General features: G+C 46.4%; 5 protein-coding genes across 19 annotated transcripts; 2 read left to right on the top strand and 3 right to left on the bottom strand.

Moving 5' to 3' along the window:
• Positions 1-27,599: 27,599 nt before the first annotated feature.
• MXRA7 (matrix remodeling associated 7) lies at positions 27,600-58,778 on the bottom strand. Its single transcript, XM_064270691.1, has 4 exons — positions 58,512-58,778; positions 42,538-42,601; positions 37,396-37,492; positions 27,600-29,887 (listed from the first exon to the last, which is right to left on the bottom strand). Exons 1-4 carry the CDS (start codon positions 58,743-58,745, stop codon positions 29,773-29,775), a joined length of 510 nt encoding a protein of 169 aa, XP_064126761.1. The 5' UTR covers positions 58,746-58,778; the 3' UTR covers positions 27,600-29,772.
• Positions 58,779-60,820: 2,042 nt separating this feature from the next.
• Positions 60,821-81,415, bottom strand: JMJD6 (jumonji domain containing 6, arginine demethylase and lysine hydroxylase). 9 transcript variants are annotated; one of them, XM_064270683.1, is made up of 8 exons: positions 81,072-81,415; positions 72,217-72,605; positions 70,735-71,021; positions 69,046-69,143; positions 68,468-68,556; positions 67,558-67,696; positions 66,213-66,340; positions 60,821-62,879 (listed from the first exon to the last, which is right to left on the bottom strand). In XM_064270683.1, the coding sequence occupies exons 1-8, from the start codon at positions 81,207-81,209 to the stop codon at positions 62,807-62,809; spliced, it is 1,341 nt and encodes a 446-aa protein (XP_064126753.1). In that variant the 5' UTR covers positions 81,210-81,415; the 3' UTR covers positions 60,821-62,806. The 9 variants fall into 9 exon arrangements, 6 of the variants coding, with proteins under 6 accessions (XP_064126753.1, XP_064126756.1, XP_064126754.1 ...); XM_064270684.1 differs by lacking the exon at positions 60,821-62,879 and adding an exon at positions 62,897-64,487; XM_064270686.1 differs by lacking the exons at positions 60,821-62,879; positions 68,468-68,556; positions 81,072-81,415 and adding exons at positions 62,895-64,487; positions 73,119-73,376 and having other exon boundaries at positions 69,008-69,143.
• METTL23 (methyltransferase 23, arginine) lies at positions 73,934-80,113 on the top strand. Of its 2 annotated transcripts, XM_023556866.2 has the most exons (5): positions 73,934-74,028; positions 77,683-77,787; positions 78,972-79,209; positions 79,295-79,379; positions 79,525-80,113. In XM_023556866.2, exons 2-5 carry the CDS (start codon positions 77,704-77,706, stop codon positions 79,688-79,690), a joined length of 573 nt encoding a protein of 190 aa, XP_023412634.1. In that variant the 5' UTR covers positions 73,934-74,028; positions 77,683-77,703; the 3' UTR covers positions 79,691-80,113. The 2 variants fall into 2 exon arrangements, with proteins under 2 accessions (XP_023412634.1, XP_010595228.1); XM_010596926.3 differs by lacking the exon at positions 73,934-74,028 and having other exon boundaries at positions 77,684-77,770.
• Positions 80,133-83,317, bottom strand: SRSF2 (serine and arginine rich splicing factor 2). 3 transcript variants are annotated; one of them, XR_010318285.1, is made up of 4 exons: positions 82,727-83,317; positions 82,192-82,502; positions 81,808-81,912; positions 80,133-81,171 (listed from the first exon to the last, which is right to left on the bottom strand). XR_010318285.1 is itself a non-coding variant. In XM_064270688.1 (3 exons), exons 1-2 carry the CDS (start codon positions 83,086-83,088, stop codon positions 82,199-82,201), a joined length of 666 nt encoding a protein of 221 aa, XP_064126758.1. In that variant the 5' UTR covers positions 83,089-83,311; the 3' UTR covers positions 80,133-81,171; positions 82,192-82,198. The 3 variants fall into 3 exon arrangements, 2 of the variants coding, with proteins under 2 accessions (XP_064126758.1, XP_064126759.1); XM_064270688.1 differs by lacking the exon at positions 81,808-81,912 and having other exon boundaries at positions 82,727-83,311; XM_064270689.1 differs by lacking the exons at positions 80,133-81,171; positions 81,808-81,912 and having other exon boundaries at positions 82,087-82,502; positions 82,727-83,312.
• A 644-nt stretch (positions 83,318-83,961) lies between these two features.
• On the top strand, positions 83,962-121,628 carry MFSD11 (major facilitator superfamily domain containing 11). 4 transcript variants are annotated; one of them, XM_023556865.1, is made up of 14 exons: positions 84,350-84,407; positions 84,925-84,980; positions 86,578-86,713; positions 87,287-87,394; positions 88,485-88,564; positions 88,705-88,801; positions 91,573-91,631; positions 92,160-92,304; positions 95,715-95,755; positions 106,383-106,448; positions 108,377-108,502; positions 115,845-116,019; positions 116,899-117,034; positions 118,390-121,628. In XM_023556865.1, exons 4-14 carry the CDS (start codon positions 87,288-87,290, stop codon positions 118,552-118,554), a joined length of 1,197 nt encoding a protein of 398 aa, XP_023412633.1. In that variant the 5' UTR covers positions 84,350-84,407; positions 84,925-84,980; positions 86,578-86,713; position 87,287; the 3' UTR covers positions 118,555-121,628. The 4 variants fall into 4 exon arrangements, with proteins under 4 accessions (XP_003417284.1, XP_023412631.1, XP_023412632.1 ...); XM_003417236.4 differs by lacking the exon at positions 86,578-86,713 and having other exon boundaries at positions 83,962-84,407; XM_023556864.2 differs by having other exon boundaries at positions 83,963-84,980.
• Positions 121,629-141,439: the final 19,811 nt, after the last annotated feature.

The following is a 141,439-nucleotide window of genomic DNA, read 5'->3' as shown; positions in this document are numbered from 1 at the left end:
GCATTTCTCTAAGCTGGACTATATGAAGAACGGGGCATCAGGATTAGAGGAAGACTTGTTAACAACCTTGTTATCCAGATGACACAACCTTGCTTGCTGAAAGTGATGAGGATTTGAAGCACTTACTGATGAAGATCAAAGACCACAGCCTTCAGTATGGATTACACCTCAACATAAAGAAAACAAAACAAAAACCCTTACAACTTCATGATAAAAGGAGAAAAGATTGAAGTTGTCAAGGATTTCATTTTACTTGGATCCACAATCAATGCCCATCGAAGTAGCAGTCAAGAAGTCAAAAGGCACACTGCAGTGGGCAAATCTGCTGCAAAAGACCTCTTTAAAGTATTGAAAAGCAAAGATGTCACTTTGAAGACTAAGGTGCACCTGACCCAAGCCGTGGTGTTTTCGATTGCCTCATATGCATTCAAAAGCTGGAGAATGAATAAAGAAGACCAAAGAAGAACTGACACATTTGAATTGTGGTGTTGGTGAAGAATGTTGAATATACCACGGACTGCCAAAAGAATGAACAAATTTGTCTTGGAAGAAGTACAACCAGAATGCTCCTTAAACAAGGATGGTGAAATTACGTCTCACAAACTTTGGACATGTTATCAGGAGGAATCAGTCCCTGGAGAAGGACATCATGCTTGGTAAAGTAGAGGGTCAGAGAAAAAGAGGAAGACCCTCAATGAGATGGATTGACACGGTGGCTGCAACAATGAGCTCAACAATAAAAACGATTTGAAGATGGCACAGGACAGGGCGGTGTTTCATTCTGTTGTACATAGGGTCACTATGAGTCAAAACTGACTCTGTGGCACCTAACAACAACAACAGCAATGGCTAGTGATCTCTAGCAATTCCTCATATACTATTAGCCGCCTGAATGTCTTCTTTGGTGAAGTGTGCATTCATATCCTTTGCCTATTGTTAATTGGATTATTTATCTTTGTGTGGTAGAGGTGTTGGATTTTCCTGTAGATTGTAGAGATTAGATCTTTGTTGCATTTGTCATAGCCGAAAATTTTTTCCCAGCCTATAGGTTCTATTTTTACTCTTTTGGTGCAGTCTTTTGACGAGCATAAGTGTTTAATTTTTAGAAGATCCCAGTTATCTAGCTTATCTTCTGGTGTTTGTGTATTGTTATTTATGGTTTGTATCCTGTTAACACTGCATATTGATGAAGTAAAAGAACTGCATAGAAGATTTCAAAGGGCCTCTTGAGAAGACAAAGTAAAGTATTATAATGACATGTGCAAAGAGCTGGAGGTGGAAAACCAAAAGGGAAGAACACGCTCGGTGTTTCTCAAGCTGAAAGAACTGAAGAAAACAATTCAAGCCTCGAGTTGCAGTAGTGAAGGATTCCATGGGGAAAATATTAAACGACGCAGGAAGCATCAAGAGAAGATGGAAGGAATACAGAGTCGTTATACTAAAGAGAATTAGTCAATATTCAACCATTTCAAGAGGCATCTGATCAGGAACTGATGGTACTGAAGGAAGAAGTCCAAGCTGCTCTGAAGGCATTGGCGAAAAACAAGCCTCCAGGAATGGATGGAATATCAACTGAGATGTTTCAACAAACAGATGCAGTGCTGGAGGTGCTCACTCGTCTATGCCAAGAAATATGGAAGACAGCTTCCTGGCCAACTGACTGGAAGAGATCCATATTTATGCCTGTTCCCAAGAAAGGTGATCCAACCAAATGTGGAAATTATAGAATAATACCTTTTTTATCATTAATATTACACGCAAGCAAAATCTTGCTGAAGATCATTCCAAAACGGCTTCAGCAGTATATCAACAGGGAACTGCCAGAAATTCAGGCTGGTTTCAGAAGAGAACGTGGAACCAGGGATATCATTGCTGATGTCAGATGGATCCTGGCTGAAAGCAGAGAATACCAGAAGGATGTTTACCTGTGTTTTATTGACTATGCAAAAGCATTTGACTGTGTGGATCATAATGAACTATGGATAACACTGCGAAGGATGGGAATTCCAGAACACTTAATCGTGCTCATGAGGAAACTTTACATAGATCAAGAGGCAGTTATTCGGACAGAACAAGGGGATACTGATTGGTTTAAAGTCAGGAAAGGTGTGCGTCAGGGTTGTATTCTTTCACCATACCTATTTAATCTGTATGCTGAACAAATAATCCGAGAAGCTGGACTATATAAAGAACAGGGCATGAGGATTGGAGGAAGACTCTTTAACAGCCTGTGTTATGCAGATGACACAACCTTGCTTGCTGAAAGTGAAGAGGACTTGAAGCACTTACTAATGAAGATCAAAGACCACAGCCTTCAGTATGGATTACACCTCAACATAAAGGAAACAAAAATCTTCACAACTGGACCATTGAGCAACATCATGATAAACGGAGAAAAGATTGATGTTGTCAAGGATTTCATTTGACTTGGATCCACAATCAACAGCCATGGAAGCAGCAGTCAAGAAATCAAAAGATGCATTGCATTGGGCAAATCTGCTGCAAAGGACCTCTTCAAAGTGTTGAAGAACAAAGATGTCACCTTGAAGACTAAGGTGCGCCTGACCCAAGCGATGGTATTTTCAATCACATCATATGCATGTGAAAGCTGGACAATGAGTAAGGAAGACCGAAAAAGAGTTGACGGCTTTGAATTGTGGTGTTGGTGAAGAATATTGACTATACATGGACTGCCAAAAGAACTAACAAATCTGCCTTGGACGAAGTGCGGTCAGAATGCTCCTTAGAGGCAAGGATGGCAAGACTGCGTCTTATATTCTTTGGGCATGTTGTCAGGAGGGATCAGTCCCTGGAGAAGGACATCGTGCTTGGCAGAGTACAGGGTCAGCGGAAAAGAGGAAGACCCTTAATGAGGTGGACTGACACAGTGGCTGCAACAATGAGCTCAAGCATAACAACTTGTGTAAGGATGGCACAGGACTGGGCAGTGTTTCGTTCTGTTGTGCATAGGGTTGCTATGAGTCGGAACTAACTGGACAGCACCTAACAACAACAACAACAACAACAATGCCGCATCTTAGGGCTTCTAGAGTTGACCCTATTTTTTCTTCTATGATCTTTATAGTTTTTGGTTTTATATTTCGGCCTTTGATCCATTTTGAATTAGTTTTTGTATGTGCTGTGAGGTAGGGGTCCTGTTTCCTTTTTTTGCAGATGGATATCCAGTTTTGCAGGTACCATTTGCTAAAAAGACTGTCTTTTCCCCATTTGATGGATCTTTGTCAAAGATCAGGTGACCACAGGTGGATCGATTTACATCTGGGTTGGCAATTCTGTTCCATTGGTCAATGTATCTGTCATTGTACCAGTACCAGGCTGTTTTAACTACTGTAGCTGTATAGTAGGTTCTGAGGTCAGGTAGTGTGAGTCCTACTTTATTCTTCTTCTTCAGTAGTGCTTTGCTTATCTGGGGCCTCTTCCCTTTCCATATAAAGTTAATGATTAGTTTTTCCATCTCTTTAAAGAATGCTGTAGGGTTTTCATTAGCTAATTTTTGGAAATATATGGCCAGGCCTTTCTTCCTAGTCTGTCTTAGTCTGGAAGCTCCATTGATAACTGCCCACCATGGCTGACCCTTGTTGTTATTCGAAATACCAGTGGCCTAGCTTTCACCATCATAGCCACATACAAGCCACCACAGAAGGACAAACTGATCGACAGGTGGTAGAATGTGGCTACCAGAAAATGGAAAATCACACCTTGGCTCGTGCGATGTATCTACGGGACAGTGCAGCTCTAGAGGCTGGCAGATGCTGTCACTCCCCTGGGCCAGCTGTGGGCAAAGAGGGGGAGTGGCTTGTGTGCTTCAAATCTGGAACTATAAAGGGAATTCCTGTGAAACGCTGGTGGAGGTGGGCCAGAGTGGTGGTGGCGGTGTCTCCTTTCTCTCAGGCCTACCTGGCACCCAGTGGGTGGAGGCGAGACGGGGCAGGGCGGGCTGGCTGGGCAAGGAGGGCTGGCCGCGCCCTCAGATTCTGTGTTCCGTGCAGAGGAGCAGGGTGCCACGTTTGCCGGCAGTATGAGCGAGCTTTGAAGGCTGGAATAGGCAACTGCAAGGAACGGAATAATAGTTTTCTCCAGCTCAGAAGCAAGATTTGAGCTGTTTGGGACAGCAGAGACCCCACTGCCCAGGCAGGTGGTGAGTGCAGGGTGGGCTTACGGGCTGCTTCACACGAAGGCTTGCTGTTGTATTGGTATGACAGGTGAGTCATCGTCACATCACACCTTAGTGTCCTGGTGCTGCTGCCACACAGATGCCACAGGTGGGCGGCTTTAAAAGACAGGGGTTTATCATCTCACATTTCCAGGGGCTGAAAGTCCACATCAGGGTCTCACCTGCGTCAGTTCCTTCCTTGATGGCAGCCCCGGGCGTTCCTCGGCTTGTAGACTTCCTCACGTGGCATCTGTCTTCCTCCATGTGTGTGAGTGTGTGTATGTAGGTGTGTGTACGTGTGTGTCTGTGTCTGTGTGCGTATGTGTATATGTGTGTACGTGTATGTATGTGTGTGTGCATGTGTGTATGTGTGTGCACATGTGTGCATATGTGCGTGTGTATGTGTGTGTTTGTGTATGTGTGCGTCTGCGTCTATGCTGCTCTTTTTATAACTCAGAAGTGATTAAGTTTAGATCCACCTTACACTGGTCTGACTTCATTAACATAACTAAAGAAAAACTATTTCCAAACATGATCGTATCCACAGGTACTGGGGTTAGGGTTTCAACATATTTGGGGGGGGGCATGATTCAATCCATAACACATCAGTTTAGATTTTTATAACAGTTCAACATTTTGGAAGCCCTTTCATTTCCTTCTCCCCAAACACTGTGAGCCGGTGACATTAGCCCCATCCTGCAGATGAGAAAACTGAGGCTTAGACCCTGTGAGCAGGTGACATTAGCTCCATCCTGCAAAAGAGACCACTCAGTGACCCTATAGGACCAAGTAGAACTGCCCCATAACGTTTCTGAAGCTATAAAATATTTATGGAAGCAGATTGCCACATCTTTCTTCCAAGGCTGATGAGTTCGAGCCACCGACCTTTTGGTTAGCAGTTGAGCACTTAACCACTGTGCCACCAGGGCTCCTTAGCATGTATACACATGGTCTTATTTCTTCCCTCTAGTAACCCAAGCCACCACTTGTGTGTCAGTTTGTCATACTGTGGTGGCTTGTGTACTGCTGTGATGTTGGAAGACATCCCAGCAGTGCTTCAAATACCAGCAGTGTTGCCCATGGTGGACAGATTTCAGGGGAGCTTCCAGACTAAGACAGACTAGGAAGAAGGACCTGGCAATCTACCTTTTAAAAAAATGGCCAGTGAAAACCTTATGAACACCAGTTGAACATTATCTGATTTAGTGCCAGAAGATGAACCTCTCAGATTGGAAGGCACTCAAAATATGACTGGGGAAGAGTTGCCTCCTCAAAATAGAGTTGACCTTAATGGTGTGGATGGAGTCAAGCTTTTGGGACCTTCATCTGCTGATGTGGCATCAAAATGAGAAGAACCAGCTGCAAATATTCATTAATAATCAGAATGTGGAATATGCAAAGTATGAAGCTAGGAAAGCCAGAAGCTGTCAAAAATGAAATAGAATGCTTAAATGTAGATAGCCTAGGTATTAGTGAGCTGAAATGGACTGGTAATGGCCATTTTGAATTGGACAATAATATGGTCTGGAATGACAAATTGAAGAGGAATGTCATTGCATTCATTGTGAAAGAGAACATCTCAAGATCTATCCAGAAGTACAACGCTGTCAGTGATAGGATAATATCCATATGCAAAGAAGGAAGACCAGTTAATATGATTATTATTTAAACTTACCCACCAACCACTAAGGCCAAAGGTGAAGAAATTGAAGATTTTTACCAACTTCTACATCTGAAATTGATCAAACATGAAATCAAGAAGCATTGATATTTACTGGTGATGGGAATGCGAAAGTTGGAAATGAAGAACGACTGGTAGTTGGAAGATAAGACCTTGGTGACAGAAATGAGGCTGGAGATCGCCTGATAGAATTTCGCAAGAACAACAGCCTACTCGCTGGAAATAATATTTTCAACAATGAAAATGGTGACTATACATGTGGACCTCACCAGACGGAATACACAGGAATCAAATCGACTACATCTGTGGAAAGAGACAATGGAAAAGTTCGATATCATCAGTCAGAACAAGGCTAGGGGCCAATTGCAGAACAGACCTATACAAGTTCAAGTCGGAGCGGAAGAAAATTAAACAAGTTCACAAGAGCCAAAATACGACCTTGAGAATATCCCACCTGAATTTGAAGACTGTCTCAAGAATAGATCTGACACATTGAACACTAATGACTGAAGACCAGATGAGTTGTGGAATGACATCAAGAACAACATACATGAAGAAACCAAAAAGTCATTAAAAAGACAGGAAAGAAAGAAAAGACCAAAATAGGTGTCAGAAGAGACTCTGAAACTTGCTCTTGAACGTACAGTAGCTAAAGGAAATGGAAGAAACGATGAAGTAAAAGGGCTGAACAGAAAATGTCATAGGACAGCTCAAGAAGACAAAGTAAAATATTATAATGAAATGTGCACATACCTAGAGTTAGAAAACCAAAAGAGAAGAACACGCTCAGCATTTCTCAATCTGAAAAAACTGAAGAAAAAATTCAAGCCTCGAGTTGCAATATTGAAGTATTCTGTGAGCAAAATGTTGAATGACATAACCCATTGCTGTCGAGTTGATTCCGAATCATAGTGACCCTAGAGGATGGAGTAGAACTGCCGCATAGGTTTTCCAAGAGCACCTGGTGGATTCGAACTGCCAATCTTTTGGTTAGCAGCCAAAGCATCAAAAGAAGACGGAAGGAAAACACAGACTTGCTGTACCAAAAAGAATTGGCTGGCGTTCAAACATTTCAGGAGGTAGCATATGACCAAGAACCGATGGTACTGAAGGAAGAAGTCCAAGCTGCACTGAAGGCATCGTCAGTATACCAACTGAGATGCTTCAACAAACAGATGCAATGCTAGAAGTGCACACTTGTCTATGCCAAGAAATTTGGGTGACAGCTACCTGGCCAACAGACAGCTGTATGGCCAAGAGATCCATATTTGTGTACACTGCAAAGAAAGGTGATCCAATAGGATGCAGAAATTATCGAGGAATGTCATCAATATCAAACGCAAGTAAAATTTTGCTGAAGATACTTCAGAAGCGGTTGCAGCATTACATCGATAGAGAGCTGCCAGAGATTTAGGCCAGATTCAGAAGAGGACCTGGAACAAGGAATATCATTGCTGATGTCAGATGAATCTTGGCCGAAAGCAGAGAATATGAGAAAGATGTTTACCTGTGTTTTATTGACTAAGCAAAGGCATTCGGCTGTGTGGATCACAACAAATTACTGATAATACTGCGAAGCTTGGTCTTTCAGAACACGTAACTGTGCTCATGTAGAATCTTTACATACTTCAAGAGGCAGTCATTTGAACAGAACAAGGAGATAGTGTGTGGCTTAAAATCAGGAAAGTTGTGCATCAGGGTTGTATCCTTTCACCATACTTATACAATCTGTATGCTGAAGAAAATAATTCAATAAGCTAAACTATATGAAGAAGAACACAGCATCAGGATTGGAGGAAGACTCATTAACAACCCGCGTTATGCAGATGACACAACCTTGCTTGCTGAAAGTGAAAAGGACTTGAAGCACTCACTTACTGATGAAGATAAAAGACTACAGCTTTCAGTATGGATTACATTTCAACATAAAGAAAACAAAAATCCTCACAACTGGAACAATGAGCAACATCATGAAAAATGGAGGAAAGGTTGAAATTGTCAAGGATTTCATTTTACTTGGATCCACAATCAATGCCCACAAAAGCAGCAGTCAAGAAATCAAACTACGTGTTTTTTATTACATTAGGCAAATCTGCTGCAAAAGATCTCTTTAAAGTATTGAAAAGCGAAGATGTCACTTTAAGGACTAAGGGGTGCCTGACCCAAGCCATGGTATTTTCAATTGCTTCATATGCATGCAAAAGCTGTACAATGAAGAAAGAAGACCAAAAAAGTATTGAAGCCTTTGAATTATGATGTTGGCAAAGAATACTGAATATACCACGGACTGCCAGAAGAACAAACAAATCTGTCTTGGAGGAAGTACAGCCAGAATGCTCCTTAGAAATGAGGCTGGTGAGACTTCACCTCATGTACATGTTAGCAGGGTATGCAATGAGTTGTATCTGTTCAGCCGTATAAAAGGTCAACATTTCTTTGTGTCTTTGCAATCTCTCTATCAGATTGCCTGTGATACGCGTTGCAGTTGGTTTAATGCTTATCCAATAGTAAAGCTGTTTTCTTTCCTTCTACTTTTGTGGAGACGTTTTCTGGGTTGGCAGGAGGCTTTATTTTTAATTATACTTCCCCAACAATCCACCTATGCCAGCACCTTTGTTGAAAAGACGATTCTTTCCCCATTAAACTGTCTTAGCCCCTTTGTCAAAGATCAATTGACCATCAATGTCAAAGGGTTTATTTCTGGATTCTCAGTTCTATTCCTTTGATCTATATGTCTTTCCTTATGCCAGTAACCACACTGTCTCGAGTATTGTAGCTTTGTATAAGTGTTTTGAAATCGGGAGGTATGAGTTCTCCAACTTTGTTCTTTTTTTTGAAGATTGTTTTGGCTCTTCTGGTTCCCTCTCCTTTCTACATAAATTTTAGGATCCCTTTGTCAATTTCTGCCAAAAAAAAAAAAAAAAAAGCCAAGTAGAGTTTTGATAGGATTGTGTCGAATCTGTAGATTAGGGAATATTGCCATCTGTTATGGGTTGATTTGTGGCCCTCCAAAACATATGTTCAAGTCCTAACCCCTGATATCTGTGAATATGACCTTATTTGGAAATAGCATCTTTGCCAATGTAATGAGTTAGCATGAAAGTCATACTGGCGCAGAGTGAGCCATAATCCAATATGACTGACGTCCTTAGAAAAAGAGACACAGAGACAGAAAGATATACAGGGAACACGGCCATGTGAAGACAGAGGTAAGAGACTGGAGTGAGGTATCTACAAACTAAGGAACACCAAGGATTGCCAGGAACCATCAGAATGTAGGAACAGGCAAGAAAGGATCTTTCCCTAGGGCCTTGAGAGAGAGGATGGCTCTGCTGACACCTTGATTTCAGACTTCTAGCCTCCAGAATGGTATGACAATTGAGTTTGTGGTACTTTGTTAGTCCCGGGAAACAAATACACCATCTTAACAATATTGAGTCTTCAGATCCATGAACATGGGATGTCCTCCCATTTATTTTGACTTTTTATTTCTTTCAACAACGTTTTGTAGTTACAGGATACTTGCACTTTTTAAGTCCAACTTATTGCTAAATATTTTCATCTTTTTGTTGCTATTATAACTGGAATTATTTTCTAAATTTCATTTTTGGAATGTTCATTGGTAGTGTATAGAAATGCAATTGATTTTTTCATATTGATTTTGTATCCTGCAACCTTGCTGAAAGGAGCCCTGGTGGTAAAGTGGTTGAGTGGTCGGCTGCTAACCAAAAAGTTGGTGGTTCCAACCCACCAGTCACTCTGCAGGAGAAAGATGTGGTGTTGTAGTCTACAGACAACAGGCTGAAGACCTCTGCTGGCTCACAGCGTTGCAGGGGCTGATAAATCCAAAATCTGCAAACCAGGCAGCAGGCTGGAGGCCTCTGCTGGCTTACATCCCAAGAACTGGTGATCAGGGGATGAAAAGAGAGTAGGGTCGAGAAAAACAGAGTGAATTTTGCTAGAACATCCATTTATATACTGGAAACAGGCCACACCTGCAAGGAACTCCCCGTCCAAATGCTTCGCTGCTCACATCAGGTCACAAAATGGAAGGTGATTACATAGTGTCTGCCAAACCACTGGGAATCATAGCTTAGCCAAGTTGACACTTAATAGTAACCATCACATGGGTCAATGTGCTTCCATAAAGAGAACAGCTTTGGGAACCCTATGAGGCAGTTCTACTCTATCCTATAGGGTAGCTATGAGTCAGAATTGACTTGATGGCAATGGGTTTGGTTTGGGTTGGAACCTTGCTGAACTTGTTTACTAGTTCTGACAGTCTTTCAGTGAATTCCCTGGGATTTTCTGTATACAAAGTCATGTCATCTGTGGAACCCTGGTGGTGTGGTGGTTAAGAGCTACAGCTGCTAACCAAAAGGCTGGCAGTTTGAATCCACCAGGCATTCCTTGGAAACCGTGTGGGGCAGTTCTACTCTGTCCTATAGGGTTGCTATGAGTCGGAATCGACTCGAAGGCAATGGGTTTGGTTTGGTTTGATCATCTGGGAATACAGTTTTGCTTCTTCATTTCCAATCTAGACGTCTTTTATTTCTTTTTTTGCCTAATTGCCGTGGCTAGAACCTCTATGTTCTATGCTGAATACAAGTGTTGGGAATGGACATCCTTGTTTTGTTCTTATTCTTAAGGGGAAGCATTCGGTCTTTCGCCATTTAATATGATGTTAGCTATCGTTTTTTCATAAATACCCTTTATCAGGTTGAGGACGTCCCCTGCTGTCCTAGTTTGTTGAGTGCTTTTATCGGGGAAGGATATTAAGATTTTGTCAAAGGCAATTTCTGTGTCTATTGAGATGATCATGTAGTTTTTTTTTTTTAATAATTTTTATTGTGCTTTAAGTGAAAGTTTACAAATTAGTCAGTCTCTCACATATAAACTTGTATACACCTTACTACATACTCCCATTTACTCTCCCCCAATGAGTCAGCCCACTCCCTCCTTCCAGTCTCTCCTTTCGTGACCATTTTGCCAGTTTCTAACCCCCTCTACCCTCCCATCTCCTCTCCAGACAGGAAATGCCAACATAGTCTCAAGCGTCCACCTGATGCAAGTAGCTCACTTCTCATCAGCATCTCTCTCCAACCCATTGTCCAGTCCAATCCGTGTCTGATGAGTTGTCTTTGGGAATGGTTCCTGTCCTGGGCCAACAGAAGGTTGGGGGACCATGACAGCTGGGGTCCTTCTAGTCTCAGTCAGACCGTTAAGTCTGGTCTTTTTATGAGAATTTGGGGTCTGCATCCCACTGTTCTGCTCCCTCAGGGGTTCTCTGTTGTGTTCCCTGTCAGGGCAGTCATCGGTTGTAGCTGGGCACCATCTAGGGTCATGTTTTTTAATCTTCAGTTTTATTAATAAGGTCATATTACATTCGTTGGTTTTTCTGATGTTAAATCTTCCTTAAATTCCTGAGATAAATCTCCTTTGGTCATGCTGTATAATCCTTTTTAGATGTTGCTAGATTTGGTTTGCTAGTATTTTGTTGAGGATTTTTGCTTCCTTATTCTTATGGAATATTGGTATGTAGTTTTCTTGTGATGTCTTTGTCTGGTTATGGCTTTACAGAATGAGTTTGGAAATGCTTCCTCCTCCTTTATATTTTGAAAAAGTTTGTGAAGGATTAGTGTTAATTCTTCTTTAAGTGATAGAACTCACCAGTGAAGAGACTGGCACTGGTATGTTTGTGATATGGGGCCTTCTAAAGTGTGGCACCTGCAGAAGGGTCTAAGGGTGATACTGTTTGCCACTCCTCTTTGGCCAAATTTTTCTTTTTTCCAGCCAGAATGCTCTGGGTTCTTAAAGCAACAACATTTGTTCTTATAATAGGATCAGCTGGCCTATCCATTTTTTAGAAGCTTCACCCAGCAACACAAAGGCAAAGATAATGCCATTTGGTGAAAAGAAAAAAAACAGAGCTTTAATTCATGCCTCTTTATCGTTTAATGAGGGAGTAGATAATTATTAAGCTGGCTTCTGGCTATTTCTCTTACAGAATGTTCTGTCTCCTGGCCATGGTCGCCACGGTATCATTGTCTTGGAGACCGAGTACTAGACTGGACAACCCACTGTGATCTCTTTGGGAGGCTGTAGCAGTTGTTTTTAAGGCAGCAGAAAGGGCCATTAATGTCCTGATAAGCTTATTTGGTAACACTTCAGACTCTGGATGCAATCACAGTATGCCTTGTTCTCTTATGACTCCAATATCAACAAAAACCCTTTGATCATTTTCTAAGGTCATAGCTACTCTTCCCTAAGCTATGGGAAGTCATTTAACCTTCCTGGGCACTCTTCTTTTGGAGGAATGAGTTCGATAGAAAGGTAAGCATACATGACAGCCCAGTGTCACGATAATCAGTGCTGTTGTTGGGGAAATATAATTAAAAACAAAATCTGCTCCTGACCGAGAACACCTCTTCACAAAGATAGGAGAGAAAAAAAAAATTTATTATTGAATAACCATTAAACCAGCCTGTGATGAGCTCACAGCAATCCGCTAGAGAGAGCACAGAGACAGAGGGAATCTTCCTCTTTGATGTAGCCAAGTGGATACAACCCATCACATTCATGCTTTCAATATAAAATTGCTAATTTTCTCGTATCTTCATGACGGGAGGTATGTTTTGCAATTTGGAGTCAGGTTGCAGCTGATGTTAGGAAAGTGGGAGATAAGGCTTTATCTCCCTTGATGATTTCATTTCAAAGAGATGGCTCCCAGGTCCTTGAGGAAACATCCCTGAGTTGTGAGACTGGCAAGAGGCTTGTTTAGCATTTGACGTTATACCTGGTAAAAGAAGGAAACCAGCCATGAGACATGTATGGACAGAAACTGGGCTGAGCCAAAGGCACAAGAAATACAAGACATAGGGTCAGGAGTCTATAAACCTGATTAATCCAAAGCCCAGTGTGGCTGCAGCTGAGTGAACAAAGGGAAGGGGCAGAAGGGAGGGACAGCTAAAAACCAGAGCTATGGGCCTTGTAAGTCCCTCATGGAGGAGTTCTGGTTTCTTCTAAGCGTGCTTTAAAGGCTCCGTCTGGGTGCTACATGGAGATGTTGAATGTGGTGTGGATTTCCTTTCTCAGTTTGCACCAAAGAGCCAGGCAGGCCTGGTAAATAAAGCACTTGTGACAATAGGGGTGAGGGTTTGGTGGTTTTACTGGACATGGGCACATTTTTTATCAGTCAAAAGTTGCTGAATGAGGAGTAGCATGTAGTCATTAGAGGACCAGCCATTGTTCTTCCACATTACTGGTCTTTCCTGTTGGACAGCCTCACAAACATTTCAAAACTTCTTGGTAAAAGAGAAGATTAGTAGAACTCTGGGGAAAAAATTCTGAGGAAGCTATTTTTTTATGTAAAAGAAAAAAATAGGCACAGCCTTCCTATATAAGCTTGAATAATGTTCTCCCCAAAATGCAATGCTTTAAAAACTGTACCAGCACATGCTAAGCTGAATGAAGCTTATGACCTAGAGTGCTGTGTCCAAAGCTGACTCTCTAGGCATTCCCACACCACCTGCTGATGAAATGAACTGAGTTTTTGCTCACCTTGTTCAAGGAAGATGCCACCTGGACAGAGCTTTGGGCATGTCTCAGATGGGGGAGGGTAAGGTGGGAATTTATCAAGAATTGGAAGTTTCATTTAAGTTTCAGTGTGGGGGCTTGATTAGGATTGGGTAAGAATCACTACACAACAGCCCAGAACTGGTAGAAACAGCAAGGCGAGGATTTGGAGGAGATGGATTCAAAGACTATTGGACACAAACCCCTGATGCTTTCTATTGAAAAGCTGAGGGGCCTCTGGGAAAGTTCTTGTAAAGAACAATAGAATCATGTGCAGGACAGTGGTGGAAGAGTCCAGAAAGGCGACTGAAGACAGTGGGCTCAAGTTAATATTGACAGTAAGGTGTGGTTTCAGCAACCATCCAGCAAGCCTTCCAAAGTGGCCAGCTCCCCGGAAAATGAGCAAAGACGAAAGGTAAAGCAAGGGGCAGTTATGGAAAGACGGATGTTCTTGCCGCCAGGGTGGAGCTCCTCTTGGTTCCTCCCAAGGATGTAAATATTTAACCTTCAGTCCCTGAGTCCCCCTTCCGGACACACATACCTGGCTCACTGGCGTTTTGCAGGGACAGCCACCTTTGTCCAGTCAGCTCTACCGTGTGAACCCGCAGCTCTGCTCTGTTCATGTCAGCAGTGCCCCTGCCCGTTTTTGGTTCCCTCACCCTGAGGGTTAGACGGTTCCTTAGACGGCTGGTTCCCTCACCCTGAGGGTTAGACGGTTCCTTAGACGGCCACCGTCTTTTGTAAAGGCACTGGTGACTGCTGTTTATTGAACTGGGCCCCTCTACCCCCTTGATGGAAATAAGTTTACTGTTTCCTCTTGACTTTAAGATAGGATGCCGTTATTGTAAAAAAAGAAAAAAAATTTCAGAAAATACAGAGGAAGTATAAAGAAGAAAATAATGGCACCAGCATTTTAAAAAATGATGTCTTTTCCCATCTTAAGATAGAGACAGGGGAAGCTTTCCTTCTCTTATGGAATGAACGCTTCAAGCCTCCATTTAAGAGATTCCCTCCAAGCACTAGGAAGGAAGGGAGAAGACCCAGGTCTGATTAAGAACTTCCTTTAGAGGCCCGAGCACAGAAAACGTGATCATGCCTTTGAGTTACCGTATGCAATTAAAAATAAACATAATGCTGAACAACAAAAATCAGAGCAAGGAAGTCCGATAGTCTGTTTTTTCCATGATGTCTATTTCAGTGATTTTGTTAAAATGTCAAGTTCTTTCCAAAAACATGTTTTGATGTCCCTACTTTGATATTGTCCGTGGGTGGTATAAACGTTTGGTCAATGCATTCAGCCGCTAACCAAAAGGCTAGAGGTTCGAGTCCACCCAGAGGCACCTTGGAAGAAAGGCCTGGTGATCTATTTCTGAAAAACAAGCCATTGAAAAACCCATGGAGCACGGTTCTATGTTGACACACATGGGGTCGTCATGAGTCGGAATCGACTTGACAGCAACTGGGTGACTTTGCTATTGTCCTGGAGACACTGGCCCTCCTGGTGATTTTTAAGGAAATGTAAATGATTTTTTTTTTTTAATTTTTTTAAATGATTTTGTGATTTCATAGGTCTCATTTTATTTTGCCTGGAAGGTCACAAACTATAAATAATGATTGATTTTTGTTTTTGTTGAAATCGTCTTTGTCAGTATCCCCTTGTAAAAACAGTCAAAAGTTAAAACAATGGTGGTTGGCCTCCGTAGGTGTTTGCTTAGAAGCGTGGGTAGATGTGCTCAGCTCCAGAATATCAGCTGCAAAGAAACAGCTTCAACCCAAATCAGGCCCCCAAAAAGTTCTATTTCAGGTATTCTACCATCTTCCTTTTGTAACTGCTTGCCAGAAAATACTCCATTTAAACAAACAGGTCTATGAAGAGAAGCAAACACTCTCATTACACATAGTTTCTTCTACGCTTGTGACACAAAACTGTCAATAGAATTCAGCACTGAAGTTCTCTGAGAGATTTCTCACTGCATGAGAGGAAAAAAAAAGAAACCAAGCCCACTGCCATTGAGTCGACTCCGACTCACAGCAAACCTGTAGGACAGAGTAGAACTGCCCCAGAGGGTTTCCAAGGTTGTAATCTTTACAGAGAGAAACTCAGATGTCATAGTGGTTAAGAGTTCAGCAGTTAACCAAAAGGTTGGCAGTTCAAATCCACCAGGTGCTCCTTGGAAACCCTCTGGGGCAGTTCTACTCTATCCTATAGGGTCACTATGAGTTGGAATCGACTCAGCGGCAACGGGTTTGGCTGTGTGGTTTTTAATCTTTACGGAAGCAGGCTGCCACACCTTTCACCCACAGAGTGCCTAGTGGGGTCGAACCACCAACCTTGCACTTAGCAGCTGAGTATGTAACCATTGCACCGCCAGGACTCCTTCTGCATACAAGGCCAGGAGTTAATTCTTACCTGTTGGGTTCAACCTGCTCATCTGAGCTCAAGCACCACTTGTGCTTGTCTTTGTTCTTTTGCCGTTTGGTTATTGCTGCTGTTATTTGTGTTTGTTTTAGAGAATTGACTCTTTCTGAACAGCAGCCTAAATACTAACAACAAGGGGTTAATTGGTCTTCTCTCTACATCTAAATCAAAACCAGCTGGACATTAGTTTTGTCATCTGTAACGCAAGCCAGTTGAAACAGATACCCTCTAAGGTCCCCATGTAATGGCTCACTACTTGTAAGTGTGGAAGAGGGATGCGCCTTGTCAGCTCCATTCATCCCCTGGAACTTACGCCAGCACACAAGCTCAGAGACCACTAAAGGCAGGAGAAACCAAGTGGGACCTGTCTTCACTGCCAAGTGGTTCCCAAAGCTCTCTGACTTTCAGAGCCTTGCCCTATTCATAAAGTAGATTAAGCCATCCTGGGCTCCTGTGTCAGCTTCTAGAGTCAGTCTATTCTTGGGCTGTGTGAGGACACGACAGTGAGCCCCTCCACACCCTGACTAGATTTGACCTCTCCATCCTTTGCACCCATGTGTACCCTACCGAGAGCCCACCAATAACGGGTGTTGCAAGCTGTTTTATGGTTTTTCCTCTTCTCTGCACTCCATAGTGAGCTCCTTGAGGTTGGGAATCCTAATTCACTTCTGCATCCATCCCCCAGCACAGCCGCTAGTGCACAGTAGGCATTTAACAAATGTCTGGTAGATCAGTTGAAGGAAAATGAAAAGCAAGTAAGTGGTAATATCAGATACTCATTTTTCTCCCCAAATGCCATGGTGACTCATTGCCATCGGGTTGATTCCGACTCACAGGCACCCTATGGGACAGAGCAGAAAGGCCCCATAGGGTTTCCAAGGCTGTCATATTTACAGAAGCAGATTGCCAGGTCTTTTCTCCCACAGAGCAGCTGGTGGGTTTGAACTGCTGACCTTTTGGATAGCCCTTGAGTGCTTAACCACTGCACCACCAGGGGTCCTTATGCCAAGATTGGGTGTGAGCACAGAAATGCTCAGCCTGGTTCAGGAAGAGGGTGTGGGAAGAGAATGAACTGAAGCTCTCCGGTCCTGGTACGTGTGATGGAAATTCCACATTACTTACCTGAGATAAGGTAGGATAACAAGGATCTAATAGCTCCCGGGATTCTTTCCAAGTATACTCAACTTTCTCATCCCCAGACCCTTAACAAGGACTGTGAGCAGCTAAAAGGCAAGCTGAGGCTTCTCAATAAAACAACTGCACTTAAATTCTTGTTGAGGCTGCATGCTCCCCGTCTCTCCCTTGATGTCCCCAATTTTTCCCCTGACACTAGTTGGTCTGCCCTGAGGCCCTCTTCTCAGAAGCCCTACAGCATCTTCCGCCCACATCTGTTTGGAAAACTCAGAAGCAAAACTCAGGCTCTTTGGAACACAAGACCAGGCCTCTTCTTGTCCTTCGACTTCGGACTCCCTGTTTCCTTGGGAGTTGGGGCCCGGGGGAGTGTGTCATGGTAGGAATCCAGTACCCAGCACTTCCCAACACTGAAGAAATTTTCTCTTTTAGGGAATTCACAAAAAGAAGAGGAAGGATGACTGAGAAGGATAGCAGCCATTCCTCACTGGTCAGCAAGAACACGTCTGCCCTCAGTTCGTGGCGGCAGGTAGGACTTGGCCAAGAATAAGGGCCTCCAGAGACGAGCACTGGGGCCAAAGCAAGCCCTCTGTGGCACTGTGTATTTACTGCTCAACTTGTAATTTGAGTTCTGTTTTGCTCAGTCACCAAGTGTTTGTACAGGTATGGTGACATTTTCGTGACAGCCTCTTGAAGCTCCACTTCTGTGTTTGCGCATAAATAAGTACTATCAGATAGAAAAAACAAACCTCCCAAGCCATAAAGTAAAATAGAATCTGTCATAAAAAATGGTGGGGAACATAACCCTGGAAGTACATCGGCCAGACTGCACCCAGGACCATTCTCATGTTTTTCCTGGTGTTGCTTAGGGGCCAGGAAAGCTGACACTCAAGGCCAAACTGAAGGGCCACTGCAGCAGATAAGGCTTCGTGCCACAGTCAGAGGGCCAGTCCAGCTCCACATCACTCATGTCCCCCACACAAACCTCATCCCAACCAACGGCAGTGCCGCCAGAATTCAGCTCTTGTCTCCGAACGTCACTTCCCATGGAAAGACACCAGGACTCTTTGGAGAAATGGCCGATGAGGGTTTGGAACAGGAAATGTAGAGGAGCTTGGGACACCTTGTCATGTCAAAAAGCAAGGAAGTGATCAAGAACCAACAATCATGTTAAACAGCCGCAGAAATCTGTTAAATAACTGGTCTGTGCTCTTCAAAAATGTCAAGGTCATGACAGACAAAGAGACTGAGAGCCATTCCAGCTAAAGGAGGCTAAAGGGACAGGAGAACTACTTGCTGTGTTTGACCCTGGACCGGATCCTGGACCAGAACTTTTTTTTTTTAATAAAGGACATTTTGGGGACAACTGGCATAATATGAATAAGGTCACAGGAAACTGAAGTATTCATCTGTCAATTCGGTTGTAGTCAGGGTGCGTGTGTTCAGATTGTACGTGTGGGTCATGCTCTCCGGTGCTTAGAACAACGAGCTGAACATTCACAGCCTAAGTTCCATGATGATAACCAAATCCCTTACAGTAATTTATATCTTCACAAATTAAACTTGCTAAGTAAGATAAATCTCTAAGCCATGGGGTTATGCAATTGAAATTATCCCTGCGGATCGCAATTTAGATTCCATTATTTCAAAATACTAGTTCCACAGCTTTTATCCTGCCGGAAAAGACTTTAGGAAATATGGCTGCAGAGTCCTTTCCTGGCTCTTGCCTGGTGGTCTGGGGTCTCTGCTTTGATCTCCCTCTCTTCTGAGCCAGAATGACCGCCAAGGAGAACTGTTGGTGAGGTGGCCTGTCCTTCCCCTGTTAACTGGAAATATTGCTTGATTAAATTTCAAACCCAGATTGTAGTCAAATAAAGTTAATATGAAATTGTTAAATACATGACGTCATTTGCCAGTTTCTCCTTCAATACACATTCCTGGTACCACTTGGTCATATGAAGAAACTCAATTGTATAAAGAATTTTATATCATCTTTATCTTCCCATGCAGACTGTAACGCCACCACATTTATCCCATTCATAGTGAGGGTGGCATGCAAATGAGCATTATTATCTATTCACTAATTGAAAGCTCCAGAAAGATGAAGATAATTTCCCAGTTCAAAATCATGTTTGGGTTTGCTCAAGCAGTCCTGAAGAAGCAGGCTCATGAGTACATTCTTCTCTTAAGCTATATAGTTTACTCCACTCAAGGTTGCACATCTTTTGGTATCACGCATCTCTACTCCAGAAAACAACAAAAGGACTCTCCAGCTATGTTAGAAGCACATTAGCTTCTTGTTAACAGGTACACACCAAAGAAAGAACACATGAAAAACCGAATAAGGCTGGAAACAACGCATAAGCATTATACTCAAGTCTCGTGTGGCTGTCTGGATGGAAATAAATAAAAAAAAAATATATAAGAACATGTAAATTCTACCAAAGGTTGCACAATACAAGTTTATTCTTCAATTCTGATCACGTTTGAATAACTTTTAATATTTGCCTGTAGCAGGATGGGATTCTCTTCTTCCTCACCATCTTCCCTTCTCTCCATTCCCCTTCCTGGATGGGAGTCTTTGGTAAGAGGGAGAAAACAGACCAAGACTGTTCAACACTTGCACACCATAAGAGGTAGACAATATTAGCAAGAGGAAGGTTTGTCTGTTCTAGACATGATTCACACCAAGGAACCAGAAGGATTAAAGCCCACCTGGGGTCTTCTCCCAAATCACACATACCATGAAACGTGGTAAAGCATAGTGCAGCTAGCACTGGGGTGCTACCCAGATCCCCCTCCAGGATTGAGGTACTCCTTCCCCAGCTGCTGTGTCTGTCCAGCCAAGTCATTCTCAAGAACTCTCCCTCAGCCCAAGGGCGCAGCCTTGTCATCGTTACAGCTCCCTGCCCGGAGGCAGCTTGTATCCAATCATGGTCCAAGTGAACTTTCAACGGCTTAGCCCTCTCTCCTCCATTTGGGACAACTCTGAAGATTATGCCACCTTTAGAGCTCCCCATGGGGTCGGCTGAGGTCCCTGTTGCAACCAGCCCCAGCTCAACTTCTCCCTCTGCGTGATCCCTCGCTTCCTCCAGGTATTGGTCCTGTTGGTGTCTCTCACTTAATATGATAATGCTTCTGAGCTTCCTTTTGATTGCTGATTAATACTATGCTACTGCACGGACATACCACATTTTATTTATCCCTTTGTCAATTGATGGACATTTGGATTGTTTCCATTATCCCAGCTATTACGAATAACACTGCTATAAACATTTTGTGTCTAAGTTCTTATGTGGACGTGTTTTCATGTCTCCTGAGTCTAGGACTGGAATTGTTGGGTCATATGATAACTGTTTAATCGATTGAGGATCTTCCAGACTGTTTTCCAAAAAGGTGGGTACCATTTTACATGACTATCAGCAACGTACCACTGTTCCAGTATTTCCACACATCTTCCCAACAATTGTTACTGTTTTTTCACTACAGCTACCTAACCAAAGGGTCGGCAGTTCAAATCCACCAGGTGCTCCTTGGAAACTCTATGGGGCAGTTCTACTCTGTCCTATAGGGTCGCTATGAGTCGGAATCAACTTGAAGGCACTGGGTTTGGTTTTTGGTTGTTTTTATCCTAGTGGGTGTGACTAATACTCATAGTGACCCTGTAGGACAGAGCAGAACTGCCCCAGAGGGTTTCCAAGGCTGTAAATCTTTATAGAAGCAAACTGCCACATTTTTTCTCCCGTGGAGCAGCTGGTGGGTTTGAACCACTGAACTTTTGGTTAGCAGCAAACGGATGAGGTCAGCTGGCAAATCATCCTCTCCTCTCTGCCTCCTCAAGGAGACTTGGCTGGCGTATACCCCCACTCTACCCTAATCAACGAGGCAGGTCAAAAACTTAAGAGACTGCCCCTGGGCCTCTGTTACCCTCCCTAAGCCTCTGGCAGCTGAACATTTAACACTGTGCCAGACTCGATGGCAATGGTGTTTTTTTTTTTTTGGTGGGTATGAAGTGGTATCTCAGGTAGTTTTGATTTGCATTTCCTTGACAGCTGATGATGTTGAGCACCTTTTCACATGCTTATTGACCATTTGCATATCTTCTTTGGAGTACTAACCAAAAACCAAACCTGTTGCCATAGTACTAGACAGTACTAGATTCAGATCTTTTGCTTATTTTTTAAATTGAATTATCTTTGGTATTTTTTGAATTTTGTTTTCTTCTTCTGTAAAGGAGAATGTTACATCCTTCACAGAGCTGCTGTGAGAACTAAGGAGAAACATTCGCAAGGCACTCAGTGTACGGCTCTGTACTTGGAACACGCTCTGATGGAGCCTTCTCCTCACCCTGCCTTGAAGCAGAAGTCGAGGTCAGCTCATGCCGCATGTTACATCATCTAGCGTAAGTGCTTTGATGAAGGCAGGCTCAATAAATGTCTGAGATTATAAATGCGCCAACCCGTGCCACTCAATAGTCCAACCTGAATTCTATGCGATCTCCTTTCATTCTTCCCCCCATTTCTTTAATTGAACCTTTCTTCCTGGGACAATTTCCTTAATTTGATTCCCCTCACCTGCTGCCTCCTCTGCTGGAATTTAACGCACAGTATCATTGAAGTTGAGTGCAAGGGGACCAAGACACGGCTAACGTAGTTCTGAGGTGAATATGATAAGCCATTGAAGGAGCTAAATGACTGACATCCTGTCACTATAACCTGACCCACTTTGGAGACCTAAAAAAAAAAAAAAGTAATTAAAGTACTTGAAGGAGAAAAGTGAGATTTTCAAAAGCCTGACTGCAGACTGACTGAGCTATTTAACATCTTCAGTAACCCGCGATGACCCCGCCTGGTTTGAGAGATGGCCCCCTTTTTCATTTGTAGATGACCCAGGCCACCCTCATGCCCAAAGATTCCAGTTTCCCCTGGGGCGTGTAGCCTTCCGTGGGTCAGATCTGGGTGGGAGGATGGAAATTATTTGATCACTCAGGCCAGTGGCAAGTCCAACTTGATTTCACGCTTACTCAGAGGTATTTTGGTAAAACTCCGTTTAAGTGCCTGGAGCCTAACATGTAAGGGCAAGTGCAGGTGAAGACATATCTGACTCATACTTCGCCTTGCACCTTCTTAAAGGTCAGCCCAACACCAAACACACCGTGGGTGGTGAGAAAACGGATGTTTGCAGTCACCTACTCGGGAAATCCGGGGATAAACAGGGACGTCGAAAGCAAGGTAGGGGTATGTGCGCCCCGGATTCCGCTGCAGGGCTGTGGTCTGAGACCCCAGGCCACTCTCTCGAGTCCACCCAATGGCACGTGCAGGAGTGTTGGGGGTGGAAGAGGTGGGGGTGGTGGCTCTCCTGGAAGGCGGGGCCAGGTTCGAAATCATCTTTCTCCTCCGAGGCCTAGCACTGTGCATGGCTTAACTAATGTCTGCTGAGCGCCCGTCCCGCAGGGAAACCAGGAGTCGGCCTCTGACAAGGGCAGCCTGCCAGCCCAGGCCCTCAACGCGACGGTGGGTCCCGAGCCGGGGGGAGGAGGGACCCGGGGGCGGCGGATCTGGGTTCCGGCTCCGACGAGGCCCCGACGGCGCGCTCCCGCCCGCGACAGCGACCCCGACCCACGGCAACAAAAGCGTCGTGGCGGGAGCCCGCGCGGGGCCAAAACAACCGGCACCCTCTGCGCCTGAGAGTCCTGGTTCCTCACTGGACAGAAGCCCCGGTCAATCACGGATGGAGCCGGCTAGCGGACGCGACCGGACATCCGGGGGAGGCGGGGCGATGGAAGATACGACGCCCAATGACAATCTAGGCCACCGCCCTCCCGGCAGATTGGCAGCTGCTCGACCCAGTGAGGCGTCGCGAAGGGATACCGAGGCAAGCGAGTGTCGAATCTGCGGTCGGTTGTCTTCCTGTGCGTGGCTCCTCAAATTATATAAGTGATTATTTCACTAACTCTTAAGTGAAACTGTGGTGGAGACGACTTTTTATTTTTATTATTATTTTTTAGTATCTTAGCTTTCACCAAGGTCCTTGAATTTAGTAGGATTTTCCTGGAATGACCAGATTCTCTGGACTCCGTAGTAACGCACAGGCCTTCCCCGTGTAAGATGAGGCGGGGAATGACGGGCGCTGCGCCTCGAGTTACCTCCAAAATAATGGGAAGTGTGGGGCGCTGCTCGCTGAATTAAAACTAAGATTAAATGAAAGGTAGTCCACGAAAAACGGGAAAAGACATTACAGTTTACAGGAAAAAAAAATGCAAGGGGCTTCTAAAAATTGGAATGGATGCTTAATCTCTTTCATAAAAAGAAAAATGTAAATTAAAACTTGACTGAGTTAACATTTCTGACCTGTCAGATTGGCTAAAATCCAAAAGTCTGACAAGACAGTCTGTTAAGGACTGCAGAAACTGGTGGGAGTACTCATAGGTCCAACTTCTTTTGGCAAATCTTTTGCCAAGGAGTCAATTCCGACTCACAATGACTCTGTAGGACAGAGTAGAACTGCCCCATAGGGTTTCCGAGGAGGGACTGGTGGATTCAAACTGCCCACCTTTTGGTTTGCATACGAATGGTTAACCACTGTGCCACCAGGGCTCCGTTGACAGTGTCTAATATGCATTTATTTTCTGACTCAGCAGTACCATTTCTAGGCATCTTATTCAGAAAATGTTGTGCGCCGACCAATCAATTCTGACTCAGCAACCCTACAGAACACAGTAGAACTGCCCCATAGGGATTCCCAGGCTGATAAATTTACAGGAGCGGATTGTCAGGTCTTTCTTCCCACTCTGAAAATACACTTCCCCAAATACCAAGCAATGCAGGCACACAGTTTTATTCAGAGAGGTATTCTGAATTGGCAAAAATTGGAAACCATGGTGGCATAGTGGTTATGAGCTACAACTGCTAACCAAAAGGTCAGCAGTTCGAATCCACCAGGCGCTCCTTGGAAACCCTATGGGATCCTGTTCTTTAGGGTCACTATGAGTTGGAATCGACTCGATGACAATGGGTTGTATAGGGCAAACATTAACACAAATGAGGAACGTCCATCATAGTTAAATTACATAGATGAGACTAAATGGACACACCAGGCCAAAAGCAAAGACGAGAAGGCAGGAAGGGACACGAAAACTGAACGAAATGGAAACAGGGAACCCTGGGTGGAGTAGTGTTGACACATGGTGGGGCTGGCAACCAATGTCGCCAAACAATTTATGTATTCAGAAGAAACGAATTTCTCTGTAAACTTTCACTTAAAGCACAATTAAAAAAAAAAGGAAGACAGTATTTCTTATGAAATGATTTCCAGAGACAATGCTACGCATCATCTGCTGGTTGCTGCCAGTTGCCTTTGAGTCAGTTCTGTCTCATGGTGGCCCCACGTGTGTGAGGTAGAACTGTGCTCCATAGTGTTTTTGATGGCTGATTTTTTTGAAGTAGATCGCCAGGCCTTTTTCCCGGGCACCTCTCCGTGGACTTGAACCTCCTAACTTGCCAGGTAGCAGCTGAGTGCGTTCACCATTTGCACCACCCAGGGACACCCATAGCCTACTACACCTTTAGCAAAAAGAAACACTGGAAGGATAAAAGGAAAACTAATAAAAATGGTTCCTCATAAGCATAGAGGTGATGGTGATGGAGAAATCTGGTAGAGGCACTAGGGGAGAAATAAAATAAAAATAAGGAGATGGGAGTAATAACAGCAAACAAATGGAAACGCAGCAATGGGAATTTGCCAAGCCTGGCCATTGTGCTCCCGTAGCCTGGCACCTGGAGAGGACAAGCGTGTTTAGCTGGGTGGCCTTGGGTTATTTACAACTGGATTCGTACTGTAGTCGGGCCTAAGGATTTCTGGCACCCCACCCCTGTCCAGGAAGACCTTCTTTCCCCGGAGGCTGTAAGGGAGAGAGGAAGGAAACTTTTCCCTGCTTCAAATGCAAAAATACAGTGAGACCTCTGAGAAATGGAACTAGGTGGGGCTGCCTTGTTTTTCCAGGTCTAGCAAGTTTTATTCCCTTGACAGGATGCAGTCTTATCACTTTCCTATTGTTTGTTTTAGTAGAAACTATTTGAGTTTTCCTTCTCTGACAGGTTTCTGCCTTACACGGGGTCCAGCTTTTGCAGGTTTTACTGTATATAATAATATAAACCTCCCATCCCCTACATCTGCAGGGAGAGATTAGAGGTGATCCCAAATAGTAAAGGGGACAGGGCTGACTGGATGATTGGGGCTCCCCGTGCCTAAGCAGCCCTGCAGAGGTGGTGCAGACTGAGACAGCCTCTCGCTGCTGTTTGTCAGCAGTGGCCAAGTCCACATAAATGATAGAGTGGCCTTCAGGAGGCAGGAGGCAAAGTCTGTGGGGACCCAGCTAGGCTTGCCATTAAAGTCCTGTCATACCCTATTCCCTCCAGGCCCAGAGAGCTGCCCAGAGGATAAACTGGGACTTTGTCAGACTCCAAGCACAGGGAGGGCCTTGGACAAATGTGTTTTCTTCGATTAGGGGAAAACAAAACAATTCCAAAGCAATCTATCTGTCTTAGGAAAATTATTTACATTTTCAGATTAAAAAAAATGGAAACCAAGTACAGACCATCCAAAAGGGGCGGCGTGGCAGGGTGCTGTGTGCGCAGGGAGTTCACAGCAAGTTAGCCCTCAGTTCTAAGCTGTTCTGAAAGCTGCTGAGTGCACGTTCCTTCACCATGGCCACTGGAAGAGTTACTTACAGTTCAGGAAGTTAGGCCCCAACTCGTTTGTCCAGATGGTAGAAATCAGAACGGACACTTAGGGAGAAGGAAGCCCTGAAAAATTTCTAGCAAGCTATGTTTGGTATGTAGAAGTGAACTGTTGGCAGACGTGGCTTTTAACCCAATACAGGTGTGAGAGATGTGTTGACAAGCCACTGGCATTGGGGTCATGTAGGCAGGCTAGCCTGTGCTCAGAGTTTCGGAGAAGAGCATGGTAAGGGGAGTGCAGAAGGAGAAAGACTGAGGCTTTGAGACTGGTTCCCATTGCTGGGTAGAGGCTCTGAGCTCCTGAAAGTTCCCTCAACCCCCAGCTTCTGATAGTTCTTTTCAGCCTGGCTTCTGCCAGCCCGTGGCCCTGGTGGCCTTGAAGACACTGGTGGTATCCTGCCACAGTCTGCTACGTAGGTGTCTTTCCTCTGCACATTCTTTCTCCCTCCCTCCCTGCTGTTTCTTTCTTCCTGACCACAAGCTTCTAAGTGGCACTTAAAGGTATTGATTTCCTTCCTCCTGATCCCCGTGAACAAACAGAGTGTTTCTTCTTGGTTTCAGCTTGTAAGATGCGATGCTATCTTACAGTTTTGTGTTAAGTTTTTGTCATTGACTCCAGAAAGCTTTTAGGAAAGGGTTCTGAGCCTGTAGGTACATTCTTTAGAAGGCACTGGTTTTTCCTGACTGGTGGCAATACTGCTGTCTGGTGGGACACAGGTGTGTCAATCTGAAATAGGCCGATTTCTAGGAGGACTTTGCCGGCCACGCATGGAATTTGAGCGTGCCCAGTGAGCAGGAAGAGTCTCCACTGAACGGGAACTCAGGTTCCCAGGTGAGCCGACGTGAGCAACCTCAGGGTGAGGCGCCAGAAGAAACGGAGCAAACAGACGCCAGGGCTTATCTGGAAATGGCATCAGAGCCACATAATAGTGGCAGTGAGCCAGCAGTGTTCTGCGAAGCTTCCGAGGACTGGGGTAGAGCCTGAGCAGAACACTCCACCCAGGAGGTATGAGTTGACATGTGGGGTACTACAGACATTGGCTTCCAAGTTCCAACCCAGCAACAGGATGGCTGCATATAACTAGTAACCACCTCCCCAACACACAAGAAACTCAGGTACCAAGGCAGCAGTGCTGGTGTCTACCCAACACCCATTTGTCCCACCCTTTCCTCACAGAGCCCCGTGAGTACAGGAAGTGAGGGGCCAGCCACCCACCACCACGTGTTTGGGGGATGCCAGTCCTAGCCCTAGGCCCTGAGGGCATCCAGATGAGTGTCAACCAATCAGGGTGGTCCCCACCTTCTTGCCAACGATTGGCTGAGACATGCACACATGATATAGTTCTGGCCAACTGGAACATGAAGGGGGTTGTGGGTGGGGCATCGGACAGGTTTCCTGATACCTACAGACACAGGCGAGAGGCGGCTCTCTTTCTGCTTCTAGATGTGACGCCTGAATTCCTGCAGCCATCCTGCAACCATGAGGAGAGGTGGTTGTTCTGTGCTGAGTGGATTCTGACTCATAGCAACCCTATAGGACAGAGTAGAACTGCCCCATAGGGTTTCCTAGGCTGTAATCTTTACTGGAGCAGATCGCCAGGTCTTTTCTCCCACGGCGCAGCTGGTGGGCTCCAACCGCCCACCTTTCAGTTAGAAGTTGAATGCTTAATCGCTGTACCACCAGGCCTTGCTAGGCGTTAGAATCAACTCTACGGCAAAGGGTGGTTTGGTGGTTTGGGAAGGAAATCCCTGGCACTTGGGAAATGGAATAAACAATTGTCAAATCATAAAATAAAGCATTGATTAAAAAAAAAAAAGACAAAAATAAGTAAAGAAATAAATCATTGACAACAATGATAAAAATAAAAGAAAAAAGCACTGACGTTTGGATATAACAGACAGAACCTCCTACTGCATCGTCAGCAAAGAACCAAAAGGACCTCTGACAACAGAGGGGAAGAGAGGGGCCAGGAGAAACTTCTAGCAAGAGATGACGGAAGTAAGTTAACTGTGTCCTTCCTCTGATGACGAGCCTGAGAGGTGTAAGTGCCACTGTTTTCTTCAACTCTCCGTTGCTTCAGTTTTATTTCAGCAAATAAAAACATTTACCATTGACAACAACTTCCAGAGGGTCTCTCTATAGCATACCCCCCAAGTCAGTTTTCTCAAGAACTGTGGGGTTTTCTGCCAAGGTGATGATCAGAAACAGGTCGTACACACACTCACTCACAGACACTTCAAAACCCCATTGACGCTGAGTAGATTCTGACTCATAGCAACCCTACAGGACAGAGTAGAACTGTCTCATAGGGTTTCCGAGGCTGTAATCTTTATGGAAGCAGACTGCCACAACTTTCTCCCATAGATTGGCTGGTGGATTCAAACTGCTGACCTTTTAGTTAGCAGCCGAGTGCTGAAATGCTGTGCCACCAGGGCTCCTTCTACAGACACTTACTGAGCCCCTATCGTGTCCCAGGCACTGTTCTATGAAGAGTATTTTATCGAATGCCGACTGGCAAGGTTCTCTATTCCTTGTACATATCTCTAAGACCTAATATGGAGTCCTGGTGGCGCAGTGGCTAAGAGCTACAGCGAGCTACGGCTGCCAACCTAGACCTAATATAGAAGCTCTGGTGGCGTAACGATTAGGCGCCAACTGAGAGCTGACGATTTGAACCCACCAGTCGCTTCAAGGGGAAAAAGACCTGGCGATCTGCTCCTGTAAGATTACAGCCTCAGAAACGCTATTGGGGGTTCTGCTCTGTCACACAGGGTCAATACGAGTTGCCATCAACTAGACGGCACCTGACAACAACAACCCGTTCTCCTCTTGTTCCAAACTGGAAACTTTTTATTCCCATTCCCTGTTCCCCCTACCCACTGGTTACCACTAATCCCCTTTGGTCCTAATGGATCTACCTATTCTAGACATTTCATATAGGAGCCCTGGTGGCACAATGGCTAAGCGCTCAGCTGCTAATTGAAAGGTCGGCACTGTGAACCCACCAGGTGCTTTGCAGGAGAAAGACCTGACAATGTGCTCTCATAAAGATGACAGCCTAGGAAAGCCTACGGGGCAGTTCTGCTCTGGGGTCACGCGGGGTCACCATGAGTTGGAATCAACTTGATGGCACCTAACATCAAGGCTTGATGTGTCTCGTCTTTTTCTGTCTGCAGTGTCTGGCCTAGTTCTTCTAAGAGCATTCTGAGCACTCAAACACTTCTGGCTTAATTATGTTTAAAGCAAGTCTCCTGCTTAAATGAGAGAGCCCTTAAAGGATCCAAACTCTGATACCACTGTTTATTACAGGATGGAAGTTGAGTCTCTGAATTAGACTTCTTGCTAAAAGAATGCTCTCCTACTGCTTGCTTTCTGACAATCACAGAAGCTTCCAGAAATCCCTCTAAGGCAGAATGAGCATGCAGTGTTACTAGGCTGGATCCTCATGCTGCAGGACCTGGTACTCATCTGCCCCACGAAAATCCAAAACCAAACCCACTGCCATCCAGTCAGTTCCGACTCATAGCAACCCTATAGGACAGAGTAGAACCGCCCCATAGAGTTTCCAAGGAGCAGCTAGTGGATTTGAACTGCCAACCATTTGGTTGGCAGCCAAGCTCTTAACCACTGTGCCACCAGGGCTCCCAGCTTCCCCAACCCCTGAATTCTTTCCATGCTGTGTGCCTTCAAGCCAGCCCCAAGGCTGCTGCCTGCCCTGGGACAGCAGGGCAGATTTAATTTCGCTCCCAAGACAGCCCAGAGGGCTTCCCCTATGACAGCTGGAACCCCACCTGCAGGCAGAAGCCAAAGGAACCAGGGATTTTCTCCTCTGCAGAAAACAATTCTGAGTCCTAGAAAATGATATAGAAATTGCAAAAACTCTATCAAGTCTGTATCTAATATACCTCTACATACGTGTATATAAAATAAGAGTAAGCCTACAAAAGTCTGGAAATAACAAGTGGGCCAAGGGTCAGGACAGAGTCACGGCGCGGTGGGTCATGGATGTCTTGCTAGGCAGTGGTGGCGGCTGCATGGAGCGCGGTGACGGGCCTACATGTCATAGAGTCTGAGCTGCTCCTGGACGTCCCCGTCCGACATCTCTCCGAATGTCTCCTTGTTGTCCTCCATAAGCTTGAAGATGGCAGCCAGCTGTTCTTTCTGAACTCTGTCAAGAAGAAAGGACAAAGAGGAAGAAGACGCTCCTGACCCAAGGTGGAGAGACTGTGCAACCAGGAGAGGCGGGCTCTCCCCGCTCATCTATGGCTGTGGTTGCTTTTCGGATTAAGAAGAAAACTAAGAGAACATCAAAGAATAATAAGAAAATCAAACAAAGCCCACTTGAAACATAGGAGCTGGTTTGGTCTAACAGACTCGTCTTCTTACAGGGTTCTAAAAACTGGGGTTCTCAGTATCAGTTTACCCTGGAGGTTTGGGGACCCCAAGTCTCACTTTGGTTTTCTGTGCTTCAGTCTGCCCTTAAGTCTCCTGTTAATGTTGACTGCACGTCACAAAATGAGGCCATGAGAAAGAAGACAGGTTCCATTAAGTGGCTTGAGATCCGATGAAGCAGTATGTCAGAAACAGCCTTGTTTAAAAAGCAGAAGAAAACCCACACTACTGGCTGGGAAAGAGGGGAGAACGTGGATGCGTACACAAGGGTGCCTGGCCAAGGGTGAGGGTGGGCTGAATCCAGCCTGCGAGGTTTCGGGAGGGGATGCCCTTTTCTTATGTGCTCAGGCACCCTCTGGCCAGCAGGGCCCTGTCCACTCTCACCAGCTAACAGGCGTGGCTGAAGACCAACCTTAATATTTCCCCCACGTAGGCTGTGGCTGGGAGCAACATTCTGTTATCTTTATAAGGCTCACCCACAGCCATCTGACCAGCACAGGACAACACCCCTGAGCATAAACACGGAAAGACGGTTGAAATTCTGTAGTACAAACTAGGGAACAGTATGGTGCTCGTTTGTTGTGCTTGTGGCCTGTGCTTGTCCGCATGGCTGGGCATCTCATCCCGGCTCTTGCTCACTATTGCAGTTCCCGCCACCGCTGGGCACAGGCCACCTTCACAGAACGTGCACAAAGCTGCAGGCCGCCGCTAGTCACTGTAGGTCACCAGAGTGCAGGACTTTGATGCAGCTTCCAGGCCAACATCCAACATAAGGCTAGTCTCAAAGTCTGGCTGTTTTCCAACATATTCCTTCTGCTATAGCCCCAGCTACCTCCGCCCCATGTCTTTCATCCAGAAAAAAGCTGGTTTTCTGACTACAGCAGCATCTAGAAGTTGACATACTCAACTCCCCATTCTCAGTCTCTCTGTCGCTCTGGGCAGGTTGCCTCTACAGCCAGTTTTCCTGTCTGCAGAAGGGGAGCCTGAGGTGAGTACATGGAACCCTGCCCCACAGGGGCTGTGCGGCAAAGATGGAACCACAACCCAGCTGTGTTCTCCCTCGGCGAACACACACCATCTGGACTGGCTGTGGCGGTTGCGTGTTTTAAGAGTGAGCACATAACTTCATCCTCCACAGCACTCACAGGCATCAAAATGAACAAGAGCTCAAATTTTAACAGATTCAAAAGAGATTAAAAAAGGAAACAAAAACAAACCAGAACTGAAGAAACACACAGTAACCGAAATCAGCTATTCAAAGTTTATTGGACTCAACGAGGCTGAATGCACAGATCCGAGCCATGTGCGTTCATGGGAGTCGATAAGCCTGGGTGCCTGTGACAAACCTGAGGAGTCACCTATGTGTGGCATCAGGTAGTCTCCGGCCTGGACAAGGACATTGCTATTTCTCTTTGGGGCCATGTGTGGTCACAAGAGTACAACTTCTATTTGTCACGTGGCTCTGTGTCGAAGGCGTTGACTGTGTGGTATTAGGCCCTGAGAAGATCACTGGGAATGTCACATGCCCTAGGGGTTGACATCGAACATTTCCAGGCCTTCAGTTAAATGGAAAAGAAGCTTACCAACCAATCTAATACTGTCAAATATAAAATTCCAAGAAACTAATCTGTGGCTGATCTGATTATCTGCTGAAGTTCTAACTCACCTATGAAACCTTCTAGGAAAAGGCGTAGTCAAGAAACCCATCTTAAATTAACACTATTATTATCGCTTCCGCCGGAGTTAAGGTGGAGATTCAGCTGAGCTGGTAAGGACATCAGTGGAAAGGCCTTTTCGCAACCAGAGGACTGGGTTCAAGCCTCATTTAAGGGAACACTAAGGGCCATGGTCAAAGTCAACACCTGGCCCTGCTCTTCGGTGCCCAGCCATCAGTATGGTATCTCTCACCCCCAGAAGACCGGGCCAGCTAGAGAGGAGGGAAGTGGGACCACGTGAGCCCCCGAGGGACAGGTGGAGGGTGACCATCCCCACTGCATCAGCGAGCCCAGGGGATCTCTACTTCATTGTCTGTCAAAGGAAATGTGGGAGGGGCTGGGATGAAACTATCTTCTGATTTTAAAACGTTGAAGTAGCTGATACTGGTGATCTCTAAGGTGTGAAGGGAGTCCCTGAGTGGTGCAGGTGGTGAGTGTGCTCTGCTGCTACCCCAGAGACACCTCAGAAGAAAGGCCTGGTGATCTACTTCTGAAAAATCAGCCACTGAAAACCCCATGGAGCACAGTTCTCCTCTGACACACATGGGGTCGCCGTGAGTCAGAGTTGCCTTGATGGCAGCTGGTTTAAGGTGTGGAGGGCATATGGAGAGCAAGATTAAGTGGTGAGAAAAATATAAGTCCAGGGTCTGAGATAAAACTCTTACAACCCTCCATCTTACACAGAGCAGAGCCAAAGGCATTCTGCAGGACCCTACTGGCCCAGGGGAGATTCCTGACTGCGGGTCTCTGTCTCAGCAGATCTGTGGAGGCCAGATACACCCCGGAGCCTGCCTGAGCTCCTCGATGGGGGCTTCTGCTTTATCTCTCAAGCTTTTAAGATGCCAAAAGGAAAAGGCCTTAGGAGGAGGCTAGGGGTAACTTCATTATTCTTCAGTTCTGTAAAGAGAAATGAGAGAAAGGTAACTCGTACTCATTCCAGCTTTCAGGTAGCATGGGGAGGAGGATGGGGGTGAGGGGGAAGGAGAATGTCTGGAATTGCAGAAGCCACACCAGATGTGTGGGTTTCTCCACACATGGCACTTTGCTTCTCATCTCTTGCAGCAAGATAGTCTGTTCAACAATGTTGGCCAGAGCTGACAAGCTCCCCTCGACCCTGCACGGACCCTCAACAGCCCACCAGCTGCACTCAAGAGTCAGCATTTCTGATCTATGGCTGCGTGGTTGTCCTGGAGATGTTTCTATCCCTCTAGCTCAATTCCTAGTCCTGTTGCTGCGGTTTGTCCCCTCTGTGGATACTGGCACCCCGCGATGTGTGCTTCCGGGGTGAGGCCAGCAGGGCGCCCCCCCTTCTAAAAAGGCATAAAGGGAAACAAACCACTGTGTGCTCTGTGAGCAGACAGCATGCAGGCACCTGGGTCTGTCCTCTGGCGCCCTCTTCTGGAGTGTTGCAGTAATCGCACTGGAAACTCCCACTGCCCATCCGCTCTATGGGCGGAAGAACCCAGGACAGCATGCCCACCCTGTGGCTCCTCCGACTCCCCTTACCCTTCCCGAGCCCCACAGGGTTTATACCACATAAAACCCCTTCACTGGAGCCGTTTCCATCTCCAGGAAAGTCAGGGCAGTCCCTTGAAAATGGGCGCTGGGACTTCACGTCCTGTCCCATCAGTGCCAGCCTGGTCTACAGCCTGGGTTCCATCTCCTCTGGACCAGAAGGTGGGAGGAACTGATGGTGTACAAGTAGAGGAGCGGACGGTTGTGCTTTTTCTTCCTTCTGGCCAAGGCTTGCCAGCCTCACTAGCTCGGGGGTGGGAGAGCTGGGCTGAGGAGGCAGAGTCCTGCTGGTGGGGAGGTGGGAGGGTGGTCACGAGTCTGCAAGCCACCCATTCCCGCCGCACTCTGAGCTGGGGTGGCACCTCCCGGAGCAGCTGTGGTGGTGACCTGGGGACCCTCCATAACGCCCTGCCGATGCTGGTGAAGCAGTGTGTGCCAAGGTGGGGCGGCTGCCGGGAAGGGAGGAGGGCAGATGGGCCACGGCCGGGCCTTTGTTAAGCAGCAGGCTCCGGGGTTTGCGAACCTGCCCACTTTCTGCCCCTTGAGCGAAGGAATGTGATCTGTGACCATTCTGTGGACGAGAACGCCCAGTTAAACACGTGGAAGAAGTAACGTGGGGTCTCTTGCTTTAAGTCTTGGTTGCTCATTGCCATGGCCTGAGAATGTGTGAAATGAGGCTTCTGGGAAAGCAGGAAGACATTCTAGACACTGATGCACTGACTACAGGAAGAAATAACCACTAAAGAGTCAGGTTCTAGACACCAATGCTGACCAGCTGATAAATTTGGAGTCGGGGACTTGCAGCATTTATTTGTTAACTAGTATGCAACTTGAGGGGGGGCCCTGAGGCCAGGAAAGCATCAGAAAGAAGCCCAGAGTTTGGTCAAGGAAGAATTAATGCAGGCGAAGGAGAGCAGTCCTCTCTGGCCTGTGCTTTTGGTGGTCTGACGGTAACATGCAAGTGACGCTTCACAGCGACGGCTACAGGGCAGCTCCTTTATGCCTGTCAGCACTCCTGTCCCCATGGGATCTACCGTGCTGTAGATGAAAAGACAAAGCCACACTTTCCAGCCTCTGCAACCCCAAGCGCCACCATGCAAGGGACAAAAGCAGCCACACAGAGCAGCGTGGCACCAAGGGGGCCCCACGCCGACCTGCACTGGACTGACCACATGCAGGGCAGGAGGGAGCAAGCAGATGTCAAGGTCACAGGCAAGGACACACCACATATGTCAGGGAGCCATGTGAAGCATGCTGGGCCGGCGGTAATGAACATGGATGTGAACCGCAGCCTTGCCGCGAGGACCATGCTCACGGGACGTGAAGTCCACCTGACCCTCCTTCTCAGCCCGGGCCACATCAGTGATAACTCAGATGAGGAATTGCGGGAGCCTCGTTCACCCGAAGAGCAGCACCTTGGGCACACTCTCAATTCAATGGCATCGCAAAGTATAAACTGGTGATTTAGAGACTCCTGGGTCCAGCTGGAAAAGGCCATCCTGGGCAACAGAAACTCTGGGGTCTTTGAAAATAACAGCAGGGATTTTCCCCTCCCCTTTTCCAAGCTGTGAACACGGGGTGACACCAGAGTCTGATCCCAGCCCCGCCTGGCCTCCTTGAGGCCTACCTTTCAGCTCTGTTCCCTCCAGATGCACAGTGTACATCAGCCTGAGCACACAGAACAAGGCCAAGGTCCCTGGGGACCCCGGAGGGAGGGCAGCGTGCCAAACTCTATCCTCTAATCCAGGGGCTGCAGGCTTCTGGTAAGGCTGCTGCTGGGTCGATTCTGACTCATAACGACCCTACAGGACAGAGTAGAACTGCCCCATAGGGTTCTCAAGGGGTGGCTGATGGATTCAAACTGCCGACCTTTTGGTTAACAGCCAAGCTCGTAACCACTGTGCCACCAAGGCTCCAAGGGCCAGATAGTAAATATTTTAGGCTCTGTGGACTGCATGGTCCCTGTCACAACTACTCAACTCTGTCACTGTAGCGCAAACGCAGCCACAGACAATAGGAAAATGAGTGGGCATTTGGATTTACAAAACCAGGAGGTGGGCCAGATTTGGCCCTCGGGCTGTAGTTTGCAAGCCCTTACCCTCATTAGACAAACCTGCCACAACTCAGGAGCACAGATGGTTCTTGGGGTTTTGGTCCGGCACTCCTTACTAAGGTGCGTTGTCTTCTTGAGGTAAGACTAAAGCAACATCAGCTGCCCAATAGGGCTGCATGGGTGGCGGCACACTGGGCTGTCCCCCTGAGGTCCCAGGAACGGCAGTTCTCCCCCACGTCACAAGGGGGCAGCAGCACCCTAACTGGCCAGCCCCTGAGGCCCAAACCAGGCACTTGAGTTAACTCAGCCGGCCTCCAGGAACAGGGGCCTGTTCTGCAGTGATCCTCGTGCTTGAGAAGAATGAGCCGGGGCTCAGGTGGGACACCGGGGTGTTAACTGGTTACAGAGGGGGTTGGGGAGGGGAGGTTTAGACCGCATCAGCTGTACTGGGGACACATTCGCACAGTGTGACGGGAACTAATCTAAGAAACCAATCTCCTTACCAAAAGGATTTTCAAGGATTTTTGTGGCTCAGGACCTAAGGAACTTGCTACAGGGAAGTGAGGTCAGAGGTCAGCTCAATCCTGCAACATAAAGGCAGCGGATGGGGTCACACCAAAAGGCAGCATTGCGGGGGCTGGAGAGGGGTGGGGCTCACAGTGGAGGCTGCCTTCTCTTGCAAGTTTTTCTCCCACCCCATGAGAGGCACCTTCTTGGGGTGGTTTGAAGGAGCTGATGGCAGCCCCAGTGGGGAAATGGATTCTCAGGGGCAGTTTCTGATGTTTGAGGGGTATGGGTGGTCTGGTAAGCAGAATATCAAAGCTTCATTGAGTTCTGCTTTCTGAGATAATAAGCCTTCCTTCCAATGCTCTGGGACTCTAGAGCATTGTTAGCTCACAGCAAGGCTCTCCAGGTTGCCAGGGCTCAAAAAATAACCCAGCTGCCATGTAGCCTCTTGCTTTACAGAAAGGCCACCCAGGCTCCGGAGTGGACGGCCAGCCTGTGTGCACAGGAGTGGAGCTGGGCTCTGGTCAAACACCCACTCTCTCCTGCAACCTTGGTTCCAGAATGTTCCCCGGCCACCCTCACAACATAGATTTGAGAGAAAATGCTGAAGGAAGCCCTCAGGGAGCTGGGGGTGGCGGGGAATAGCCAGATTCCAAAAGGAAGGAGCTGAGCAGCTGCAGCGTCCTTTTGAGCTCCACGGAGCAGAACAGATAAAAAACTAGGCAGCGGGTGCTGGGTGGGGGTGGGTGGCAGGTGCTGGGGGGGTGGGGACAGGTGCTAGGCGGGGCTGGGTGTGGGCACTGGGCAGGGGTGGGGGAGGTGGGCGGGAGGCTGCTGCCTGGATGAGCCCAGAGAATCCCTCTTTGGCCTGTCTGAGAAATTGGTTTTGTCTTGAGCTCTGCGTGTAAGTGAGCAGCTGGATCTCCAGGCTCTTCCTTGGCATCTCATTTTTTTTTTTTTTTAAGGGGAGAGGGGGAGGGGCAGCCATGGGGTTGGGTGACCCCAAGGAAGGACTACGTCCCCTCCCCTCCTAGCACAAGCTGCCTCCTCCCAACATGGGTTCCAAAGCGACCCAGGGATACCGGGCCTGGCTAAAGATTGTTGTTGTCATTTCCTGTCAAGTGGATTCCCACTCATAGTGACCCCACGTGACAGAGTAGAACTGCCCCATAGGGTTTCCAAGGCTGAAATCTTTACAGAAGCAGACTGCCACGTCTTCTTCCTGAGGAGTGGCTTGTGGGTTCGAAATGCTGACCTTTAGGTTAGCAGCTGAATGCTCTAACCACTGAACCACCAGGGATCCTTTAGGCTGAAAAGTTAGAGGACAGGAAGAACCCCCAACCCTAACAATAGGACTGGGCCAATGGGGGCGTGTCTTATGGGAGCTCACCTCCTGTCTTGGTTCCTAAACGAAGGGGTAAGAGAGTTGGGGCTCCTTGGAGCCTGAAGGCTGGTCAGTGCCAGATGACGGATGACATGATGGGACGGGCCTACCTTTGCTCCTCCTCCAGCTCCTCTTTGGTCATCATCTGCTTGTACTGGTTCCCCCGCAGCTTCCCAGGGCTGTATTTGAAGGAGAAGGTCCCCTCTCCTGCGGAAAGGAAGGCACAGTGAGAGCAAAGCAGAGCTGTGGATTCGGGCCCAACCACAAATTCCCAGTCCCCTCCCCCTGGTCAAACTGCAAGCGAAGCACCTAGTAGGTCAGAGAGCCCCCCCTTCAGAGAGGGGCTGCGGGTCCCCTCGCACGTCCCCAGGCCTCAGAGTGGCCATTTTCTTCTCAGCCCATCGCACACCTTACAGGTCCTCTTCCACGCAATCCTCCAGCTCCTTACATCTTGAAACAGGGGCACAGACGAAGTGAGACAGCCAGAGAGGAATTAGTCCCTGTCTCTGTTCAGCCCACCACCTGCTAAATGACGCCCCCCCTCAAAACCGCAGTTGGGACCACAGGACTGTCTGCCTGCCATCTTAGCATACCATCCGTCCAAGCTAATTTGACAGCGGCCGCCCAACAGGCGGACGGAGGTTTATCTCTGGAAGCAGATGTCCAGGCGCTGGTTCTCCACCTCTCCTGGGGTCCCAGATCCAGAGGGTGGCCTGCCAGCGTGGAACAGACAGACGTGCCACGCGCCCACCCAGCTCCTCCACCTCCTGGGCTTGGGCAGGTGTGCCCAGCAGTCTGGAAATCCTGGATCCTACTCATCTGATGCCAGTCCCGTAATGTCAGTCAGGACCCAACCCCCCCCACATACACACACAACATATACACAATCCGTGTCATACACAACACACACACACACACAACATACACACATATACACACAATACAACACACACTTATACACAACACACACACACAATACAACACACATGTATATATACAGTTAGTAGAAGTTGGAAAAAACAAAAACCCAGACCACAGGGGGAAGTGGGAGCCACGCAGGGTTTTTGGTCAGTTTGATGTCAGTCATCAAATCCGGTTGGTGTTAACAAAGAGGACCCCCTGGATCTGCCAGTCCCTGAAGTTGGCCCGCAGCTGCCTCCAATGCACAAGTGGGTGGGGGGCTGAGGGGAGCACACTGAGGCTAGGATGGGAAGGCAGGGGTGTGACAGGGACTGAAGGTGTGTGCTGGGTGCAGAGCTGGGAGCCAGAGGCAGGTCTCACAGAAGGAAGGCTGAGGGGGCAGAACTGAGAAGAGCCGCTCTAAAGCCTTTGGTTTGGCGTAAGCTGATGGAGAGAATTCTCCAACCAGGAAGAGGCTTCCAACTGGCCCTGGGGACCTAGCTTGGACTGGTTTGTCTCACCTGACCTCCATTAATGTAAAGGAACCCAGTGAGCCAAGTGGGAGATCAGCAACCCCCACACCCAATGGATGCTGTTCTAGAAGTGTTTGCCTCTCCATCAGGCAAATGTCAGGGGTCGCAACCACCTCCACGTCTGTCAGACCACGGGAAAAGCCAGGCCACCTGTCAAGGTCATCACAGAGGCAGGTAGGCTTCAGAGTTCCCTCTGGGCTGAGCGGAAGTAAGTTCTGCCTGTAAATTCAAGACCCAAACATTATGCTGTGGGTGTTTTGTTTCTCGCTCATCAGAACCTTGCTTAGAAGGAGAAGCCGGCCTGCTTCCCCAACCCACACTCCTCTGCAGATCCCTCCCTAGGGCTAGGCCACAGGCACTACCTTCGAAAAACCAAAAATAAATAACCTTTGCCTTCCAACTCACAGTGACTCTATAGGACAGAGTAAAACGCCCCATAGCATTTCCAAGGCTGAAATCTTTACAGAAGCAGACTGTCACATCTTTTTCCTGAAGAGCAGCTGGTGGGTTCGGACCGCTGACTGAAGGTTAGTGGCCGGGCACTTAACCACTGTGCCACCAGGGCATCTACTACCCGTATAAGGACTAATTTGGTGTTCATTCACTTAACAATTATTTTCAGCGCACTGTTCCAGGTAGGGCTCAGCTGCTTACCAAAAGGTCGGCAGTTTGAATCCACCAGCCGCTCCTTGGGGCAGTTCTACTCTGTCCTCTAGGGTTGCTCTGAGTCGGAATCAACTCGATGGCAATGGGTTTGGTTTTTGGGGTTTGGTTCCAGATGCTGGGCCTGCAGCAGTGAGAAAAGCATTCAGTAAGCAAGCACGAGCAGCTACAATGTGGAGCGTGCCAGCTGGCCACAAGCAAGAACCAGAGAGGGACAGCAGAGAGGACAGGAGGGTGGGAGGGGCTGCGTGGAAGTTTAAATGGGGTGTTGGGGATGCTTTATAGCAGGTGAGGCTGTGGTGCTTGGTGGGGTCAGATCCAGCAAAGGGCTGGGGAAGCCTGTCTGGAAGGTCTGAGGACCAGCCAGGGGCCAGCAAGATTGGGGCAGAGGGATCCAGGGGACAGAGGGTACTGGACCAGAGAGAGGGCAGGTCGGGTTGGGTGTGGGCCAGTGGATATGGTGAGGCTCTTCCTCACCCCAAGATGAGAGCCCTGGGGGCCTGGAGCAGGGACAGGGTTTGCTTCCCCTCACCTTCACTGGGAAGCCCAGTTCCCACCAGCCAGCTCTCCCCTGTAGGCCCAGCTCTGTGCAAAGGCCCTGAAAGCACCATCGCTCCTGGGCCGTGGGACCCAGAGCTCTCCCAGTACAGGGTATGGACAGGGGCTCTGGGCGTGTTCTGAGTCCTATGGACTGCTGCTCAGAGCTGTGCCCGTCCGCACCTTGTCTGAGGTTATGGGGGAGCCCTGGTGTCTGAATTACATGGAGCGGCCTTCTCAGAACAAGCTCAACCTCAGACAGGCGACTGGCACAGAAAACCAATTAATCTCCCAGGAAGGTGTGTCACCGTGTTTTAGAAAAAATAAAAATACCAAAAATTCTGCCAGCTCGGGGCCACCCTAGGTTTCAGTCTCTGGGGCAAGCCTGATGCATTCACCATTTCTGAGCCAGCTACAATGCAAAGGCTTTCACTTCATCAAACATGGCATCCCTGGCGGTACACAGACGCATCCAATCCCACTAGACCTCCAGGGTTCCCTGTGAGAGCCCCTCAGGGCTGGGGGCTAGGGTGGTGGAAGGCTTTCTCTTCTGACTTGCATGAGTCTATGCAGGGAAGTCAGCTCCGAGACACTAATCAATTATACCCTTAGGCCAAGCTGTCACACACTGGGTTGCTGGCCCACGGATGTCTCTACTGACAGCTGGGGCCATAGGCCTTTCCCTCTCTGCCTCTTCAGCCCTGGCAGGAGGCAGCTGGGGCTCGGGTACAACCAGGGGCAGTAGCCCAGATAAGGAGAAGGGTTTGGTGACACCACTGTCGTCTGTGGGGACCGACGGCCATATTGGGAAGAGTGGCCTGCCCTCACACAGAGGCCCCAGCCAGCCTCAGCGTCGGCCTCCGTGTCCCCAAGTCACTAACGTGGCAAGGACAGATTTCAAGGTCACAATTCCTGTGCGCCCTGATTCGCAGCTGATCTGGGAGAACTGGGATGATCAGGGAAAGTGAGGTTCCTCCCCAGCGAGGGCTGAGTTGAGTCCTCCACCGCTGAGCGCCCAGCCCTCCCCCTTCCTCAGCGGCTGTGTTGATAGAAACCGCCCTGTTCAGGCCTCAGCGGGGAGCCTGGGTCCCCCAGCTCTTCCGCCTGGCCCGCTTCTGCACCCCCTCTGTCCATGGCTCCTGCCAGGAGCGTATTTAAAAGTTCCAGCAGCAGTCTGGCTTTCTTAAAATAATGAAATATTTCATACGTGCACACAAGTACCCGCCACGTAGGTTTCACAAATGTTGGCATCTTGCTATTCACTTTAGCTTTTTTGTTTTCTAAGGTATAAAACACGAGAGACGCAGCTAACGCCCTGCCCCTGCTTCACCTCCATCCGGACAAACTCGCTGCCTCTGGCTGTGGATTTATCGGTTTCCCTGTGTCCTCTGGGGAGCCTCTGGGAATCCGATGGCTGAGGGAGGTTTGACTGGTCAGCTAGAGCTGTTCAGAAATGAGGCGTTTCCTCCTGGGAGCTTCTGCTCTGAGGTTTTGTGAGGACATTAAACCAAAAAAAAAAACCAGACCCATAGTCGTCGAGTGGATTCTGACTCATAGCGACCCCATAGAACAGACTAGAACTCCATAGCGTTTCCAAGGCTGTAATCTTTATGGAAGCCAACTGCCACATCTTTCTCCCACAGAGCGGCTGGTGGGTTCCAACCACTGACCTTTCGGTTAGTAGCTGAGCGCTTAACTACAGCGTCACCAGGGCTCCTTGTGAGGACATTAGTTTCTATAAAACAGGTCTGAGGCACTTGGGGAAAGACAAAAGACGGGCATTCAGAGGCATCGCAGGCTACAGATGGCGTTACAGATGGAATTGTGTCCCCCCAAAAGATATGTTGAAGCCCTAACCCCTGGTACCTGTGAACGGACATGACCTTGCTTGGAAAGAGGGTCTTTGAAGATGTCATCAGTTAACATGAGGTCAACTGGAATAGGGTGGGTCCCAAGCCAACCTGAGTGATGTCCTTATCAAGAGGGGAAGAGACACAGAGGGAAGACAGCCACGTGATGACAGAGGCAGAGACTGGAGTGATCTATCTACAAGCCAAGGAACACCAAGGATTGCCAGCTGTCACCAGAAGGCATGGAACACAGTCTCCCTCAGAGCCTTCAGAAGGAATCAACATGGCTGACACCCTGATCGCAGACTCCCAGCCTCCAGAACTCTGAAAGAATAAATTTCTGTTGTTTTAAGCCACTCAGTTTGTGTTCCTTTGTCAGGGCAGCCCCAGGACACTAGAAGAGACAGTCAGGGCATCAGAGGACATGATGTTTAGAGTTCACTCTTGAGACGGTCCCTATACCTGGAGGCAACCCACTTTTACAGACAGAAAAGCCAAGACGGAAAGTGCAGAGGTGGTGGACACAGCTGCAGGGGAATGATGGAATGAAGGGTGAGCCGCGAACAGGCTTTGCTGGGACACCCTCAGGGCTGCAGTAGACTCGTCTCTCAGCTCCTCTCCAAATGCCTCCCCCTCCTCCTGCGTCCTTCGCTTACGGTAAGGAAGGTATTCCAAGGGACCACAGTGTAGTCTAGGTTCTCTGGCCAGATACGACAAAGCCTCCTCAGTGAGGGCAGAGGGGTGTGGCCTGAGGCCAGGCCCCACTCACCGTCTTCTTCCTCTGGCCCTTCTTGGGGCAGGCCCCTCTCACCGTCTGGGTCCATCTCCTCCACCTGCAAAACAAGGAGAGGGGTCAGTGTCTGAGGCACAAGGAGGGTCAGCAATGGGGCCCACTCTCAGGAGAAGTGCGTGGAGGAGCATAAGAAACGAGTAACCACCTACCTCCAGGGGATGGGGAAGTAGTGGGCAGAATGGAGAGAAGAAGGGGCAGTGAAGGGGCAGTCTGATGCGACACACAAGTGCCCGTTCTCTGAGTGTGAGCAGAGGGTCAACCACCAAGGGAACTCTGCCATGTCAACACACTACCACCTGGGCCAGATGACAAGGGTGAGAGGACAAGGCTAAGAAACTATGCTTCTGTACACCTGTTCCTTTACCTGTACCAGGTGGGTACCTGTGAAAGCACCTGGATGGAGCAGGGACTCCACCCCTGGCTGCAGTGAGTGGTACGAAGAGCACAAGAAGACCAGTGAGAAGCTGGCTGGGCACTGGGGACCCAGGCCAGGCTGAGTATCACAGAGAAGCTGTGTTAGGAGTAGCTGGCTTTATCTTTGCTTCCTCTGCTGTCATTCTTGATTCCTCAACTATTATAGTGGCCATTTTCCCAACACTGGAGCACCACCTCCTTCACCCTTTTCTCCCCCATGCCTAGATGCCATGAACAGATGGCTGGAAGGAATGTTCTGGATGGCCTTGGTGGGAGAAAGTCATGACTTCAACTTTCAAGAATGTCAGAGGGTGAAAGGGACATCCTGGATCTTCTCCAGCTGCGTGGGGGTTGAAGGGTACAGGTGACACAGCCAAGGAATGGTGACTTAGAAGCCTAGCCGGCAAGTATGAGAATCACTGCAGGCTTAAGAGAAAACCAAAACACGAAACCTGTTGTAGTCGAGTCGGTCAGTCATGGCAACCCCTTGTGTTACAGAGCAGAACTGAGCTCCACAGGGTATTCTTGGCTGTAATCTTTATGGAAGCAGATTGCTAGGCCTTTCTTCTGTGGCACCACTGGTTGGGTTCGAACTGCCAACCTTTTAATTAGCAGTCAAGTGCAAGCTGTTTGCATCACCCAGGGACTCAGGCTTAAGAGAGGGGTGCACAAACATGGACAAGCTGTCAGTGAAGAAGATGGCTCAGAAGATAGAGTCACATCAAGGCCTTTGACCGGATGGTGCCGGCTACCATTAATGAACATTTTGATCAAAGATTCTATAGAAGAATCCTGATCAACAGGGGGAAAAAGTAGAACAGAATTTCAAATTCTCATGGACTCCAGACTTTCTGAAGCCAAAGGGGCTGGATGAACCCCTGGAACTACTGCCCTGAGATAATCCTTAAACCTTAACCAAAAATATCCCTGAAGTCTTCTTAAAACCAAACAATAGTTTAGCTTCACTAGTAAAGAATGTCTGCCTTGAGCACTGTGCTTTTTTAAGATCTATATGGTTTGGTTTTTGGTTTGGTTATCTATATGGGATCAAATGGACAACAGCACCTTGAAAGATTAGATAGGAACCTTAGGGGGCAGTGAGTTTATGTTAAAGGGGGAGGAACAACTCAGCAAAGGAGAGTGAGAATAGTTGCACAACTAGAATGTAATTAATGTCACTGAATTGTACATGTAGAAACTACTGACTGACTTGATTTGTGAACTTTCACTTAAAGCACAACAAAAACTTAAAAAAAAAACTGCTGAATTGGTGTATGTTCTACTGTGTATATTCTCAACAAGAAAAAATAAAATAAATCACAAAAGAAAAAAATCAAGGCCTTTACAACTCTGATTCTGGGTGGTCTAGCAGAGCTGGGAGGCCTAGGAACACGAAGTATGACAGTGAGCTGAGCTGGGAGGCAAAGTTTTTACAAGCCCAAGAGGGTACTGGAAGCGGCAAAGCCCGAAGGGCCTGGAGCGTCCTGTCTCCACTGCACCAAATGCTGCCTGGCAGGAGCTGGGTGGAGACAGGAGCCGATTCCGTCCCCCTTAAGCAGTCTGCACAGAAAGTCTCAACACTGTGGAAATGTCAGCCTTGGTTCCTGGGCACGGCTCAGTCTCTGGGGCTCAGTGTCCAGGGGCCCCTCAATTTGCACAGCAAAGTGTCTTTGTGGTTGAGGTGGGTGGGCAGCTTTTTCAGGCGGCAGGAAAAGGAGACACCTCCTTTGACTGAGCAAATCCACTTCTAGGAATCTGCCCTTGATGGGGAAAAATGTTTATTGGGATTTCTGTATAATGACATGGCTTGTGTGCAATGTCAAAACTGCGAACAACCTAACCAAAGTATTAACTGGCTAGATTTATTCCAGTGCATGGACGTCACACACCACTGTGTAAAAAAGGAGGCCTCGAAACCAAAACATGGTACATACACACAGTGGAACATGAATTACTCAGCCACATAGAAAAACGAAGTCCTGACACATGCTACAACGTGGATGGGCCTATTTTTTCCCCTTTATTTTCTTCTGTATTTAAACAAAACAGAAAAGACAATTTTTATGTTTTCTTTTCCTAAAATCATCTACTTTATCTAGATTTTAAAATGTATTAGTATGAGGTGATCACATACTTTGGACATGTTGTCAGGAGGGACCAGTCCCTGGAGAAGGACATAATGCTTGGTAAAGGAAAGGGTCAGTGAAAAAGAGGAAGACCCTCGATGAGATGATTGGCACAGTGGCTCCAACAATAGGCTCAAGCATAACAACGATCGTAGGGACGGCGCAGGACTGGGCAGTGGTTCGTTCTGTTGTGCACGGGGTCGCTATGAGTCAGGACCGACTCAATGGCACCTAACAGCAACAGTATAAGGTGAACTTCAAATTCTGATGGAAAGTCTCAGAATTTGTATCAGAAAAAAAACTATTTTTAGTTCTTAAAAAAATAAAATGAAATTTTAAAAAAGAGAAAAGAAAAAGAAAGAATGACAGTCATTAACCCATTGAGGGCTGTGTCCCAGAAAGAGGCCCACCCACCACCGTGAATGGGGAAGAGTTCCTCGGAGGTGCAAGTGGGTAAGCACTGGGCTACTAACCGAAAGGTTGGTGGTTTGAACCCACCCAGAGGCACCTTGGGAAAAAGGCCTGGGAATCTCCTTTGGAAAAGTCGCAGCCATGAAAACCCTATGGAGCAATTCTACTCTGAAACACATGGGGTCACCATGAGTCAGGATCGATCGATGGCAACTGCTTTGGTGTTTTGGTTTTTCATGAATGGGGAAGAGATAAATTCTCATATTGAGTTCTAGGGGCACAGTGATTAGAAACAACACCAAAACTCTCAGCCCTCAAAGAACTCATGGTCCAATAGGAAAGACATCTGAACAAATGGTTGCAACCCAGGGTGAGAAATTCAAGAGCCCAGGCCGGCCCTGCTATCTCAAAGGGACAGGACATTGGCTGACCTGCCCCACCCTCCTGGGGAGAGGCTCGTGTACTTGTGGCTGCTGCACACTTGCCCTTGAAGTGTGGCATTTCTCAAACTGTGGTCATGACCCCATTGATGAGTCATAACGCCAATTCAGAGGTTGCTGCCAGTATTTAAAAAGATGTGCAGCCAAGGACTTAGCAGGGCTTTTTGCTTTAATAACATCAGAAGTATAAACACGATTCTTGAAAGGTTATTTATATTAAAAAAAATGTCGATGGTTCTTATGGGGTTACCAGGGGCTAGGAGGAGGAGGAGAATGGGCATCACTGCTTCCTGGGTACTAAGCTTCTGTTTGGGGTGATGGGAAAGTTTTGGAACTTGATAATGGGGATGGTTGCGCAAAACGGTGAATGCAATTAACACTGATAAGCTGTACATTTAAAAATGGTTAAAGTGCAAAAAAATTTTTTTGAATTGTATGTGTAGAGATTGTTGAGATGACGTGTTCTGTATATTTTCACAAAACACACACACAAATCAGGTTAGCAAGTTAGTCAAAATATCCATGAGTTTAAGTAATAGAGATTTTTGGACTATTTGGTAGTGACAATGATCAGTTTCACTGGGCATACAATAGAAAATTGTATAATAACCTTGGTTGTGAATATTGGCTCTCTCTGTTCTACCAATTTACTGTTTCTCATCTCCAAATTACAATGCATAATTTAAAGTGGCAAATTTTATGTTATGTATAGTTTAGCACAATAAAAAATTTTTTAAATGTGCAAAGGAAAAACAAAAATGCTGATGATAACAATGAGAAGGCAGGTTCAGAGACAGTGCAATCTAGTCAGAGAGAGAAAACGTACAGGAAGTGGTGGCTCTCTGGCCATAGTCCAATGCTCTTTGCTTCCAGTTGGGCAGCTGTGTGTGCGATTATGAAGGGCAGGAATGAAATGGAACCACATAGCAAATGCTGGGACTGCAGACTAAGGTTATGTCTACAGGAGAGCCGTGATGGATCTTACACTCATATCTTCGTGAGGGGCAAGATAATAGGCAGGAAGAAGGGAGAGACAGTTAAAAGCTTAGGTGACGGATGAGGACTATACTGGGAGGTGCAGGAGCCTGGCCTTCAGCTTGGTGTTTGTCCAAAGGATCTATGCAGGACTGGCGGCAGCCGGCCAAGGGTAATCCCTCAGGGGTCTGGGGTCTGCGTCCCTCCCACGATCTTGCCCCCTACAGGTGGTAAGCCACGCAGAGCTCAGCCAGGAGTATAGAGCTCCCACCTGGCGGTAGTTCAGGCAGGGTCCTGGGGCAGCGGGACAGGTGATGCTCAGGGCTGGCGTCCTATCCTGAGAGTGCCAGGGGTGCCCACGTTCCTCATGGAGGTAAACCAGGTTATGAACACTGTGAACCGGAGACAGCCGGCATCGTCTGGCTGGTCCTCACTGGCCAGGGCTCCGCACTTTACTGCTGAATGGAGATGAGCCTCACCTTCACCATTCTGGGGTGACTTTCCGATTCAGTCTCTTCCTCCAGGGGAGGGGGAGGCAGGGCAAGTACAGCAAAGGGAGTGTCTCCAACAACCCCTCCAAGCCCAAAGCCAGCGCCCCCAGGAGAGCAGCAGTGAGAGTGGCAGTGGGGACCGGCAGGCAGCTGTGGGCCCAGGAGGGACAGCGTCCTGTAACGGGGCAGCAAGGCTTCCGAGAGCCAGAGGGGTGGCCTCATGCCCATGAGCAGTATACTGCCATTTATGGCTGCCTCAGGCCCCAGGCTGATGCTGAGCATTGGCCTGGGGGTGGGGCAGGGAGAACAGATGGACAGAGAGACAGAGAAGCAGAGAGACAGACAGAGACAAAGAGAAACAGACACAGAGAGAGACAGATTCAGAGAGACAGAGCCAGCAGAAACAAGCAGCCAGAGAGGCTGGTTTGGCCCTGGGGTCCTACAAATGAGATCTCTTGGGAACCTGTGGCCAGCGACCAGAGCTGTTTCCTGCTGGGACCACCCCTAAATGGGTTCACTGGTTAACTTTTTTTTTTTTAGGTGAAAGTTTACAGCACAAATTAGTATCTCATTCAAAAATTTACAAATTGTTTTGTGAAGTCGGCTCCCATCCTCATGATATGTCAGCACTCTCCTCCTTTCCCTTTCCACCCCGGGTGTCCATTCGTCCAGTTTACCTGCTGCTGGTTAACTTTGAATGACCTTAGAGGCCAGCAACTCGAGTCGGGCAGGTGGGAAGGCTGCACCTAGCTCCCACAGGGAAGCCTTTCCCTCCTTGTTCCACACCGCCTTCTATAGCAGGTGACCACGGAGATAACAGGAACAAAATGAGGGCCTGATGATTTCCCACCCACTTCTCTGCAGCCGTTGGAGCCCTCATGGCGCGGTGGTTAAAAGCGTGGCTGCTAACCAAAACGTCAGCAGTTCAAATCCAGCAGCTGCTCCCTGGAAGAAACCCCATAGGGCAGTTCTGCTGTGTTCTATAGGAACTGACTTGAGAGCAATGGGTTTGTCTCTGCAACCTGGGGGCGAGGGCACCCTATTGTAACCCCAAGAACGGCCACCGGTGCCCTCCCTCCTTCCCCAAAAGGCTGCTGTTAGCAACCAGGCTGTTCATGTTTTCCAGTCAGAGGGGGAGAGTCAGCTGCCAGCACATGGGGCTGGGCAGGGACGCCACTGGCAGAGGTCACCGCCGTTCCCCATACATGCACCCTCAAAACAACAAACCTCTCTCCTGCCGCCAAATGACAGCTCCAGGACGAGGACGCTCGGCTCCACCCTCCAGCACCATATTTGAACCGGATAAGGTGTGTCCCACTTGACAGGAAAGTTCCGTCCAGAACCTAATGAACGACCTGTCTTGTCTGAAACTGGCCCCTCTAACACCCCACAGCATCTCCAAGGCATCGCAGTGGCCTAGAATATTGTGTAAATCCTGCTCCTTCCTCTCTGTGCCCTTGAAAGGTCTTGCCTTCATTCTCCACTCTCCCTGCAACAGCCACGGAACATGGTCGTCACAGCATCCCTGCGTGCACCTGCACTGCCCTCCAGCTCACCCCGCTTGGGGACACCTTAGCATAAGACTTTTTGAGGCTTTTACTACTCCAAAGCCCATAAAGACACCTGCCTGTGGCCTGCCATGTTCCATTCAAATAATCCCTCTGCTGGCTCCTGAAGGTCTCCCATTTCCTGTGGGACGGGGTGAAGTTCATGTCTCAATGGAGCTATGTGTCTTACTCAACTCGTGCCTGTCAGGTGCACCTCAGGGGTGGGGCTGGGTGCACCTCGAGTCTGAGTGTGCCTCCAGGGGTGGGGCTGGGTACGCCTCATGGGTGGGGCCTAGGTACAACTTGGGGGTGGGTGTCTGGGTGCACCTGGGGATGGAGGATGGGCTAGAACTTAGGGTGATCATTTGGCCCTAGCCCTCAGGAATGTGATCTGTCCTTTGATGTCACCCTCTGGGCCCTCTCCTCCCTCTGTCCTGGTGGGGGTCCTTTCGAATCACAGGGTCTGACTCAGAGGGCCTTAGAGGGATTGTAGCTCAGTGGCTGTATTCCAACCTCACTCTGCCAAGCCCTGGAGCTCCATGGAGGGGCTGCTGCAAAGGCAGAGGGATGAGAGAGGATGAGACTGCCCCCACCCAAAGCAGTTCTGCTTTTGCTTTAAGTATCAGGGTTCTAGATAAGATTTGAGAGGAAAAAGGTACCCAGTGCTTTTAAAAGTATTAGAAAACTGTCCATCTAATGCAGAATTTTGGTTGATAAAATCTTTGATGAATTGACTGTTATCCAGCCTCTGTCTGAACACTTCTAGTAACTGGGGAACTCACTACCTTACAGAGCAGTCTCTTCTTTTGGGGCATAACACACAGCTCCAGGGTATTTACTGCAGGTGGGCACCAGGAAGGCACTGTGGGAGGGGCCCATGTCCGAGGGGCCTAGGAGATGAAGATAAGCCCCCTTCCTGTCCCCTAGGGCCCTACAAGGGGATCACACCTGCCTTTACCTGGGAGACGACAGCATTTTCTACTTTTTCCTTTTTTGTTGTTATTGCAGCTCATTCATCCAGCAAGTATTTATTGAGCACCTACTGTGTGCGGGGTCTGTTGTAGGAACTAGGGACGTGGCAGTGAGTACAGCAGGCAAGGCCCCGGTTCTGATGAGTGAACCTTATACTGTGGCAGACAATGCATAATACGGCAACAGATGACCTCAGAAAGAGCTGAGTGCTACGAAGAAAGCCAAACGCAGTGAGGCATGAGAGAGAGAGAGTGTGCGTGTGCACGTGTGTACATGCACACCGGAGGGGGAGGGGAGGTTCCACATCCGCTAAGATGATCAAGGACGTGAAAACCTGATGGATGATGAGGAGCAACTGCGTGGAGGGGAAGGGTCTACCAAGCAGAGGGGATAGCAGACACAGTGGCGCAGACACGGGTGCAAACCTGGGGTGTCTGAGCACCAGAGGTGGCTGTGGCTGCAGTGAGTGAGGGCGCAGGGGGAACGCTAGGAGAAGAGGGCAGAGTCTTGCTAGACTCAGAAGTGGTGGTCAGGGTTTGGATTCTGAGGGGAATGGACAGAAGGCCCTGGAGGGCTTTATGAAGGGGGATCATAAAATGTGGCTGCTTTTATAAAGGTCACACTGGTTGCTGGGTGGGGAGTGGGTGGGCAGAGGCGGAGCAGGGAAACCAGTCATGAGGCTACTGAATACCCTAGATGAGCCACGGTCTGCAGTAGCAGCCGGGTGGAGAGCAGCGCCCGGATTCGGGTGCATTTTGGAGATGGAGGGGATAGAACTTGCTGATGGGGGAATGAATGCTAGCTAGCGAGGGGAAAAGAGGAGACAAGGATAACACCTGGAACCACTGACGGAGATGAGGAACGTTGTTCTTTTGTTGTTTGATGCCGATTCTGTTCATGCTGACTTATGGTGACCCCATAGGGTTTTCTTGGTTGTAATCTTTACAGAAGCACCTCACCAGGTCTTTCTCCTGTGGAGCAGCTGGGTGGGTTCAAACCGCCAACATTCTGGTTGGCAGCTCAGCGCTTAGCCGTTGCGCCACCACGGTTCCTTCTAATATTGGGGATGCAGAACTGCTCAGTGTTCCTCAGTGCTCAGCACCTGAGGACTGTTGGGGAGGGTGTAGTGGTCGATGATTAAGTACTCTCATTGCACAGGTAGCCTCTTGAGAAAACCAAGGGGATATGTCCAGCAGGCAGCTGGCTGTATGAGCCAGAGCTCAGGGAGAAGGGAGGGCTGGATGTGTCAATCTGGGCGTCATCAACTATTGATCAACAGGACGATGGTGACTAGTGTGTTCTGGGAGGCAGTGATGGTGGTAGACCAGGAGGGGATGTTATGGACACTGGCTCTTCTAGAGAGGGCAAAGACCAAAGAGGGAGTTCTGGGTAAGCTGCTGACTCAAAGGTTGTGAGAGACAGCAAGAGGGAGAAAGAAAGGAAGCAAGAGAGATAGCTCAGTGCCCTGGTGGCACAGTGGTTAAGACCTCGGCTGCTAACCAAAAGGTCAGCAGTTTGAATCCACCAGCCACTCCTTGGAAACTCTATGGGGCAGTTCTACTCTGTTCTATAGGGTCGTTATGAGTCAGAGTTGATGCTACGGCAATGGGTTTGATTTTTAAATAGCTGCGGAGAGCTTGAGCATTCACACTGAGAGTAGCAGCACACCCCAGGGCAGGGAGGTCGTTGGTCTATAGGACTGCTGTGTTCAAATATCCAGCCCAAGATGACCATCTTGGATGCTGTTATGGATGGAATTGTGTCCCCCAAAAAGATATGTTGAAGTCCTAACCCCTGCACCAATGAATGTGACTTCTTTTGGGGAAACAGGGTTTTTCTTTACAGAAGTTAAATTAATTTCTCTTCTTTATAAGCCACCACTTTGTGATATTTTGTCATGGTAGCCCAAGGAGACCAAGACAGACGCCTACCTCATATCCCACTCAAGGGCACATTCTCAAGCCTGAAACAAACTCTCTTGTTCAGATGATCTGAGCATGCCGGATTCAATCCTATCAGATGAACAGTTTTTGGCACTGTTCCCACAAAGAGGATTTAGAGCGCATCAAAAAGCTTTGTAAAGCAGGCCACAGAACACCCATAGGCAACAGTCTGCACTCTACCCAACCCTTACTGTGAATATTAGGTTGAATTCCAGTCTCTACATTTTGGGATAAACAGAGATGGTCTAGGGTGGGAAGAAAACCAAGGGCTTGACAAGGTTAGATCTACGAGGGCTAAAGAAAATGAAATAATTTTGTTGAGGAAAACAAGACTGAAAAATTTTGATCCGGGCCATCTTTAAATATAATAATAGAAGACAGGTGGTCAACTTTTTAAAATATCTTGAGGAGGCCTCAAACATTGGAAGAGAAACCAGTGTTAGACTTCACAAGGAACTAAAGGTAAGGAAGGTTTGACCCTAGAGTAGGACCTCCTGCTAATCTTCAGTAAGATATCACTGGGCTGGAGGTATTATCTGGTTTTGAGATTTACCTCAGACCTGGAGGTTTACCTCAGACTTGGAGATTTACCTCAGACTTGGAGATTTACCTCAAATGAGAATTTGGTCAGGAGCAAAACTGTTAATACCAAGAACACTGAATTAGGCCCTTGCTAAGAATATGGCCAGGGTCACCGCAACCAGAGGTTGGGTATGGCCAGACGGTTATAACATGTGCAAGGGTTCCTCAGGAGTTCTCACCTGAAAATATTAAACACATATACACACATACTGTGACACAGGAGTTGTCTGGAGAATCATGGGTTGTTAAGAGCTCGAAGAGATACCAGAGATCATTTGGATTCAACCCGTTATTTTGCAGATGAGGAAACTGAGGCCCAAAGGTTAAGTCATTTCATCAAGCTATATGGCTATTCAGAGGCAAACTTTTTTAGATAAACAAGTTCCATGACTTCTTACGATGAGTTTCCTTTGGGCCCTTTAATATCATGTAGCTGTTCTTTAGCCAGTGGGTCCCTGCTGCCAGCAGAAAATGCCTGATGCTCTCCTACCTCCCAGGAGGGAAGGGAAGGAACAGCTCTGCTGTAGCCTCCTCATCCTCAGTTTCTGACAAGCAGCCAACAAAGGAATGCCAGGAAACAGCTATCTGCATTAGTACCCCTTATAGGAGGAAGAAGGAGCCCTGGTGGCACAGTGGTTAAGTGTTCGGCTGCTAAACGAGAAAGATGCAGCAGTCTGCCTCCATAAAGATTACAGCCTTGGAAACCCAATGGGGCAGCTCTACTCTGTCCTGTAGGGTTGGAATTGACTCAACAGCAACGGGTTACAGGGTTCTGAACCAGATCAATAAATCCCGCTCAAAGTATCTGTCCCTCAACAGTGGCAAACTGGGTGTGGTCAACTCCAGTTGTTCCAGAAATGCTCTGGTCATTGGGGCTTTCGCATTTCTCAGGAAGAATGTCCACCAGTGTCCCAAGCTGGTCTCACTCCTCCCACACTGTGGCCTGCCATCTGGGAAAGAGGACAGCTACAAAAAGGGAACTGTCTAAAAGTGAACATGCTTGAATTGAGGTTATACTTCTAACTCTCCAAAAGCTAGGCAGCTTTTTTCTCAAGACATTTTCTTTAAAAATTTACTACTTCTCACTAAGTAGAAAATTCTCACTGATGGCTAAAATTTTTGTGTGCAACCAAGACTATCTTTGGAAGAAAGAACAACGTTTAGCTACTAGGAAAGTTCCTGGGCTTCCTTCTCATATGAAAAAATAAACTGAATTATGAGCTTAAAACAACGTCACAAAAAATACTCTCTTGAGCTACTGAACCCTTATACCCTTCACCTAAAACCCAAACCAAACCCATTGCCGTCAAGTCGCTTCCGACTCATAGCAACCCTACAGGTCCCGGTAGAACTGCCCCATGGGGTTTCCAAGGAGCAGCTGGGGGCTCTGAAGTTTCAACCTTTTGTTTAGCAGCCTGAGCTCTTAACCACTGTGTGCTTCACCCAGACCCACCTATTATCAACCTTCTGCCATCTTTGCATTCTCTCTCTCTACATATACACTTAGCACCCCCTTGTCCCTCCCAACACATACAATTTTTTCCCCAGAACTATTAGAACCATGACACGTCACCCCTAAACGTTTCAGGACGCACCGTCCTAAAAACATACTGTTGTTGTTCGCTGCCATTGAGTTGGTCCCAAACTCATGCACAATGGGATCAGAACATGGGATCCATAAGATTTTCATTTGCTGATTTTCAGAAGTAGATTGCCAGGCCTTTCTACCTAGTCTGTCTTAGTCTGGAAGCCCCGCTGAAACCTGTTCAGTATCATAGCAACATGCAAGCCTGGGTGGTGACCGCACTTGAGATGTATCAGCTGAGAATCTAAGCCAGGCCTCCTGCACGGAAGGTGAGAATTCTACCGCTGAACTACCACAATACCAGTACCATACCTGGGAAATTTATAATAAATTTATCTGATACAATAAAATTATCTAATAAACCATTCATATTAAAAAATCCCAATTACCCCCAAAATGTCTTTTATTCCTTCTTCCCCTTTCCCCCATTCAGAATCCAATCAAGGATCAGGCATTGCATCTGGTTGTCATGTCTCTTGCTGTGTGCCCTTGAGTTGATTCCGACTAATAGCAACCCTCTGTTATAGCGGAGAACGGCCCCATAGGGTTTTCTTGGCTGTAATTGTCAAGTCTTTCTCCCACGGAGCAGACCCTTCGGTTAGCAGTCTAGCGCCTAACCATGGCGCCACCAGGGCTCCTGTCTCTTCTCTCTTAATCTAGAAGAGTCTCCCTGCCTGTTTTGTGTTTCCTGACGCTGGCCAGCTGCCTTGTCAAGAATCTCTACTCTGTTTTGACACCAAGCGCCAAGATGTCTGAGTCCTAGCGCAGACTCAGATCAGAGTCGACAGGTCGAATTAACCCTAATATTGTATGAACTCCCATGACCATTGCTGAGGAACCCTAGGAAACTGCCTTGCTGTACCCACACCTGGTGATGGAAGTCCCCTACACGTCAGCATAAAAAATGCACTACTCCCTGGCCTTGAGAGGGACCAGTTCTTGTTCTTGACAGACTCCTTGTGAGGGTGGGGCCTGCCTGTCCTTCTTCACTTCCCATCCTCACTGATCCCCAGGAGGAAATGGAAGTACTACAGATTTGCCCTCCACTGAACTCCCTGCCCTAGCTGGGGTGGGAAGGGGAGGGGAGGGAAAAGGAGGGGAGGGGAAAGGAGGGAGGGGATGGCCTTGGCCTGTGCTGACCTCCTCTCCCCTCCTCGGTTTCTGCTGTCCTCGAGGCTCAACCTCTCAACCCTTCACACCACTTTGTTCCCTGCCCCCTGCCCCGCCGCTCCGTGACACCCAGCATGGGGTGGTGGGTGCTTTCCAAGTGATCCTGGACAAAAGGTGAAGGCTGCATCCTTGGGGTGTGGCTTCTTCTCAATAATCGGCTCTGTGAGTCAGAGACAGCTGCTGTCCTGGACCCCCATGGCCTCGTGGAAGCAGTCGATGGGATTAGCAGGGAAGCGTTAACAGGAATGAAGGGGGAGGGGAGAGGTGAGTTAAGAGCCACCACTCTCGGGGGGCAGGGGCAGAGATTTCCGCTGGCAGCATCTGGCCAGGCTCAGCCCTCCCTCTCTCAAGCTGTCGGCCACTTAGTGAGCGTCAAGGAGGCTGGCCCAGGCATCCCAATGCCTCCTAAACCCTGACTTATTTTCCCCAGGGGCCCTCCCGCCCACCCTCTGAGCTCGGGAGTATTGTGCTAAGTAAGCCTCAGGCTCAGGCGGTGTGATGATCAGAGGAAAGCACCTGGCCCTGCTCTTGGAAATGCCTAAGCTTTTTCAAGACAATTTCTTTGCAGCTTCTTCATTTGGGAGTCCCTGGGTAGTGCAAATGGTGAATGAACTTGGCTGCTAACTGAGAGGTTTGGGTCGAGTCCACCCAGGAGTGCCTCGGAAGAAAGGCCTGGCAATCCATCTACCCGTTGCCATCAAGTTGATTCCGACTCATAGTGACCCTATAGGGCAGAGTAGAACTGCCCCCATAGAGTTTCCAAGGAGTGCCTGGTGGATTCAAACTGCCAACCTTTTGGTTAGCAGCCTAGCACTTAACCACTATGACACCAGGGTTTCCAGGCAATCAATCTACTTTAGAAATATCAGCCATTGAAAGCCCTGTGGAGCACAGTTCTGCCCTGACCCACATGGGGTCGCCACTGAGTTGACTTGACGGGGGCACTGGTTTCTTTTCCTTCAGTTGATCCCACCCCTGGGAAGGTGGGTGGAAGCAACGGGGGTCTGCACCCCCCACAGCAACTAACCCACAGTCTCACGCACAGTAACTGCTTAGGGCCCGTCTGCGAGTTCCTGTGGAGGGGGGCTGGCCTGCTCACAAAGGGCTGGGGAACGGAACCTGGCCTGCTCAGAAAGGGCTGGGGAACGGAACCCAGAAGGGAAGGGCAAGGCCTCCATGTTAGGAAATGGAATTCAACATGTGTGGCACTGGGTGGATTGTACAGGGTGTTGGGTATTGTTTAGGGAGAGCAGACTCGCGTCTCAAAACATCCTCGTCAGCAGCTGGCATGGCGTACGGAAGCTTCCAGGAGGGCACGTGGCACGGGAAATCCCTGTAACGTGCCACATCCTTCGAAGGACCCATTCACCCAGAGAAGGTGCATTCGCCCAGACAGGGCACATTACCCTGGGGACCCTTAATGGCACTTGAGTAGCTCGAACCCATTACAGAAGACATCACGTAGGCTTAAAGCTCAAAACCCCAAAAAAACCAAACCCGTTGCCATCGAATCAATTCCGACTCATGATAACCCCGTGAGTTACACAGTAGGGGTTTTCTTGGCTGTAATCTTTACAGAAGCAGATTGCCAGGCCTTTCTTCCACGGTGCCACTGCGTGGGTCTGAACCCCAATAGCACACATTCTTTTAAGAAGAGATGAAGAGATGCAGAGTGGAGGATCAAGTTCTGACTGAGCACCACTAAAGGGCATTTTTAACTTCAAAATCTGTGCTGTGTGATAGAGGGCAAACGTGTAAGCTGTAGGGGCAAATGGAGGCTGGAAGGACTGTCTCTATACCTCTGCTTGTCCCTTGAGGCCCTGAGCGCAGGCAGGAATCCCAACTGTGGGAAAAAGGTCTGCTGAGTCAGCACAGGCCGACTACCAGCCTGCCCATAACACATGCGAGATGGGTGAGCCCAGAGCCAAGGACAGCAGGGCCCTGGTTCTGAGTGAAAAGCCCAACGCTAGTCCCCATCCTGCCTGGGGTGAACACAGCAGCCCTCCCCTGCACTGGCTAGCATCCACTCTAAAGACACAATTAGTCATCCACTTGTCAAGCAAGCGCCTGCTCAGAGGGGGTCTGGCAAAGAGACGGCTCCTCCCAGCAATGCCTCCTCCACCCGAGGGCTTCTCTCCAGCATCCATTGTCCCCGGCAAAGGACACTGTGGGCATTTGCAGAGAGCTGACAAGGAACCAAAGCACCACGCTCGCTATTTTTAACTGTCTGGTGACCTCCTGCCTTCCAAGACCAGGTGCTTATGAGGAAGAGGAAGCCACTGCAAAGTGACTCTGTACCCAAGGTGGTGGCCTGCCTTGGCTGAGGGTGCTCAATTCTGGTAACATGGACTTCCCGACTGGCAAGTAGGTTTCCAATGGAAATACAGGCATCAAAAAAAAAAAAAAAAAAAAAAAAAGGGCCGGGCCAATGAGCAGCCTGGAAATACAAGACACCCCTCTGGATGTTCTTAGGCAAGACAGTGGGGTCAGACCTGATCTGAGAGCTACCCAAGGATGCACCTAACTCAGGGTGGGAGGGGTTGCTTGGGGCGCCCAGCTGTGCTGTGGGGGTCTTTCTCCTGCCTTTCTCACTGGTACATGCCAGGCTTGTCTGCAACCCCAGGGAGATGTGCCAAAGCTTGCACAGCTTGGCAGCAACAATAAACATCGGGGCAATTACGGGTACCTTCTTTCCATCTATATAAGGTCACCAGGAGTCAGAACTGACTCCAAGGCACTGGGTTTTTTTTTTTTTTTTTCTTTCAGTCTGTGTGCTTCCCACATTGCTGACTATGCAACTTGGTTTTCAAATGGGCTTAAACAGAAAAGGCAGCTTTCCCTTTTTCCCCTGCAAGTATTATTGCTACTGCAATATCAAGGCCACTTTCCCTGCTGGCCTGGCGATATGACACAAACCCGCTGCTTTAGGAAACCAGGCAGGAGGGGTGAGCGGCTCTTGAGCCAAGTTCCTAGGGTGGGGTGGTCGTTACTCTGGGGTGATGCACGGAGCAGGGCCCCAGGTGGGAAGGACGAAGCCCAAGGCTTCTGGGCAAGGACAGGCTGAGAGCAAAACCGCAGAAGTCCAAGAGGCTCGTCCCCGGCGACACTTTGGGGGGGGGCGGGAGGAGGCCGGTGAGTGTGCGTGCCTGCGGTGAGCGCGCCAGACCTTCCTTCCTGCCCTTACCGGACGCGGCCTAGAGGCTCCGCAAGCGACCGGGAGCGAGGCGCGGCCCGGGCCACTGATGGAGTCCCCTGGGTGGGTGGGCCGGCGCCGCGGGAGGGCCCTGGTCCTACCTGCCCGGCCTCGGTGGCCTCCTCCTCCTCCGCGGGCTCCCCCTGCCCCTCCTCGGGCGCGGCCGTGGGCTCTGGGGCTCCATGAGGCGGTGGCACGGGAGCCTCGCTGGCTTCGGCCGGAGACTCCGGGGACGCAGTGGCCGCCCCGCGCCGCACCAGTAGCCAGGCGAGCAGCAGCGCCAGCGCGGTGACCAGCACCGGCAGCGCGGCCAGCAGCTCCGCCGGCGCCTCCATCGCGCCGCCAGCCGCCGGACTGGCCACTGGGCACCGGAGCTCGGCCGCCCGTCGCGCCCCGCCCCAGGGCGGAGCCCCTGAGCGCCCCGCCCCGGCCCGCCCCCGGCCCCTGGGTGACTGGGATCCAGGGGGCCGAAGTCCCCCGCCCTGGGAAGGCCCGATAAGGGCAGTCCTGGCGCTCTGCGCAAAACCGAGCTATCTGAGCTCAGGCTCATTTTGAAAACCACGTTTGAAGGGCTCAGTATCAGGCGCCCTTAGACTGTTGCCATCACTCCGTATCTTTCCAGCCAGCCAGGTCCAGACGACCTTTTTTAGAAAAATGTGGAAACGCAAACGCTTGTTCGGGAACGTTAAGACACAGAAAGCCCAGGTAGGTTGTGAGCAAGGCAGTGAGAACCGCGTGCAGACGCGCCAACGCTTCGTCCATTCCTGGGGCTGTTTTAGGGTTTTTTTTTTTTTCCAGAGCCCATCGCAGGCCCTTGCCCCTCCCGGGTCGCGCGCGACCCCGCAGCAGCTTCACAAGGTCTTGCTGTCACGCGGCTTCCCCCCAAGATCCAAGGCCCGTTTCTAGCATGCAGCGTGGGGTGCGTTGGGTCAATACTATTTCTTTCCCTCCCGACTTTTCCTCTGTGCACAGTTCTGGACTATATGGGGGTGCTGTGTGGACAGTGAGAAGTCTACTATGTTGCTTTTCCAGTGTTACAGTGCCCTGTTGCTGAAGTGTTGTTTGAGATGTGTTATAAAAAAAACCCGTATTTCTCTACAGCTCCCACTCACTCTTAGTGATTGTGAATAAACATAGGGCAGGTGGTGTGTCAGGTACTGACAGACATTAGGCCTGTTGGTGAGAAAAACGGCTCCAATTTTCCCTTTTTATTGGAATTTTATTGTGCTTTAGGTGAAAGTGGAAACCCTGGTGGCGTAGTGGTTAAGTGCCACGGCTGCTAACCACAGGGTCAGCAGCTCGAAGCCACCAGGCGCTCCTTGGAAACTCTATGGGGCAGTACTACTCTGTCCTATAGGGTCGCTATGAGTCAGAATCGACTCGATCGACTCAACGGCACTGGGTTTGGTTTTGGGTAAAGTTTACGTGCAAGTTAGTTTCTCATTCAGAACTTTATAAAAAAATTGTTTTGTGACACTGGTTGCAATCCCCACAATGTGACAGCACTCTCCCCCTTTCCACTCTGCATTCCGTGTCCATTCGTCCAGTTTTTCTGCCCCTTCTTGTCTTCTCGTTGCCTGTTTGGTCTTGTATATTTGACTGGACTGAGAAGCATGTTCCTCAAGCATGTTATTGTTTTATAGTGCTGTCTAATCTTTGTCTGAAGAGTGGGCTTTGGGAGTGGCTCTACTTCTGAGTTAGCAGGGTGTTCGGGGGCCACAGTCTTGGAGGTTCCTCCAGTCTGTCAGACCAGTAAGTCTGGTTACAAGGCTCCAGTTTTCACATTTAACACCTTTTTTTTTTTTGCGGGGGGGGGAAATTCCAGTGTCCTGTAATGCCTGCTGAGGCCAGATTCGAGGGGTTCTTTCTAAATGGAAGATACAAGTTGGCTGCCCTCAGCCTTCTTCTAAGCTCCATGATGACAAATAGGATCTCTGCAGAGCTGAATCCCGGCATCTCAGGACACTGAAGGGGACACATGTTTCCCTTTAGTGATGGTTGACAAAAAACGTGGGATGGGCATTAGCTCTAGGCTACTGCTCGCTCTTGCCCACCGAGGCCCTGTCAGACAGCATGTATTGACCTGATTGTGCCCTGTCCTGTCCGCCTTGCTTTAAGGTATATTTTAAACAGGTCTACATTATACGGGAAAGGAGCCCTGGTAGTGCAGTGGCTAAGTGCTCAGCTGCTACCCATCAGCACCCTATGGGAGAAAGATGTGGCAGCCTGCTGCCATAGAGATTTCAGCCTTGGAAACCCTGTGGGGCATTTCTCTGTCCTATAGGGTCGCTACGAGTTGGAATCAACTTGACAGCGATGGGTGTGGGTTTTGGGGTTTGGGGCATTATATGGACTTTGAGATGAGTAAAAATGAAAAGAAACAAGGACAAAACAATGCAAAAAGCCCATCTCCAAGTCAAGTTGCTTTATTTAAAATGATGAACAAGTTTCATCCATGTCAAAGTTAAAAATACCAGTCACAAATGGCAGACCCACAGGCATTCCGTGGTGGACCCCATAGCAGATGAAGCAGAACTCGGAGCCTGCTCAGAGCATCCTGCGACGATGACAGGAGGCCCAGTGCGAGGACAGTCCTGCTCTTCTGCAGTGCCCTGTTGCCTGCAGACAGCAGCCCAGGGCTGCTTCTCCTCCCTCGAGATCCAGTGGGCACTAAATAACTTCAGTTTCTGAACTAACAAGGAGACAAGGTGGAGAGCCACCACCTGAGGACACAGAGCTCATCTGGTTTTGCTGTATACAATGTAACATCAATGTGACATCCTGACACAGGCGGGGGTGGGGTGGGGAGATCAGACTCTCCATGGATTCCATCAGCAGTACTCAGCACACATATCAAAAACAACTGAGGAGTGGAAACGCTACACACAGACAAGGAACCTACAGGTGCGTCCTTATACATCTACCTCCTAGACAGCACTTTTCACGAAACTGACCACAAAGCTCCTGTTCTAGCCCATGCTCTTTTCCAAAACCTAAATCATATCAAGGCTGAACACCTAATACGTTTCTAAAGCGCTCCACCCCGGCCACTTTCTGGCTGATCCTTAACTCCAGTACCGTTAGCTAATTTACAGAGAAGCCCTGCGCTACTGTCCACACACAGCTACCGTGTCAACTGTGCTCTTTCCTGCAGTGCTAAGAAGCCTGGGCTCCGTAAGGATTTGTTTTCCAGGTACAGAAATGGGCGTGCACAGCTCAGCAGCCATGACCAGCGGCCTGTGGACACAGCACCTTCACTGTCCGTTAGCATGTGGGTCACGGGGGGCCTGAGACCTGGGCTTTTCTTTTCACCACCGCTTCTCCAGCACCTGGAACGGTGGCTGGCACCCGTGTACTGCTAAACGCAGGAAGTAGTAACAGAGGAGCAGCTCCAAATATGGGCCAGATATGACTGAAAATGTCCCTGTTTTCAGGGGCTCTCCCATCACACAATTACTAAACCACCCAGAGGCATCCGTGCATGGGAACGAGTACTCCAGGCTGATGGTAAAGCCTTGGTGCCTCCCCTGTTCCCCAAGACCCAGGCCCCTGATGCCCTGGCTGTCTGGGGTCCCCACTCACGTCCTCCCACCCGGCTCCTCCCCAGAAGTAGTTACTAGGCCAAGAACCTTCCTCCAGAGCCAGCACTTTGGTTTGCAGGTTAGCTGCCATCTTAGAGTAACCGCTACAGAAAGCCTCATATTTTACCCTTCTCCTCCCTGTCGTAGACACTACGCAGGAGAAGCTTCTGCCAGGTGACATGAGAACAAACAGATCCCGGCTTCCTGCTCACTACCCCATCCAGGTCCTTGGCCACCACTCCTCTCACCCTTGGTTCCCGCCTCTTCTGGCTTTGCTTCTCTCTGTGCTCAGCTGGCCCCTGGCGGCAGGAAATGGGTCGGGAGCTGAACCCCTGGCTGTGGCTAGAACAAATTAAATGTGTCCTGTGGTTCTTCATGGGCGGGGGGGGGGGGCAATTGCCAAACAGTAGCACGTGACCTGTGCTACACAGATGCTTTCGGGAGAGGCAACTGCATACCTGCCAGGCAGGCTGGACCTCCTGACTCTGAGTGTTGCTTATCAAACAGGAATTGCCTTCAGCATATGGAGAAGGAACTGGGTCGCTCATCTTCAAATTCCCTCTCCAGCATCCCAGCTGCTGGCGAACAGGCTCTACCGCACCCCCTGGTGGCAAATAGCCATTTTTTTCTTCATCTGTTTAAAGGGAAGTTTAGAGGGGGACAACTGGTAGGAAATTGAAAAGCTGGCATAAAATTGAAACAAGGGGAAATGAATTCCCCTGTACTGTTTGTGGTGGTTGTTGTCAGGTGCCGTTGAGTTGGATGCACAAGAGAATGAAACACTGCCCGGCCCCGCGCCATCCTCACAATTGTTGCTATGTTTGGACCCATTGTTGCAGCCGCTGTGTCAGTCCATTTCGTTGAGGGTCTTTCTCTTTTTCGCTGACCCTTTTTTCAAAAAAAGGTTTTTGAAGATAAGAAAACTTCTTTTAAAACACAGGAGGTGGTACACTAACCAGATATCAAGTACAAAGAGATTACACATTCAGGGTTTGACTCTCCTCACACCCAAACACACATTGAACCCCCCATGCTCCAGAACAGGGAACAGCTGGAGCTGCTGCCCTGGCCTCAGGCCCTTGTGGGAGGAGAGGGAGCAGTGCCAACCACAGGTAATGGGGTGGGTGCTGCCTCTGAGAAAAGTGGCGGAAGCTGTCCTACCAACCCAGCTACACACCTGGGTGGGCATTTTATGGGGAAGAAAGGTGAATAATACAAGACAGGGACCAGTGGACTGGAGCCAAGCCATGTGCTCCTGGGTCCGGAAATGAGAATAGCCTAACATGGGACAAGGGACCTGGATTCTCCTGGCCACACCCACCTTCCGGGATACTTTGAGAAGCAACAGCACACAATCCTAACACCTCCACATAAACCCTCCAGAACACTACGACGAGAACTCCTTCTCCAGCCGGGCAGTCCCTGCATTCCAACCCAGAATGTGCTTTCTGCCTGCACGTCCCTAACGAGCCCTCTCTTATTTTTAGTTGAATTTAGGGAGAGATTAAGGCAAGTAGATGCATCAAGAGGGCAAGAGATGAAACCTGCTGGTCAACCCCCAAATATTCATACCAGAATTATTTGAGTATAAACAGATCCCCAAAGACTACAAGAACCACCTCTGAGTTCATTCCCTGCACACAATACAAGCCCCCCAACTTTATGCTGTCAAGCCAAACATAAAGCACTCTGACAGAGCTTCCTACTTCCGGATCGCGTGGTGGTAAAGAGTGGGACAAACTTGTCAGACTGCACCCGTTTATAATTCAAGTTCTGTGAGAAGGACACATGAACACCTTCCCCATAACTGTACTTAAACAAGACCTCTAACGTGTTGTTATTATTAACCCCCCTCCCCAAATAAAATCACACCACATAAAAATGCCTGAAACTGAGCAGCCTCTCTGATCGTGGAGAACAGATAAGAGATCATGAGCGGTACTGAGCAGCGGCTGGAGGAGCTGGCGGGGTGACTGCCATTGGATGCGTCTCTGGGAGCTCACACCCCCAGCACTTCTTACACATGATTGGTTCACACGAGTCATGGTCGGCTCACCACTTGCGATGTCTCTGCTTGTATGCACTGGCTCTGGGAACAGCTGACGTGCTTTACAAATGTCAATTCCATTAACAGACACAACGAGATGCTGCAAGGACTGCGGCCCTCCAGCCTCAGTGACCACCAGCTCAATTTACGGGAGACAGCACACAGCCTTCATACCCATCACCGCGTGAGCCTTCAGCATTTTCACTGGGCTTGGCGTGTTTTCAAACTTCCTGGTAATCTAGTCCTAGTAAGCGGTACAAACAGCATTTGACGGAAGATAGGAGCTTGGACCAGAGAAGGACTGTCCCAATTCAAAGAAGACAAAGAAGGTGGGAGCAGAAGAGGTGAAAATCGAGTTGGGGGGCTGCCAACAGTGCACACTGGAGCCACCTCAGGGAGTCTCTTTACTTGCTCAGGGGTGAGCCCGGCTTCCACAAGTGTCCCTAATCCTGCCAAGGAAAGTACAACTGCCTGTAATCAGCATGTAGACAGCACAGGTGTGCAAAGCTGGAAGAAAATGGTTAAAAGCAGAGCCACCACCCCTGGACCCCCATGCTAAAGTAATGCCAGGGCTTTCTTTAAAAATTTTTCTTACAAATCATAATCACACATCAAGAGCAGATACACATACGTAATACAGTCACGTGCTGCAAAACGTCCATTCAGGCAAAGGCCTCACATACATTCCTGGTGCCAACCCCTGTAAAGCCTATGATACTAAAACTGTGAGCTACATGCAATGGTTCATAACAACAAACGGGCACTATCTCATGCCACGGGTCAGAACGTTATTATTACCTTAAAGATTTCTTAGCATAACTGGAAATGTTCTTTAACGTTTTCTACGCATAGAGAAGCACACCATATGCTATGTACTAAGACAAACATGTGACTGACTGACGTTGGATAGGAACTGTGCCTAACTGTTCCAACTGAGAAGCAGCTTTAGGAATGGACAGCATTTGTAATCCGGGCGTTGTCTGTGTATAACATGGTGCTCACACAACGCTGAGGTCACATAACGTCCTATTTCGTAGAACGTACTGTGCAGGTTAAGTGATGTACGACTGGAGAAACAGCTACAGAATAATGGAAAAAGTTATGCACCTCAAAGCAGATAAAGAAGCCAGAGGAGAAATCTCAGTGTAACTGTGGTGAGGACAACCAGAGCTGAGAAATGCTCATCACAGCCCAATAGATTCCCTTGAATAAAACACATGGATTTCTCCATGGAATTTTCCCCAGACCACAGAGAACACAGAAAAAACAACAGGAAAGACTGTGGGTCCTAACCTTTCATAACACATCTAAGAGAACACCCAGCTGATCAGAAACACCAAGAACATACCAGGAACGTCCACCAGGGGCAGTGAGGGGAGCCACTTAGAATCCTACGAACTTCAGTATTTTCCTGTCTTCCCACAATCTCACCTCCTGATGCTACAGACAGACATGCTTCAACTAGCACCCTGAAAAAGGTCCTTGGGATCTAAAGACTGCGGACACATGCCTCTGAGCCTTTGAACGTGTCCAGCACGAGGACGGGAGCTGGCAAAAAAATTCCCTTAAACTGATCTTAAGTTTTAACTTACTAAGATCCAATCTTGTCTCTGAAGAAAAAAAAAAAAAAAAAAAGTTGCAGATGTAATAGGTAGCTTGAGATTTCAAAAAACATCTGAGAGCTTTGCCACTGTCTGACTCGGCCTGAGCACTCAAAGCTCCAATGGCGAACCCAGAGACAAAGCAAGAGGCCAGGCCCCTGCTACTACTGTCACAGGCCCGAGGACACACACCTGGAGTCACTGCTGTCCCCCAAGACCACAACAGGGAGAAGAGCAATGAGGAGAGGGTCTGGTGTTCTCAAAGGAAAAGAAATTTCAAAGATATAAAATGGATTCCATTTTTATTCAACAATGCAAAGGGTTTCCCTGGCACCGTTCACACAGATCCTTGCCTTTACGCATGAAACAAGCCACATGCGTCTGCACTGGCTGCAGAGGGAAAAGCTACTGCTAGCAGATGTGAGGTGCACGGATCCCCATCCCACGAGCATCCTCGTCCTCTGGCTCTGCTCGGCCCTCCCCTTGGCTGCAGGCTCCAAAAGGCTGCCTCCCCGGGCCCTACCCTCCTCTGCGTGCGCGTCCTTCTACACAGACAGCGGCGTGCATGGTCACCTGGAGGAGCTGCGCTCTTTGCTCACACAGTCATCCTGGGAGGTGGTGTCCCCGTTCCCCATCATGCCACACGTCCTCCTCTTCTTCCTGCGGTGCACCATCCCTTCACCTTCGGACCCAGACTCACACTGAATATGGAGAAGAAAGATAGGAAGTCAGCCAGGTACAACCTACTTCTTTATTGAACGAACCTCTGACCTCAGGAAACAAACCCTGCACAAAGCTGTCATTTACGGTAAACCTGTGACAGTCTCACTCCGCCTTGTCCAGTGATTCTGCTCCTTAAGAGCTGCAATCACCCCTAAGATGCCGTTATTCTCCAGCGGAAGGGTTATCTGTTTGAAGTCAGGATGCTTATTCTTAAAATAGGAGCCCTGGTGGTGCTGGTAAAGTGCACGGCTGCTAACTGAAAGGTCAGCGGTTGGAACCCACCAGCCACTGTGGGAGAGAGATGTGGCAGTCTGCGTCTGTTAAGATTACAGCCCTGGAAACCCTATAGGATAGTTCCGCTCTGTCACAGAAGGTTGCTAGGAGCTGGAATCAACTTCATAGCAATGGGCTTTTTTTTTGGTTTGGTGATACAATGGTTAAAAGTCTGGCTGCTAACCAAAAGGTCGGTAGTTGGAACCCACCAGCAGCTCCTCGAGTAGACCTGATGATCTGCTCCCGTAAAGATTACAGCCTAGGAAGCCCTATGGGGCAGCTCTACTTTGTCACTTGGACTGGCTATGAGTTGGAATCGACTTGACAGAACAGTAGTTTGTAAAATATTTTGCAGTCAACACCCTGAAATGCACCTTGGAATCTCACTGCACCAACACAGAGCTAGACACGCCGAAAAAAGTACAGCACTCGACACTTATAAGACACACTCCCGAAGTGAGAACAGGCTCCGTTAGTGGGTCATGTAGAGCCAGGCAACAGGAATTTTGTCTGCTAAAGGCGCAGGATCCTCTCACCCAGCACCACGTGAGCTTTGCCAAGTCCCTGGATCTGCTGTGTTTCCAGGCTGACACTTTCCCACCCACAGAAGAAACTCTTCACATGGGCTCTGAATCTAAATGACCGAGTCTGAATCCCTGCCCTGCACTTCGCTGTGTGATCCTGGGCCATTTACTTAACCCAAACCCCAAATACCCTCTTGACCTCCTGAGGCTGTTGTCACAATTAACATATGCTATGAAATGGCAACATTCACCCTGCAGCGGGTGCAGTTTTTAGAAGACAGTGAAAAAACACTCGTGTCTTCCCATTTCCGAGCAGGAGGAAGAGGTCACACCTGGTTTTAACTGGGATGTGCTGACAGGAGCAGGGAGGGCAGGCGAGCTGGTGGGCTGGGCCTCACCTCAGAGTCTGAGTCGGACGAGCTGGAGCTGGACGAGCTGGAGGAGTCGCTGGAGCTGTCGGAGGCGATTCCCGTGGATTCCTGCAGGTCAACGGAGTCTGCCAGGACCGCCAGCTCGGGGTGCTCTTGCTTCAAGATCCTGAGAGACAAGGAGGCTGTTCTCAGGGCTGCAATGCACAGCAGCACCACACACATGACTGAGACACAGAACTGAGGCCCGTGTCTCTCAGAAGCACGTAGGGGTGCTGGGTGCGTCCATGCAGAACGGGTCCTGCATAGTGTTGGGGACACAAAGCCGCAGCCTGGGAGCAGAAACCTCCACATACACTCCCCTGAAGAGGAGACAGTATGCTCACTACCTGCGACCCGCTCCCACCTGCACAGAGGAGCCGACACGCTGCCCACACGGGACCCAAGGTCGCTGAGGCAGTCTTGGTATTCCCCTTGGAAGGAACAAGTCTCCTTCCCCAGTTTTGTTTCTGAGCCTTTCCTATATATATATATTTTTTTTTTCAAAAAAACCTTTCCTTTCCACAACACAGCACTTACTGACTAGAGTCATGCCTGGTTAAATTCTATCTGTAAGAGTGAAAAAATCCAGTTTCTCAGAAACACGAGGTGTCAAATAACAGAGACAGCCCCCCAGTACTCAGAAGATAAAACCAAACTGGACTTTGAGGGGCAGGCCTCCCCTTCTGGAACCTGAGCTGGCATCCACTGTCATCAGTGACAAAAGACCTGCTGCATGGCAGGGCTGGTGGAGTGACCAAACCACAGCATGCAGCGGCCTGCGGAGCAGAGTGAGGGGGCCTCCGACGCCCCAGAGTCCAGGGAGAACAGAAGCCACCACCCTTGGTGGCCCTCTCAGCAGGGGGGCTGAGCCCTGAACAAGCCGGAACCCCTCTCTTACCCCGAGAGCTGGTCCCTCCAGGTCAGGGTTGGGACACAGTGGCACGGGGTGGCTGGGGGTGGCTTGCACTGCCGCTGCCCGTGCGGTATCTGTTCTGTGGATAAACAGAGGAGCTAAGTCTCCAGGGCAGTCACCTCACTCACAAGAACTGAGGAAATACGTTCAAATGGGAACTGTGCTTCCAGGTAAGAAAAAGAAATAACCAAAACCAAAACCAAACTCAAACAAAACTGCTTATTTCATTAATGCTAGCTTTGGAAAAACAAAAAAGAAAAAAAGAAACAATCCCAATCATGACCACGCTGTGACTGGCTTTGCTCAAACATGCAGAGTCTCCACCGGCCACCTCGAGGCTGGCAAATGCCTGGAGAACAGCCCTGACTGCGGGCCCACTCTCCTAACCCACGAGGTTCAGCGGCCCTGGCTTTTCCCTGGCTCCGCTAAGATCGGCACACGCTCCTCCAGCAGTGGGCACTTTCCATTTATCTCTGGGGTGGGAATCAGAACAAAGCAAACCTAAGAGAAAAAAATTTCTCTCACCTATACCACTTCCTCGATAACTTTGGTCTCCCTCTTACCGTCTTGTGCCATACCACAGGGAAGTTGGTACTGCTGGCAAAGTTCTGGGTGATGGCAATGGTGGTGTCAAGATTGAGGACAACATGCCACCAGCCTCCTAAAATCCAACAGAATAAACAGTTAAACAAGGTTTGGTTCCGGACACAATTATTACACGACACAAACTTCAGAAACTATCCATAAGGGGGAGCCTCACAAACACGGGGTCTAGAATGGGGAACACACTCTGACCCAGGGATGGGCAGACGATGTTGCCTTTGTAAGTAAAGTCTTGCTGGAGCACACCAACGCCCATTCGTTTACGTCTGTGGCTGCTTCTGTGCAACAATGGCAGAGTAGTCCTGACAGAGGCTGTCTGGCCTGCAAAGCCTAATATATTTACTACCTGGCCCTTTACGTAAAAAGTTTGCCGATTCCTGCTAACCCAAATCTTTGACCAAAACTGTAAAGGCAGCAAGTTCTAGGACGAGGATAAAAACCAAACCCATTGCCGCTAAGTCGATTCTGACTCATAGCGACCCTGTAGGACAGAATAGAGCTGCCCTATAGGGTTTCCAAGGAGTGGCTGGTGGATTCGAACTGTCAACCTTTTGATTAGCAGCCATGCTCTGAACCACTGCACCTCCAAGAGCTCCAGGAGAGGGATACCCATGTCTTAAAAACTCTCACTTTCGTGTGCTTAGCATATTAAGATACTGTGTAGTTTTCAGGTGTGGGATTTCCTGCCTGCTAGCCCTGGTGGCACGACAGTTAAGCGGTCTGCTGCTAACCAAAATGTTGGCAGTGCAAACCCACCCAGTGGCTCTGTGGGAGAAAGACCTGACAATCCACTTCTGTTAAGAATTACAATCAAGAAAATGCTACGGGGCAGTTCTACTGTCAAATGGGATCACTAGGAGTTGGAATCCACTTGACAGCACCCAACAACAACTCTAAATTGGAGTCTCTGGGTAGTCCAAATGGTTAACATGCATGGCCGCTAACTGAAGGATTGGAGGTTCGAGTCCACCCAGAGGCACCTCAGAAGGTAAGTCTGGTGATCAACTTCTAAAAATCAGCCACTGAAAACCCTACATAGCACAGTTCTACTCTGACACCCATGGAGTTGCCATGATTTGGAATCTGCTGGAAGCAACGTTTCCTGCCTCAACACACCCAGGGCTACACTGTATCAAAAGCCCCATTTACAGAAGACACTAGGTACCCTCTATGGATAAAGATTAACAGGACCTTCACGCGCCATGAAGTTCAACGATTTTATACTTAGGTTACAGAAAACGTGGACAACAGCCTCCTGAGCACTTGAGACTATAGCTAACACAAGTTAATTATCAGCTGTGGATACAGAGTCAGATCGTTCAAAGTCTGGATGGTTGTTTTCGTCAGGTGCCGTCGAGTCCACTCTGACTCACAGTGACCCTATGTACAACAGAAAAAAACACTGCCCGGTCCTGTACCACCCTCACAGTTGTTTCCACATTTGAGCTCATTGTTGCAGCCACTGTGTCAATTCGTTTCATTGAGGGTCTTCCTCTTTTCTGCTGACCCTCTATTTTACCAAGCATGATGTCCTTCTCTAGGGACTGGTCCCTGTCAGTGTGCAAAGGGATCTTCTTACTCTATAGCTCTGCTCCAAAATGATAAACTACTGAAATAAAAGGATGTACTTCCTTCTAGTTCATGTATACCTGGTACGAAGACAGTCTCTCCTGGTTTTTGTAAGATTTCCAAGGGTTTGAATTCGGGTGGCCAGGTTGGGAGCTGTGTCCGGGGATGAATGATGTTAAACCAGGTGATAGCTTCGTCTTGCTGGTTCCCTCCTTCTTCACGGGTCACCTTGATGAGTTCCCTGGGCGTGCTGGTAGGGAACAGGCACCAGCGCTTGTGCCCCTGAACTAAGGCATTCCAGGCACTGGTGCCCAGAGGGTCGATGTGGATTCCCGTTCCAGATCGTGGTGGTCCCATCACAAACCACCTGTAGGATGGAAACATCAAGATCTGAGCCGTGATGTAAACACACATACACACACACAAGATGTTAAGTTTTTCGTTTTTATGCAGTATTTTACTCCTTGTTTGCAGAAGCTTCACATTAAGCATGAATTATTTGCAACCAACAAGAGAAGAGAATAAAGGGCTTTTGAAAGAAAATCAACCCTTTAACGTGCACTCTGGGCGTTAAATCAGTTATATTGTTACTTTAAGTTTTTCTCTCATTTACTAAGAAGCCTCACTAACGCCACCTTAAAGTACAAAATGGTTAAACTGCCTTGCTACAATCACTCAGTCGGTTATCCCCTCTCCCTGTCTGCCTGACTCCAACGTCTAAGCTGTAAGGAGGGGAGTGCTCCAGCTAAAGCTTTCCTGAGGCACAGGCACGGGGCACGGGGCCACACCCAGGCAGTCACATGAGCTGAGTTTTGACTCCACTGGGTTGTAGGCTGCATCCAACAAGGGTGCTATTTGAAAGGTTACAGACACCGATCCCCTGGGTGGCTCACAGAACAGACTTTAGCTTGGGGGCCCATTATCACCGGGGTCCTCATGCTGCTGACCTGGGTTGCAATCTGCAGCACACGCCTTGACAACTCCTTGGGCAAAGCAGGGTAGACCCTGGAGCAATGGTGAGATGCGAATGGAAGCTGCTGTGACTAGGTTACAAACAGTGGACTGCCCCAGAAACTATATTTTGACAAAGCCCAAATCCATTTGTTTCAATTAGGCTGTGACTGTGTAATGGGCAGAGACCAGTATCATTTTGTCTTTCAGAGACTACACATTCTAGTACATTGAAACGCTGAATGCACTGTGCACGGACCAATCCCTAACAGATAAAAGGAAAACCGCAGATGTGGCTGATTGCTGGGTTCCCATTATTAGAACTCTCCTTGTACACCAGTGGTTCAACTTTGGTTGCACACACAAATCAGCTGGAGAGCTTTAAGAAATCCTGCTGTACAGGCAGCACCCCGGGCCGATCAATTAGACTCTCTGGCAGGAGGACCCAGGCAGACATCAGTAGCCCCCTAAGCAAGGTCATCATGCAGCCAAAGCTGAATCACTCGCTCTTTTGGAAAAACGTTAGCTGACTGAACTAAAAAACCACTAAAGGTGAGCTAACAGACGCTGCCATAAATAAAGCTTAACCACACAACTGCGGGGTGCCTTACCTGTAAGGGGGCCTGCGCTTCTCCCCTGCATACTGGAACAGATCATCAGTGAAAAATTTGGGCACCTTGTAGTCTTCCAAGAGCTTCCTTCTTTTGGGGTGTTCACCATAGCTGCTGTCGAAGATATAAAGGGGGCTGTCGTCTCTGGTACTCTCCATATACTCAATGTAGTATTTCATCTTCATCTTCACGGAGTAGCCATCGTTGTCTTCACCACACTTGAACTTCTGGTTCCGGTATTTCCTTTTGAGGCGTTCCAGAGTCCACTTCTCCTGGGCAGACCAGCCCTCTTGGGCATTCAGCAGAACCACGGGCTTGTAAGGTCTTTCGTATCGTTCTACAAATTCTTCCACTGACAGCTGTAGAGCGTCTGCTCTTTCCACGTTATCCTGAGAGAACGAGAAAAGACCCGACCAGTTAAAAAGAAGTCCGGTGGCACGATGAAAAAGTCTGCCTGGGCCAATCAGCAATAGCAAACCTAAGGAGCCAGATTCTTGTTCTGGCTCCTCCTGGGCGTGCAGTGGGGGTGGAAGAAGCCCGCGTGCGTGTGAACACGTTGCACCCAGCGCCACCCCAGCAGGGGTGGGGGACTTCGCGAAACTGCCCACCCGTGGGCCTTGCCAGCCAGCTCCCCTAGGGCCCCGCCGCCTAAAGGGGTGGTGGGCGACAGACAGTCTTGTTGGGGGCGCCAAAAGCGTGAGACCCCAGTTGCCCAGGCAGGCGAGTGGCTGCCGCATGGAGGAAGGAGGCCCGCCCTAGAGTCCGGGCCTCGACTGTCCCCGAGTCCGCGGTGCGCAGGTGAACCTCTCGGCGCTCCGGGATGCCGCGCTCGGGGCGGGCCCTGGGAAAGTGCGTGGCCGCTCCGATGCCCACGCCCGGCCCCGCGTGCCCGGCCCGCTCACCGCCACGGCCGCCGGGTTCAGCGAGAAGCTCTCGTAATAGTTGTGCCGGGTCCAGTCCAGAGAGTCCTTCAGTTCCGGCCGCGCACTCCGCTTGGCCTCGCGGATCCGCTTCTTGCTCTTGTGGTTCATCCTGCGGGGTCACCAGCTGGCTCCGCGACGACCTCGGGCGCAGCTCGCTTCCTGCCACCAAGGCGCCCCCCTCCCCAGCCCGGGCGGCGGCGGTGGCGGCGGTGGCGGCGGCCCCCAAATGCCCTTCCCGCTGGCCCAGCGCCTTTAAAGCCGCCTTCCAGAAAATTCACTCCCTAACCACCTCCCCAGCCTCGGGTTGGGCGTGCGGTGCCGTCTTCCCCGCCCCCGAGCCTCTTGCGGTCATCCATTGGCCTCCGCGCCTGCAGGGCCGCCCTCAGCCACACCGAGCCTCCGCCATCTTGGGAAGGTCAAGGAGAGGGAAGAGCCGCATCCCCAGCAGGCGCCCCGCCCTCCCTGCGCCCGCTTCCGGGGTGCGTCACTTCCGGCCTCCCTCCGTTCCCTGTTTCCGGCCGGGCCCTCCACCGCTGCCTGTTTTTCTGTTTCTTTTCTGGTTTGGTTTGGGTTTGCTCTTCGCGCTGCGCGACCAAGTCGCCCACGTGGGGCTTTTCTTCTTGCCGCCAGGTTGTAGCGAGCAGGCGGGGCCGTGGAAGGGCCACGTGGCGCCGGCGTGGCGGCCCGACCCGGTCCCGCGTGTCTCCGCGCACGCAGCCTGGCAGCTCGGCGTCCTCCGCTGCTCCCTGTCGCCCCGGGGGCCGCTAGCGACGCCCCTCCCGGGGAGCGTGTCTTCCAAGGGTATGTGGTCCGGGCCCAACACTTTCGGTTCTCGGAGGAGCCGGGCCCGGGAGCCGAGGGGGCCGTGCTGGAGGTCCACGTCCCGCAGGTGCGTTCTTCCTCCCCGGCCGGCCAGCGGTGCCTCGCCGGTGGCGCCGAGAGCAGGAGCGGTTCTGAGCAGACGTGGCTGGGTGTAGCTGTAGAGATGGATGGGGAGAGAACCCTCAGCTTCATCAGCTTTCTTCTTTAGGTTGTGCCGCAGAGCAGAAAGGTTTGGTGTGAGGTCCTTTGGCAGGTTAAATGCCTCTCAGGAAGAAATCTGGGTACCCTGCCGGGAAGGGGGCTGTCCATACCAAATATTTCCTGCCAGGACAGTAGCATTCTTGATATCTGTTGTTTTCTTCGATCTTGCTGAAGGGCTTTCTAATTCAGCGTTTTCTCTCGGGTTTGAATAAATTCTGAGACCCGGAATTCCAACTCTCACTGCCCAAGTAGTTTCTTGGGTTGGCGCCCACTACTTTGAGCACGCATCTGTCACAAAACACTTATAATAATCTTACGGATGTTCAGTTGTTCAAAGCACTTCCACATTGCAGATTTCATTTGATTACATCAGGAGCCCGTGAAGTACATGTGTTAGTCGCATTTTAACATAAACAGCTCCAGAAGTTAAAGGCTGAAGTGGAATCCGTTTGAGTCTCCAAACGCCTTCGCATTCAAATACCCTTTTGGATTACTCCCGAAATTTAGGGGTGAAGATACTCTCTCTGAGTATAGAAACCCCTTTACACCCAAATCTGCCCAACTCGTTTCTCTGGTCAGAATCCTTGGCTCTTCATTGCACTGCTGGGTGAAATCCAGGAGAATGGGAGCTCCAGCAGGAGAGGCATTCTGGTTCTTTGTTCACGGTATGCCTATTCTTAGAACAGTGCCCACAGCATGTTTTAGGCACTAATATTTTTGTTGAGTGGATTGAAGGATTAAGTCCTGTTCCCCGGGGACAGCGCAATGAAGCCCTTTACTTCTGATACTTCTTCAGCCTCCCTACCTACCACCCCAGATGACAAAAGAGTTGGGAGGTTATCCATTTCAGGTAATAATTGAGGACTCAATGCCTCCTTTGTGCCTGGCACTGTACTAAGTAAGTGGTTTGCTTTTGATCTTCCAGTTACTCTGTGAGATAGTATTTTGCCCTTGAGGAAACAAGCACAGAGAGGTAAAGTAACTTGTACAAGGTCACACAGTTAGTAAATGACAGGTCTGGAGTTTGAACTCAGGCAGTTTATTGCAGAGGTGTGAGCTGTGTTATGTGACCTCCCTAAATACCATACTGTTATGATTCTGTGCCTTTCCAAAGGCTTTGTACACTGCCTGCCTAACTTCAGGATTCAGCTCTACTCCAATCTCTTCTAGGAAGCCTTCTAGGACCACACTGCTTTCCATTAGTGTACCAAGTTATGCCTGGATTTAAGACCCTCCAGTGTCTTACTGCACTTAGAATAAAATCTTAACTTCTTACTGTGGCCTACAAAACCCCCCAAGGTCTGGCCTTCCCTTTTGACCTTCACTTACAGGCACAACATGCCTCCAGCCCCCAGGCCCACTCCGCCAGGGCTGTCCAGGCTCCAGCTACTGAGGCCTTCCAGTTCCTGCCTCAGAGCCTTTGCCTGCATCATCCTCTTGGGGAACTTTTTGAAAGGGGTTTTCAGTGGCTGATCTTTGGAAGGAGATTCCTGGGCCTTTTTTCCAAGCTGCCTCTGGGTGGACTTGAGCGGCCAGCCTTTCAGTTAGCAGTCTAGAGCTTACCTGTTTGGGCTTCCCAGGGATTACTTACTGTCTCACATCACCGTCTCGTTCGTAGCATTTACCACTAACCAAAATTATATGCTCGTTGCGGCCTCTCCTCGGTAGTATATATACTCCATGAGAACGGAGACCTTGTCTTTCACAGCTACATCCCCAGCCTAGAACAGTGCCTGGTACTCAGGCACTGGATACTCACTGAATGATTATGAACTGTGCTTATCATATAGTACTGCAGCTAAATCTATCTCCTTGTAGGCTGTGAACTCCGGGAGAGCAAGGACTGCCATTTTTTTCCTTTTTTAAAAAACTTCGTTGGGACTATACACAGCTATGGAAACCCTGGTGGCGTAGTCGTTAAGTGCTACAGCTGCTAACCAAAAGGTCAGCAGTTGGAATCCACGAGGTACCCTTTGGGAACTCTACGGGTCAGTTCTACGCTGTCCTATAGGGTCGCTATGAGTCGGAAGCGACTCCATGGCACCTGGTTTGTTTTTTTTTTTTGTTTTATACACAGCTAAACGTACACCGTTTCTACAGTTCAGCTACATTGATTATTCAAATTTTGTAACCATTCTCATCCTCCTCTTTTGAGTCGTTCCTTCCTCACTAACATAAACTCACTGCTCCCTGAGGTTCCTATCTAATCTTTTGAGTTGCTGTTGTCACTTTAATCCTGTGTAAACCAAGCCCAAACCCATTGCCATCACAGCGACCCAATAGAACAGAGTAGAACTGCCCCATAGGGTTTCCAAGTAGTGGTTACTGGATTCAAACTGCCGACCTTTTTGTTAGCAGCCGAGCTAAACCACTGGGAGATAGTTCTTAAAATAGCACAATGCTCAAGGCAGACATTTCTTACTAGTTGCGGTGGATTAATTACTTTGTGTGTGGCCTTTCTAGCCACGGTTTTGCAACTCCCAACCAGGTGATTGTGTGATAGGGTGATTGTGGCCTACTAGGGGAATTGGTCAGTTTTGTCTTAAAAGAGCCAATTCTGAGTGAGGGGGAGGAGCCCACCACCAAAGAAGACCCAGTGGCTTGGTCGTGGGCTTCCTGACCACGGAGAGAGAAAGCTGAGTACCTTTGGGTAGAGACTGAGGGCCAGGGAGAGGCTATCCTGATGGAAGAACTGTATCCTGAGTGTTTTTGAGCCTGAATTCTGTTATTTTCCTAGTAAGCCCCATAATTGTGAGTATGGTCCGTGAGTTACGTGGCCACTGCAGTGAGTTATCCAACCTCACAGAGAATGCTGTGGGAAGGTTGGTGTCAGAATTAAAGATGGCGGAGCAAAGGGGCTTGTGTGACCTCCGGCTCATGAGAATCAGCCTTGGGCTGTTGACCTTTATTCTCTTCACCCTTGTGAGGTATGAGGTCGGGCACTGCCCTCAAGGTGTTTTCACACTAGTTAAGCTAAACTATCATTTGGTTGTAAGAAGACTTCAGGCAGGGGGTATTTTTGGTTTAAGGTTTAAAGATTAGTTCCAAAGGTTCATCCAGCCTCCAAGGCTCCAGAAAGTCTGGAGTCCATGAGAACTTGAAATTCTATTTTGCATTCCCTTCCTCCTCCCCTTTTGATGAAGATTCATAGGATATTTGATCAAAATGTTCAGTAATGGTAGCCAGCCACCACTCAGTTCTTCTAGTCTTATGGCAAAGGTGGCAGTTGTTCATGGAGACAATTTGCCACACATTCCGTATCCTCCTATTCCTGACTCATCTTCCCGTTGCCCCAGGTGAACAGAGACCAGCGGTCATGCTTTAGATGGCAGCTTGCAAGCTTTTAAGACCCAGGTGTTACACAGAACTAGGAGGCTGAACAGAAGCACTGAACACATTAGACCGATTAACTGGGATGAGGGACCGCCATTTTTGTAATAGATGCTGGTGTTTGCACTCAGTAAATACTGTATAAATATTCCAGTTTCCAGCAGATATTTATGACAAAATATCTTGACAGGTCCTGCATCTCCAATATGGAATGTATGTCTGGCCCTGTGCTGTGGTCCTGGCCCAGTACCTGTGGTTTCACAGAAGGTCTCTGCCAGGCAAGGCAGTATTGGAGGTAAAAGTGGCTCTGGAGGCTTCCAAAATACTAGGTTATGCTCAGATTTGTGTCCATATGCTAGTCAGTTGGTTTTTATTAAATGTTCTCAACAACGAAACTTGTCTTCTAAAGCAGGGGTTAGTTCGGGCCAGTGTCTAAGGCCTGTGAACTAAGAATACTTAACATTTTTTAAGCGTTAAGAAATGTTATCCCAAGCTCCTTTCTCACCATCCCACCTGGCTCGACTGAAGCCTCGAAACTTTTCTCAAGAGTGCAGAAGTGGTAGATTTTCAGTGCTTAAACCCCAAAGCGGACAAATTGGAAGCTTAGCGTTTCTTAACTATAAACTTGTATTTCAGCCAAAAGTTAGTACTTCACTTTTTTTCCAGTGGCCTAAAAGGATCATCTTGCCAGAGAACACAAATAAGACAACAAAGTGATACACTTAGTTGAAATTTGCTGTTTTAATTCCAAGGAGTGTGTATAATGCTAACCTCAGGATACCTGGTAAACAGTCCTGGGAAAACTTGTGCCTTCAGCTGATTTACCAAGTGGCTTGCACTTTCGAAGCTAAACTGGAAATAAGCCTCTTTAATCAAAAGCCCTGCTGCTGTCAGGTTTTAAGCACAGACAAGAAGTTAACTTAAAATTGGTACTTGGTTACCCAGTGACAAGACTTGCTTATGACCTAGTCACCTGTGCATCTTTTAAATATGAAAAGTTGGCATCCCATGGAATGAGAACTATTGTATATTTTAATTTGTATTTCATATCAGTAAACAAACAAAAAAAAGCCCAAACCTGTTGTCCTCCAGTGGATTCTGACTCATAGTAACCCTGCAGGACAGAACAGAACTGCCTGTGCCCCCAGGGTTTCCTCATGACAAGACAGATTAAGTGTCCCGAACTTCTTCCCTGTACATACTGAGCAACAAAATGTACAATAAGTTTGGAAATAAATACTAGATCCTGACTGATTTCTGACAGCACATCTGTCAAATACAAAGTCTGAGCTTCCTTCACTTAGTAAATGCGATGTTTAATTATGGTACAGATACTTACATCACAAACCTAAACTTGTACTTACACACCAACCAGGTGTTTGTCAAAGACCGAAGCAAGGATGAAATGCTGCAAGACTAAGATCGCACAATCTTTTTAATTCTATGCATACTTCTGAAATGCCATCTTTAAACTTCTAGATTGGAGCTGGGGTGAGCCTTCCAGGAATTCTGGCTGCAAAATGTGGCGCTGAGGTAATACTGTCAGACAACCAAGAACTGCCTCATTCTCTAGAAATCTGTCAGCAAAGCTGCCAAATGAATAACCTGCCACAGGTCCAGGTTGTAGGGCTAACATGGGGCCACATATCTCCTGATCTTCTGGCTCTACCACCACAGGATGTTATTCTTGCATCTGATGTATTTTTTGAACCAGAAGGTAAGCTTTTTGCTTTTTTCAACCATAAACTGAGATGTAATGTTTGTTAAGCAGAAAAACCTATTAAATAGTCCTTTCTCCTCAGACTTTGAAGACATCTTAACTACAGTATACTTTCTGATGGAAAAGAACCCAAAGGTCCAATTGTGGTCTACCTACCAGGTTAGAAGGTGAGCCTGAATGATCCTGGTTTACTCTCAATTTTATGTGTTAAAACTCAAGCCTTACTAACTCCTACTTTCAAGAAAAAATTTAAAAACATACATAAAGAACAAAAAATCTGTGATTTTTAAAAACTTTTTTTTTTTTTTAAAGCGCTGACTGGTCACTTGAAGCTTTGCTCTATAAATGGGATATGAAATGTGTCCACGTTCCTCTGCAGTCTTTTGATGCAGACAGGGAAGATATAGCAGAGTCTGCCCTCCCAGGAAGACATACTGTTGAAATGCTGATCATCTCCTTTGCAAAGGGCAGCCTCTGACTCACACCTATGAACAGTTTCACTGAGTAGCAATGTGGCTTGATGACCTACCATTCAGGAGGCCATTTTAGCTTTGAGGGTAAAAGCAGTGCGATTTCAAGATGGTAACAGCTGCTGGCCTTCGATTACTATGCTGGATCACCTAGACAACACTCACGACTAACAATCACGAAAACAAAAATTAAAAGACTTGTGCAGAAAAGGAGTTGGACTGTTCCTCAGTCATTACATAGGGCACAAACCAGGTTTTGAGAGTGGTGGACTAAGAACCTCAATAAAGTGCCACCATAACAGTTCCAATTCTCTTTAGGGCAAGTCAGCTACTTCACATCTCGCGTTCACACTGATACAGCCAGTGATTTTCACAGAACAGGCACAGAAGTCTTTTCAAGTAAATGGGGGGGGGGAGGAAAAAAAGACCAAGACATATTCTGAGAAAAGCTAACACCAAAAAAATGTTTTAATTAAACTACAGAAACAATGGTTATAGTACAGAATATTCATAAGCAAAAAGGTACACCAGGGGTTAAGTACTTACAAAGTTACAAACCATTTGCTTCCTGAACATTTTTTTTTTTTCCATATTTAAGTTCATACATGAAGATGACTGGATTTACCATTTCGGGGATGAAGGGGAAAAAAAAGGTGTGTTTATCATCAGCTAGATGTGCTCACTGTATGCTCCATTATTTATATGCAAGGCCCGGGTGACTGGAAGTGCAGTTGTCAGGCATTTTAATAAACTGGACAGCCATTTGTTTCTGCACGACAAGGCAGCTTTACACAGGAGCAACCAGGAGAAAACAGGAAACAGCCAAGCACTCTGCACTGCAACACGCCACCTTAACAGCTAACCAGCATTACTCAACTGCTACACAACTGCGCCTAGTGCACAAAAATACATAAGAGAAGAGATTAGAATTGTGTTTGGTAAACAATCCTTCCAAAATATCAAGTCTTTTCACCTGAAAAGTCTTTATACAAATTTGGGTTCAGATTACCATTTAGATCTGAAGGTAAATAGCATATACAAATTTACACCAGCTTTTGTAGGTTTTTAATTTTAAGGAAGGCAATGTTGAGTCAATCTCTTGACAGCTTTAGGCTATTCAGCAAGTAATGGCTGCACACGTTTCCTTAAAAAGTCAGGAGGCCACAAATTACCAATCTGTTTAATTTCAAACAAAAAAAGTCAGCACTATACAAACAAAAATGAAATTTTACCTTAAATATCCAAGCCAATAATGAAATCTGAAGTCGTTCACCTCACTAAATTACAAGAAATTTGAATAACAGCAACAAAATGGCACATAAAATGAAGTTTGCCACCTGAGGCAATGTTTAAAACAAGTAAAAAGTTAGACAAATGTTACAAAATAACCTTTTCAATAGCCAGTTGCTTGTTCCAAGGACTCTGATGGACTGAGTTTTTGTGTGGTCCTTTCTCCCCAAGTCCTCCATTATGTTGCTTGCCGATACATCTAGGTTTGAAAAGAAATAAGTTGAGTTTACCTTCCATTACTTTCAAAGTACCAAAGTGTGTGTGGTTTCAATCTCAGGCATGTACTTACTAAGGCTCTGGTGAAACAAGTACATTACAGTAAGGTTCCACCCAGCCATTGTCAAGATTTTTAAAGGCCCAATCAGGAAACTTTCAAAGGCTACCATCAGCGTTTACAAGTTTGAGCTTGTGTATTCTTGGCCAAATAACCAAGGTTAAAAAAAAAAAAAAAAAAAAGGTGAGGGGAGAAAAAGAAAAAAGGGCTGTATTCAAACAAAAACAAATTGAAATCAGAAAACTAGTTTCCTTTGTGAGGCAAATTTTTAGTTTGCAAATGAAATATTTGGTAATCGAGAATGAATGCTTTAATATCTGAGCTACTTAGGGCCCTTTCCTTTTAAAAAATAGGACCAAACAATTTGAGTTAAAGACACACTATCCTTTCCCCACCCAGTGCAATACCTGCGAACTTTTTTTTGGCTTCCAAAAGTTTATTGTGCTTCTTATTGCAATGCGTTTGCCACATCCACTAGAATATGAAGTCCCAGTCAGTACCATAGCTGAACTGATTGTTTTCTCTAAGAGGATAGTGCATCTTTAACGTTTAAAGACAAACCTGGCTCCAATACACGCCCACAGAAACTGGTCCCTGGAGGATCAGCCAAATCAGTTAAAATCTGCAATACTGGCCAATATTCTTTTATCAAACAGGAGACCGCAGCTTTAAAGGGGAAAATGCAGACGTTGGATAAAAACAGCAAGAAATAGTCATTTTCATCAATAGGTCTCAAACAGTTCACGAAACAGCCATTATCATCTAGTCTTTACACACAGCCTCTCTGCAGACCCCTCTTCTCTCCATATCACTCCCAAAGCTGAGTAACCTCAGAGCCACACTCCTCGCGGCAGGAGTCCCCTCTATAGGAACAGGCTCTCCAACACCACTCGAAGCCCCATTTACGACTTTAGGCTTGTGTGCCTCGGACCCCGTGGCCATTACCATGGTTTTAAGAGGACACCGCTCCTTCCTCTTCCGGAGACTTGGGCGGACTCTTGGATCGCGACCTGGACTTGGACTCCCTCTTGGACACGGGCGGAGGACTCCGGGACCGGGACCGGGACCTGGAGCGCGAGCGCGACCTGGAGACCGACGACGACTTGGACTTGGACCTCCGCGCGGACCTGGACTTGGACGTGGAGCGCGATCTGGAGCGCGTGCGGGACCGAGACTTGGAGCGGCTGTAGCGGGATCGGCTCCGGGACCGGGAGCGGCTGCGGCTGCGAGAGCGGCTGCGGCGGCGGCGCCGGGGGCTGCGGGCGGAGGGGACGGTCACGGAGGCCCCGCCCGCCCCACCGCGCGCCCGCCCGCCCGCCCGCCATTATGTGGCTGCGGCCGGGCCCGCGACGCCATTTGCCGAGGCGCGAGGCGGGCCCGCCCTTCCGCCATGCCGCCGCCCGGGGGTCGCGTCCCCGCCGCCCGCCGGCCCGTCCGCCCGCCGGCCCGCCCGCGCCTCGCTGGGCCCCGGGCCGCTCACCTGCGACTCCGCCGTCCGTAGCCGCTGCCGCCGTACCTGCGCGGGGGCGGCCCGCGGCGGCTGTGGTGCGAGTCGGGCGGGCGGCCGTAGCGCGCCATCTGCACGCGCAGCTCGCGGCCGTCCAGCACGGCGCCGTCCATGGCGTCCATGGCGTCCTCGGCGTCGCGCTTGTCGTGGAAGCGCACGAAGGCGAAGCCGCGGGACTCCTTGGTGTAGCGGTCCCGCGGGATGTACACGTCGCCCACGCGCCCGTACTTCTCGAAGACGCGCCGTAGCGTGTCGGGCGAGGTGCGGTAGGTCAGGTTGTCCACCTTGAGGGAGGTCATGCCCTCCACGTCGGGGGGCGGGCGGCCGTAGCTCATGGTCTCGGAGGCTCGGCCCGCGGCCCGGGGCTGCGCGTCGGGAACTGGCGCCCTGGACGGGCCGCGCGCGTCGGCTGAGGCGGCGGGACTGCCTCACAACGCTCGGCTCGACGCCGCGCCTCAGCGAAGGCAGCCGCTTCCCGCGTGGAGACGCTTAGGAACTGGCAGCGAGCCCCGAGCAAACCCACTCCGTACCCGACGCCACCTGAGAGACAAGTGGGCGGGCTGAGCCGCCAGCGCCGGTTTATAGGGCTGCTCACAAAATGGCGCCCGCGCCACCCGGAAATGAATCCCCTGATTGGCTCGTCCCGCCCCGCCCCGTAACGTTGCCGCCGCGCGTCCGCCCCCGCTGGGCGCGCCTGCGCGGAGCGTGGCGACCTGGCCGAAAAGCGCGCAGTCACTGCTGGCGGGCGGGGGGAGCGGAGTGTGCGGGCGGTTGGAAAGCCCGCCAAACGCTTTTTCCGCCTGCAAGGCAGCTGCGGGAACGCTCGGGCCGCGGGAAGAGGCGGCGTGCTCCTATTTTGGCTCCGCCTTTTTTTCCACGCTAGTGTCGGAGGTCCGAGCTGCTTTTCTCTCTAGACCTCAGTTCCGCCTCTTTCAGAGAATTACTCTTCTATTAGCTTCCCTGGGTTCCGGGTTTCCGCAGACCACGCCGCCTCCTCCCCAGGCCCTTTCCTGCAGCCCCGCCTCCTCAACCCTGGGTTCCCGCTTGTAGCCCCATTATCTTGGCCCGGGGGCTCGGTTCTGCTCCCCTACTGGGGGAGCGGACGCCATCACCGCGCGCCGTCTCTGCCCTGGCGGGCCAGGACTACATATCCCAGCAGGCCGAGCGCGGCTGCGGTCAGGTGACCGGGTCGCCTAACCCGCGTGACTCGGGGCGCGGCGGGCGGGGCCGCGCCGGCAGCTGCGAGCTCCCCTTTGGCCTGTTAATCCACTCGCCGGCCCCTCAACCTGGAGCAGCGACGTTATTGGCTCTTCTCCGGGTGTGGGCACTTCCTGCTCGGACCTTATCCTAGGAATGTCCTAATTCTTTCCGTGGGGACAACTTCACTCTAAGCCCGGGATTCTGATCCAAGAACGGGCAGTTGACAGCTCGGTTGCCTTGCTCCCGTATCCGCCTTTTCTGACCATCTCATTTTCTTCAGGATTGTCAGTGGGTTCGCCCCGAGGAGAGCTGACTGCCCGGGGCTGCTGCTGCTGGCCTCCAGCAGAGCCGAGCCAAAATGTCCCCGGAATCCAAAAAGCTTTTCAACATCATTATTTTAGGAGTTGCCTTTATGTTTATGTTCACCGCCTTTCAAACTTGTGGAAATGTGGCGGTGAGTTGGAATCTGTTCTTCCTTTGAAGTTCCTATCATAATGCATTCGAAGATGATAGTAAGCTTTCTTTGTATGTAAGAGCGCATTTAAATTGCCCCATTTATTTTCTCACCTATTCTTCCTCATTTTTTATAGTTAGGTTGGATTTTATATGTCAGACGTTTTTTCTTAATGTGTGATTGTCATTACCGTTTATCTCTCTGATTCAATTTGGGATATGGATGTTGGCCTAGTTATTTTATTGTCTGCATTAAGCTATACGTTAGCGCTTGGATAGTTAGGGAAATAAAACTGAAGACACAGTTACAGCTGTTCTCTCTCTTCTCAGCTTACTGTCTCCAGTTGTGCAGTCTTGTCTTTTCTCTTGGTTAATTTTCAGCATTCTTAAGCCTTGATGTTCATTGACGGATTGTGAATTTTGACTTCATTTTCTATCTTTGAGTACCTGGAAACAGATTTCAGCAGGGACAGAGATTACATAAACGTTGCCGTTGATTAGTTCTATCTTTCACACAGCAAACTGTCATCAGGAGCTTAAACAGCACGGATTTTCATGGCAGTGGATATACCAGGTATTATACCCTATAATTGGTTTTTCTTTGCATGTAACAGGATTTGCTTGATTCCCATCAGAGTCAGAGGCAATATAATAGTATGATTGGATTAATGGTGGTTACTTTTTTCTGTGTTTAGATTCTTTTGGGGGACATAATAGATAAAAGGTTATACGCTTTAGATTGCATGTGGAATTAGACACTGGGTCTGAAATCCTGGCTTCTCAACTTAACTCCTGCTTGATCTTAGGCAAGTTACTTTTATGAGTCCAGCTACCCTGCTCAGATAATGTGTGAAAGCACTTGGCACAGTGCCTCGCATTTAATAGGTTTATATGGTGTTGGCAAAGAACATTGAATAGAGGTGCAGCCAGAATGCTCCTTAGAGGCAAAGATGGTGAGACTTTGTCTCACATACTTTGGACTTGTTATCAGGAGGGACGAGTCCCTGGAGAAGGACATCATGCTTAGTAGAGGTTCAGGAAAAAGAGGAAGACCCTCAAGGACATGGATTGACGCAGTGTCTGTAACAACGGGCTCAAACGTAACATTGGTTGTAAGGATGGTATGGAACTGGGCAGTGTTTTATCCTGTTGCACATAGCGTCTCTATGAGTAGGAACCGGCATGACAGCAATTGACAAAAGTATCATCGTGATGATGGTTATCCAGTCCTAAATGGAGAGTATTTTTTATATGATTCTGAAACATTTAGTCTTCCTATTTTTGTAATTTTATAACGACTAATACACTGTCATCAGGAGCTTTTAAATTTTAGTTGTTAGTCTCACATTTACAGATGTTGAAAATGAAGTACAAAAACCTTCACGAGGCACCAGTACATTGTGAGAAAAGCTGGAAATGTAACACAATACATACATGTTTATAGCACAAACAAGTTCCTTATTTCCTTGTGATTAAGTATTGGATCATAGCCTCCCTTCTCCCACATCTGTTACTTGGTTCTTTATTACCTGTCCTAAGCCTGACCTTTTATGTGATAGTTGAGAGTAAAATCAAAAACCTGTTGCCGTCTAGTGGATAGTGACTCATAGTGACCCTGTAGGACCACAGGGTTTCCAAGGCTGTAATCTTCATGGAAGCAGACTGCCACATCTTTCTCCTGCAGAGCAGTTGCTGGGTTTGAACTGCTGACCTTGCTGTTAGCAGTCCAGCCCTTATCTACCATGTCAGCAGTGCTCCTTCCTTGAGAATAAAGAGATGTTATAACATACTCCGTCTTAAGTGGCTAGTAATAATACCACAACTTTTGGTAGTGCTTTGCCTTCCTGTATATCCTAAAGAACAGTTGACACTGCAAGATCCATAAAAACCAGAGAATAGTTTACTATGCATTTGTAAATACCATCATTAGATTTCAACTCATAGCGGCCTTGCATAGAACAGAATGAAACACTGCCTTGTCTTTTGCTATCCTCACGGTCCTTATAAATAACGGTGGCTAGTTCAGGACCTTTGAAATGGTTTCATTCACACTTTGCTGTAAGGTACATGTATAGGGCTGGTTCTACAGACTAATAGTTTTTAAGTGATACCATCAGGTTAAGTTAAATTCTGGTTTAACCAGATTATGACTCTGTGCTTGTTATTTATAGTAGAGAAATTTCATCCGATTTCCAGGAGTTGCAGGCTGTTTGGAGAACAGATTGATTGACCAGGGGCTCTGGAGTCAGATTGCCAGGGTTGGAATCCTGGCTTCACCGTACATCAGCTATACAGCTAGACCTTTTGGCAAGTTACTTAACTCTTCTGTGTCTCAGATTTCTTTTTTGTAAAATGAGAGTAATAACAATACCTACTTTATAGAGCTGTTAGGATTGGAAGAAAATATATATATAAAGCCGCAACAACAAAAAAAACCCAAACCCGTTACTGTCAAGTTGATTCTGACTCATAGTGACCCTATAGGACAGAGTAGAACTGCCCTACAGTATTCCCAGGGAGTGACTGGTGGATTCGAACAAACTTCGGACCTTTTAAAGGTTAGCAGTCGAGCTCTTAACCACTATGCCACCAGGGCTCCAAAGTAGGTATAACGTGCTTACTAAACGTTAGCTGTTATTATAATATATTAGCGCATTACTAATTATTCAGGCAAACTTGATTCAAACTTTTGATGGGACTTCAATATTTTGTACGATGAAGAGTTTAATATATGACATTCAGCTTAGTAATAGGTTTTTATAAATTTTGACTAAAAACCGTGAGTGCTTGTTAAAATAATCTGTGAGTTTTTTAAAAAGTGAACTTTTGAGACAGAACTTCAGAAGTCTTTATCTTTCCTTCTGTGTGTTGTCCGTACAGCATGGCAATTATTTACGGAGTGTTCTCTGCTTCAAATTTGATCACACCGTCTGTGGTTGCCATTGTGGGGCCTCAGCTCTCCATGTTTGCTAGCGGTTTATTTTACAGGTGAGTAGTGGAACGTTTTTTCACTCATTGCTTTAGAACACTTTCACTATATTCAAGCACATAGTATAGGAAGTCCCTGACTTACAGCTGGGTTCCATTCTGACAACTCCGTCGTAAGCCGGTTCTGACGTTAAGTCAGATACCTCATTTTTTTTTTTTAGTTTTCGTTATTACCTTTTATTACCAATATTTTTATAAATCCAACCTTTATTTATCTTTGGGGGTTGGAAATGTTACATATGAACTTGCAGGTACATTTTAACGTATGTAGTACATGTTAGATTACTTGTGATAAGATGTATTAACAAAAGCAGAAGGTTGTTAAGTGCAGTTCGGTTGTAAGTGGCGTTGGTCATAACTGGAATACCTTGTAAGTCAGGGACTACCGGTAAACTTTCCATAAGAACTTGCTGGCTTGAATTTACTGGAATATGGGGACTTGGCTCTCTTCTTCAGCAAAGTCTTAACTAACTTACTGCTCAGGAGCACCATGTTGTTTTAATGTGACAGAATGTGTGGCTATTTGCTTTTGTTTTACTGTTAAGGAAAACAGTACCCAAAATAGATCTCTAGGAAGATCGAAAAGGACTTGCTATGAAAGGATGTAACTTTATACCAGTAACGTAATTTTTATATTCAAGCAATAAACTTTCTTTTGGGGCTCTAGAACTACATATGGCCTTATCATATGCCAAGCTATCTGCAAAGGCCAGTTATCCAATGTCTGATTTCACAGATTTGAAATAGTAAATTATGAAATGCCCAAGCCCCAAGCCCGCTGCCATGGAGTTGATTCTGACTGATAGTGACCATCTAGGATAGAGTAGAACTGCCCCATAGAGTTTCCAAGGAGCAGCTGGTGGATTTGAATCGCCGACCTTTTGATTAGCAGCCAAGCTTTTAACTGTGCCACCAGGGCTCCGTTATGAAATGAGTGGGTTGCATTTGTCCCTTTTTTCAAAACTGGCGAGGTCCTTTCCAGGTTCAGGTTTAAAAGAAGAGAACCCTCCTAGTTGATCCCTAGAAGGCATAGTTGGCATTCTATTTCAGGTATTGTTTGACTGTAATGCATTGACCTGTTATATTTTAGCATGTACATTGCCGTTTTTATCCAGCCTTTCCCGTGGTCCTTCTACACGGCCTCGGTTTTCATTGGAATTGCAGCAGCTGGTAAGCACTTTGGTTTTATCTCCTTATTCTGTTTTGTCTTTTCCCACCGGGGCTTATCTCAGGGTATCATTTATGTGTTCAGTGCCTACAGGCGAGTGACTTCTGTATTCTTTCTGATAAACTTCTGGTTTGAATCCTAGTTCTTTGGACGGCACAGGGAAACTGCCTGACGGTGAATTCAGATGAACACACTATTGGGAGGAACAGCGGGATTTTCTGGGCACTCTTACAGTCAAGGTAATAGTCCTTTTGAAGCTAAATATTTTCCTTGATTTTTGTCCCACCGCTTTTCAGTTCTTTGTTTTGTGGAAAGTTTAAATCCTCTACGTTACGTGACCTAAGTTCCTAGCTGCATGTAGCATTACATGCTGTCAAGTCCGTTCCGACTCATAGTGATCCCGTGCATAATGGAACAAAACGCTGCCTGGTCCTGCACCATCCTCACCATCGTTGCTATGCTTGAGCCCATTGTTGCAGCCACTGTGTCAGTCCATCTCGTTGAGATTCTTCCTCTTTTTCACTGACCCTCTACCAAGCATGATGTCCTTCTCCAGGGACTGATCCCTCCCGATAATATGTCCAAAGTGTGTGAGACATAGTCTTACCATCCTTGCTTCTAAGGAGCATTCTGGCTGCACTTTTTGCAAGGCAGAAGACCCCCATGTGCCTATAAGTTTGTTGTACCATGGGGGCTTGTGGGTTGCTGTGATGCTGAAAGTTATGGTATTCAAATACTGGCAGGGTCATCCATGGTGGACAGGTTTCAGCTGAGCTTCCAGACTAAGAGTAGGAAGAAGGACTTGGCAGTCTACCTCTGAAATGAATTAGCCAGTGAAAATGTTAGGGATAGCAGTAAAAGAAAAAATAGTATAAATTCAAAATTTTATGGGATTGCTTGAAATGCACAGATCTGCCTCATTGGAACTTAGGATTAGTAAATAAACCTGTAAATGCATTGGTATTGAGTCGATTCCAACTCGTAGTGACCCTGTAGGACAGAGTCGGACTGCCCTGTAGGGTTTCCAAGGAGCTGCTCAGCTTTTAGTTAGACAAGCTCTTAACCACTGTGCCACCAAGGCTCCAATTAGTAAATAGAAAGTAATACTAGCCACCATTTATTATAGCACCTGCCATATTTCAAGGAAGGAAGCCCTGGTGGTGTGGTGGTTAAGCACTCAGCTGCGAACAGAAAGGTCAGCAGCTCAAATCCACTAGCTGCTCCGCGGGAGAAAGGTGTGGCAGTCTGCTTCCATAAAGATTTACAGCCTTGGAAATGCGGTGTCCTATAGGGTCGTTGTGACTTGGAATCGACTCAACAGCAATGGTTTATATTTCAAGGAAGGAGCCCTGGTGGCACAGTGGTTAAGCACTTGGCTGCTAACTGAAAGGTCAGCAGTTCCAACCAGCCAGCTGCTCCATGGGAGAAAGATGTGGCAGTCTGCTTCCGTGAAGATCACAGCCTTGGAAGCCTTTTGGGGCAGCTATGCTCTGTCACATGGGGTCGCTGTGAGTGGCAGTGGACTCACTGGATGGCACACAACCACCACAACAAATTTCAAAGGCAATGGTTTCTTTACTTAATTTCACATAATCCTTACAACAATCTCATGAAGTTCATTGGTGTCATACCTGTTCTACAGATGAGGAAACAGAGGCTTAAAATGTAACTTACCTGATTTAAATCATCATCATCTGGGCTTCAAAAGCTGTGCCCTTCCCACTGAACTACATTGCCTGATAAATCAAAAAATCCATTGCTACCAAGTTGATTCCGACTCATAGGGACCCTCTAGGACAGAGTAGATCTGCCCAGAGGGGTTTCCAAGGATGTAATCTTTATGGAAGCAGAGTGCACACCCTTATCCCGAGGAGCAGGCCGGTGGATTTGAACTGCTGACCTTTTGGTTAGCAGCTGAGCGCTTAACCATTGCACCACCAGGATTCCTTCACTACATGATAAAAAAACCAAAACCAAATCCAATGCCGTCTACTCAGTTACATTCATAGCGACCTTATAGAACAGGGTAGAGCTGCCCCATAGAGTTTCCAAGGAGTGCCTGGTGGATTCGAACTGCCGACCTTTTTGGTAAGCAACCTTAGCATTTAACCAGTATACCACCAGGATTTCCTCACTACATGATAAAAAGCTACCAACAAATACGCTAAAATTCAAAAGAAAGACTAATGATATTAATACTGAAGGATAAAATGTTACCGTGTTTTTCTAGTTATAAAGCAGAAACGGTGACTGTGCTCATGACATCGGATTTCAGTAATCTGTTCTGAGGATTTGCCTTCACAGATCTTGCCTAAAATGCGGGCACTTATAAGGCAAAACAAATGCCCATGTTCAGCTTTAAGGGATGTATAGGGAGCCCTGGTGGCGCAGTGGTTAAGGGCTCAGCTGCTAACCAAAAGGTCAGCAGTTTGACCCCACCAGCCACTCCTTGCAAACCCATGGGACAGTTCTGCTCTGTCCTATAGGGTCACTATGAGTCAGAAGCGACTCGACTACAATGGGTTTGGTTTTATGTTATGAGGCAGAAATGTAAATGTAAGTGAATAATCCCTTCCCTAGGAAAGTGTGTTCAGTAAAGTATCTGATTAGATGCAGAAAACGGTATCGTGGTTTTTTTTCCATAGATTTTTTTAGAATTTAGGATTTTTATTTTTTCATTTAGGATTTTGAAAGAACTGTAGTAGAAACTTGTTTCCAAGAAGTCATTTCCAGAGTTTCAATAAATCACATGTTTCAAAGTGAGTCAAATATACTCTGAAGATCAGATTACCATCATGTGGAAGGAGACGAAATTCCATCTGGGTCAGTTACATTTCTCAGAAAGAGAAAGAGCAGAGTCGATACTTTTGAGTGACCTAGGGCAGGTAGATAACTTTTTAAATTATGTCAGTTGGCGGTCCTCTCTTTATAGCAGACATTGGAAATAAGTGTTTGAAAAACCATCAATATTACAATAATTTACTGATGTCCTCTCTTTTTCTTCTGCCAGCTTGTTCTTTGGAAACCTCTACATATATTTTGCTTGGCAAGGGAAAACTCAAATATCAGGTTTGTTTCATTTTCTGCGTTTAGATGTGTTCTAAGCAAAATCACAGTTCCATAAATACTCGTTATTGCTTTGTTCAAAAAACATTGTTCTAATGAACCTTGGCACCTTAAGTTTCCTCAGATTTTAGCATTTAGCCACCTTTTTCCTTGGATGAAATTATTAAACTTAGACTGTAGTTTATGATTGTGCGTCAAGTGGCATCTCCAGGAATGGGAGAAGGTTATGCCATGTACGCATGTATTCGCCAGCTGCCAGACTTATGAACTCTCAGCTATTGTCTGTACACTTTTTTGATTAAAAAGAATGTGATTAAATTCTTGTGGGATTTTTCTTTCTGATAACGAGTACAGGTATTACTCTAGCAGAAAGACAGAAATGGAGGTCTCACATTGACCTCCTTGTCCTAAAGTAGAAATCTAACGAGGTCGAATTTTGGCAGTTATAAACCACCTCTGAACACAATGCTGATTTGGAACTGTGTGGATGGTGGATGCTATCTACTTTCCTCTTCTTTTGTTTCCCCCCAGAGAGCGACCGAAGGACGGTGTTTATTGCCCTGACAGTGATTAGCCTTGTGGGGACAGTTCTGTTCTTTCTCATTAGGAAACCAGATTCCGAAAATGTCCTGGGAGAAGATGAATCTTCCGATGACCAAGACCTGGAAGTCAATGAGTAAGGAGCTTTGGAAACATTCCTTCTGTTGTAAAATGTATTTTGACTATATCTAACCTTGAGATTTAATTGGCTTTTTAGCCCTAAGTGTTACCAGATACTCTGGTGGTTAACTTGGCAGACAAGAGGGAAAAGTTTTAAAGCAAATAAGAAAAGGAAGAAGATGAGGAGCGGTTGGTGGAGGAAAAGGAAAAGTTGGGGGGTGGGTAGTGAAAAGGTGTACAGAAATGTACTGTATTCTAACACAAAGAATGCACACATTGTACATTTTTTGGCCAACTGCGTGACCTGCCCTCCTTGCTATTTTTGTATGTGAGCTATGCCTCATGTTATTGTGTGGGCAGGTTGTTTGCAAAAAAAATACAGTAAGTGTCATCCCAGCTTTGCCACTGACAAGTTGTACAACACTAGACAGTAGCAATAATCCTCTGAATTTCTCTAGGCCTCAATTACCTCATGCGGTTCAGCATGTATTTTCATGTGTAAGGATGTCGGCTTATAAAGTTAAATAGAAAACCGTCTCTGCCCTCAGTGTTTTATGACCCAGCTCTTAAATTCCTCCGCTCACGTGGTACGAGAGCGGCAGGCTGTCTGTTGTAGGTGAGCCCTGATTGTACCCCTGTTCTTACCTACAGCACTGGGCCCTGCATAACCTACTCAGGCGTTTTTCCCAAAAGTAGTCCAAATGGGGAATGAGGGTGCGGCCCTGAGTTTTTCTAAGTTGTAAGTTGCCTGGAGCAGATTCCAGTTATAAGTGAAACTATTTGAAACATCACAGATGATTTCTCTGAAGGTGTAATTGAGACTTGGGAAAGCCAGGTTTATCTTTGCCACCCTCCTTTTGCTTTCTTTGTGAATCCTGAAGTTGTGAAGTTTACCTTAGAGCATTTGACGTGTTAACTGAACTTCTGCATCAAGCCTTCTGTGCTGTCCATTTATCCAGAACGGGGCCGAAAGTTCTCCAGTCATGGGTTCATTGAGCATTTAGTTTACAACAGATTTATTTAAAGCAAAAGAGAAGTTTCAATATGTATGTGTTGTAATGTATATAAGTTTTTGTGTAGTGTGTATTTGCACTTTTTACGTATTAAGTTGTGTATTGTACTTTTGCTCGACGGCAGCGGGGTTTATTATATTTTCTGTATGTGTATATACATACGTATGTATATGGAACCCTGGTGGCGCAGTGGTTAAGAGCTCAGCAGCTAACCAAAAGTTCAGCAGTTCAAATCAACCAGCCACTCCTTGGAAACCCTATGGTGCAGTTCTGTTCTGTCCTGTAGGGTTGCTATAAGTCAGAATCGACTCGATGGCAACAGGTTTGGTCTGGTTTTGGTTTATGTGTGTATATGACACAAACCAATAAAAATTGGAGAATGTGTCTGTGAAGATGAATACCACAAATTCAACCAAAATTTAATATCCCTTCATTAATTAATCTTAGGTGTTGGTGCTAAGAAGGCAAACACAACCCATTCCCTGTTACAAGGACCTTTGCTGCCCAGTGGAGGAGATAGACGAGGGATTACGCAACCATGATGGGGTGCTGGGTTGAGGAACGTGCTCAGCCCTTTTAGCATCCTTTCTCACTGCATTGCTCCCAAGCTTGAAGCTCGGTATTTAGTCTACGAGTAGCACTGAGCACGTGCCAGCGCTGTCCTAAACCTGAAGGGCACAGCCGTGGAGAGACAAGGTCCCTGTTCTTAGGGGGTTGGCTTCGTTCTCTAGTGCTGCCATAACAGAAATACCACAAGTGGGTAACTTTAATGAACAAACTTCTTCTCTCACAGTTTAGGAGGCTAGAAGCCTGAATTCAGGGTGCTGGCTCTAGGGGAAGGTTCTCCGCCCGCTTTGGGGAAAATCCTTGTCCCTTCACCTTCTGTTTCTTGTTTCCTTGGCATCTTCAAATGGCATTCGTCTTTCCCTATTTGTGCTTGCTTGTTTCTGTGCCTAATCTGATTCTTTTATATTTTGAAAGTGATTGGTTTAAGACACAGTCTTCACTGATAATAACCTCATTAATACAACAAAACTCCACTACGAAATGAGATTCCAGCTATGTATATTAAAAAAAAACCAACCCATTGCATTGAGTAGATTCCAACTCATTGCAACCCTATAGGACAGAGTAGGACTGCCCCATAGGGTTTCAAGAAGCAGTTGGTGGATTCAAACTGCTGACCTTTTGGTTAACAGCTGAGCTCTTAACCACTGTGCCACCAGGGCTCCTCTAGATGTAAGGATTAGGATTTATAACACATATTTTTGGCTGGCACAATTCAATCCATACCGTAGGGTAAGAAATAACTTTTTAAAAACTCTCTCTTACCGTAATCGCCCTAAACAACAACACTGAAGTTAGGTTATCTCATTTAATCCTCATAGGTAAGTGGTAGTGTCCCTATTTTGCAAATGAGAAAATGAAACTTGGAGAGATGAAGTCACTTGTCTAAAATCACACAATTTAGTAAGTATCAAAGCCAGGACTCGGACTCCAAAACCTGTGTCTTTAACCATTGTTTATACTGTGTCCCCGCTGTGTAACAGGACGCTCACTGTTTGGAAGGGTTGTATAGCTAAAGAGCTTACTTTTTGCACAGTAGGAAAAAACCAAACCCATTGCCATCGAGGCGATTCCGACTCATAGTGACCCTATAGGGCAGAGTAGAACTGCCCCATAGAGTTCCCAAGGAGTGCCTGGTAGATTCGAACTGCTGACCTCTTGGTTAGCAGATGTAGCTCTTAACCACTACACCACCAGGGTTTCCTTGCAGAGTAGAGGTGGTGGAAAACCAAGTACTCATGAATTGTTTTTGCAGTTTAAAAATAGCAGGGTGGAGGACATTTGTGTCTTGCTGAAGTGTCATGTCTGAAAAACGTGCATGGACCCATGCAACAAATTTAAATTTAACATGAAAGAATTATGTTCCACTGTTGAGGAAAGATGCGGCAGTCTGCTCCTGTAAAGATTCCAAAAAATAACCAAACCCATTGCCATCGAGTCGATTCTGACTCACAGCAACCCTGTAGGGCAGAGTAGAGCCATCCACAGGGTTTCCAAGGCCGTAATCTTTATGGAAGCAGACTGCCACATCTTTTTCCCAAGGAGCGGCATGAAAACCCCACGGAGCAGTTCTGTTCTATCTTATAGGGCTACTATGAGTCTGAATCGCTATGAGTCGCTCTCAGTCAGAATAAAGAGCCACCAAGAACACTTCAAACGTACTCTACAATGAGGACGTGGGACCTGTAGGAGACCCTGGGGCCAGGGCACTGAGGGCCATTGCAGCTATTTGCCCAACCTTGGAGCAGACAGAGCTTTTGCAAACTTAAAGGAAAATGTGATCGTATTTGTTTTCTTTGCAATTTTCGGGGGGAAAAACTTTTTCTTTTTTCTTTTTTTAAATCAGGTCTCCGCAGAACAATCTGACAAAGGCAGTAGATGCATTTCGTAAGTATTTTTTGTGTCTGAAACGCAAGAACTGTTCAGGAACAGCTCCGGCCTTGCCTTTCCCCTTTTCCCTGGTCACTTTGGATTGCACATCCCCCAGGGTTTTCATTTCCCCAGATGTGCCGCTCCGAAACATGAAGAAACATGTTAGCCTTCTCAGTACATGTCTCTGTAATGGAGGTGGGGGGTGGGGTGTGAAGATACACTGCCCTCCTCGCCCCCGTGAGTGTGGGACGGAGGCATTAAGAGGCTGCGGAGAACTGTTGGGAGATGGGGGTTCACCGGGAGGAAGGAAGGACAGTGGGAGACCATTTCCTCCTGGCATCAGAAGGGCATGTCTTGTCACTCCTCAAGACAGAGCAGTAGCTCTGGCGACCCAGTAGCTAGTGAGGTCAGTCGTGTTCGCTTATCGAGTGTGCACCCCTTGCCGAGGATGCTGCTAAACTCTCCATGTGCTTCATTTCATTTAATTGTCCCCTGCGACTCTGTTGTAACATATGCCTATGATTATTTCCATTTTACAGAAGAGAATACTGAGGCTTAGAGAAATCAGGTACTTTATCCCAGGTCAAGCTGCTCTTACGGGATTTGAGCCCTAGCTGTCAGACAGCGTGAACAAATCTGATAATGGTCATCTTGTGTCTTCTGCAGAAACAGGCAACCATGGCTTCCAATTGCAATAGGGCCTGACACTTGCCAGTTCTTTGCTTCTGCTTATCGCTCTTTCAGCTTCTTTGTCTCCCAGGAGAGAGACCTTGAGTGAGGCAGTTCTCTCCTTCAGGGAGCAGCTTTTGGGGCTACATTTCTTTTTGTAAATCCCTTTTAGGGCACTGAGCTCCCATACGACCTTATGAGTAGCCTATAGGTTGTCCTTGGCAGGGGTGTAACTTCTTCATCTAATTAGCTCTGACCTGGGTCAGATGACACAAGGCATGCTAACTTTTGGCCAAGGGATTCCTATAGCCCTTTTTATAGGAAGAGCCTGGGGGTCTGAGAGTCTACGCAGTGCATACATGGTATACCATTGCTAAGGCTATTTGATCAGGCTTTGGATTTAGGCATTTATGTTTCAGGAATACGTTCATAATTATCAATTGGTTTACATGTCACAGTTAGAAGGGGTATAGCCTGACTGTAGTAAGACAGGCATCACTGTGGTTAAAGGCCTGTCTTTCAGCATTTTAGGTCTAGAAACTTGTTTGTCAGAAGACCTCTTATTGATAGGGGAAAGGACTGACCCTAAGCAAACTCACGGAAGTCACCGTTTAATAATTTATGGGGTTTAGTACTTTTCAGTGAGCCCTTTCACAGATTTCCCTTCTTGTTATCAGGGGCCTAGAGAGCCATGTTGGTATCCAGTGGCTTGTGTACTCGGTGAGCGTGGAGTCAGGAGAAGGGAGGTGGGTGGCCTTCAGCTGTGGAATGGTTCGTCCAGCCCCGGAAGGACTTGGTGCGGCCTCCCTGCTCAGCATAGAATCGGTCCCCTGTCAGGTCACCAGGTTCTGAATGTGTTCCCTGGATTGTGGGACAGACTTGGCCTCAGCTTCTCTACTTGTACATGAGGGACTAACGTATCAGGGCTGCACAGTTTTCATCATGGAGCTAGTTGATTACTTGGTGGGGCTCAGTAAACCAAAAGCCAAACCAAACCAAACCCGTTGCCGTCGACTCAGAGCAACCATATAGGACAGAGTAGAACTGCCCCATAGGGTTTCCAAGGAGTGGCTGGTGGATTTGAACTGCCAACTTTTTTGGTTAGCAGCCAAGCTGTTAACCAGTATGCCACCAGGGCTCCAGCACTCAGTAGCGGTGGGATATTGGATGTCAGGTTTGAACCAGAGAAAGGGCAGCGGTAAAAGGTAAGGCACAGGAGGTGCTATAGGGCGAGCAGGTTTAGGGTGTTTCCTCGGCAGTTGGGGAACAATATGAGGTTATGGGCTGGTAGAGAACCCAAAGGCAAAAGCGGAAAGCAAGAATGTCAGCACTTCAACTTGTCTGTAGACCAGTGTTGCATTGATTATTTAATCATGGCGTCCTTCCATTGGCGCTGCGATGGATGCCGTAGAGAGAAGGTCTCTGCCTCCTAGAAGCTGAGCATCCAGAAGCACTCAGTTCCTCAACTTAATGTGTAACTTTCATGTGATTCTAGAACATCTCTCAGTGATATTTAAAAAAAAATTTTTTTTGATCTCAACAAAATGATGCTGAAGTTCGTCCAGAAGACTGTTTGAAAATAGCCAAGAGAATTCTTAAAAGAAGGCAGAGGCTTACGGTAATAAGTATTGAAACCTATTTTGAATTTGTTTGAAAGTATTGGGATAGAAAGACCAGGGGAACAGAAATCTAGAATCAGGTTCATGTGTACACGGAGTATGTTGTTGCTGTTTTTGTTGTTAGTTGCTGTTGAGTCGGCTCCTACTTGTGGCAACCTTATGTATTGCCCGTTCCTGCGCCGTCTTCGTGATTGTTGGTATAAAAAAAACAGAAAACCAAACCCACTGCTGTCGCATCGATCCCTACTCATAGCGACCCTATAGAACAGAGGAGAACTGTCCCATAGAGTTTCCAAGGAGCACCTGGCGGATTCAAACTACTGACCTCTTGGTTAGCAGCCGTAGCACTTAACCACTACACCACCAGGGTTTCCTGTTGGTATACAGGAGTATAGGATTCAGTAAAAGGGAATCTTGGATAAGTGGGATGGGACTGACTGCATGAGAGAAAAATTAAAGATTTGTCCACACTTCATATCTTGCACTAAAATTCCAGGTAGATTAAAGATTAAATATAAAAATTAAACCAATAAAAGTAATTGGAGAAAATAATTGGATGGGGAATAAGCTTCCAAGTATGGGAGTCAGATGTTAAAGGAAAAGATCAGACTCTTTGATGAACTGAAATGTAAAGCTTCAAAATGTCAAAACATTGAAAGAATTAACAAAGCCAAAAGCTGGTTCTTTGAAAAAATTAACAAAATTGATAAACCATTGGCTAGACAGACTAAAGAAATACAGGAAAGGAAACAAATAACCCGAATAAGAAACAAGAAGGACCACATCACAACAGAACCAAATGAAATTAAAAGAATCATTTCAGATTATTACGAAAAATTGTACTCTAACAAATTTGAAAACCTAGAAGAAATGGATGAATTCCTGGAAAAACACTACCTACCTAAACTAACACATTCAGAAGTAGAACAACTAAGTAGACCCATAACAAAAAAAGAGATTGAAATGGTAATCAAAAAACTCCCAACAAAAAAAAGCCCTGGCCCGGACGGCTTCACTGCAGAGTTCTACCGAACTTTCAGAGAAGAGTTAACACCACTACTACTGCCTCAACAAAATTCTAGCCAATAGAATCCAACAACACATCAAAAAAATAATTCACCCTGATCAAGTGGGATTTATACCAGGTATGCAAGGCTGGTTTAATATCAGAAAAACCATTAATGTAATCCATCACATAAATAAAACAAAAGACAAAAACCACATGATCTTATCAATTGATGCAGAAAAGGCATTTGACAAAGTCCAACACCCATTTATGATAAAAACTCTTACCAAAATAGGAATTGAAGGAAAATTCCTCAACATAATAAAGGGCATCTATGCAAAGCCAACAGCCAATATCACTCTAAATGGAGAGAACCTGAAAGCATTTCCCTTGAGAACGGGAACCAGACAAGGATGCCCTTTATCACCGCTCTTATTCAACATCATGCTTGAAGTCCTAGCCAGGGCAATTAGGCTAGACAAAGAAATAAAAGGTATCCGGATTGGCAAGGAGGAAGTAAAGTTATCACTATTTGCAGATGACGTGATCGTATACACAGAAAACCCTAAGGAATCCTCCAGAAAACTACTGAAACTAATAGAAGAGTTTGGCAGAGTCTCAGGTTATAAAATAAACATACAAAAATCACTTGGATTCCTCTACATCAACAAAAAGAACACCGAAGAGGAAATAACCAAATCAATACCATTCACAGTAGCCCCCAAGAAGATAAAATACTTAGGAATAAATCTTACCAAGGATGTAAAAGACCTATACAAAGAAAACTACAAAGCTCTACTACAAGAAATTCAAAAGGACATACTTAAATGGAAAAGCATACCTTGCTTATGGATAGGAAAACTTAACATAGTAAAAATGTCTGTTCTACCAAAAGCCATCTATACATATAATGCACTTCCAATCCAAATTCCAATGTCATATTTTAAGGGGATAGAGAAACAAATCACCAATTTCATGTGGAAGGGAAAGAAGCCCCAGATAAGCAAAGCATTACTGAAAAAGAAGAAGAAAGTGGGAGGCCTCACTCTACCTGATTTCAGAAGCTATTATACAGCCACAGTAGTCAAAACAGCCTGGTACTGGTACAACAACAGACACATAGACCAATGGAACAGAATTGAGAACCCAGATATAAATCCATCCACGTATGAGCAGCTGATATTTGACAAAGGACCAGTGTCAGTTAATTCGGGGAAAGATAGTCTTTTTAACAAATGGTGCTGGCATAACTGGATATCCATCTGCAAAAAAATGAAACAGGACCCATACCTCACATCATGCACAAAAACTAACTTCAAGTGGATCAAAGACCTAAACATAAAGACTAAAACGATAAAGATCATGGAAGAAAAAATAGGGACAACCCTAGGAGCCCTAATACAGGGCATAAACAGAATACAAAACATTACCAAAAATGATGAAGAGAAACCAGATAACTGGGAGCTCCTAAAAATCAGACACCCATGCTCATCTAAAGACGTCACCAAAAGAGTAAAAAGACCACCTACAGACTGGGAAAGAATTTTCAGCTATGACATCTCCAACCAGCGCCTGATCTCTAAAATCTACATGATTCTGTCAAAACTCAACCACAAAAAGACAAACAACCCAATCAAGAAGTGGGCAAAGGATATGAACACACATTTCACTAAAGCAGATATTCAGGCAGCCAACAGATACATGAGAAAATGCTCCCGATCATTAGCCATTTGAGAAATGCAAATTAAAACTACGATGAGATTCCATCTCACACCAACAAGGCTGGCATTAATCCAAAAAACACAAAATAATAAATGTTGGAGAGGCTGCGGAGAGATTGGAACTCTTATACACTGCTGGTGGGAATGTAAAATGGTACAACCACTTTGGAAATCTATCTGGCGTTATCTTAAACAGTTAGAAATAGAACTACCATACAACCCAGAAATCCCACTCCTCGGAATATACCCTAGAGAAACAAGAGCCTTCACACAAACAGATATATGCACACCCATGTTTATTGCAGCTCTGTTTACAATAGCAAAAAGCTGGAAGCAACCAAGGTGTCCATCAACAGATGAATGGGTAAATAAATTGTGGTATACTCACACGATGGAATACTACGCATCGATAAAGAACAGTGACAAATCTGTGAAACATTTCATAACATGGAGGAACCTGGAAGGCATTGTGATGAGTGAAATTAGTCAGAGGCAGAAGGACAAATATTGTATAAGACCACTATTATAAGATCTTGAGAAATAGTAAAAACTGAGAAGAACACATACTTTTGTGGTTACGAGGCGGGGAGGGAGGGAGAGGTTTTTTTATTGATTAATCAGTAGATAAGAACTGCTTTAGGTGAAGGGAAGGACAACACTCAGTACATGGAAGGTCAGCTCAATTGGACTGGACCAAAAGCAAAGAAGTTTCCGGGATAAAATGAATGCTTCAAAGGTCAGCGGAGCAAGGGCGGGGGTCTGGGGACCATGGTTTGAGGGGACTTCTAAGTCAATTGGCAAAATAATTCTATTATGAAAACATTCTGCATCCCACTTTGAAATGTGGCGTCTGGGGTCTTAAATGCTAACAAGCGGCCATCTAAGATGCATCAATTCGTCTCAACCCACCTGGAGCAAAGGAGAATGAAGAACACCAAGGTCACACGACAACTAAGAGCCCAAGAGACAGAAAGGGCCACATGAACCAGAGACCTACATCATCCTGAGACCAGAAGAACTAGTTGGTGCCCGGCCACAATCGATGACTGCCCTGACAGGGAGCACGACAGAGAACCCCTGAGGGAGCAGGAGATCAGTGGGATGCAGACCCCAAATTCTCATAAAAAGACCAGACTTAATGGTCTGACTGAGACTAGAGGAATCCCAGCGGCCATGGTCCCCAGACCGTCTGTTGGCACAGGACAGGAACCATTCCCGAAGACAACTCATCAGACATGAAAGGGACTGGTCAGTGGGTGGGAGAGAGATGCTGGTGAAGAGTGAGCTAATTATATCAGGTGGACACTTGAGATTGTGTTCGCATCTCTTGTCTGGAGGGTGGATGGGAGGATAGAGAGAGAGGGAAGCTGGCAAAATTGTCACGAAAGGAGAGACTGAAAGGGCTGACTCAATAAGGGGAGAGCAAGTGGGAGAAGGGAGTAAGATTTATGTAAACTTATATGTGACAGACTGATTGGATTTGTAAACGTTCACTTGAAGCTTAATAAAAGTTAATAAAAAAAAAAAAATGTCAAAACAACCACAACTTAAAATGGCAGGGAGGGTCTGGGGAGAATATCTGCGGTATGCACACCGTAGAGAGCTGTTGTGGGTGCATAGGAAAAGTGTAAGCAGTTCAGTAGAAAACAGGCATTAACAAGCAAAGGAAAAAGTTATTATAACTTAATTATAAGGAATACAAATTAAAAAGCTTTCTATCGCATATTAAAAGATAAAAAGTGATTCTCAGGGTTACGGGGCCGGGAACTTAACGTACATAAGACCATACTGCTCATAAGGATATGCCTTTATATTACCTTCTGAAGGATGATTTATCAGTAAGTATCAAAAGCCTTAAAAATCGTTATAACCTTTGATCTAGCAATTCAACTAATACGATTAGCCTCAGGGCATAATTAAAATTTTTTGCCAAATTTACCTAAGACGTTTCTATTAACGAGAAACAAAAGAATTTATCCAGCTCTGAGGCATTGGTACTTTTTTACAGTAGATTACACTAGCCATTAAAATGTTGTTCTCTATGAATATTAGAAACTATTTGATTTATTATGTGAAGACAAATTACAAAATAGTATATATGGTGAAATTTGTTTTTGTAATAAAAAGCATCGAGGTCCATTAAGGTGTTAGAATATGTCTTTTTCCTTCACATAGCAGCATTCCTGAGCTATAATTCACATACCACACAATTAACCTATTTAAATTGTAAAATTCAGTAGTTTTTATTATACCCAAAGAGCTGTGCGACCATCATCACAATCATTTTTATCACCTCTCCAGAAAAGCCTATACCTATTAGCAATCACCCCTAGTTTCCTCCCAGACTCCACGCCTCCCTGTCCATATTTTTTCTCTCTATGGATTTGCCTGTTCTAGACACTTCATATAAATGGAACCATACAGTATGTGGTCTGTTGTGTCTTTTACTAAGTAAATCATTTATTTAGCATAATGATTTCAAGGTGCATCTATGTTTTAACATTTGAGTTGTTTTTACTTTTCGTAGATATTGTGAATAAGGCTACTATGAACGTTTATGTACAAGTGTTTGTGTGGACATGTTTTCATTTCTCCTAGGAATGTAGTTTCTGGGTCCTATAATATCTCTCCACCACCCGTCTGTCAGTTTATCATGCTGTGATGGCTTGTGTGTTGCTGTGATGGTGAAAGCTATGCCACTGGTATTTCAGGTACCAGTAGGGTCACCCATGGTGGACAGGTTTCAGTGGAGCTTCCAGACTAAGGCAGACTGGGAAGAAGGACCTGGTGATCTGCTTCTGAAAAAAACTGGCCAGTGAAAACCTTATGGATAGCAGTAGAACATCTGATGTACTGCTGGAAGGTGAGCCCCTCAGGTTGGAGGGCACTGAGCATATGACTGGAGAAGAGCTGCCTCCTCAAAGCAGAGTCAACCTTAATGATGTGGATGGAGTCAAGCTTTCAGGACTTTTTTTGCTGATGTGGCATGACTCAAAATGAGAACAAATAGCTGCAAACTTCCATTAATAGTCAGAACATAGAATGCATGAAGTGTGACTATAAGAAAATTAGACGTCGTCAAAAATGAAATGGAACACTTGAAGATAAATATCCCAGGCATTAGTAAGCTGAAATGAACTGGTATTAGCTATTTTGAATTAGACAATCATATGGTCTACTATTCACGCGTCGTTTAATATTTTCCCCATAGAATCCTTCACGATTGGAACTCAAGGTTTGAATTTTTTCTTCAGTTCTTTCAGCTGGAGAAATGCCGAGTGTGTTCTTCCCTTTTGGTTTTCCATCTCCAGCTCCTTGCACGTGTCATTGTAATACTTTACTTTGTCTTCTTGAGAGGCCCTTTGAAATCTTCTGTTCAGTTCTTTTACTTCATCAATTCTTCCTTTTGCTTTAGCTGCTCGATGTTCGAGAGCAAGTGTCAGGGTCTCCTCTGACATCCATCTTGGTCTTTTCTTTCTTTCCTGTCTTTTCAGTGACCTTTTGCTTTCTTCATGGCTGATGTCCTTGATGTCATTCCACAACTCATCTGGTCTTCGGTCACAGCATTCAGTGTGTCAACTCTATTCCTCAGATGGTCTCGAAATTTAGGTGGGATGTACTCAAGGTCGTACTTTGGGTGGACTTGCTCTGATTTTCTTCAGTTTTACCTTGAACTTGCATATGAGCAGTTGATGGTCTGTTCCACAATCGGCCCCTGGCCTTCTTCTGACAGAGATGGAACGAATACACAGAGTCATCGTATCAAAAAGAATTAGTTGATGTTCAGCAATTTCAAGAGGTGGCATATGATCAGGAACCGATGGTACCGAAGAAAGAAGTCCAAGCTGCTCTGAAGGCATTGGCGAAAAACAAGGCTCCAGGAATCGATGGAATATCAATTGAGATGTTTCAACAAACAAATGCAGTGCTGGAAGTGCTCACTCATCTATGCCAAGAAGTATGGAAGACAGCTTCCTGGTCAACTGACTGGAAGAGATCCATATGTATGCCTGTTCCCAAGAAAGGTGATCCAACTGAATGTGGAATTTATGGGACAATATCATTAATATCACACACAAGCAAAATTTTGCTGAAGATCATTCAAAAACGGCTGCAGCAGTATATTGACAGGGAACTGCCAGAAATTCAGGTAGGTTTCAGAAGAGGACGTGGAACCAGGGATATCGTTGCTGATGTCAGATGGATCCTGGCTGAGAGCAGAGAATACCAGAAGGATGTTTACCTGTGTTTTATTGACTATGCAAAGGCATTCGACTGTGTGGATCATAACAAACTGTGGGTAACATTGCAAAGAGTGGGAATTCCAGAACACTTAATTGTGCTCATGAGGAACCTTTACATAGATCAAGAGGCAGTTCGGACAGAACAAGGGGATACTGATTCGTTTAAAGTCAGGCAAGGTGTGCGTCAGGGTTATATTCTTTCACCATGCCTATTCAGTCTGTATGCTGAACAAATAATACGAGAAGCTGGACTATGAAGAACAACGGGGCATGAGGATTGGAGGAAGGCTCGTTAACAACCTGTGTTATGCAGATGACACAACCTTGCTTGCTGAAAGTGAAGAGGACTTGAAGCACTTACTAATGAAGACTAAAGACCACAGCCTTCAGTATGGATTACACCTCAACATAAAACAAAAGTCCTCACAACTGGACCAATAAACCACATCATGAAAAATGGAGAAAATACTGAAGTTGTCAAGGATTTAGTTTTACATGGATCCACAATCAACACCCATGGAACCAGCAGTCAAGAAATCAAAAGATGCATTGCATCGGGCAAATCTGCTGCAAAGGACCTCCTTAAAGTGTTGAAAAACTAAGCTGTCACCTTGAAGGACTAAGGTGCGCCTGACCCAAGCCACGATATTTTCAATCGCATCATATATATGCATGTGAAAGCTGGACAGTGAATAAGGAAGACCGAAGAAGAATTGACGCCTTTGAATTGCGGTGTTGGCGAAGAATCTTAAATATACCATGGACTGCCAAAAGAATGAACAAATCTGTCTTAGAAGAAGTACAACCAGAATGCTCTTTAGAAGCAAGGATGGCGAGACTGCGTCTTTTATACTTCGGACATGTTGTCAGGAGGGATCAGTCCCTGGAGAAGGATATCACACTTGGCAGAGTACAAGGTCAGTGGAAAAGAGGAAGACCCTCAACGAGGTGGATTGACATGGTAGCTGCAGCAATGAGCTCAAGCATAACAGTGATTGTAAGGATGGCTTAGCACCGGGCAGTGTTTCATTCTGTTGTGCATAGGGTCACTACTCGACGGCACCTGACGACGACTCCCTTTAATAGCTTAACCTTTAATCTTGTTGGTGTATTCTTTTGTTTTGTTTGATTTTTTTTCTTCCGTTTTATGTTGTTTGTTTATATGAGCTAGAGAATGTGTTGGAGAAAATGGAACTTTAGAATATATTTAAACAGTTGAAATAAACATTTTATATTTGTAGTTCACACCTTAAGAGTTTCAACACGAATCATTAACCCTTGTCCCAAAGTACTTGCTTACTGGCATTATTGAAAAAGGGGTGTTCTGGTTGAAGGGATGTTTTAGAATATTTGTTTCATTAATTCAAATTTTTTTCCTTACAGAAAAGTCTCTTAAGTTATGTGTCACCAAGGAGATGCTCCTTCTTAGTGTTACAACTGCTTATACAGGTAGGAGCAAATTGCCGTTTTGCCTTTCTGTTAACTGCCTAAGAACAATAAGGGCTTAAAAAAACCACCATGTTGTTATTGCTTACAGTTCTGTTCATTGACTGGGGCTCAGCTGGACAGTTCTTCTGGTGGTCTCAGTTGGCATCTCTGTGGCTGCTGTCAGAGGGCGGCTGAGGCTGGAACTTCTAAGATAGCCTTAGTCCCACATCTGGTACTTTGACGGGGTTAGCCGTAAGGCTGTGCCTCTCCTTCCCTGTAGCCTCAGGGCCTTGGCCCCTTGGCTAGTCCTTCCACATGATCCCCTCCTTGGGACGCAGCAGGACAGCCAGAGTTGCTACGTACTGATGAAGGGCTCCAACAAGGGCAAAAGGAGAAACCACCAGATCTTGTTGAGGCCTAGGCCTGGAGCGGGCCCGGTGACTCTCTGCCGCCTTCTGCATTGGTCAAAGCAAGTCCCAGGGCCAGCCCAAATTCACTGGGGAGGGTTCTATGCAAGGGCATGAGAATGGGAAGGGGTCGCTCACTGGGAACCCTCGTTGGAGACGTTGTTGTTGTTGTTAGATCCCATAGCAACCCCATGTATAACAGACTGAAACGTTGCCTGGTCCTGTGCCATCTTCACAATCATTGTTATGTGAGCCCGTTGTTGCAGCCATTGTGTCAGTCCATCTCACTGAGGGTCTTCTACCACAAACATGTAGTGATTTTAGGGCAACATGGAGCACTACAGAAAATCCCCAGGCTCCATCCCTGTAACTTCATATGGACTAAGATAGTTTGTGATGAAATGGAGTGAGCTTTGTGAATCACCACATGGTGATGTGATGTCACAAGAAGTGGTCACTCTTAGGTTGTAAGAATGATGAGGAGCTGTTCCCTGTTAGAGTGCTTTAACGTGCCTGTTATTACCTTTGCCTTTATGTGCCTCGTAGGTACAAGATGTTCTTTTTAGAGGAAATAGAATATACATTAACCAAACCAGTTGCTGTTGAGTTGACTCCAACTCATGTTTCAGAGCGGAACTGTGCTCCACAGGGTTTTCACTGGCTGATTTTTCAGAGGTAGATTGCCCTGTTTTTCCTCCAAGTTGCCTCTGGGTAGACCCACCCTCCAACCTTTTGGCTAGCAGCCAAGTGCTTAACCGTTTGCACCACCCAGGGACTCCAGAATAAACGTTGTTGTTATTGGGTGCCATCAAGTGGATTCTGACTCAGAGTGACCCCATGTCACAGAGTAGAACTGCCCCGTAGGGTTTTCCAGGCTTCACAGAAGCAGACTGCCACATCTTTCTCCTACAAAGCTGATGGTTGGGTTTGAACCAACAACCTTTCGGTTCACAGCCAAGTATTTAACTGTTAACGCCACCAGGGCTCCTTAGAATAAACATTAAACATCTTTAAAATTGACAAGATGTACAGCATGAAGAAGTCAAGGTCCTCTACTGAGTTGTTGTTATTTATATGTTTGGAATGTTCTAAGGAAGAAGGATTAATTGAAACATTTTTATGCTTTTAAGCAACAGTGAGTAGCATGCATTAGTTTCCAGGCATATGTTCTTGTTCCCTGGGAAAGCTCTTACCAGGATAATGGGTACGTTAGTGTTCACCCACCAGATTATGTTAATTACACCCTCCACCCACTCCCTGTCAGCACACAGAGGTGACAGTTTTTAACCTAAGGATGCCTTTTGCTTGTTTGAGTGGTACATTTTTATATGGAACGTGCAGCAGCTGCCATCTTGTGGCTAATTCCATTTCATCTGCCTTGCAGCATAAAGTCATGCTCTTGGCAGCATTTCGGGCTCGCTCAGTGACATCTGTTTTGTGTGTGTGTTTTATACGTATACAGCTCAAGTATTACTGGATATGAAGGGAAACTAGGAAGGGAGAGTGTGACTGTATAGTTAAATCTGAATTTTTTTCCTAAAGGCCTGGAATTGACTTTCTTCTCTGGTGTCTATGGAACCTGTATCGGTGCAGTCAATAAATTTGGGACAGAAGAGAAAAGCCTCATTGGACTTTCTGGCATTTTCATCGGCATTGGAGAAATTTTAGGTTGGTTTAAAGCAAAATCTTTGCATTAAAAAAAAATCAGTCCATGATAATCAAACTTTTAAATGTGTTTCCTTTCTCCGCCCTTGACTTTCTTCTATTCCACATTTATTTTCTCTCAAGCTAGTAGGTGTTTGTTTTTCTGTTATATCACTATTCTAATATGAATAATAAAACATTTGCCGAATAATTCACAATGAAACCGTGAGCGAGAACACGTTTGGTCTCTCCTAAATTTTCCACTTAAATACTTAAGGGGAGTGTCTTGGGATCCCTGACTTCCTAGTTACGCCTTCATTCAACCGAGATTTGTTCACCACCTGTAGTATGTTGGATATTGTGTCAGATACGAGGCACTTAACAATTCAACAAATATCGATTGTACTTACGGTGAGTAAACAAAACAAAGATCTCCGCTTATCTGCTTTCGTAAGTATACAGACCGTTGGATAGACCACATTCTGTTATCTGTTCAGTTGTCAGTTGGTGGATATTTGGGCTGTTTCCACTTTTTTTTTTTTATTATTGTAGTTTAGATGGTTTATAGAACAAATGAGTTTCTCGTTAAACAGTACACGTGTTTTTTTGTGCTGTTGGTTGGTTACCAACCCCGTGACATGTCAACACTCTCCCTTCTCGACCTTGGGCTCCCTATTACCAACTTTCCTGTTCCCTCCTGCCTTCTAGTCCTTACCTCTGGGCTTTTGTGCCCCTTTAGTCTCATTTTGTTTTCTCGGCCTGTCTAATCTTTGGCTGAAGGGTGAACCTCAAAAGTGACTTCGTTACTGAGCTAAAAGAGTGTTCTGGGGCCATACTCTTGGGGTTTCTCCAGTCTTAGGCCAGTAAGTCCGGCCTTTTTTGTGAGTTAGAATTTTGTTCTAAGTTTTTCTCCAGCTCTGTCCAGGACCCTTTATTGTGATCCCTGTCAGAGTAGTCAGTGGTGGTAGCTGGGCACCATCTAATTGTACTGGACTCAGTCTGGTGGAGGCCGTGGTAGATGTGGTCCATTAGTCCTGTGGACTAATCTTTCCCTCATGTGCTTAGTTTTCTTCATTCTCCCTTGGTCCCAGCATTGTTTCCACTTGTTGGCTATTACGAATAACGCTGCCATGAACACTCGTGTACGTGTTTCTGTGCGGGCACGTTTTCATTTCTCTTGGCTATATACCTAAGAGTAGAATTGCTGGGTCATAGGATACCTCCATGTTTAATTTTTATCCTCATTATGGGCCATATTTTCCTGCTTCTCTGCGTGATAATTTTTTTAAAAAACCAAACCCATTGCTGTCGAGTTGATTCTGACTCATAGTCATAGGACAGAGTAGAACTACCCCATAGTTTCTAAGGCTGTAATCTTTACGGAAGCCACCTGCCATAATTTCTCCTGTGCAGCAGGTGGTGGATTTAAACTGCCAACCTTGAAGTTAGAAACCAAGCACTTAACCGTTGTACCACCAGGGTGCCTTGTTGGCTACAAAAGAAAAAAAAAAATCCATTGCCATCAAGTCCATTCCAACTCATAGTGACCCTGTAGGACAGAGTAGAACAGCCAAGCTCTTAACCACTGTGCCACCAGGGCTCCTATTGGCTACCAGGCAGTGTAAATTTTACCTTGTTACGTGCTGGGTGTTTTTGTATTCTTAGCGGTATTTTTGAGCTTGATTCTTGGATGAAGTTGTTACTTGGCACAGTGTGACCCTCTCAGGTCTTGCTTTTAAAATTTGCTGGGCGGGATCAGAGCAGTGCTTAGTCAGGGACTGATTACTCCGTTACTGAGGGAGGACCGTTGTGTAGACTCCACCCAGGGCTGTGTGAATCATGAAGGTTTCCAGTCTGCTGGTGGGACCAGGCACTTTTCCCAGCGCAGAGTGAGGCCCAGTACCTGCTTTCTATGTAATCCTCTCAGGTGATTCCTTCCCGGTCGCTGCTGGCTTCCTCACATGTGTGTATTGGTTAGTACTCAGCTGAAGGCTCAGGGGGCCCCTGCCCATCTCTGCAACGGTCTCTGTGCGGCTCTCCTTCCGAAACTGTCCTGTGAACTCCAGCCTTGTTTGTATCCCCTGGCTCAGGGCTCTCTCTCTCCAACTCAGCGTCAATGGGGCAGATGGCTCCTGTGGCCTGCGGCTTCTGTCAAAACAGCAAGCCAAGCAGTTATAGGGCTGCCCTTGCTTATCCACCATCCCTCAGGGATCACTGTCCTTCATCACCTGATACGTACTGTGTCACACTTTTTCTACATTTTCTTTTTTCAGGCAGGAGGGTGATTTAGTCCCTATGACTCCAGCTTACCGGGAAGTCTGAACCGATTTATAAAAGTTTCCTCTTTTCAGTAGTTACTCCCCCCTTGTCATTTCTTACTTTGTATTTTTGTGCCTTTTTTTCCCCCCTTGGTTAAGTGAGCTGTAGGTTTATCTTATTTACCTTTTTCGAAGAACCAGGATTTTGATTTATTAACTTGATCTACATTTTTTGGGGTTCCCTGCTTCATTAGTTTTGACTATTATTATTCCCTTCTCTGTGCTTCTTTAGCGTCTGCTTTGTTGTTCTTTGTCTAGTTTTTTGAGTTGGGAATCTATTTTTAGTTCCCATGTTTTTATTGATATAGGTGTTGAGAGCCTGTCCACTCTCGCATTGTTTGAATTGTTAGGAAATTCTTCCCAATTGTGATTCTCCCTGTCACATCCATCTACTTTTTCTGGCTGTTTTTGGCTCTTAACACAGAACGAGTGTAATCCTTCTCTAGAACAGCCTTTCTCATGTTTGAAGAGTTGTTACAGCCCTGCCAAGTCATCTTCTCTCCAGGCAGATCACTCCCATGGCTGCCCTCGAGAGACTGGCTAGCTTGTTTGTCTGTCAAAGTGTGGTTCTCGACACCGTGACCGTGGTCTGGACGTCGTCTCGGCTGTGTGGCATTCGAGGGGCTGTGGCCTCCCTGAGCCTGGGTGCTCAGTTTCTGCTGAAGCAGCAACAGTGGGCACCTTCTTGGGCAGCATTTAGAGCACTTCTCTTGGCTCTTGGACCTAGATTCCTACTCGGTTGTTACATCGTCGTCTTGTTTTCCCTGTCTGTGCATTTAACGTCTTAGATCCACATGCGGTTCTTTACACTTACTCTGAAGTTTATCTTCATAGAACCAGCCCATTACAGGGAGTCCCCGACTTACGATGGGGTTCCATTCTGACGACTCCAGCATAAGTCGGTTCTGATGTAAGTCAAATGCCCCTTTTTTTTTTAGTTTTCATTATTGCCTGCTACATGCAGTGTTTTGAACAGTAAATCATAACATTGAACATCTGCAAGTGAATGCCTGAGGATGATGTCAGCAAATGACACGCTGCAGCATTGTATGTCGTACACATATTACTAAGGATAAGATGTACAAAAAAAGATAGTCGTACGTACACCTTGTCGTAACTCGAATACACCTTAAGTCGGGAGCTGCCTGTATTCCCGACCATCGTGTTGTTGGAGTGTTTGTTCCTTCCAGCCTTGAGAGAGTGACAGCAGGTCCCCCGGGTCTCTGGTGATGTCTCTGTACACGCCAGGCTAGGGGACAGAGCTGCGCAGACAGAGGACAGCCACACGGAGGACAGAGCCGCGCAGACAGAGGACAGCCACACGGAGGACAGAGCTGCGCAGACAGAGGAAGAGCCACGCAGAGGACAGAGCCACGCAGACAGAGGACAGAGCCACACAGACAGGATGGAGCCGCACAGAGGCTGCTCTGGGCCCGCACCTGCCCTTTTCTTTAGACTGCTTTTCGGTGTCTGTGTGACATGTGAACAGTTTTACCTGAACAATACCAAAAAAAACCAAACCCACTGCTGTTGGGTCGATTTAGAGTCCTGGTGACCCTATAGGAGAGAGTAGAACTGCCCCATAGGGTTTCCAAGGCTGTAAATCTTTACGGAAGCCTGTAAATCTTTATGGAAGCCAACTGCCACATCTTTCTGCCACAGAGTGGCTGGTGGGTACGAGCCCCAGAGCTTTTGGTTCCCAGCCAAGTGCTTTAACCACTGCGCCACCAGGGATCCTGCACCCAAGTGATAGTCCTATTATAATTTAACAATGAAAAAACACCTGTGTCAGATGATGAATTTGAAACTTGAGGATTTTAAATTTTCTGTATGTTTTTAGTGTGAATTTTTTGTTTACATTGAGATTTAAAAAAAAAAAATTGCCATCTAGTCGATTCTGACTCATAGCAACCCTATAGGATAGAGTAAAACTGCCCTTTTGGGTTTTCAAGGAGCACCTGGTGGATTTGAGCTGCTGACCTTTTGGTTAGCAGCTGTAGCTCTTAACCACTATGCCACCAGGGTTTCCACATTCAGATTAGATGAACACCTACCATATATACAGGAGTCCCTGGGTGGTGCAAACAGTTATTGTGCTTGGCTGCTAATCAAAAAATTCGAGGTTGTGGTCTACCTAGAGGTGCCTCAGAAGAAAGGCTTGGCAACCTGTTATGAAAAATGAGCCACTGAAAACCCTGTAGAGCATACTTCTACTGTGACACACATGGGGTCGCCATGAGTCAGTGTTGATTCAGCGTCAGCTGGTATTTTTACCAGATATGTGGTGCTATTAGGAGCTGATGGGAATAAACCAAACTCATTGCTGTTGAGTCAATTTTCACTCATAGCTACCCTATAGGACAGAGTAGAAATGCCCTGTAGGGTTTCCAAGGAGCACCTGGTAGATGTGAACTGCTGACCTTTTGGTTAGCAGCTGAGCTCTTAACCACACCACCACGAGGGTTTCCAGTGGGAATAAAAGGATCTTTAAAATGAGGTTCCTGCCTTTGAGAAGCATATGTGTTTGGGGAAAAAAGTAAAGTTACAGTCCAAGGCAACCTGCGTGGTGTCAGTAATACTGGTTGCAGCTTGCGGGAGGTTTGTCCGTGATGGCCTCCCTGAGGCAGGACCTGGACTGTGGGGGGTGGGGGGGGACAGTGGGCTCTGAACTAGAGGAGGGAATTGGGGAAGTAGGTCCGGGCTCTCACCTCAGGAGAAAGATGTGACAGTCTGCTCCCGTAAAGATTACAGCCTTGGAAACTCTATGGGGCAGTTCTTCTGTCTTACAAGGTTGCTAAGAGTTGGAATTGACTTGATGGCAACAGGTTATATACCTGTGGTTATAATCCCATTTGGCAATGTGGATTTTTTTGTTATATTAATGAGGAAGTATCAGTATAGGCTGTGTCTTGAGTCAATCTCTCTTGAGATGTAAAAGGAACACGTTAAGCAAAGAAGCAAGCAAGCACAGATGGGGAAGATAGATGCCACGCCACGTGAGATTGCCAAGGAAGCAAGGAAACAGAAGCTGAAGAGACAAGGACCTTCCCCCAGAGCCAGCAAAGACAGAGAGAAGGCCTTGCTCTAGCACTGGCACCCTGAATTCAGACTTCTGGCCTCCTGAACTGTGAGAAAATAGATTTCTGTTCATGAAAGCCACCCACTTGTGGTATTTATGTTACAGCCGCACTAAGATATCTTAATTTTGCTGGAGCACAGCCGCCAGTTTTTCTTTTGCCGGTGGCGGAGTGCATGGTGGTGATGACTCTCACCATCTCGGGTCACACTGCGCCTCTCCCAACTGGCTGCCCTCTTCATCTGGTGCGCTTACGTGGCGAGCCCTCCACCACCTCCTTCACCTCCCTTCTGTGAGGAAAAGTGTGTGGGAGGGAAGTTTTGACTCTGCATGTCTCTCAGTGTTGTCATTTGACCTTCATTTAAAAACAAAACAAAACAAAACATTTATTTTGAAGTAATTACAGATTCACAGGAGGTTGCGAAGAAACATGAAGGGAAGTCCCATGCACCCCTCACCCAGCCCCAGCCCCGTTCCAACATCCCACACAGCCACAGCGCAATGTCCAAACCTAGAAATTGCCATTGGTCCAGCTCATAGATCTTACTCAGATTTCATCATTTCTGCAGGCACTTGTTGGCGTGTGCAGCTCTGTCACATGGCTAGCCTTGCGTAACCGCCACAATCACGACTTCAGTGGTGCCTCCGGAGGTTCTGTGTTATCTTGATAGCCACGCCTGCCCCCCCCCATCCCTAACCCTGGCAGCCAGTATCTATGCTCCATCTCTGTAATTACGCTGTTTCACAATTGTTACGTAGTGCTCTTCTGTGGTTGACGTTTATCACTGAGCGTAATTTCCTTGAGGTTCATCTAAGTTGTTGTGAATGCTTCATTGCTTCTTATTGCTGAGTAGTCGGTGGTGTGGGTGTGCCACAGTTTAGCCGTCTGCCCTGTGAAGGACATTTAGGGAGTTGCTAGTTTTGGACTATTACAAATGAAGCTGCTATGAACGTTAGCGTACAAGTTCCTACTTGAAAATAAGTCTTCATTTCTCTCAGATAAATGTCCAAGAGTGCAATTGCTGGGTCACCTGGTAAGTCTATTTTTAGTTTCAAAAGGAATGGCAAGTTTTCCAGAGTGGTTGTACCATTTTACATTCCTGCTAGCAATTCACAGGTGATCCGATTTCTCCGAATCCTCTCCAGCATCTGGTGTTATTACTATTTTTCATTTTAGCCATTCAGATAGGTGTGTTGTGGTATCACTGCAGTTTTAATTGGCATTTTTCTAATGGCTAATGATGTTGAGTATCTTTTCATGCCTTTATTTGCCCTCTGTATATCCTCCTTGATGAAAGTCTTTGCATGTCTTCTGCCCATTTTCTAAGTGGGGTTTTTTTTTTTATTATTATTGTTAACCTTTTAATTTCTGAGTTAGCTAGGTATAGATTTCTAGGGTAGAAGTCATTTTCCTTAAAAATGTAAAGGCTTGCCCCACTGTCTTTCAGTTTCCATGTTGCCATTGAGGCATTCTAAGCCATTTTGATTGCTGAACCTTCCTAAGCCTTTTTCACCCCACTTAGGAAGCTTACACGTAGTTCTGGAATTTCAGTGGATCCATGACTTTGTGATGCATTAGTTCCTTTGACTAGGATTATAGAAAAACATGGTAAAACAAGTTGCCATTGAGTTGAGTCTGACTCATGGTGACCCCATGGGTAGAAGTTGCTGAGTTACGTCCTTTTTATTTCCTCATTGCTGTTTTACACTGTAGATCAAAGGGCATACTTTTTGGGGTACAGTAATTAACAGAGAAGAAATACAAGAGCATTAATGAATAGAAATGCGAGTAATTTGGTTACCTTGTTTTTGTCATAATAGTTGGTGTTTGGCCATTGCGATCGTTGTCTGCAAGTGTGGAGGTATCGGATCTCTTAAAGATACTGAACATCTGAGAACGTTTATTCCTTGACTTCTTGGTTATAACCCAGGACTCCTGGTTGGTAACATGTCCGCCGTCTTGACTTTGCAGGTGGCAGCCTCTTTGGCCTGCTGAGCAAGAACAATCGCTTTGGTAGGAACCCGGTTGTGCTGTTGGGCATCCTGGTGCATTTTGTAGCTTTTTACTTAATATTTCTCAACATGCCTGCCGACGCCCCCATTGCTCCTGTTGAAGGAACTGATAGCAGTGCTTACATCAATTCCAGGTACAGTGTGGCCACTTCTCTAGTAATTTAAGGAAGGGTGGGAGGCCATGGATGGCAAGATTTAAAACGCAGCCGTCGGTCCTCCTTGGAAGGTCTGTTATTTTTACAAGGTCATCTATCAAGTGACCATTGCCGTTGAATCGATTCCAACTCATAGCGACCCTGTAGGACAGAGTAGAACTGCCCCATACGGTTTCCAAGGAGCACCTGGTGGATTCAAACTGCCGACCTTTTGGCTAGCAGCCATAGCGCTTAACCACTACGCCACCAGGGCTTCCGTTAGTGGAATTAGGATTAGTTTAAGTAGGAATCCGTAGAGAATCTCAAGTTATTTTTGTAACGTTAACCTTTTCCGCCTACTAAATGTTGTTGTTTTTTTTTTAATCTGTGAAGCAGCACTTAAGTATCTGATTTGAATCTCATAGCTCTGCCCTTTGAGTGGTGAAATATCCAGAAGTTAGGGGCCTGGAGGAAGAACAAAGAGGAACAAGGGAAAATGTACCAGCTGGGCAGGCCTTGAGTCATCTCAGAGTTGTTTCTAGAGGCTTTTCTGATACCCTTTCAATGTACTCAGCGCTGACGTTCGTTACAGATGCAGACATTCACGTCTAGAACCACAAATCCAGGGGGAGCCCAGCCCAAAAAACAGCATTCGTTTCTCAAATAGTTAACAGATCAGTTTTCTAGAATGGGAAGGCGAGTGAGTTTGAATATAAATTCTTTCTTCATACACACCAGTATTTATTCTTGTTTCGTAGTGTTTAGAGCTTGAAGGTAAACTGCTTTATGGGTGGGTACCTTTTTTTTTTCTGTAACATTTGAATGAACTCTGGCAAATATTGGTATTACTCATACTATGTTCGTCTGTGTTTTATCCAGCAAGGAAGTTGCCATCCTCTGCAGTTTTCTGTTGGGTCTTGGAGACAGCTGCTTCAATACGCAGCTCCTGAGCATTTTAGGTTTTCTCTATTCTGAAGACAGTGCACCGGCTTTCGCAGTCTTCAAGTTTGTCCAGGTAACCTCTTTTCTTTTTCAGATTGTGTTTAAAGGCGAGTCTTTCTTGTTAGTGTTTTAGCTTTGTTTTCTTTGTGGGGTTTTTTGACCCAGATATTTGTATGTGATCTATGATTTATAACCAAAAACCAAACCCGTTGCTGTCGAGTCGATTCCGACTCATAGCGACCCTACAGGACAGAGTAGAACTGCCCCATACAGTTCCCAGGGAGTGCCTGGTGAATTTGAACTGCTGACCTTTTGGTTAGCAGCCGTAGCTCTTAACCACTATGCCATCAGTGTTTAAACCAGTGTCTGTTGAGTGGATTTCGACTCATGGTGACCCCGTGTGTGTCAGGGTAGAATTGTACCCCATAGGATTTTTTCCCACTGGCTGATTTTTCAGAAGTATATTGCCAGGCCTTTCTTCTGATCTACCTCTGGATGAACTCAAACCTCCAACTTTTTGGTTAAAAGCCAAGCACATTAACTGTACCACCCAGGGGCTCTGTACTGTGAGTTTTTTTTTTTTTTTTTCAACTGAAAGGGACATCCTTTAAAAGGCTTTGCGATTAGAGTTAGGAATCAATGAGTAGTGTGATTCCTCCCCCCCCGCACTTGGATAAGAGATTTTACATTCATGTCTGTACAGCTTAAGTTAGAAATCTCCTGCCTTAGACACCCGAATTCCACTCATTTGTAATAGAAGAGTGCATTTCCCACTGTGTACGCTGTGTAAAAAACCAGAGTACAGGCAGTCCCCAGATGACAAAGGAGTTCCGTTCCTAAGTTTGTCTTTAAGTTGAATTTGTACTTAAGTCGGAATGGTTAGGCATGGTTTGTATCTAATGTCAGTTACATCAGATGTTTGTCTTAGTATATAGTGTACCTTTCCATGCATAAAAAACGTTAAAGAAACACTCCCCGATACACTAAAACATCTTTAACATAATAATACAGGAATAATGATGCTTTGATGTATATCACAAAGTAGCGCCAGTTTGTTATTAGAACTGTTATCCGTACCTTGAATTTTTAATCTAACAGGCTTTGAGGGGATTGATTCGGAGCCACGCGTTGTACGTAAGCCAGACATTTATAACCCGGGGCCTGCCTTAACTCCAGTTCTTCACAAAGCGCTATTTTGAATAGCAAAGATTGCAGCTTATTTGACTGTTACCAGCTGTCATTGGAGGTTTACGGCGCACATTTGCGAATTAGCAAAGTTATATCTAGAGGCAGAGAGAAGAGAGCTCTACCGCCAGGATGAGATAACCGTTGGGTCAGATGATGGTGGTGCTCCCGACTCAACTGTGGAGCCGCTTTGCTCAGTGACCTGTTTGCCTTTTGTGACTGGTTTACTTTGTTTGCTCCTAGTCCATTTGTGCAGCCGTGGCGTTTTTCTACAGCAACTACCTTCTCCTTCACTGGCAACTCCTGGTCATGGTGATGTTTGGGTTCTTTGGAACGATCTCATTCTTCGCTGTGGAATGGGAAGCTGCTGCCATTGTAGCCCGGGGCTCCGACTACCGAAGTATTTGACCCGGGTGGCAGTGAGAGGCATGCTTCTTCCGAGCAGGTGCACTGGGAGAGGCCACCACTCATTCCCCCTCCACGTCGGATGACGTTCAGGATGGAAATCAAAGAATTTAAACTTTTGCATCAGCCAGAGTCGGTATTCAAGTTTACAGATAGTAGATATTTAAAGCAAGTGGGATAAGGGAAACCTGGCCTACCAATTGTAGTTGTTCAGAGACGCTGTTTTTCATTTCATCTGTCTCTAGTTCCTTTCAATCATGTTATAGAATGTCAGCGTTTTCTTCTCCCTCCTGTTCTCGTTGACAGATCTTGTCTCAATTTAATAGTATTTTAAATGACATATATGTCATAGAAAAATTCTAGCCATGTGCACGGTACAGGGTATGTGTTACTAGGACCATGTGTCATAGAAAGATTCTAGCTGGGTGCAGAGTACGGGTTATGTGTTACTCTGTAGTAACAGGGAGTGTATGCCACCCACATAAGTGTCTGCAAAGGACATTGAAATAAGTATCAAGATGCTGAAGTGGAAATCTTAACTTCGAAAAGATTTGCACAGTTTTCCTCTTTAAATGTTTTCATCCAGTAAGTATTTTTACCTTGTAGCTCTCAGCAGGGAACTACAATTAAGTGCAGGTAGTCCCCAATTTACGACAGGGTTCTGTTCCAATGGCTCCTTCGAGCCAGTTCTGACTTAAGCAAAATACCTCATTTTTTTTTTTAAGTTTTCATTATTACTGCCTTTTATTATCAGTATCTTTATAAATCCAACCTGTATTTGTCTCTGAGAGTTGGCATGAGGATGATAACATCAGCAAATTACGTGCTTCCACATTGTATGTAGTACGTATTACTAACGGTAAGGTGTACGCCACCCCCACCTAGTGCTGTCGAGTCGATTCCGACTCATAGCGATGTACCAGAAAATAAAAATGAACTATCTTAAGTGCAGGTCCTCGTAACTCAAATATGTTGTAAGTCAGGGACCACCTGTATTACAAATTGCTGTAAAATTGTTTCACGTCTTAAAAACGTGAATCGCGTATCTATAAGTGAACAAAAATACGTTTTAGAAATCCAAACACATTCACTGGAGGAGAGCATTTTCTAGTCATTTTCCTGAAAGATGCAGATTTCTGCCCTGGGTGAGGTTGGAGCTGTGGTGGCCACCTGCATCACTCACCTCTTAGGGCAGACGCCACTCCGTGCAGATGTCGAGGAACGGGGTGTAAATATTTGGGGAGATGCCTAAATGTAAATGTTAACCTTCTTTCATAAGCACTCACTTAAAATTTTTTTTTATTGGCATCTATTCACATACCGTAAAATTCACCACTCGTAAGCGTACAGTTGCATGGTTTTTAGGGTTGTCACAAGGTTTTACAGCCATCACCGCTACCTAATTCCAGAATGTTTCATCACCATCAAAAGAAACCCCGTACCTGTTAGCAGTCACTCCCCATTCTCCCTTCCAGCCTGGCAACGACAGGTTTACTGTCTCTATGGATTTGCTTATCCTGGACATTTCATATAAATGGAAGCACTCAGTTTTAAACGTGATACTTAACTGTACAAATCAAGAGCTTTATGGAAAAGTCAGTTCAGCCAGGAGGACGAATAATGTTCTATATTATTTTTTTAAAGCCTGCTAGAAATTTTATAGCAGGCTTACACATCTGAAGAAATGTTGTAAAGCTTGATTTTCAGCTTTTGATGGCAAGTGCAGGGAGTCAGAAAGTCCTGCAAGAGTTCTTGGAGAGGTGTCATCTGTACAGAACAGTGTACTGTCTCGTTCTAGCTTGTAAAGCTTTGGTTTTCTTTCCTGTAGTCCAGATGAAGTCAGTTGGCTTATGAGTTCACCCTGTGTAAATGCTCTGTAAGTGCTGTTTCAGAATTACTACAAGTTATCTGTCACCTCCCTAAGCACCTTACTACTTACCCTGATGTATTACAGCAGATTACCCCAAGACTTAGTAGCCTACGACAGCACACACTTAGTAAGTCACACTTTCCATGGATCAGGAATCTGAGCACAGCTTAATGGGGTCCTTGGGCTCAGGGTCTCTCACGAGCTGTAATGAGGGTGTCAGCTGGGGCTGCAGTCATCTCCAGGCTCCAAAGGGAGAATCTACTTCCAAGTTCAGTCACTGGCGACAGCAGGATTCAGTTCCTCGAGCTGTTGGACTAAGAGCCTAAGTTTGTTGTGAGCTATTGGCCGAAGGCACCCTCAGCTCCTTGCCACGTGGACCCCTCCATAGGCAGCCCTTTTCATTAGAGAATGCAAGTGAGAAAAGCCAGAGAGAGTCTTTTTTTTTTTTTAAACAATTGTACTTGGAGATTATATTCTTTCAGAAACCAATAAATTAGTTAAAAAAAATAAGTGGAGATATTAATTTGCTTGAGCAATTTTTTAAATATATAATTCAGAGTGAAGCCTTCTATAGCTGAATCTTGGAAGTGACATTTTGTTCATTAGAAGCAAGTCAGTAGGTCTGGCCGACACTCAAGGGGAGGGACTACACAAGGGTGTGAATACCAGGAGACTGTGAGCACTGGGGGCCAGCTTACAGTACTGCCCACCATACCAAAGCTTAAACTGTGTCCTACACTCCGAGCTGCTCGTTATCCCAGGCTCTTGTCCTGTTTGCTCTTCGTGGATCTGCACACTGACCTGGCAGGAAGAATTTCCATACTCTGTGTTGATGACACTTTATATTTTAATCTAAGGAAGCCCCAGCATCTCCTCACCACTGGTGGGGTTCCCAGTGGTCATTGTCAAAAGGGAAATGAACTATGGAGTAAGGTGCTTTATTGGGTCAGTCCAGAACATGACTCCCCAGCTGCACGCCACTTGCTGTGTGCTATATCGTTCACTACAAGTCCTGTACTCCCATTTTTTGTATTTTGGGTTCTGTTATGTTTCTACTCACTTCTTAAGTGTATAAATAATATTGCTCTTGGTGGGCTCTTTGGTTGACTGGATACCATTCTTTGAAGTCCTTCTAAAGCTCATCTTTTAAATTCTTAGAATTAGTGAGAAACGAGATGCGACTGTGAAATAAAGAGTTGAATTTTTATGTTTGTCTTTGTCAAAAAATTGTATCTTCACACCTGTAGATTAGTAAAAGCCGTATTAGCTTGGTCTCGTGTGGGTGTGTGTGTAGTAAGTATGGATGGGATACTCTGTTATGGCAAGTTCCATATTGTATATATTAAAATTTGGCTTAGACCTAGAGCAAGCTTGATTGAATCACAGCTGTTTCTCTCTGAGTATGAAGAGTTCCCTATCCCCAGGGTTCCCCGGACCCGGAGCTTGAAGACCTTTAAACCTGGGCTTTGGCTTCACACAGAGGATTTCTTTCCTCTGGGATTTTTGTTGGCTTGTCATTTGTAGACTCACAGACAATAAATCCCCTGGGAGTTCAGTTCTCAGAATACAAGTAAGTTGCCGGCTAATTGTTTTTGGGGAGCTGAATAAGGGCCTGTGTTGGGAGTCCTCAAGATCACCCGAGTTGGGAGATTGGCTAGAAGGGCTCACAGGACTCAGCATGGCTGAGATTCATCCTAGTGGTGTGGTGAGGACACACAGCAGGACCGTGAGGAGAAAGCAGGTGGTGTCCGTGGGAAGCTTCCTTCCGCTCCCACCCTCCCACACACAGCGCAGCCTGCCCCCGGCAGCGAAAATGCAGCCACACCTGTGGGAGATTTCTGCCCAGGGGACCCCGTTACAGACCGGGTCTGCAGGTGTTTTAACAGATGCTGGTCATCTAGGTACCCCCTGCCTCGCATGTACCAGAATTCCAGGCTCCTGAAGGTAAGCAGAAGTTCGGCATAAACCGCATTATTTGTATCATGTGGGCACAGTGAGCTGCTCATATCTGCTGTCTGTCGCGACCACTCTGAGGCCAGGATGTCAGCCCAGGCCTGCTCTGTGAACCCCTTTCAGCACGCTGCAAAAGTGTGAAGTAGTGGTCTTATAAACAAGGGTAAAATATTTTTTCTGTATCAAGCAGTAATAGAAAAAATCTGAGAGGGGGAAAAGCCTTGAACTGTTGTTGTTAATGACCATGGACTTGGCCCCTGACTCATGGCAACCCATGCACAGCGGAGTGAAATGCTGCCTGGTCCTGTGCCATCCCGTGATCAGACCATCATGTGCCATAGGATTTTCATTGGCTGATTTTTGGAAGTAGATTGCCAGGCCCTTCTTCCTAGTCCTAGTCTGGAAGCTCTGCTGAAACCTGTTCAGCATCCTAGCAATGAAATGAACTAGACCTGGGGTTTTGTTTTTCCTTTTACTGAACTTTAAGTGAAGGTTTACAGAATAAACTCATTTCTCATCAAACAGTTGGTACCAACATTGTTGTATGATGTTGGTTAGCCACCCCATGACATGTCAACACTCTTCCTTCTCAACCCTGTGTTCCCTATTACCAGCTTTCCACTTTCCTCCTACCTTCCAGTTTCTGCCCCAGGGCTGGTGCGCCCCTTTAAAGTCTTGTTTTGTTCCATGGGCCTGTTCAATCTTTGGTTGAAGAGTGAACCTCAGAAGTGACCTCATTACTGAGCCAAAAGGGTTTATGGGGGCCATACTCTTCAGGGTTTCCCCAGTCTCTGTTAAGCCAGCAAGACTGGTCTTTCTTTTTGAGTTAGAATTTTGTTCTACATTTTTCTCCAGCTCTGTCCAGGGCCCTCTATTGTGATCCCTGTCAGATTGTTTCTTTTTGTATGTAAACCTTTTCATGAATTTTTATAGTAGTGGTCTCATACAATATTTGTCCTTTTGTGATTGACTTACCTCACTAAGCATAATGTTCTCCAGATCCATTGATGTTATGAGATGCTTCACAGATTCATTGTTCTTTATCATTGCATAATACTCCATTGTATGTATGTACCACAGTTTATCTATTCATCTGTTATGGGCTAGCCCTGGGTTTATTGTTGTCAGGGACTTGTTCAGGCATTTCCTTTAGTCCACAATCCTGGCAATTGATCTGCCTTGCTTTGGGGAGCCGTATATCACAGGTGACTTTAATAGATGAGAATCTGGAAAGGGCCACATGAACCAGAGGCTCCATCAGTCTGAGACCAGAAGAACTAAATGGTGCCCGGCTACTACCAATGACTGCCCTGACAGGGAACACAACGGAGAGTCCCTGATGGAGCAGGATAAAAATGGGATGCAGAACTTCAAATTCTAGTAAAAAGATCAGCCTTAATGTTCTGAGACTGGAGGGACCCCAGGGGTCATGGCCCCCAGACTCTCTGTTAGCCCCAAACTAAAAGTATTCCCCAAGCCAACTCTTCAAAGATTAGATTGGACTATAAGACATAAAATGATACTGGTGAGGAAGGTGCTTCTTAGCTCAAGCAGACACATGAGACTATGTGGGCAGCTCCTGTCTGGAGGGGAGATGAGAAGGCGGAAGGGGACAGGAGCTGGTTGGATGGACACAGGAAGTACAGGGTGGAGCAGAGGAGAGTGTTGTCACACTGTAGGGAGAGCAACTAGGGTCAAAGAACAATGTGTGTATAAGTTTTTGTATGAGACACTGACTTGAATTGTAAACTTTCACTCAAAGCACAATTTAAAAAAAAAAAGATGAGAATCACGAATCTGGTGCCTCCCGCCATTCTAACTAAGGTTTCGCATGAGGACTTTGTATCAGGGAATCTTGGGCATGTTCTCAAGGACAATCGCATCTCCAAAGCCCCTGTTTCTAGGCACGCTCCTGTACAAATATCAAAGACTGGTAAAGCCAGGATTTAAGTGATCTGGAAACCGTCATGGCTGTTCTTGGAACAAGTTTTACCTCAAATTAAGTCATTTCAATAGCAAATATGTATCCTCCCATACTTTCTCAAATTGGGAGATTTATTACATAATTAAAAGAGAATATTCTTTGCAATATGGTCTTGACGTCCAGTTTTGTTACTTTGGGTCCACCAAGAAGGTGGTTATTGGTGATAAATGGAACCAAATTCCACCACACGGTGGGGATAAATGTAACTAGCTGCGATTTCTTGTTGTACAGTCAGCAGTGAGATGGTTATGAATGTTGAACGTGGGCATTGATTCTTAAGAGATAATTAGGTTTGAAAAGTTAATGTTGAATTAAAATGTAAGTACATATTTTAGTTTGTTTAGTTGGTTGGGTTCTTTTGGTTTGATTATCAGCAAGTAAAAAGTTGGAAAACTACAACTGAAATTTCTTACGAAATACGGAAACATCTTTAAATTGGGAGAAAACTGTGGACTCAGCATTTTGTGTGATTTCTTTTTGTGGATCCGTAATATACGGAATGTTAATACTAGGAAGTATATTTTTATTAATCTATGGTAGGCTAAGAAATTATGATGTTCCCTCATGGCTTTCAAACTTGACATAATTTTCAACTTTTTATGCAAAATTGTCCAAATGTGCCATGAGCACTTTCCTGGTGAACCTGGTTATGACTTGGTTTTCCCGGGCTGCTACTAAATCCGGAAGGTTTGTATTTTGATCAGGAGTTGTTCTGCGGTAATTTAGGTCATTTAAGAACAGCTGATTGAAGTTTTAGAGAAATCTAACTCAAAGCGGGTGGGCACACGCAGCCATTTAATTTTAACTTCAATTCACATTTTTTCTTTCTGCCCTAAGATGTCATCAGCTAGCCCCAGTTCTTCCATCTGTTTTGTTTACATTCTAAGCCTGTTTGACGTTTTTTTTTTTTTTTTGATTGGCTTAGTTCTTTTTATTTTACATTTTAAAAGGAGCTTTAGGGATAATTGTCACATGAACTGAAAGTAACATCTCTTGATGACTCATTGAGGGAAATACAGATGTTTTTCTCGACTTCTTTCTTGTGGTGACAAGCATCCACACACAAGAGGACCTCAGGGAACGTCTCCAGCTGGCACATCGGTGAAGCGGTCTGTCAAAGCAGCAGTGCTGTCTTTGGGGGCTGGGCGCAGGGCACCTCCCTGGCTCTCCTCCTGCAGGTGGAGGCTCCGAAAGCCACACTGTTTGTGCACAGCTCCCAGGAAGTGATTTATTTTGCGTCCAGAGCTTGCATTCGATGGGAGGCCAATGCCTTGGCACCAGCAAACCCTTTGACTTTGGAACCATTTTGGCAAAGTTCCAGTATTTGTAGGACGGAGGTGCATTGTTTGAGAAACAGTTTGTTCTCTTTCCAGAGATCAGCTCTTTTATTTCACTCGTTTCTGGATCAGCGTCATCATCGAAACCAGCGAAAGGAAAATAGCCCCAAACAGGGCATGATTAATGTCTATTCCCATTACTTAACAGGCTACGTGAGCCACAGCAGGCTTACGCAGGGCGGCCCACCCTCCAAGGCTGACTTTCCAAACCTGCTTTCCTTTGTTGATAGACCTCACTAGTACATACTGTGCTGGCTAGTTGATTCGGACTCACAGTGACCCCATGTGACGGAGCAGAACTGCCCCAGGTTTCCTAGGCTGCAATCTTCATAGGAGCAAATCACCAGGTCTTTTTCCCATGGAGCCTCCGGTGGGTTTGAACTACCAGTGTTTGGGCTAGCAGCTGAGCACTTAACCATTGTGCCACCAGGGCTCCTTACACTATATACTGAGTGCATATTATATGTCAGGTACTGTTCTGAGCAGTTCACAAGTAACCACCCTATAAGGTTGTATTTGCTGTTAGCTACAGTCAAGCCGGCCCCTGACTCATGGCGACCCCATGCACAACGGAATGAAATGCTGCCAGGTCCTGCGCCATGCCCATAATCAGTTGTGGACGGGACTCTTGTGATCCACAGGCCTTTCTTCCTAGTCCGTCTTAGTCTGGAAGCTCCTCTGAGCCCTGTTCAGCATTAGCAACATGCAAGCCTCCACTGACAGACAGGTGGTGGCTGCCCACAAAGGGCATTGGCAGGGAATCGAACCCGCATCTCCCACATAAGAGATGAGAATTCTACCACTGAACCACCATTGTCTCACCCTATAAAATTATACCATTCTTAGAGATGAGGGAACTGAGGCACAGGTCAAGTAACATACCCAAGATGGCAGAGCTGCTAAGTGATGGAGTCAACCCCAGACGGTCTGTTTCAGAGCCTGTACAACCAACAGCTCTGCTCCAGCTGTGTGCCACAGGTGGCTGTCACAGCAGGGTACCAGGATTGCCATGGCTAAGACAGTGTGAAGTCAACTTGTTTTCCAAGGGAATGTGGTAATCAGATTAATGGCCCCTCAAAGATCTCCATGTCCTAATCACTGGAACCTGTAAGTATGTTACTTTACATCGCAAGGGAGAAATAAGGTTACAAATGGAATTGAAGTTGCTAATTAGCTGACCTTGAGGTGGGCAGATTATCCTGGATTTTCTGATGGGCCCAATGTCGTCAAAAGGGTCCTCTTTGGCCCAATGCAATCACAAGAGAGTTAGGGTCAGAGTGATGTGGTGTGAGAAGGACTCAACCCACCGTTGGAGGAGGGGCCCAAAAGTCAAGGAATGCGGGCAGCCTCTAGAAGCTGGAAAAGACAAGAAAACAGAGTCTTCCCTGGAGCCTCCAGAAGGAGCACAGCCTTGATGACACCTTGATTTTAGTTTGTGAGACCCATGTCGGACTCTGGCCTCCAGAGCTGCAAGATAATAAATTTGTGTTATTTTAAGTTTCCCAAAATTTGTTACAGCAGCAACAGGAAACTAACACAGGCAGAATTTTTTTTTTTTTTTTAATCTGGACTATCTGATGAAAATGTACTCTTACCTATTTATTTAGTAGTGGCAATAGGGAAAAGATGAGGGATGTTGTAATTTTCATTAAATTTATCTGTTCAGAAAATGTTGGTAGTTCCTAATTCCGTACCAGCCTGGCTTTCTGTGACTTCTAAGAGCTGACCCCACTTTACCTCAACACTCCAAAACCACCTCCGCTCCAAACCCATGGCTGTCGAGTTGATTACGACTCATAGTGACCCTATAGGACAGAGTAGAACTGCCCCCATAGAGTTTCCAAGGCTTTATTTAAGTCTTTATGGAAGCAGACTGCCACATCCTTCTCCAGCAGAGTGGTTGGTGGATTCGAACTGCCGACCTTTCAGTTAGCAGATGAATGCTTTTCCACTGCGCCACCAGAGCTCCTTATCTCCACTCCATTTGCCTCTAAAACATACCCTTTTCTCTAGATGATTTTGTTTTTGCCTAATGGATACTTTCTACTGACTCCAGCCCCTCTGCCTTTACTCATATTGTATTTGTTTTTGGAATGACTTATCTTTCCCCCTTCCATCTAATTAAATGATCTTTCAGGGCACAAGGCCCTTCTCCCTAATGAAGCCTGCCCTGAACACAGCAGCTCCTTGACGTTAGTGAAGCTCCTGTGGGCCCTACCCTGTCTTGTCCTGTCTTGCTTCCTTTTCCCCGTGCTTTTCCTTGTTTTCACAACTAGATTAACTCCTGGGGAAAGGACTGTAGATTTGTACTTATCCTCTACATTGCCTCTACCTAGGACTGACCTCCAAGGTGGTCTTGGGAAATAGCTGACTGTTGATTAGTTATTGCTCTGCTATGATTTTGAAAATACGAGAACTTAATAGATCCAGACTGGCAGCCCTAGAGTCCCTGGGTGGCACTCACTGCTAACAGAAGGTTGGAGATTTGAGTCCATTCAGAGGCATCGTGGGAGAAAGGCCTGGCAATCTACTTCTGAAAACTGAACGATTGAAAGCCCTATGGAGCACAGTTCTACTCTGACACACACAGGGTCACCACGAGTTGGTGCTGACTCGACAGCAATGAGTTGGGCAGCCCTGGAATAATAAGGTGTAGACATGGGAGGAACCTCAGAAGATTTTCAAACTTAGGATACCATTAAACAAAACAAAACAAAAAAAAACCCAAGCCCACTGCCATCAAGTTGATTCCAACTCAAAAGAACCCTATAGGACAGAGTAGAACTGCCCTATAGGGTTTCCAAGGAGTAGCTGGTGGATTCAAACTGCTCACCTCTTGGTTTGCAGCCACCACTCTTAACCACTGCGCCACCAGGGCTCCAGGACACTCTGATGGAATATAAACGTCTTCCTCCTTCCCACTGATAGCCAATAACCACACATCTGTGTCCTAAACCTTCTCCCACCTTCTCCCCATCCCCGACCCCTACCCAAAGCTTAAAGCATCACTGGAATCTTCTGTTGGGAAACAAAACTCATCTGTTTTCTCAGCATCTGACTAGATGCATTGTCTCACATTCCCTGTTACTTCTCTTGCCTTCCTCCTGCTGTTCCCGTTACTTCCTTACCCTGACGTTTTGCTGTTTTCTCTTGTCACAGAGTATCTGGCTAAAGGGATTCTCCGCCAGAGTACTAAAGCGGCATCCTTAAAGGAGGCAACAAGTCAAAAAGCTGGCTCAAGTGTCCAGTAAGAAATGACTCACTCTGACACAGAGAGGAAGGCATTGCCTTTGTAATGGTCACTCGTGAAATGATCCCCAATTAAACAGCATTCTTTGTGCTGCGGCCACTCTGAATTGGATGGGCCATTCATCTGTGGGTAATAGCCAGCTTGCAATGGATTGTTGCTGCCATTAACCTTTCTGAAGAAGGAAAATTGCACACTGAGTAACCTGTTTGAAAAGGTTTCTCGGTAGGGAGTCGCTGTTGGTTTTCTCACTGCAGAACGATGAGGGATGCCCCCAGCCTTCTATATAATTCTCTTGTTGCTGCAGAACTGATGGACTGCTGTGCCGTCGCCTGAGGTGTGTTTCTGTGTTTCAGGGCAGAATGTAGACTCAGAATCTCCTGTATTTGTACTTTTGAAGACACCGTACCCACCCAAGAAGTATGATAGGGCAATGGGCTTGGTAAAATCTGCAAAGACCAATGAGAGTTGTGGCTTTAAATTGAGGAGTGAGCAAGGATAAATAAAGGTCTTTGAGTGGCACAGTTTGCACTTGACTGCTAGTTTAAAGGTTGGCAGTTCAAACCTACCCAATGGTACTGCGGAAGAAAAGGCCTGGCCACCTGCTTCTATTAAGATTACAGCCAAAAAAAAAAAAAAGAACAAATAAAAACTACCCTATGGAGCAGTTCTGCTCCATAACACATGGGGTCACCATGAGTTGGAATCAACTTGATGGCAACTAACAACAACAACAAGAATCAATAAGTTATTGTTCCGATACTAATGAAAGCCTCAAAATGAAAAGGACAGTTAGACAACTTGGGTGAAATGGACCAATTCCTAGAAAGACGTAAGTTTCCAAAACTGACTCAAGAAGAAATAGGAATTCTAAATAGACCTATAACAAGTAAAGATACTGAATTAGTAATTAAAAAATCTTCTCACAAAGAATACCCTAGTCTCACATGGCTTCACTGGTGAATTTTATCAAACATTTAAAGAAGAAATATTACCTATCCTTCACAGATTCCTTCAGAAAATACTTCGTAACCCATTCCATTAGGCCAGTGTGGCCCTGAAACATCCCTCACCAGCCAAGGGGCCAAAATATTAGCAAACTGAATCCAGCAATGTATAAAAAGGATTCTAAACGATGAGGAGTCCCTGGCTGGTGTAAGGGCATAAGCCATTAAGCACTCAACTACCAACTAAAAGACTGATGTTTCACAGCCACTAGAAGCGGCTCAGAAAATAGGCCTGGTGATCCGCTTCTGAAAGGTCACGGCTTCGCAAACTCCATGGAGCAAAGTTTTACTCTGACACACATGGGTTGCCGTGAGTTAGAATCGATGACACCCTGGTTTGGTTTGGTTTGGTTTGGGTATACCGTGACTGTCATGGATTGAATTGTGTCCCTCAAAAATATGTCTCAGCTTGGCTAGGCCATGATTCCCAATATTGTGTGTTTGACCTCCATTTTGTGATCTGATGTAATTATCCTAGGTGTTGTAAATCCTAACCTCTATGATGTTAATGAGGCAGGATTAGACGCAGTTATGTTAATGAGGCAGGACACAATCTACAGGATTAGGTTGTATCTTGAGTCAATCTCCTTTGAGATATAAAAGAGAGAAGCAAGCAGAGAGGAGAGGGACCTCATGACCACCAAGCAAGAAGAGCCAGGAGCAAAGCACATCCTTTGGACCTGGGGTCTTTGCACTGAGAAGCTCCTAGGCCAGGGAAAGATTCATGACAAGGACCTTCCCCCAGAGCCGACAGAGAAAGCCTTCTGGAGCTGGTGCCCTGAATTCAGACTTCTAGCCTCCTACATTGTGAGAGAATAGATTTCTGTTTGTTAAAGATATCCAGCTGTGGTATTTCTGTTATAGTAACACTAGAAAACTAAGGCAATGACCGAATGGGATTTATCCCAGGAATGGAAGGTTAGCTTAGCATCAAAGTATCAACTAATATACCATATTAATAGAATAAAGGACGCAAGCCACACAGTCATCCCAACAGATGCAGAAAAAGCACTTGACAAAATTCAACATGCATCCATGATTGAAAATAAAAATAATAATAAAAAAAACTTCTCAAGAAATTAGGAACATAAGAGAACTTCTCCAACTTAATAAGGGCGTTAATGAAAAACCCACAGCTCACGTCATACCCAAAGCGGAAAGATATTTCCCGAAGATTAGGACCAAGACAAAAAACAAGACAAAAAAAATCAAAAAACATCTAGACAATAAAAGAAATAAAACTGTCTTTACTTGAGATAATCCCAAGAATTCACACACACACATTAAAAAAAAAAAAAAAAAAAAAACTAAAACTAATTAATGAGTTTAGCAAGGTTGCAGGGTGCAAAATCAATACACAGAAATCAATTCTTAAAAAAAAAAAAAGAATTCTATTTCTATATACCAGCATTGGGCAATCTGAAAATGAAATCCAGAATACAGTTCCATTCACAATAGCATCCCAAAACTAAAATAGTAATAAACTTAACAAAAAAGTGCAATTCTTCTAACACTGAAAGCTATAAAACATTGCTGAAAGAAATAAAAAAACAAAAACCCATTGCCGTGGAGATGATTCCGGCTCATAGAGACCCTATAGGACAGAGTAGAACTGTCCCATAGGGTTTTCAAAGAGTGGCTGGTGGATTCAAACCGCCGACCTTTTGGTTAGCAGCTGAGCTCTTAACCGCTGCGCCACCAGGGCTCTGGGAGGCATTAAAGAAGGTCTGCCTAAATGGTGAGACGGTCCATGTTCATGTTCTCAGATGTCCATAACACCATTATTCTTAATAGCTCCAAACTGGAAACAATCCACGCATCAAAGCGTGAATGAATAAACGAAATGTGGTCTATCCATACTAACCCCAAAACCAAACCCACTGCTGTCAAGTCAATTCTGACTCATAGTGACTCTGCAGGACAGAGTAGAACTGCCCCATAGGGTTTCCAAGGCTGTAATCTTTACGGAAGCAGAGGGCCACATCTTTTTCCTACAGATAGGCTGGTGAATTTGAACTGCTGGACTTTTGGTTAGGAGCTGAGCGCTTAACCACTGCACCCCCAGGGCTCATTCTATCTGTACTACTCCTCAGCAGTCAAAAGGGATGAACTGATACTACAACATGGTTGAACCTCAAAAGTAAAAGAAGCCAGATGCAAAAGACTACCTACAGTATGATCCAGTTTACGTGAAATGTCCAGAAAAAGCAATTACAGCAACAGAAAGCAGACTAGTGGTTGCCTGGGGGTGGGAGTGGGGATTAACTCAGAAGGGTACATGAAGACTTTTTGGGGTGATAGAAATGTTCTAAAAGTGGATTGTATGATGGCTGCACAACTCTGTGCGTTTACTAAAAAGTCACTGAGCTGTACACCTAGAGCAAGTGAATGGTCTGTGAGTGTTTTTAAAAGGACAAAGTGTTAGATACTTCTGTGAGTGCCTGGGATGGATAGACTGTTCTACAAAAGGACTCATCTGCCCTTTTTGTTACAATGTGTTCAGGAAATGGAATTCAGAGTAGGAGAGAATATCTACTCCATAGAACTCAGTGGGGAGTGAATGAAAACTGCGTGTGTTGATGGAATTCACGCTGGGCCATTAAGTATTTATCTGTGAATGCAGATGTGACTTGTTTTCAAGACGCTGGGCTTCTCCAGCCCTGGCTTACCTTTTCAGACTTGTTTTCCTTGCTTTAGCTATTTTGAACCCAGGGCTGTAAATATGCATCCATCCTGATCGAAATTCCAACTCTTCGTTATGTTGCTATTGGAAATACAGGTAGTCCTTCATTTACCACGCAGTCCTATTCTGATGACTCCGTCCTAAGTCGGTTCTAACTTTTTTAGTTTTCATTATTATTGCCTTTTCTTGCTAGCATCTTTATAAATCCAATCTCTGTCTTTGGGAGTTGGAAACATTTCATATAAACTTACAGATATATTTTAAAATGTACATAAAAAAAATGTTGTTAGGTGCTGTCGAGTCAGTTCTGACTCATAGCAACCCTATGTATGACAGAAGGAAACACTGCCTAGTCCTGTGCCATATACAAATCATAAAAATTTACTCTGATGATGAAGACTTGGCTGACGTTGGCATTTTGTGAGTTGCAGTAATAACTTCACTTGTGGAGGGTTCTGGGTTATCCCTAGGAGTGGGGATGGCGTTTCTAGAAAGAAAATTAGTGAGATTGTCCATATGGTCCTTTTCTTTTTTTCTTCATATATTTCACAGAAACACCTCGCTGCTTCCTGAATCTGCCTGTCGACTTTAGCAAACTGATCAGCTTTTGGGTCCATGTTTTCAAGCAACTGAAGACCCTGATTTAGTTTAGGAAACAGAATCTCTATGGCAGTGTTCTGAACAGTAAATCATAAAACTGATCATCCGCGAGTGAGCATCTGACAATAACATCAGCAAGTTACATGCTGCAACAATGTATATAGTACATATTACTAATGATAAAATGTACCAAAAAAAAAAAAAAAGAAACACCCAGACGGATGGTCGTAAGTATAGATAGTCGTAACTCGAGTATGTCATAAGTCGGGGACTACCTATACAGTGATATTAAAAAAAAAACAAAAAAAAAATGATATTAAGTGATATTAAGGCATTGCTTTTATTTACAGTGTAAGCACTAGGTTTTTTGTTTTTTTTTTTAAGCATCACACACACTTAGAACAGAGTAGGCAGGTCTAGGTGTGACTTTAGACTAGGTAAGTGTAACATTGAATTGTGTCTCCCCAGAATATATATTAAAGACCTCTTTAAAGTGTTGAAAAGCAAAGATGTCACTCTGAGGACTAAGGTGCACCTGACCCAAGCCACGGTATTTTCAGTCACCTCGTATGCATGTGGGAAACACTGGTGGTGTAGTGGTTAAGTGCTATGGCTGCTTACCAAAAGGTCAGCAGTTGGAATCCACCTGGTGCTCCTTGGAAACTCTATGGGGCAGTTCTACCCTGTCCTATAGGGTCGCTATGAGTCGGAATTGACTGGATGGCAACAGATTTGGTTTTTGATATGCATGCGAAAGGTGGACAACAAATAAGGAAGACAGAAGAATTGATGCCTTTAAATTATGGTATTGGTGAAGAATATTGGATATATCATGGACTGCCAGAAGAATGAACAAATCTGTCTTGGAAGAAGTACAGCCAGAATGCTCCTTAGAAGCAAGGATGGTGAGACTTCATCTCGTGTAATTTGGACATGTTCTCGGGAGACCAGTCCCTGGAGAAGGACATCATGTTTGGTAAAATAGAGGGTCAGTGAAAAAGAGGAAGACCCTCAACGAGATAGACTGATACAGTGACTGCAACAGTGGGTTCAGTCATAGCAATGATTGATAGGATGGTGCAGGACTGGGCAGTGTTTCGTTCTGTTGTCATAGGGTCACTATGAGTTGGAAGTGATTCAATGGCACTTAACAAAAAAAACACAAGAAGTGTTACAGATTGAATTGTATCACCCCAAAATATGTGATGGAATCCTAACCCTTAGGAGTCCCTGGGTAGCACGCACGGTTAAGTGCTTGCCTCGTAGCTGAAAGATTGGCAGTTTGAACCCACCCAGAGGTGCCTGGGAAGCCAGGTCTGGTGAACTGCTTCCGAAAGGTCACAACCTTGAAAAACCTGATGGAGCAGTTCTCCTCTCCACACAGGGGTCACAGCAACTGATAACAACACAGCGCTTCTGTAGATGTGATCCTGCTGGGAAATAGGGTGTTCTTTGTTATATTAATGAGGCCATGCAATGTAGGTGGGTCCTAAACCTAATTACTTCTGAGTTATAAAAAGAGCAGATTAGACACAGAGGTGGGCACACACTGGGGAAGACAGATGCCATGTGTGATGGTTAAGATTGTGTGTCAACTTGGCTGGGCCATAATTCTCAGTATTTTGGCAGTTGTATAATGTTGTGATCACTTCCCTGTTGAAATCTGATACGTGATCACCCCCATGATGGAATCTGCTGTGTGGTACCAGTGGGGATGTGACCTGTGGTGGCTCACTGCTCCCTCAGCCTTCATCTCTCCGCCTTCCACTGACTATTTCCTTCCTGCTCGCCTTGCCAAGGCTTTCGGCTTGTTCTGGATCCTGCAGCTGCCTCTTGTTCGTCTGACCTCCAGTTCTTGAGACTTGAGCTAGCAGCTTACCTGCTGATCTTGGGTTCGCCAGCCCCTGCAGCTACATGAATCAGGAGAAGCCTGTGGTTTTGCCTGCTCATCTCGGGATTGTCGATCTTCACAGCCTGTGAGCAAGAGTCCTGCTCTCCGACTTGCCGATCTTGGGTTGCGAGCCCCTGCGGCTACATGAATCAGGGAAGCCCTATCCTGATCCATGGACTTGGGATAGTCTATCCTCTAAAATCGCATGAGCTGTTTCCTTGATATAAATCTCTCTCTATATATATATATTTGTATGTATATTGGAAACCCTGGTGGCGTAGTGATTAAGTGCTATGGCTGCTAACCAAAAGATTGGCAGTTCAAATCCACCAGGTGCTCCTTGGAAGCTCTATGGGGCAATTCTACTCTGTCCTGTAGGGTCACTATGAGTTGGTATCAACTTGATGGCGATGGGTTTTTTTTTTTTTTTGTATATATATTTATTTATATGCTTTACTGGTTTTGCTTCTGTAGAGAACCCAGCCTAAGACACCCTGTGGGGACCCCCAAGAACCGGGGAATGGCCGAGGCTAACAACAAGGAAGGAATTGACACAGCTAAGACCCAGCTTTGGACTTTTAGCCTCCAGAGCTGTGAGAAAGTAAATGTCTGTTCTTTAAAGACACCCACCTGTGGTATCTAGGTTACAGCGGCCCTAGGAGACTAAGGTGGTAAGACGTGAGGGACATACCTACTGACTCTGGCACAGTGCCCCATCCTTGTTGAAACACATGCCCCTTACCCCAAAGGCAAGGAGCAAATCTTAACCCTGTTACCACGTGAAGACACCGGCACTGAGAGATTAAACTGTATGCCTGAGTCAGCAAAACTGCAGCTAGAACTCGGGCCAGCTCAGTCGGGGTCTGGCTTGAGCTGTATCCTCCCTAAGTTGGCCAGGCCCTGAGGCTGTTGCTTGTGCATTTGAGTGAAACTGCACAAGACCCCTTGGCGTCTGCAGGGCAATTCTTTACATTTATAGAACTGAATTTTCAGAACCTTCTCAAGTGTTCTTCCTTGTGCCTCCCAGGAGCCAGAGAAGTGAGGAGAGGGATTAGAATCCTGGCCCCGTGGATCCGGACCTGAGCTCAGAGAGGTCACTGTTTCCAGAACAGGCTTCTTCCCGCAGCTCTTGGCCCAGCTGCTCTGACACAGCCGTTGCGTTAAAAAAAAAAAAAAAAAAAAAAACCTGTTGCCATCGAGTCAACTACGACTTATAGCAACCCTATAGGACAGAGTAGAACTGTACCATACGGTTTCCAAGGAGCCCCTGGTAGATTCGAACTGCCGACCTTTTGGTTAGCAGCCGTAGCTCTTAACCACTACGTCACCAGGGTTTCCAGCCGTTCTGTGGGTGCTCTCTAAATCGCTGGGGTCACTAGAATTATAGGAGTTGAAAGAAGTCCCGGTGGTGCAGTGGTTAAAGTGCTCGGCTGCTAACTGAAAGGTTGACAGTTCAAACCCACCAGCCACTCCTTGGGAGAAAGACAGAGCAGACCTGTAAAGATCACAGCCTTTGTTGCTCTATGGGACAGTTCTACTGTGTCCTATACGGTCACTATGAGTTGGGATCAACTTGAAGGCAACAGGTCTTTTGCATGGGTAGAAGTTGAATTCAGCACGACTGAGCGACCCATTGCCATCAAGTCGATTCCAGTAGGGTTTCCAAGTAGCGGCTGGTGGATTCAAACTGCCGACCTTTTGGTTAGCAGCCAAACACTTAACCACTTCACCACCAGGGCCCGAATTCAGCGCTGGGTATCCATTTTCTTCATCATTCAGTTCAAGAGAATTTAGAGACTAGAGTGTTGCCTTATCAGAGCGTGGGAAGTACATCCTGGACCTGAGAACCAAACCTGCTGCCATTGGTCAATTCTGACTCATAGCAACCCTGGAGGATAGAGTAGAACTGCCCCATAGAATTTCCAAGGCTGTAATCTTTATGGAAGCTGACTGCCACATCTTTCATCCACGGAGTGACTGATGAGTTTGAACTGCCCACCTTTCAGTTAGCAGCTGAGCACTTAACCGTTGCGCCACCAGGGCTCTTTTGGAATGGTTTGGGAGGGAGTAAATTGTTCAAATTTCTCAAGTGCATATGAAATTAAAATGTAGGGCTTAAATGTTCAGGAGGGGTATTAACTCCTAAAAACCAAGCCAGTTTCTGTCGAGTCAATTCCGACTCATGGGAACCCCATGTATTTCAGAGTAGAACTGCGCTCCCTAGGGTTTGCAATGACTGTGACCTTTCAGAAATAGATTGCCAGGTGCTCTGAGTTGCCCCTGGGTGGACTCCAACCACCAACCTTGGTAGCCGAGTGCCAACTGTTTGTGCCCCCCAGGAATTCCGATGGCTGCTATAACAAAGTAACACAAAGTGGGTACCCTAAAACAACAGAAATTGATTGCTTCATGGTCCTAGAGGCTAGAAGTCCAAATTCAGTGTGTCAGTAGGGCCGGGCTCTCTCTGAGGGCTTCTGATGGCTGCAGGCATTCCTTGGCTTGTGGCAACATCACTTCAGTCTCTGCCTCCCTCTTCCCATGGCCACCTTCCTTCCACCTGCGTCTCTGTGTCTCTTCTCCTGTTTTATAAGGACACCATTCATGTTAGATCAGGACCCACTCTACTCCAGTATGACCTCAAGTTAACTTGACTGATAACATCTTCAAAAGCCCTTTCCAAACAAGGTCACGTTCACAGGTTCACAGGGCCTAGTCTTCAACAAATCTTTTTAGGGAACACAGTTCAACCCATAACAGAAGGTAAAGTGAGCCTGCAGGGCCCGGCATTTGCTGACTCAGCCTCTTCCGTCTCTACCTCCCAAGCTGTGGTCCCCCGTGCAGATTTTTTTACCACGCAAGGTCTCCACAGTAAAGCCAGCGTAAACCCAGCTGAGCCTGCGAGTATTGACGCTTACGCTGGAGAAGGGACAGTGACAGAGCTTGCTGAAGATAGGTCTCATTGCTGCTTTTGCCAGTGTTGCTGTGAGCGAGGAGATGAAGTGACCTTGGGAGGTGCAGACTGAATTTCATCTCATATGAAGAAAAATGAGATTAGAAATACTTCGAAGCAATAAAGTACTAACAAGTGCTGGTACCGGGCAGATACTCTAGCAGTCACCAGTGTTGGGGGAAAATGTGTAGCTGCCTAAGAAACTGTGAAGACCCTGGGTGGTACAAATGGTTGGCTACTAACCAAAAGGTTGGAGGTCCAAGTCTATCCAGGGCACCTCAGAAGAAAGGCCTGGTGATCTACTTCTGAAAAGTCACAACCATTGTGGAGTAAAAAGACCAGACTCAGTGGTCTGACTGAGACTAGAGGAACCCTTGAAACCATGGCCCCCGAACTCTCTGTTAACCCAAAACTAAAACCATTTCCAAAGCCAACTCTTCAGGGAAAGATTAGACTGGACTATAAAACCTAAAATAATACTCATGAAGAGTGTGCTTCATCTTAGTTCAAGTAGATAAAAAAAAAAAAAAAAACACGAGACTAAATCGGCAGCTCCTGTCCAGAGGCAGAATGAGAGGACAGAAAGGGATAGGAGCTCGTCGAATGGACGTATGAAACCTGGGGTGGAAAGGAGGAATGTGCTGTGTCATTATAGGGATTGCAACTAGTGTATAATTTTTGTATGAGAAATTAACTTGAGCTGTAAACTTTTACCTAAAGCACACACACACACACAAAAATTCTTTGGAGTACAGTTCTACTTTGGCACATATGGGGTTGCCATGAGTCAGAAACAACCCCATGGCAATGGTTTGTTTAAGAGGGTGTGAAGTGGAAGTCACAGATATTCAACATGCCTTCAAAGTTTGGTGGTTTGAACCCACCAACCTCTCAGCAGGAGAAAGATGTGGCAGTCTGCCACATTCTCTAGGTCATCTCTTCACTTTCTTGATTAAGTCCTTCGATGCACAAAAAGTTTTCGTTTAGATGAAGTCCAATTTACCCATTTTTTCTGTTGTTGCTCATACATTTGGTGCCAATCTAAGATTTCTTCCAGCCAGGAAGTAGCCTGATTCTTATATAGGTGGAGATCCTGCTGCACCCAGGCCCAGCACTGGTTTCCATGGCATGGCCCTGGTCAACCAAAGAAGAGCCCTGGTGGCGCAGTGGTTAAGTGCTCAGCTGCTAACCAAAAGGTCGGTGGTTCAGATCCACCAGCTGCATCATGGGAGAAAAACATGCCAGTCTGCTTCTGTAAAGATTGTTGTTGTTAGGTGCCATCGAGTTGGTTCCAACTCATAGCGACCCTATTTACAACAGAACAAAACTCTGCCTGGTCCTTCACCACCCTCACAATTGTTGGTATGCTTAAGCCTGTTGTTGCAGCCACTGTATCAGTCCATCTTCTTGAGGGTCTTCCTCTGTTTTGCCAACCTTCTACGTTACCAAGCATGATATCCTTCTCCAAGGACTGATCACTCCTGATAATAAGTCCAAAGTATGTAAGACACAGTCTCACCATCCTTGCTTCTAAGGAGCTTTCTGGTTGTACTTCTTCTAGGACAGATTTGTTCCTTATTTTGGCAGTCCATGGTATATTCATTATTCTTCTCCAGCACTACAATTCAAATGTGTCATTTCTTCTTCGGTCTTCCTTATTCATCGTCCAGTGTTCACATGCATATGAAGTGATTGAAAACACCATGGCTTGGGGCAAGTGCACCTTAGTCTTCAAGGTGACATCTTTGCTTTTCAGCACTTTAGAGAGGTCTTTTGCAGCAGATTTGCCCAATGCAATGCATCTTTTAATTTCTTGATTGCTGCTTCCATGGGTGTTGATTGTGGATCCAAGTAAAAGGAAATCCTTGACAACTTCAATCTTTTCTCTGTTTATCATGATGTTGCTTATTGGTCCAGTTGTGAAGATTTTTGTTTTCTCTATGTTGAGCTGTAATCCATACTGAAGGTTGTGGTCTTTGATCTTCATTAGTAAGTGCTTCAAGTCCTCTTCCCTTTCAGCAAGCAAGGTTGTGTCATCTGCATAATGCAGGTTGTTAATGAGTCTTCCTCTAGTCCTGATGCCCTCTTCTCCTCCATATAGCCCAGCTTCTCGGATTATTTGCTCAGCATACAGACTGCATAGGTATGGTGAAAGGATACAACCCTAACACACGCCTTTCCTGACTTTTAACTATGCAGCATCCTCTTGTTCTGTTTGGACAACTGCCTCTTGATTTATGTACAGGTCCTCATGAGCACAACTAAGTGTTCTGGAATTCCCATAATTTGTTATGATCCACACAGTCAAATGCCTTTGCTTAGTCAATAAAACACAGGTAAACATCTTTCTGGTATTATCTGCTTTCAGTCAGGATCCATCTGACATCAGCAATGATATCCCTGGTTTCACATTCTCTTCTGAATCCAGCTTGAATTTCTGGCAGTCCTCTGTTGATATACTGCTGCAGCCACTTTTGAATAATCTTCAGCAATATTTTACTTGCGTGTGATATTAATGATACTGTTCAATAATTTCAACATTCGGTTGCATCACCTTTCTTGGGAATAAGCATAAATGTGAATCTTTCTCAGTCAGTTGCCCAGATAGCTGTCTTCCAAATTTCTCGGCATAGACGAGTGAGCACTTCCAGCTCTACGTGTCTTTGTTGAAACATCTCAACTGGTATTCTGTCAATTCCTGGAGACTTTTTTTTTTTTTTTGCCAGTGCCTTCAGTGCAGCTTGAATTTCTTCCTTCAGTACCATTGGTTCCTGGTCTTATGCCACCTTCTGAAATGGTTGAATGTTGATCAGTTCTTTTTGGTATAGTGACTCTGTGTATTCCTTCCACCTTCTTTGGATGCTTCCTGCATCATTTAATATTTTCCCCTTAGAATCCTTCAGTATTGCAACTCAAGACTTGAATTTTTTCTTCAGTTCTTTCAGCTTGAGAAATGCTGAGCATGTTCTTCCCCTTTGGTTTTCCATCTCCAGCTCTTTGCACATGTCATTGTAATACTTTGCTTTGTCTTCTCAAGCCACCCTTTGAAATCTTCTATTCAGCTCTTTTACTTCATCATTTCTTCCTTTCCCTTTAGCTGCTCGACGTTCAAGAGCAAGTTTAAAAGTCTCTTCTGATGTTCATTTTGGTCTTTTCTTTCTTTCCTTTCTTTTTAATGACCTCTTGCTTTCTTCATGTATGATGTCCTTGATGTCATTCCACAACTCATCTGGTCTTCAGTCATTAGTGTTGAACATGTCAAATCTATTCTTGAGATGGTCTCTAAATTCAGGTGGGACATACTCATGGTCATACTTTGACTCTTGTGGATTTGTTCCAATTTTCATCAGTTTCAGCTTGAACTTG

The sequence above is a fragment of the Loxodonta africana genome, chromosome 18, assembly GCF_030014295.1.
Source record: "Loxodonta africana isolate mLoxAfr1 chromosome 18, mLoxAfr1.hap2, whole genome shotgun sequence".
NCBI lineage: Eukaryota > Metazoa > Chordata > Mammalia > Proboscidea > Elephantidae > Loxodonta > Loxodonta africana.
Note: the sequence above shows the minus strand (reverse complement) of the source record. Positions and strands in the feature narration are given on the sequence as shown.

Coding starts and splice junctions, on each gene's coding strand:
- METTL23 (XM_023556866.2), top strand. CDS start 77,704: ATGTATGTCTGGCCCTGTGCTGTGGTCCTGGCCCAGTACCTGTGGTTT. Junction 77,788..78,971: donor CAGGCAAGGCAGTATTGGAG/GTAAAAGTGGCT, acceptor TTAAACTTCTAG/ATTGGAGCTGGGGTGAGCCT. Junction 79,380..79,524: donor TCTACCTACCAGGTTAGAAG/GTGAGCCTGAAT, acceptor TTTTTTTTAAAG/CGCTGACTGGTCACTTGAAG.
- MFSD11 (XM_003417236.4), top strand. CDS start 84,312: ATGTCCCCGGAATCCAAAAAGCTTTTCAACATCATTATTTTAGGAGTT. Junction 92,305..95,714: donor CAAGACCTGGAAGTCAATGA/GTAAGGAGCTTT, acceptor TTTTTAAATCAG/GTCTCCGCAGAACAATCTGA. Junction 108,503..115,844: donor CGGCATTGGAGAAATTTTAG/GTTGGTTTAAAG, acceptor TTGACTTTGCAG/GTGGCAGCCTCTTTGGCCTG.
- MXRA7 (XM_064270691.1), bottom strand. CDS start 58,745: ATGGAGGCGCCGGCGGAGCTGCTGGCCGCGCTGCCGGTGCTGGTCACC. Junction 37,493..42,537: donor AGGGCCAGAGGAAGAAGACG/GTGAGTGGGGCC, acceptor TCCTTTCCGCAG/GAGAGGGGACCTTCTCCTTC. Junction 29,888..37,395: donor GAGCTGGAGGAGGAGCAAAG/GTAGGCCCGTCC, acceptor TCTTCTTGACAG/AGTTCAGAAAGAACAGCTGG.
- SRSF2 (XM_064270689.1), bottom strand. CDS start 83,088: ATGAGCTACGGCCGCCCGCCCCCCGACGTGGAGGGCATGACCTCCCTC. Junction 82,503..82,726: donor TACGGACGGCGGAGTCGCAG/GTGAGCGGCCCG, acceptor CTCCGCCCGCAG/CCCCCGGCGCCGCCGCCGCA.
- JMJD6 (XM_064270683.1), bottom strand. CDS start 81,209: ATGGAAGGTAAACTCAACTTATTTCTTTTCAAACCTAGATGTATCGGC. Junction 69,144..70,734: donor AGAGACTGTCTTCGTACCAG/GTATACATGAAC, acceptor GTTGGATTTTAG/GAGGCTGGTGGCATGTTGTC. Junction 66,341..67,557: donor CGTCCGACTCAGACTCTGAG/GTGAGGCCCAGC, acceptor CTCCATATTCAG/TGTGAGTCTGGGTCCGAAGG.